This window comes from Macrotis lagotis, chromosome 8 (assembly GCF_037893015.1).
Source record: "Macrotis lagotis isolate mMagLag1 chromosome 8, bilby.v1.9.chrom.fasta, whole genome shotgun sequence".
Lineage (NCBI taxonomy): Eukaryota > Metazoa > Chordata > Mammalia > Peramelemorphia > Peramelidae > Macrotis > Macrotis lagotis.
Window position 1 is genome coordinate 101,582,454 of NC_133665.1, and position 144,179 is coordinate 101,726,632.

The 144,179-nt window shown below is 41.6% G+C and overlaps 1 protein-coding gene across 1 annotated transcript; it reads right to left on the bottom strand.

Moving 5' to 3' along the window:
- Positions 1–27,261: 27,261 nt before the first annotated feature.
- On the bottom strand, positions 27,262–112,927 carry WNT9A (Wnt family member 9A). The gene is made up of 4 exons (XM_074197772.1): positions 112,796–112,927; positions 55,446–55,705; positions 44,618–44,880; positions 27,262–34,288 (listed from the first exon to the last, which is right to left on the bottom strand). The coding sequence occupies exons 1-4, from the start codon at positions 112,891–112,893 to the stop codon at positions 33,803–33,805; spliced, it is 1,107 nt and encodes a 368-aa protein (XP_074053873.1). The 5' UTR covers positions 112,894–112,927; the 3' UTR covers positions 27,262–33,802.
- Between the last annotated feature and the right edge of the window lie 31,252 nt (positions 112,928–144,179).

Sequence of the window (144,179 nt, forward strand, 5' to 3'; positions counted from 1 at the left end):
TCAGAATTTACTAGTTTACTAGTTAACATCTCTGTGCCTCAGTTTCCTCATCTGTAAAATGGTCATATCAACAGCACCTATTTCCCAGCATTAGTATGAGGGTGATATAATGAAATAATGTTTGAAAAACACTTTGTAAACCATGAAAAATGCTAACTATTTTATAACCTCTCTGATTGTTGAAATCAGAAGTGATTCCTTCCAGACCTAGATCCAGTGCTACCTTCTCCATGACAGCTTTCCTGATCCTCCCTTTATGAAAGTGATCTCTCATTTCTGTCAATTCTCTTAGCCTTTTGCCAGGACCCCTTCTTTGCATTTATTTCTCCCCTATATCTGAATTATTTATTTTCTCCTCTATTGGGAGGTATTCATCTGACTATTCACTTGTGAGTATACTGAGAATAATTTCTGTGTTGTACCTTGGTATCACCAGTTTCAAACAGGGTCTTCTACAACTTGGTTCTAAAGAAATATATTCAGTTGAATTGAATGGAATCAAACTGATTTTACTTGAATTTTGACCTGCCTGAGCCTGGGCTATGACATGTTTCCCAAGCATGTCTTTTTTCTAGGACCTCTGTGAAAGGCTAATCACTGGTTGCTCTCCCATCACCCTTCAACAGCACAACCTGTCAGACCTTTTGTTTTGGTGCTGAATATACCAGAGGCAGCCAGATGGTTCAGTGGATAGAGTATGTGGCCTGGAGTCAGGGAGATGAGAGTTCAAATCCAACATCTGATAGTTATTAGCTTTGTGACCCTGGGCAAGTCATTTAATTTCTGTTTGCCTTAATCTACTAGAGAAGAAAATAGCAAGCCATTCTAGTATCTTTGCCAAAAAAAAAAACCCATATGAGGTCACAAAGAAGCAGACACAACTAAACAGCAATACTCCCTATCCCTGTCCAAGGTGTCCAAGTGTGAGGGAAGAGACTTGCTTAAGGCCACACAAGTGGGAAGGAGCGGAGGGAGACGTGAACCCAGGTCTTCTCTAAATCCAGTCCTCTACCCTATTTGGATTAAATTCAGGAGGGATGGAGTTTAAAACAGAGGGCAAAGACATTTCAGTAAGACTGGCTAGGATTTGACTTCCTGGCAAAAAGCTGCTATTTCTTTCTTTCTCCGCCCCCCCCCTTCCTAAACATTTTAGAAAGTTTTCCAAAATCTTTGCCTGCCACCGGAAATTTTCACCCAACAAGAATGTCTAGTTCAGTTAGCAAATAGCATGGTGCAACACAGTGAAGGGGAAAGAAAAACGCAAATATTCATACAGTGTTTCAAGGTTTATAAGGAATTTTATATGTAAAATCTCATTTAACCCCTCAATGATCCAATAAGATAGGTATGACAGAATCTGGTAACCCCATTTTACAGGGGAGGAGATTGAGGCTGAGAAAGGTGAAGTCACTTGCTGGGAGTGAATACAGCTAGCTAGTCAGGGTCAGAGGCAAAATTCAAACCAAGGTTGCTCATGAATCCAGGTCCCTTTCTACTAGGTCAAACTGCTTCTCATCCCACTGCTTCAAAATTAGAGGTGAGGGTGGTAGGCATGAGGGATGAGGTGGTACAGTATACCTGAAAGTCAAGATATGTGAGTTCAATTCTTTGCTCTGTAACTAATTCCCTGTGTTTGACCTTGAAGAAGTCACTTCTTGCTGGACCTCAGTTTCCCTACTTGTAAAATAAGGGATTGGACTAGATAATCTCTTACAGTTCCTTTCAATTGTGACAGCTTGTGTTTTATGTTCTTAGCGCTTTCCAACTCTAAAAATCTATATGCTAACAGCCCTTCTAGTTCAGACATCTTATGACTTTCAAATCTGTCCCAAGTCTAAAAATTCTAAGGGATCATCTAATCCAACCTCTTCCTTTTACAGATAAATCTCAGAGAGTTGAAGGTTTTTTGTCCATGGTCATCCAGCTAATTAGTGGCAGAACCTAGGACAAATACCCTGGCTTCCTGACTTTCCAGTACTCTGCCGCTTCCTCAGAGGAATAGGAGATTCCTGGGAACTGATGTAATCTGGGAAAGCTTCAAGGAGGAGAACTTTAAAGGATGAGTAACTCATTTCATTTAATAAAAATTTATTACCAGCTTGTGTTTCAAGGTTCATACAAAGACAAAATGGAAAACAGTCCCTGTCCTCAGGAAATTTACCTGTCCTTACATGTAAACACAGTGGTTTGGGGTGAGAGCCTTTGGTTCTAGGATTCTAGGATTGGAGCAGGAGATCTGGTCTGCCTTGTTCATTTTCCTGGAGAATGTTGAAGCCCAAAGAGGGGAAGGGTCCCACATGAAATCAGTAGACTCAAGACCCAGATCCAAGACTCCTCACTCCTAGGTGTCTTCCCAAAGCACAGGTCTGGCATGTCACCCTCCCTACTCAATAAATTTCAATGGCTTTCTAACACCTCCAGAATCAAAACAAAATCTTCTGTCATTCAGAGCCTTTCATTATCTAGTCCCCAAAAGCCCCATCGCCACCTTTCCAGTCTTCTTATAGCTTATATCTTCTTGAATAATCTTAGATTCAATGCCACTTGCCTTACTGCTGTTCCATGAACAAGACACTCCATCTCTCAGTTATCAGTAGGCTGTGCCCAGACCTAGAATTCTCTCCTTCCTCATTTCCTTCCCTGGTTTCCTTCAAGTCCCAGTTAAAATCCACCCTCTAAAGGAAGGAAGCCCTTCCCAATCCCTCTTATTTCTAATGCTTTTTCCTTTGTCAATCATTTCCTATTTTTCCTGCACACAACTTGTTTGCACAAGCATATCTCATTTTATTGGACTTTGTTGACGTTGCATTTTTTGAGATTGAAGGTTTGTGGCAACCCTGCTTTAAGCAAGTCATTCAGCAGCATTTTTTTACAACTGCATGTGCTCCACATTTTGTCTCTATATCACATTTTCCTCTCAGAATGTCAAACTTTTCATCATTATTATTCTGCCTGTTACAGTGATTCAATGATCTTTGATTTACTCTAGTAATTTTACTTTAGTAATTGAACTTCATCAATAAATGCTGTGTGTTCTGACTGCTCCTCTGAGGCCTGGCCCTTTCTGTCTCCTCTCCCTTTTCTTCTGCCTCCCTCTTCCCTGCAAATTTAGCCTTCAACAGCCTCCACCCTGATCAGTCAAGAACCATCAACATCAAGGCAAGATCCTTCACCAACAAAAGATTTATAGCTCATTGAAGGCTCAGATGATGATTAGCAATTTTTAACAATATAGTAAGTATTTTTTAAATTAAGGCATATACATTTTTAGACATGATACTATGGCACACTTAGTAGACCATACCGTAATGTAAACATAACTTTTATAGGCATTGGAAAGCCCCCCAAAAATATCATATGATTTGTTTTATTGTAATATTCATTTTATTTTGGGATCTGGAACCCAAACTGCAATATCCAAGGTATACCCATAGATCTTCCCCATTGAAATGTGAGCTCCTTGAGGACAGGGGCTATCTTTTGTCTGTCTTTGTATCTTCCAGCACTTAGCACAGTGCCTCTCACACTGGGCTTACTGCTTACCTAATAATAATGTTTGTCCTTTATTTTTGAAGAAGACCACGACATCAGGGAGGTCATGCCATGACAAGCACATGAATTGGATCTGAGTTGGGGGCTGGAGGAGGTGCTGTGTTAGAAAGAGCACCAGCCTATTTTCTATTCCAGAGCCATCTGGGTCCAGTGACCAGAAATGAAACAGGACTACTGGCGATGGCCCTAGATGTGAGACAATCCGGGTTAAGTGACTTGCCTAAGGTCACACAGCTAGTAAGTGGCAATGTCTGAGGTTGGATTTGAACTCCTCTCCTTAAGAATCCAAGGCCAAAGCTCCATCCATTGCTCCATCCAGCTGCCACTGATTTCTTAACTGACTGACCAGTTGATACATTGTACCATCCTGGCTCCCAGATGATACATTGTACCATCCTGGCTCCCAGATGATACATTGTACCATCCTGGCTCCCAGATGATACATTGTACCATCCTGGCTTCCCAGATGATACATTGTATCATCCCAGCTCCCAGACTTCCTCCAGACCCATTCCTAAAGGGTAATATCTAGCCAAGTCACACCACAACAATAGTAGGTAGATCCAGGGCTCCAACCCATCTCATGGGCTTATAAAATCATAAATATAGAGTTAGAAGGAATCTTAGAATCCAACAGTACCTAACCTTTTATGTTAAAGTTATGTTAAACTACCTTTGGCAGTCTGGTGAATCCTATGACTTACTTCTCAAAATCATCGTTTTTCAAAGCATAAAATAAAGTGAGAAATTATAAAGGAAAGCAAAAGTTAGAAAAAATAAAAGTGTATTTTTTTAATCATTCACATTCTTGGACCCCCTGAAACTATCCAGTGGACCATAATCTGTGGATTCCAGGTTAATGACGCCTGAACTAATCCAACCCCCTCATTTTACAGATGAGGAAACTGAGGTTTAGAGGCTTGAAGTGATTTGCTCACAATGAGTAGCAGACATGAAATATGAACCCAAGTTCTCTAGATCCTAGTCCAGGTTCTTTTCCCCCTTCCACACACAACACTGAGGCCAGGGGGAAGCCATGCCCTGGCCTTGGAATGGGGAGGCCAGTGGAGGGTTAGTGAAGTGGGGGTCTTGGTCAGTCAGATGCCTGGCAGACTAGATGTGGGAGGCCTCAGACCCTTGGGGGCCAAATGGCCTAGCACCTGCTGAATTGGGAGGGATGTGAACCCCCTCAGACTTTGCCCTGGACCATTTCTGAAAGCCTGGCCTTTGACAGACAAGCCAGACCCCCTTGTTTGGGTTTTCCTAACAGCTTAAAACGGCAGGGCCAGGCTTTATTATTGTAGCTGATCCGGCCCTTACAAACAAATTAAGTGCTTGGATTTACTCCCTGAAAGGGGGAAAGCCCTGCAGGCCCTCTCACCTCCAAACTCTCCCCCCTCCTCCCCCTATCCCTCCCCCGCCCAGGTCCCAGCAGCTGTTGCAGTCCTGAGAATGGGGGGAGGAGGACAAATGGTTGGCAGAGGAAGTCCCAGACCCTGAGCCTGAGCTCTCACTAGCTGGGGAATGGGGCTCTTCCCAGTTCTTTCCCAGGGATCCAAGCATGCCTACTCTCTTCATTTCTCCACTGGATTTCCTACCTAGACTATCCTTGAGGCTCATTACTGGCCACTGTGATCCAGTCAGCATGCTAACATAACTGGGTCCTTTCCCTGAGCTTACAGTGCTGTAAAAAGAACACAACTATAACCCTGGAGGACTGAATTCAAGTCTCTAATCCAACATTATTAAGAATAATAGCTAGGCATGGCTAGGTGGTACAGTGGATAGAGCACCAGCCCTGGAGTCAGGAGGGCCTGAGTCCAAATCTGACCTCAGACATTTAATAATTACCTAGCTGTGTGGCCTTGGGCAAGCCACTTTAACCCTGTTTGCCTTGCAAAAACCTAAAAAAAAAATAGCTAGCATTTAGACTGTTGTTTTGGATTTTCTTGGCAAAGATACTGAAGTGATTTGCCATTTTTTTTCCAGTTCCTTTTACAGAATAACAGAGTTAAGTAATTTGACTAGGGTCACACAGGAAGTAAATATCTGAGACTGGTTTTAAACTAAGGTCTTCCTGACTTCAGGACTAGCAATCTATTCACTACACCACTTAGCAGTCCAATATTAACTATACCAAAAATACTCATTTCTCAAAAACTATTAATGTTGACTAATTAGTAACAACTGATAATCAATGGAAAGAAATATACCAATGGGAGTTATGAGCTATTTAGCATTAGAAGGCCACCTATCTTCCTTCTAGAAAGAATAAACCCTCAAGGTAGATATATATCAGCAACTGTCTGCTGGAGATCCAATCTGCCATTTCAAGTAGAAGTTGAGACAAGAATCCCAGAGCATTATATACCATCCTTCCCTCCTCTCCCCCCTTCTTCACCCCAGTAGTTTGTAAGGTCTTTGAGAGGAGGGATTTTTTTCATTTCCTTCTTTGAATTCCCAATATGGTGTCTTGAACATGGAAGACACAATAAACATCTGTGAATTAAAATTCACTGAAGACATGGATTTTGTGTCCAGACTCTACTTTTTACTTCTCCTGTGACTTTGATCAAGTCAAACTCAGTTTCTTCATCTATAAAATGGAAAGAATAATCCATCCACTTATCTATCTTTGTTATGAGGAACTAATCAAAATACAAATATCAAATGCTATGCTAATGTTGGCTCTTGTTATAAGATTCTATGAGAATCAGTATGTTGGAATAAAGAACTGGTCTCAAAGCTATGAAGACTAGGGTCTAGATCTCATCTCTGACACAGATCAACTGTGTGACCCCGAGCAATTAAGTTCACCTTTCAGTGCTCTGGGCAACTCTCTAAGACTGTAAACTGCAGATAAGGTGTCAACCTGTATTGTTACAAGGAATTTCTTCAACTAAGAATTTCCTATGACAATTTTTCACTAGGATTCTATAATTTTAAGTTTCCCTGCCCCCTCACTAATAAGTACAACCTTATGGAGCAGAAAGGACGCTAAACTTAGAACCAGAAAAATCTGGGCCTCAGTTTACTCATTTGTCAAATGAGGGAGTGAGACTGGATTCTCTCTGAAGGTACCTTAGAGGTTAGAATCACATGATGCTTTGAATTCTGTGATCTGGTATGAGTCCAAACTCTTCCATTCACTAGCTCTTTGAAAATTCCTTCCCCTCTCTAGACCCCAGTCTCTGCATCTGTAAAATGAAGGGGATGGACTTAGCATAGCTCTGTATGTAGTCTTGTTATCCCTTGCCCATCTCCAATCCCAGCTTAACCCTCTCCCCCCACTTCCCTAGATTCCCAAGACATACACACACCAGGGTGAAATTCTCCAGCTCCACTTCCTGCCTGTCAACCTCAGGGCCATTGACCTTCCTTGGGTTCCATTCACTGAGGTTCCTTGGCCCAGGGCTCCTCAACCTCAGAGATCTGGGGCTTCTTCCCTCTTCCCTTCTTCTCCCAGTTTGTGGATAATTTGTCTGTCCTGCCCCACCCTCATGGATTGTTTAATCCAGTGTTTGCAATTATCCCCCAATCCCCCCCCCCCATTTTTATCTAAATTTCCAATGGAGCAGACCATGTACTTAGGACCAAGAGATTATAATTCAGGTTTTGCCACTAGCTAGCACCCTAGCACTGTGGCCCTTCATGTGTCTCAACCACGCTGGGCCTCATTTTTCTTCTTTGTAAAATGAGAATGGACAGGATGCTATCTAAGGTGCCTAGATCAAAAGATAAAAGAAGCCTTAGAGGTCAGTGAATCCAACCTTCTTGTTTTCCCTGTTGAAAAAATCAAGATTCAGAGAAGTAAACTAACTTGTCTGAGGTCACACAATAAATTGGAATTTGCTACCTATTTTGGACTCTGTCACTTTGAACAAGTCTGTTCATCTTTCCATCTTTCCTGCTCTAATTCCTAAGACTCATCTACCCCCCTCCACTCCATTAATCCTATCCTTCTGGGAATATTCCCTGAACTTCCCCTTTAGAAATTCATCCAGTACTGAGCCCCTTCTTCTCATGTGGCCATGGATTGGGCAGGAAGCTCCTCTGGCCCCTCCCCTAAATGTCCTTATCATAAAATCATAGAAACACAGACCTCCAAGGGGCTACTTGCAACTAGAACAAATGTTGGGGTGCAAGGGAATTCCTTATCCCTTTGAGGTATGATTGCCACTTAAAGATCATTCATAAAGAAAATTCTTGTAAAACTGGAACAATTCTCCAGTATCATCTCCCTTGGGGAGTTGCAGTGAGCCAAGGGCTTTGCAAACTCAAAAGCACCACACAAAATGAATTACATAGCAATATAGACTGCTAAGTCTAAGATTCATAGTGTCTGAATAACATATTTCACATTCATTTTACAGGTTAACTGGCAGTTAAGTAGTGCAATAGATAGAGCATTAGACCTTGAAGACCTGAGTGCAAATCTAGCCTTAGACACTTACTAAGCTGTGTGAACCTGGATGAGTCACTTAATCTTTCTGCCTCAGTTTCCTTTTCTGTAAAATCAGGATGTTCATGGGGTTGTGGTAACAATAAATTGAGATAACACTTGCATAACATTTGCAAAATTTAAAGTGCTCTTATTAGACATTAACTCTGGGGTTCCCTTTTCGGCACCTCAGTTTCCTCAGCTGAAAAAAGGAAAAAATATCCTTACATCCTGTCCCTTGTAGTCTAGTTAAATAAGGCATTTGGGGAATAATAGAAATAAGACTCTTCACTAGGAAAATATATAGGTATATAACACATGCATACATATATATGTAAAGATATTTTGGTCAAAATCTCTAATTTTTCTCTACTCCCCTTAAATCTTAACATGACTACCAACCTCTGACCACATCATTCCTCTACCCAATGAACTCTAGAGTTACACTATTGGTTCTAGGTTCAAATATTATTTCATATCTCTTATTCTTTTTAATTTATATTTTGTACAAATTTTATAATGAAAATACTTAGTACAGTAGTAAAACTATGTCCCTTTATTGTGGTCAGTATCCACACATTGGAAGAATATACTGAAAAAAATGTTTTACTGATGGTGTATTTTATGAAAAAATAAAGGTTCTAGGCAATTGGCAAACTTGGACAACTCAAAGCATTACCCACTCCCAGCCCTCTTCCCCAGAAAGTAATAACCAGTTAGAATTGTAATGCCTCATCTGTTTTTGCTTTCCCCCAGCCTCCTCCAAAGCTGAGGTGGTTGATGTTAGGATGCATGAAAAGAGACAGAGAGAAATAAAGACAGAGAGAGACATACAGAGAGAAACAGAGAGAGAAACAGACAGATAGAAATAGAGAGACAGACAGAGATAGAGAAGATTCTTGGAGAAAAGATACTTAGAGATTAGAATAGTTTCCAGGCTAGGTCCATGACCCACCAAGCCTTCTGCCAATTATAATCAGAGTTTTGGGGTAAACCCTGCAGCAAAAAGACAAAAGATAAAATTTCCAGCTTCAAGAGGTATAGCTTAAAAAATTCTGTTTTTTTGTGGGGGGGTCAGGTTTTTTGCAAGGCAAATGGGGTTAAGTGGCTTGCCCAAGGCCACACAGCTAGGTAATTAAATGTCTGAGACCGGATTTGAACCCAGGTACTCCTGACTCCAGGGCCAGTGCTTTATCCACTGTGCCACCTAGACACCCCAGAGACCTGTTTCAGATGCAGAAGTGATGAGGTTCCTCTTCCATGAAAGAGGAAAATGGGAGTCTAGTGTATTAACAATTGAACCATATTCAAATCCATAATTTTCCACCTCCAACCATTCTAAAGAATTCTCTCCATATACCACCTTCTAGAGGTACATAAAACATGAATGTTGGAAAGAACTTTAAAATACAGATTGCTCAGATTGTGTACAGTTCCTTGGAGTATTTATTGTCAAAGCTGAAAGACAGTTTAGAATAGAAAATATCAGATCTGTAAGGAATCAAAGAATTCTCAATAGAGAAGTACAGAGTTGAAGGGAACCTTAGAATTTAGAGCACAGAAGATGAATGAAAGGAAAGATGTTAAATATCATCTAGTCAAGAAGGTCTTACCTTTTGTTGTATGTGAATTGAACCCTTTGGGCAGTCTTTTAAAACCAATGAACTCCTTATCAGAACAGTGTTTTAATTTATTAAAAAATTTTATATTTTGTTTTTTCAATTACATATGAAAACAATTTTCAACATTCATTGCTTATAAATTTTGAGCTCTAAATTCTCTCTCTCCCTTTCTCTATACCCCCCTCCTTGAGAAGTCAGGCAATTTAATATAGGTTATACATATACAAACATAAAAAATATATTTCTATACTAACTATATTGCAGGAGAAAACACAAACAAAAGCCCAAGAAAAATAAGATTTAAAAAAGTATGCTTCAATCTGTATTCAGATATCATTTGGCTCTTTCTCTAGAAATGGATAGCATTTTTCACCATGAGTCCTTCAGAATTTCTTGGATCATTGTATTGCTGAGAATAGCTGTCATTCATTGATGATCATCATGCACTATTGCTATTACTATATACAATATTTTTCTAATTCTGCTCATTTCATTTTGTACCAGTTCATATAAGTCTACTTCCCAAGGTTTTCCAAAACTATCTTACTCATCATTTCTTATAGCACAATAGTACTCCATCACAGTCCTATACCATTGATGGACATCCCCTCAACTTCCAATGATGTTTTTAAATGCACCAAAGGAAATACAAAGGAAATAAATTAGATCAAAATAAAGTTATTAAAAAAATTTTATTTGTAGACCCCAGCTTAAAGATACCTGATTTAGTCTGACTCTCTCAATTTACAGACTAGGAAACTAAGGTCTAGAGAAGGAAATGGTCTGTTCATAGTCATGCAATGAATTAATAGCCAGGACTGAGAATAAAAATTCATTTCTTCACAATAATCTTGTATGAGGTTAAGTTTATTTTATAGATGTTCCTTATCCGTAACAACCCAGAAAAAGTCTTGGATATGGCTATTCACTCAAGCTAATGGCAGAATGCGGAATAGAGATAGATCACAGAATAAGAGCTTTAAGGCCAGAAGGAACTTTTGGTGTCATCTATACACACTTTACAGATAAGGGATTTGATGACCAAAGGAGTTAAGTGATTTGTTTAAAGTCACAGGCCTATGGGCAGCTAGGTGCTTCAATGGATAAAGCACTGGCCCTGGAGTCAGGAGTACCTGGGTTCAAATCTGGTCTCAGACACTTAATAATTATCTAGCTGTGTGGCCTTGGGCAAGCCACTTAACCCCATTTTCCTTGCAAAAACCTAAAAAACATACTGCTCATAAAGTCACAGGGGTTGTAAGCAGCCAAGCCATGATTTGAATTGTCATCTTCTGGTTTTTCAATACACCATACTTCCTGTTCCCCAGATATTTTCCCCACATTCAATGAGGCAGTATAATGAAAAGAAGAGAAGCAGAAAATCAAGCAAGAATATAAATAAGCTGGGAAAATCTCTTCTCTCCATGCCTTAGTTTCTTCATCTGTAAAATCCTTCACTCAGTGTTGCTCAGTTGTGTCTGATTCAGTGACCCCATTTGGGATTTCTTTGGCAGAGATATTAGAAATGAAGAAACTGAGTAAAGGAGGTTTAAAGTGACTTGCCCAGGGTCATACAACTTAAGTGTCTGAGGTATGATTTGAACTCAGGTAGATGAGTCTTCCTGTGCCACCTAGCTGCCTTCTTTCCACATACCTCAATTTTTTTTAAAAAAGGGTTGGAGTAGGTGACCTCAAAGGTTCTTTAAGTTTCAAATCTGATGATCCTTGATTCTCTGGGCCAGAGATGTATCTCCTCCTTAGACCTACATTCCTTTAAGGATAACACACTTTCTCTTTTGAAATGCAAATGCCCTTGGGAGGATTAAGGAGTCCTCTGTATTCATATCCCAGGGCTAACTATGGAGATATCACCCAGTCCTGTGGGGAAAAGCCCAGATCTGGAAGTGTTGCAATCAGGGACTTTCAGGGATATCCAGACATGAGCCCTAACAATTGAAATTCTGACTCTGTGATGGCAGGTGAGTCACTTAACCTCTATAAGCTTGAGTTTCCTGATCTGCAAAATAAGTGTAAAACAAAAAACAACTCTGCAGTGAAATAGACAGTCTCTAAAACTATGATTTTACTCCAACTTGTGAACGGTGCAGCTAGGTACCAGGCACTTCCTCTCACAAAGTCTCAATTTACCCATCTTCAAAATGAGGGGAATAATTCTTGCATTGTCCACTAACTAGAATTGTTGAAAAAGAGAATTTTACTGACCTTTAAGAAATGGATAAATGAGAATTCTTTAGCTTACTTTCCTCTGGTTATAAGCATGAAATGGGGCAGTGGGAATTCTGCTGGAGGAAGGGTCATTTTGCAGGTTAGGGTTCTCCAGAGAGCAGATATGAGTGCTCTGGGTCTCTGGAGTGATGAGGTAGAGGGACAGTGGTGGGAGGCTGCAGAGGGGACAAGATAGGGTCCTCACAAGAAACAGGAACAAGCAGAGAAGATAAAGGCAAACTTCATGATTTTGCCATCTTGCCAGGGCCAAAGTTGGCACCTTTCTCTGACTCTCCCTCCAGAAGACCATGTATTTCCAAGGGCAGAAAAGAGAGGGATCTGGTGGGAGGAAGGTAGCTGGGTTTGCCATTCTCTTCATTTCAAGTAAAAAAAGGGGCGGGGTAAAGAGACAATATGTGTCTACCTCCCTGGATTATGGATTAGCTCCCTGAATTACTTTGCCATTTCACCCCCTTCCCCAAATTTTCAGACACCAAAATACCAAGAGAGGGATAGAAAGGAAGACCCTAGAGAAGGGGAAATGATCACCCCCTCAGCCCTCCCTCATTGAGACCTAAATCCTCTTGCCTCTTTTCATTAGAGAAGTAATTGTTCTGGGGAGGGGGTGGTGACTTTGAAATGATTAGTGACCTTTCCAGCTCTTTGGGTTCTATCACAATTGACCTGCCTGTATTCCACATCTTCCCCTCTATTGGGTGAACTGACTGGGAAAGGAGACCAGGATATAGTGAGATATACATAAAGACAGAAGAAAATGGAAAGGGATATGGAGAAAGAACCACAGAAGACTGAAACAGTAATTCAGAGAGAAACACACACAGACATGTAGAGATGGAGACATAGGTAATCAAATACACAGAGAGAGACTCAAAGAGACAGAGACAATGTAATAGAGAGAACAAGAAGGAAGAAGGAAGGAGGGAAGGAGGAAGGAAGAAAGAGAAGGAAGGAAGGGAAGGAGGAAGGAGGGAAGGAAGGAAGGAAGGAAGGAAGGAAGGAAGGAAGGAAGGAAGGAAGGAAGGAAGGAGGGAGGGAGGGAGGGAGGGGAGAGAGAAGGGAAGAGGGAGAAAAGGAAGGAGAGAAGGACTAAGAGACAGAAAGAGGGAGGGAAAGATAAAAGAAGGAAAAAAAGGAGGGAGGGAGGGAGGGAGGGGGGGAGGGAGAGAAGAAAAGAGGGGGAGGGATGAGAGAGAAAGAAAAGGGAAAGATGAAAGAATGAAAGAAAGAAGGAAAAAAGAGAGGAAGGAAGAATGGAATAAGGGAAAGAGAGAAAGAAGGAAAGGACAGCAGGGAAGGAAAGGGAAAGAAAATGGTACCCATTTCAGTAGAACTAGGAGGTTTACAAATTGCTAGTTTTTACAAGCGGAGCAATCACAACCACAATAATTAGGTGGTATGTATATAGTACTGTTTTTGTTACCATCATCATTATTGTTATTATTATCATTATCATTATCCCTGTTTTTCAGAAGAGGAAACCAAGGTCTACCCAGAGGGGAAATCACATACCCATAGAGTCGGTACTAGTAGAAACTTCCTCAGGTCTCCTGAAGCCAAGTCCAGTGGCCACCTCTTAAACATAGTTCCATCATCTTGCTTCTTTGCAGTGTCCAAAGAACTCTGCCAACAAAAACTTCGATGGGGTACTTGTACCAGGAAAACTACCCCCATTTTCCCAGAGGAAAAAGTGTTGTCTCAGAAGAGCTGCACATCTCATATCAGATCCAGGACTAGAACCCAAGTGAATAAAACAAGTCCATTTCTTGGGCTGGGCTTCCAACTTGTTTGAGGAAGAAATCAAAATCACCTGCCTGCCTTGAAGCAACATCCTCCTGAAGTTAAGTTGGTTGATCTCTTCTTTGGGTCAGAATGACTGGAATCCAGTTGATTAGTCTCCCCCTCCTGGGTGGGTTGGCACCAAAACCACGGCTCAGGGCATCGGTGGGTCTCTCATTTATTTTCCCACCTGCGGTATAGAGGCCTATCCCAGCGCAGCCCAACTCTTAGTCATGGGAAACTACTAAAGAAAATAGGCTATTGGCAGAGGATGAAGGCCTTGCTACTTTCCCATCCCCCACACTACCAGATTTCACTCTCTGATTCAAATGTACAGTCAAGACGTATAAAGTGGGTGTTCTGTGAAATACAACAGGTTGGATTTTTTAAAAAAGTACTGACTGTGGTGGGTGGGATGAAATCAAGGAAAAGGGGAGGGGGCAGTAAAGCTTGGGAGACTAGACCCACTTCTTACTCAGCACTAAGTCCTGGCCAGGAAACTGCTTAGTTTATTGGATCATAAAATATAAAGCTGGAAATAACCTCATAGATCAAGACCAAATTCTCCATTTCACAGGTCTGAAAACTGAGACCCAAAAAGAAATAACTTGCTCACAGTCACCAATAAACTAAGTGAAAGAACTAGAATTCTAATCCAGACTCTAGGTTGTTATTGATTAAAATCCTCTAGCAATCAAAGTTCTTCCTAACTTCATAACTGTCTCCTTCACCTTTCTAGTCTTCTTATCACTACCCTGTGCATATAGGTTGGAAGGAGATAGAGGGTATCCAATGAGGTTACTCCATCTTCTGAATCTGGGCATTTCATTGACTGTCTTCTGAGCCTGAAATGTTCTCCCTCCTCATCTATGTCCTGATTTTCCCCATCCCCCTTATCCTTAGTGCCTACCCTTATTTCCTACATATCCTGTGGGCTTGTACAGTTGGTAGAATATTGTCTCTTCCCCATTAGACTGGGAGTTCCTTTAGGAAAGGAAGGGGCATCCTTATGCCATTCTTTGGATACTCAGTACTTAGCAAAGAGCCTGGAAGTCCCAGGGTTTCAGTCACTCTGATTATAACTTCACAATTATCTTTGATTCTTCCTCTAGTCCTTATCCTATCAATTTCCAAGTCTCAATCTGTCCCTTTACCTCTACAACATCTCTCACACTCACGTCCTTCACTTTCAAGACCTCTACCTTCATTTAGACCCTTCTCATACTCACCCAGACTAGTATTAACTCTTCCCCACCTCTGCCTTCATTCTTTCTCTATTCCATTTGCCATATAACTGCAGATATAATCTTGTTAAGGCTCAGATGTGACTATGCATCTCTCTCATTCTTATAAACTGTCAGTGGATCCCTAATTGCCCTAGTATAAAGTATCTCTTCAGTCTGAGATTTAATTTCTTCCACAATCTGGCTCCACCCCACCATACCATTTTTCTTTCATAGTATTCTACTTCCTGTATTCTATTTTAAACAAACTGGACTGGGAACTGTTTCCCTAAATTCAGTATTCTACAGCCTGCCTCCTTGCATTTTCATAGACATTCTCCCATGTTTAGACTGCATATCCTGACTAACTCACAATTCTTGTCTTTTTAAATGTTCAGCTCAGATATCACCTTCTCCATGAAATCCTTTTTGGTGACCCCAGTTAACCTTGCCCTCTTCCTCCTCAAATATGCTGAGAGGACTTAAGTCTGGGACAGTTCTTAATGTTCTTAATCTTGCCTTGTGATGGCTGTGTATAGATCCATCCCACCAGTAAAATATAAGCTCCTTAAGGGCAGGACTCATGCCATGTTTTTCTATGTATATCTGTCAATGTACCCATAATATTACACTTGATTTTTTACTTGATGGTGTTAAACTTAATTGATCCTAAAACTCTTAGTTCATTTGCCATGGATCTAGGAATCTTAGAGACCCATCTCCCAATCGTTCTCAAACTTTCACTTATCTAGATTCCTCAATGTTTTTTTTTTACCTACTGCCTTTGAAGAAAGCACAGAATGGTAAAGAGAGATGTGGATTTGGAGTCAGAAGACCTGGATTTAAACTCCAAATCTACTTCAAGGTCCTTTGAACAAGTCACAACCTCTCTGAGATCAGTTTTCACAAATACAAAATAGACACTTGGATTAGAACATCTCAGAGTCCCTCTCAACTTGAATCTAGGATCTTTGCTTCCCCCCCCCCCCCATTCATGACTCAGTACCAGTTCCCAACTGGGTAACTTTGATGATCCCCTGATATTTTCCTGCATGCCACCCAGTCCTCTTCTTCCTTCCCCCATTGCCACAAGCAACTGCCTTCTTGTATGAGGGACTCAGTGGTCAAGGAGTAGCTCTCCATTCCCCCCATCCCAATCTCCCCCTCTGCTGCCTTTGAGATATCCCTCTACAGGTATCTCAACTTCTATTGGCCCAACTGTCTCAGGGCATCCACATCTGAGCTGACTCAAGGTATGGATTGACCACCAGTCCTTTTCCCAGTGTCTCTGAGTCATAGACTCAAAGAAGTGGGCTGTTCACATAGCTCTGGTCCAAGAGCAAGAATCCTCCCTACAACTTCCCCGAGTGTTTATCTAGCTTCCCTTTTAAAGATATGATGGAGAGCTCACCACCTCCCAAGTTTGCTCACCCCACAATTAGGCAACTGGTATGGGCTTATATCAAGTATTTGTCTTGCTGCTTCTCAAGATGTGACATATTCTAGTTCATCACTTTGAGGTCATCCCCATTAGTATCTTCCATCTGGCATTATCTTCTAGTTACATATCTTGCATACACATGTTTTTTACCTACTGTCTCCCTCATTAGAATGTAATCTCCTTAAGGGCAGGAGCTCTTTTACCTTTCTTTTTATCCTCAACCTACAAATGCTTAATAAATATTTGCTTGATTGTTTGCTGACTGCTTGATTGGTCCTTGGACAAGGGAAACAAAATAAGCCAGATGTAAAGTCATTCCATGAGGGGCTGATCCTATTTCTGAAAGCCCAGATTTCAAGCCTCCAGGTCACCTCAACACCACCATGAGGAAACAGAAGATGATGTAAGTGAAAGCACTGCAAGAATAGGGATGATGATAATAATGAGTATACTTTTCTAACAATTTTTTTTGGTGTTGGTCATTCAAGTATCATGGAATTATAGATTTTGAGATGAAAGGGGACCTTAGGAGTCATCAAATCAACTTTTTTATTTTACAGATGAGGAAACTGAGGATTCTGTTACATGATTTTCCCAGAGTCGTATAGCCTAGTAAGTATATAGGGCAAGGATTTGAATCCAGGTCTTCTTATCTCCAAGCCTTTTATATTTTGCCACACTGTTTCTCTCCCATTTTAGAGACTGAGAAAGAGCAGTTCAGGGAAATGAAGTAACAGAGAACTGGCCCATAACTTGGAAATATTGCAGGTGGGATTTGAGTCACACTTGGAGTCATGGAACCTGCATTTGAATCTTGGCTTTGTCATTGATTGCTTTTGTGACCTTGATAAAGTCTTTTCCCACTTTTGGCATTTCCATTTCCTCATGTATGAAAAAAAGAAGACTGAACTCTTAGTTCCTCTAAGGTCCTAGACTCTGTGATCCCAGGGCTTCAAATCCATCCCATTTTCTACTAGCCTGCTTCAAGTCAAAGCATGGAGAGGAAGCATCACGATTTTCCCAGTCAATAAAATCACATGGCAATTTTAAATGGATTTTTTTTTACTGGTCCTGAAGTCACAGCAGGGCAGTAAGCAAGGAATGCCCCCAGAGAAAATGGAAAATAACAAGGTCACTGTTCAAAATCCTATAAGCTAAATAGAACTGAATCTTAAGGCAATGCAAGAACCTGGGACTGTCAGTCTAAGGACAAGTTAGTTCTACTCTGAGCCTCCTCACAAACTTTCTGTGTGACTTGGCCCAATCTCAGCCCTTGAATTTAGTTTCCTAATCTGCAAAATGGGAATTCTATACAAATCAATGCAAGAGGTATTTATTAAGCCCCTAGCATATGCAATGTACTTTGTTAGGTACTGGGGTCCTAGGAGAGAAAGACCAAAACAGTCCCTGCCATATTGTGCTATTTATTTAAGAAGGACTAAAGAGGACCATGGGGAAAGAGCAGGTGGTCCAGTCAAGAGGTCTGGATTTTAATTTGAGGTCAGATATTTAGCAACTGTGTGACAGTAGACAAGTTCAGGGGAACTGTCCCTGCTCAGTCCAGAATCAATCATCTCTTCCCCTTCCAAACCTCTTTTTGAGAAGTCAACTACATGCGTTCAATGGGAAAACTTTGAATTTGGAGGCAAATCCCAACTCTGCTAGAATGTAAGCTCCTTGAGGGCAGGGTTTTTTTTTTTCATTTTTTTCCTTTTGTATCCAACAGCCCATAGTAAAGTGATTGGTATATAATAGTTAAAATGGTTATTAATTCACTGATGTCTGGGTTTGGGTAAGCACCTTCCCTTCTCTATGTCTCAGTTTTCTCATCTGTAAAATAAAGAGGTTGTTTTAGGTGACTTCCAATTGCCTTCCAGCACTAGGGCTTATGATACCATTGATGGTTGTCCCACCCACTGTGAACTTTTACCATTCACAGTGCCTCAAGACCATATTTGGAGAAGAATTTTTCAGATTATCCTTTGAAGAAAAATAAACAATTTCAGTGGATTTTTGTTTATTATAATTTTTAACCCAACAGCTTCAAGATTTTTCCCATCTTAGATTTAAGGAATTCCTTCTCAAACACCATCCCTACAGTTTAGGTGAGAACTTCCCTGGAATATACCTATCCAAACTGGAAGCTTCAAGGAAGGATTGTGGATGTTGTCCCTATAAAACTCCCTGTCTGAAACAGGTGCTGTGACTTCCCTTAGTTGTAAGTAGCTTCAGATCTCACTGTCCCCCAAAGATGAAACCCAGGGAACCATGGAGAGGCCTCTCTAAGGGAAGTGTCTGTCTCAGACAGCCCCCAGCTGCTCCCTACCATCTCACAGTCTGAGTAGTGAATCCTAGAGGTGGGGAACAGGGAAGCCCTGGGTCAGGGGAGGGGGGATAGACAGAAGCATGTGGGCCTAGAGCTGGGGCTGGGGCTGGGCCAAGGATTCTCTTGGAAAAAGTGACTGTATCCACACCTCCGGGGAGCAGGAGGGAATGTGTGAATCATACACCCCCTAATCCCTGGGTTTAGCTACAAAGGACATGGTACCCCTTCCAGTCTCTCTATTCTCATCTCCACCTGCTGCCCATCAGCCCTGGGAGCTTTATCAGGAGAAGGTTAGGTATGAAGAATCCTGGAGGCCACTAGTAAGCACTCCACTCATGGAAATCCCAGAATCTTAGCACTGGAATTGTCAGAGAACAGAAAATGTCAGAGCAGGATAGGTCCTCAGTCCATTTAACAAACATCAGAGCTGGGAGGTATCTTAGAACAAAGGAGATGAGAGTTGGGGCAGGGAGCACTTTAGGACAGAGACCACAGAATATCAGACTTATAAGGGTATTAGAAAGCATCTCATCCAAGCCCCTGATGTTCCAGAGGAAGCAATTGAGGCCCAAAGAAGGGAAGGGACCTCATCTGAGTCATGGAGCTAGGTACTGGGCTACAGATGGGGGCTGGGCAGAATGAGGCCTCAGGGAGAAAGAAAGGAAATGTGTATTTTCACTTCTTTCTTTCCAAGTTACTAAAGTTAAATTTCTTCAGCTAAATAGTTATCTGAGCTAATTTTCCAAGGTTAGGAATAATTATTTGTATATTTGTCTGTGAGCGAAAAAACCTCTCCAAAGTAATCAATATCTAGTCTAATGCTCCGTTTGACGAACTTACTTACAAAGAAGGGCCTGTGAGAATACAGTCAGAATGGTGGGACCCAATCTGCCCAGATGTACTTGTTGCCAAAAGCTAAAAGAGCCTTTTTTGAGGCAGTTCTGAGGATAGGAATAAGAGAAGCATATTTTCCCAGAAGGAGACTCAGGAACAAAAGAGAATACTGAGGCCTTAAAGGTTAATTGACTAGTTCAAGGTAAGTTAGTAAGTAACAAAGGTGATAGTCACACCCGTGTTTTCAGACCCCCCAAGTCCATACTTTCCTTGCACATTCTGCTATGTACTCACAGGACAAGGAAACAGGTCTTTCTCTAGGAAATCATAAATAGTCCAGGACAGGTAACTAGTAAGTAGGTGACTTAGATCTGGTTCACCTGGTAAAAAGGTTCTACCAGTCCCTAGGAAGAGATCTCTGGAGCATTACACACACACAAGCCTTGCTGATGACTTGGAAGGCTGATACTGATTTCATTAACCTCGATATCTGGAGAATTCACCTGAACTGAACATGGCACTATGGGTCCTAAACACTGGCCCTTAGAGGGAAGAGGAAGGAGCATGGAGATGGATAGGTTCCTGCCTCCTGGTCTGGGCCTCACTCCTCTATGGATGATTGATGCACTCTTTTCCTTCCTCCCTCTTTGCTCTTCTATCCACCCCCCACCATTCCTGTCCCAGGGTCATCTCTGATTGTCCATGACCTTGGCCTCATCAGTCCTGTGTTTCACAAACCCAAGCAGGTAATTCTTGTGCCCCAGTCACTGCTTTCTAGTCCAAGGACCTAACTTGCTGAATCGAACTGGGGTCTCCATGGGACAGATAAAGGAACTTCAACCTAGCCCAAACAGCCCTGGCTTTTGGAAACAGAAAGTTGTAAAACCAGAAAGTTTGCTCTTAGAAAATGAGAATGGGCTGGCTTCCCTGACAAGAGTGTTTGTGTGAGTGTTGGGGGAGGGAGATGTTAGCCAGGGCTTGAGAGCGTGGAAAGGCTGACCAGTTCCTCCTGATCAGACCACCTGAGCTCATCTTTTCTCTGTGGATTCTGAGGAAATCAGTCAGAGGACCTAAAGGAAATCTGACTATGGCACCAACAAGAAAGAAAAGCTGATCTCCATCTCCATTCTTTGTCCTGAAGGAAGCAGGAGCTCTGTCACCATGTCTGGGAGTTGGAGTAGAGTGAGCAGCAGGAGGTGGGGGGGGGGAGAGGAGGGATGAAGGGAAAGGCGGTGGAGAGGGTAAAAGAAGGAAAGGACAGAGCAGAGGCCAGGTTATCCTTGACTCCCAGAATCACAATTTTAGAGCTAGAGAAAATTCCTAAAGCTACCTAGTCCATCTCCCTTAGTCTATAAATGGGGAAACTGAAGCCCAGAAAGGTTAAATGTTTTGTTTGCCTAGGAGGAATGGTGAAGAAAGGCTTTCTGAAAGAGGTGTCATTAAAATTAGGCTTTAAAGGGTGGGTAGGGGAAGCTAGAGGTTCAGAGGATAGAGCCCCAGATCTGGAATCAGGAAGATTCATCTTTCTAAGTTCAAATCCGACCTCAGACATTTACTAGCTGTGTGATTCTGGACAAATCATTTTACTCTGTTTGCCTCAGTTTTCTCATCTGAAAAATGAACTGGAGGAGAAAATGACAAACCTCTTCAGTATTTTTGACAAGAAAACCCCAAATGGGGTCACAAAGAGTCAGACATGACTGCAAAAGACTGAACAAGAAGATATTCAGTAGGCAAAGAGGGGGAAGGGGGTCAGTTCAGACATTGAAAACAGCCTGAGGGAAAACAGAGGTCTTGTTCTGGGGATAGAGACAAATGACAGAAGCTATTAAGGGCTCTTCTGAATCATTGCATATGTATATTTGTATATAGACATGTGAATATATGTATACATACATATTTAAATGTTCCATACCATTTTTCTGTCTGTCAGAAGGCTGCCACTGTTTTTGTATCTTATCTTCCTAGAAAAATGACTTTGGGGAGTCATGTAAACTCTCCACTCCTCAGTTTCCTGATATTGTTTAACATGGCTTCTAAGATCTCAGGATCAGAGATAGCCTTCAGAGACCATGGAGTCTAACCTGTTCATTTTACCCAACAGAAAATAATTTCTGACATAAGTTTAAATGTTTGCTAAAGAAATATGCCTTATCCTAATGGATTGAGAGTTGGACTCTGAGTCAGGAAGACCTGGCTGCAGATCCTGCTTCTGACCCACTCTGTCTCTTTGACCCTAGGTCATTCACTTTACCTGCAGGCAGCCCCAGGTGAATTTCTAAGACCAAGATGCCAGGAGTTGCTTCTCTGTTGGTCAATGAGTATTTATTACATGTTAAGTATACACCAGGAAGGGATCATATATTCTGTTAAGGGAAAAAACTTGGATATGTAATATAATGGAAAGTCTTCTGAAAGAGGAAGATTTCAGGAGAAAGATTAGGCTCTAGACATGGGAACTATATCCTTAGATGTCATATTGAACCCATGGGAGCTGATGAGGCCACCAAGTGAACAAGTAGAAAGTGAAAGGAGAATAAAGCCCAAAACAGTCTTTAAGGACCCTGTGGTTAGAGGGTATGCCCCAAATGAAGCCCCAGAGGGGTACTGAGAGGGAGCAATCAGTCAGGAAGGGAGTGTCCAGAAAGAGAGGGAGAGACAGACTTCCCTATCATTAATATCACAGGTCCAGTATAGAGAACACTGAATGTCATTTCAGAGAGACCTCAGAGACCATCTACTCTCTTTGGTCAATTATAAATTTAACATATTTATTGACTGCTAGTATGTGCCCTTTGCTTTGCTGTGGACTGACCAAGAGGCAAAGAAAGGATTGTAACCTCCCCTAGAAGAGATTACATCTAACTGGCAGACAAAATACACGTGAATGAATGAAAAATCATTTTTCTGTGGTATTAAACCCTGAGGATTCAAACCAAAAAATCAAGACCAATTTGCTCTCTAGGAGTTCCTATCCTATTGGAGGAGACAGCACATAGAGGATGGTTTAGCCAATGGAAAGACCAAGTGGCCCTTGGGGTTCAGTAGCAGAGTGGATGAAAATTTAATTTAAATTACCAGAAATAGGTCAACTTTGCAGTTGTCAGCCAAAAGAGGATGTGATTTTCATTTGCATTGGGAGAGGGACAGGGTCCAGAGGGATGAAGGCAATCATCACATTGTCTTCTGTGTCCTGGTCAGACCCCATCAACAGGATAGTGTTCAGTCCTGAACACAGGCCTCTCAGAAACATATGAATAAACTGGAGAATATCCAGTGGAGAGCAAGCAGGAGGGCAAAGGCACAGGAAAGCATGGTGTAAACAGACCAGTGAAGTTACTGGGGATATTTATTCTAGCCTGTGGAAAAGATTTACAAGGGACATTTGAAAAGCTGTAATGGAACTATAGAAACCCACAGGCATATGATCTTCTGTCCCTTCACCTTTACAAGGTGACCCTCTCTACCTAAAATGAACCCCACCTCCTTACCATCTGCCTGTTGTAAAAGGTATTCTGGCTCCTTGCCTCCTCACTCTGGCTTATCCTCCTCCATTCATCAGTCAAACCCATCATTCTGAAAGTCCAAGTCTGACCATATCATCTCTCCCTCATTCAAACATCTCTCTTGGCTCCCTATTGCTATCAAGACCAACCTGGAATCTTCTGTTGGTAATTTAAAGTCTTCTTCTGGCTCCTTCCTACCTTCCCAGACTTCCAACATCCCCCCACCATTTCCTGCCCCTCAACATATTCTGTAATCCAGTGACACTGGCTTCCTTGCTCTTCCTTGACCAATATGCTCTATTATCCAATTCCAAGCATTTTTATTGGTATCCCTTGTTCCTGGCACTCTTCCCTTCTTCATCTCTGCCTCCCAGATTCCTTCAAATCTTAGCCAAAATCTCACATTTTTGTTGTTTGGTTTTTTCAATTGAAATGTTATTTTATTTTTCCAATTACATGCAAAAGTAATTTTTCAACATTCATCCATTTGCAAATTTATGAATTCCACATTTTTCTACCACCTCCCTTCCCTCCCCCCACCTTAGGGCAGCAGTCTGGTAAAAGTTGTACATATATATTCATGTTTAATATAATTTCATATTACTTATGTTGTGAAAGAGAAATTAGAACTAAAGGGAAAGAAAAAAAAACATGACAAAGAAAGAAACATAAAAGAAGTTTTAAAAAAGTGAACATAGTATGCTTTGCTCTGAGTTCAGACTCCATAATTTTCTCTCTGGATGTGTATGTATGACATTGTCCATAGTAGGTCTCTCAAGATTGTCCTTGATTTCTGAACTGCTGAGAAGAGCTGCATCCATCATAGTTGATTATCTCACAGTGTTGTTAATGTGTATAATGTTCCCTTGGTCCCTTCACTAAGCATCAGTTCATGCAAGTCTCTCCATGCTTCTCTAAAGTCTGATTGTTCATGATTTCTATAGAAAAATAGCACATCATAACATTCACATACCAAAACTTGTTCAATTATTTCCCAATTGATGGGCATCCCCTCATTTCCAATTCTTTTCCAATACAAAAAGAGTGGCTATAAATATTTTTGTATATGTCAGATTTTTCCTGTTTTTTTATGATTTCTTTGGGTTATTCACCTGGCATTGGTATTGCTGGGTAAAATGGAATGATCATTTTTATTGCTTTTTAGGCATAGTTCCAGATTGCTCTCCAGATGGGCAGGATCAATTCATAGCACACCATCAGTGCATTAATGTCCCAATTTTCCCACATTCTCTCCAACATTGATCATTTTCCTTTTTTGTCATCTTAGCCAATCTGGTAGGTGAGAGGTGGTACCTCAGAATTGTGTTAATTTGCATTTCTTTAATCAATAATGATGTGGAGCATTTTTTCATTTGATTATAGTTTTAATTTCTTTATCTAAAAACTGTCTGTTCATATCCTTTGACCATTTATCAACTGGGGGAAGACTGTAATCTTATAAATTTCATTCAGCTCTCTATATATTTTAGAAATGAGTCCTTGTGAAAATTGTTTCCCAGTTTTCTACCTTTCATCCAATCTTCGTTGCATTGATTTTATTTGTGCACAACCTTTTAAATTTAATATTATTAAAATCATCCATTTTTCAATTTATAATGCTTTCTTTTTTTTATTTGGTCATAAATTTTCTTCCCTCTCCATAGATTAGGCAGATAAGAGTATTTCATGATCTGTTAATTGGTCTATGGTATCACCCTTTAATGTTTAAATCCTGTACCTATTTTTACCTTATTTTGGTATAGGGTGTGAGATATTGGTCTATGCCATACTATTTTCCAGTTTTCTCAGCAATTTTTGTTAAATAGTGAGTACTTAACCCAGACATTAGTGTCTACAGGGTTATCAAACAGTAGATTACTATAGTCATTTACTGCTGTTTCCTTTGACCCTATCCTAATCCACTGGTCCATTACCCTTTTTCTTAGCCAGCACTGGCCAGTTTGGTGACTGCCCCTTTATAATATAGTTTTAGATCTGGTACAGCTAGGCTAACTTTCTTTGCATTTTTTTTCATCAATTCCCTTGATATTCTTTACTTTTTATTGCTCTGCATGAATTTTGTCAATATTTTTTCTATATCTTTAAAATAGTTTTTTGGTAATTTGATTGGTATGACCAAAGTGCTATGATTTACAAGAACCCTTTCCCAGTCCTGCTTAATCCTAAATTCCTTCCTTCTGAGAGTATTTCCATTTTATCTTATATATATCTTGTTTGTACAGTTTTTTGCATGTTGTCTTCTTCATTAGACTGTTTCTGGACCACTGACTGATTCTTTTTGGCCTCTCTTTTTAATCCTCAGTCTCTGTTATATAGTAGGTATTAAATAAATGTTTACTGTCTTTACTTGACTTTTTCATGACTTCTACTGAAGTCATTAATTTTTGAAGAGAGAAGATAAAATGCTTTTAAAATGGTTTTATAAGCATTCTGTTTGAAGAAAGGCTTCCATCTGCAGAACCTGAGCCTTTTTCTATGTTATCAAGCAAACCCCAGTGACTAGAGCATGATGTAGAGGTAAAAGGGAGGCAGGGGAGAGGGGGCATGGGGTACTCACATAAAAAAAGATTTGGCAAATGTACTGTGCTATTGAAGTGTCAGAAATTCTGAAGTGATTTCTAGTCAAGGAATATTAACATGTTGATGTACCCTTGGAGGAGTAAAATCAATTTATTTTATTACCAAGTGCATGGTAAAGACTAGAATTCATTTTCTTTCATGTTGAATAAGGAGTTAATGAAGGTTTGTCAGGGAGGCACAGTGAAAGGTAGAATATTCCTGATAGACTGAAAAGAGAAGTCAAGTTCTAACCCTAACTTTGCTATTTAATATTTCTATGACCTTGGACAGGTCTTTTCCTATCTCTGGGCTTCCATTTCCCCATTAGCCAATAGATGGAGCAGATGGTCTTCAAGATTCTGTCCTCCTATAAAATTACTAGCATCCTGTGATCTCACATAGCACTTTGCCCTTCTTCGATATATATAGGACTCCCAAACCTGGCTGTTCAAAAGATCTAGCCAATGAATTTTTCACACAGTATGGATCTGAGGTCATTATGAATATCTGTTCACTATGTCACAAAGTCCTGGGACAATGTAAGTGTGGTGAATTGTTGTTTTATATTTTAATTATTTGTTCCTTCATGCTTACTTCTTTAGTATTTTAGGTATTTATGTTGTGGAGAAAATAAAAACCTCTATCTCCTATCTACTTTGTTCATTGAGTTCCTTTTCTAGAAGCGTCCTTAAAATAATCCCTTTTAGGGTAGACTTTACGCATAAGTTATAACTAAAGCTTTGTTCCAGAAATATTTATCTTAAAGGGTAGGTGGGAGACAATGAAAAAAAGTGAGAAAAGTTAGATCATCTCCTATAGGGGGTTTAGTTTCCCAAGGACAGAACTTTGCTTTAGGGTGAATCTAGAGCATAGGCTGTTAGGATAGCACCCTTTGGGTCAAGGAAAGGAACAGTTTATCTATGTTTGCGTCTTGTCCTTTCATCTAGATTGTGAGAGAAATGATTATTTATAATCAATGATCTGGGGAGATCTAGAATCCCCCCTCCTTTTTTATTGTCCTCATTTCAAAACCAATCTCTTTCTTCTCTATCCAATTCCATCCAACCTTACAAGGTGTCTCTAATCTAAGAAATCTCTAAGCAAATTTTGGTGGAGATAGATCCTTTGTCTAGATTGTCCAAGGTTCTGTCCAAGAGTGATTTGATGTCATTCTTAGTTTTCAATATGATATTCATTCTCTCATCAATTGTTAACCAGAGTCCATTGCCACTCTCAGGAACACCCCTCTTCTAAAGATACACAAGCAGTAAGCCCATTGCCATGATGATTGTCTTTGGCATTTGAGAATATCACTGACTTCTTATTAAAAATGTCAATAAGTAATAAAATGATTACCCAGAAAGTCTGTCTCTTAAATGTTTTTTTTTAGGTTTTTGCAAGGCAATGGGGTGAAGTGGCTTACCCAAGGCCACACAGCTAGGTAATTGTTAAGTGTTTGAGGCTGGACTTGAACTTAGGTACTTTTGACTCCAGGGCAAGTGCTCTAGCCACCTTCTCTTAAACTTTTTAAACATCACATAAAGGGTTCCTTATTGACCTATTTTATATTTTCTCTAGAATTCAACTCAAGCTCTGTACATGGGAGATACTTTAATGTCTATTGAATTAAATATTTTATCCCCAATATCTGTCTCTTTGTCATATCCCTCCTCACCCTCCCCAAACTGAGCAGTGAAGAGCAGACACCAACTATAATTTAAAATACATTTATTTATTGTTTTCATTTTGTTCTCAGGTTTTTGTTATACAAAGGTGTTAAATAACTTAAATACATTCTCCACAGTCACTCAGAATCAGATTTATACCTACAAGCTGTACACATGAGGTAGAGAAAAATAATTTAGGCTCTCATAAGACACAAAAAAGAATACATAATTTCTTCATAGGTTAGTGTTCATCTTTCCCAAGACTCTATCCCTTCAACCCCCAAGTCCAGGCCCTTTGCTTCCCTTCCTCTCCAACAATTGTTCTTGTCCAAGGCAAATACTAAACTTCATACTCTGAGCAGGCTTGGGAGGGGGATAGGGACAAAGGGGCTGGGTTGGTTGCCTGGCCAGACCAGGTGGGGGTGGGGAGGCATTGATTAATTGTAAGAAGGAACTTCCCTAATGAAAACTAGCTTCAGCACCTTCCACTGGACCATAAGGGTTTCCAGACCCTTCAACATCTTGGCCATCTTTCTCATATCTAGCTCCAGTTTTGAGAGAAAGAGGGAGATGGTCACAGACACAAAGAAGTGGGGGGGGGGGAAGGGGGAGGATTGGAGTAGAATCAGAGATAATCTCTATGCTAGAAAAGCTCCTTCTAGAAGGGGCTTGAGAGACCATCTAGTCTAACCCTATCATTTTACAGATGAGGAAACTGAGGCCCCAGTAGCTAAGCAAGCAGTTGCCCAAGGTCCCAATCACTGCTGAAAGTCAAACCAAAGGCTTCAGACAACTCCAGCATACCTTCCACTTCAGTGATATGTGGGGACTCTTCCAGATCTAAACACTGATCTAAGTATGAGATCAAGAGACAGCTGAGAGAATGCACAGGAGCAGCAGAAAAGGAGAGGGATTGAGAGGCCCCTGGCCCCCTCCCACCTCCCAGCTCTGCAAGCCTTCCCCAGAAGGGCCTGTCTTAGGCATTTCAATAGTGGGAGGAGACAGAAGTGGCCCAGGAGAGAAGAACAGCCCCATGGGACTCCTGAGTCAAAGCTGGAGGCCCGCGTCGCTAAGGGGAGGTCCCTCTGGGGACACCCTGTTTGTCCATTATCATTCTTGGTTCCAGGGATGGGAAGGGGAGAGAACACACACACAGAGATCAGAAACACACACAGTCACACAGACCAGACACATACATGTAGACAGAGACCAAGACCACACACATCCACACAAACACATCCACATACCCACACACTGACCAGACACACAGATACACACCAGATACACTACACACACACATACACACACACACACACACACACACACACACACACACACACAAAACTTTGAAATAATCCCCTTCTGGAGCTATAGGCCCATTTCACTTGGCTGGAGGTGGGGAAGAACACATGTTCTTAGTTCTTGGCAGGGCTGGGAGGGTTTCTGGAGAGAAGATTGAAGTTTCAGGCTTCTTTTGGATTCCTTCTCTATACAGAACCCTAACCAGGACTTTTTTTTATCCAAGGAAAGAAATACAAACACTGACAAATGATAGGAAAGGTATGGTCAGTAAAAAGGGGGAGGAAAGAGCATCTAGTTGGACACTGCCCCTTATGTGTACTGGGTAGGTGGGTAGGTACAGGGGGTCAAGGGACACAGCTTACCATCTGGTAGTTCCTGGTTTAGACTAATTATTTTTGCTAAGTGCTAAGCTCTTTTTTATCCCCATTACTTAAAAATTGCAAATGCTGTCAGTGCCTCTAAATTTCACACCCTTGGGCAAAACCCTAGTCATCCTTCCTTAGGTAAGACTTATATATCAGAGGCATTAAAGTGTAGTGGATAGAGAGCTAGGCCTAGAATCCAAAAGACCTGGGTTCAGATCCTTTCTCTGACACTAGTTATGTCACCCTGGGCAAATCATTTAACTTTAGTGTACTTTAAACACCAAAACTTACCTCTTAAGTTCTATGATATGCATGGGTATAAAGGACCACAATGACAAAGTATTCACGTATACACACACATGTGTGTGTGCTTTTTTCTCCTAGAAATCCCAGGCATACAAGTCCAATAAATAAGAGCATACATAGCCTATAATGAGTACAGGCAAAGAACTACTTCCCTTAAATCTGAATACATGCACATACAATACAGCACACACTCAACACAACTTACACTCAACAACATTCAACACAACAAACACTCTCAACAAACACTCGACACATTACATGTAAAACAACACAGCACAATAAGCACACAAAACACAATACACTCATATAAAATAAACCAGCAAACGTTTTTGATTTGCCTTGTTTAAAAAAATATTACATTTTCTTAATATTTTTGAAATAAAGCTAAATGTAATAATTGATTTTAAAAAGTCCTCTTTCTTCATCTTGAGACCTTCCCTTTAGAGACATAAATAAATGGATGCCCTGTACCTTGGACTGGGCAGTCTAGTCATTGAGGGCATGAGTAGCTCCATCCCTCCACCTCAGTGGAGACCAACACTTTCAAAAGGGAAAGGGGAATGGAAGAATGAGAGAAAAAGACCCTCTTCCCCAGACCCAACTCTTTGTAAAGTTATAGCTATCAATAATTTCTGGGAGAATGTGGGTGATGGGGAGGAGAAGGGTTGCTTTCTTTAAAAATAAAAAATAAAAAGCCTTCAAACCTGGCTTCCCTTGTCAGAACAGTATGACTATTTGCACTCTCACCTTCTTCCCCAAAATACCCATTCACAAGTATCTGGAGATTAAGTAAACAGAGGACAAGTCAAGCAAAACTAAAACCTAACTCACAAATAACCCCTCCCCTCCCCCAGGCTCACTGGTGAAGTAGAAAGAATAGACTACTTAGAACCAGATATCTGGTGAGTCTAGTCCATATGACCTTGGCCAAGTTACTTCCTAGGTGTAGGTCCCAGTGTTTCCTCCTCTGTAAAATAAGTAGGGAGGGGGATAAGGGTGAGAATCGACCTCAAAGGTCTGTTCCAGCTCTATATCTATGATCTCTATGCTGTCTTTAAGTCCTGACTGGTATTTCCCCAATTTTGGAGAGCTCAGAATTCATATGCCACCTGTTAGTATACAAGGTGAGTCTGTTCTATTTATTCCAACATTTTTTTGCTTCTTTTTTTTCTTCTGGACCACAGGAGAATAAACCTTACTATTTACAATATATAACAGGAAAGTGAGATATCTACATTAACATAAATATGTTTTGGTTTTTAAATACAGTGACTCTCCAGGCTTCAGTGTGTGAATTCAGACACTAGGAGTTTCCTTTCAGTAGTTCTTCATACCTGCTCCTGACTCTGTACTTTTCTCTAATAATCTCCTAGCTCTTCTCTCTCACCTGTCAGACACGTGGCTTGGAAAAAGAAAAATTATACACACACACATTTTATATTTATATATATATACATACATACATACATACACACATTGCTCATATATACATATATACACACACATACATATACACACAAAGAGAAATATACATACATTTATATATATATATATCTATATATATATCTATATATAAAAACATTGTCACAAGCTATTGTATTACCCATTCAGCTCCTTTATGCTTTTCCTCTAAAACACACAATTAGGCATGGCAGAATAATTCTAAATTCTATGACCTAAGAACCATCTATCTTCAGGGAATACAACCCCCAAACCTTCAGGTCCCATGCTGGTATCTGTCTGCTTTTCTTAGCCCTAGGAGAGAGGGCTTCACTTCGACTGTAAGTGCTTTGTGGGTAGGGACTGTCTTTTGCTTTGCTGGGAATATGGAAATATTCAACAAACACCAGTAGACTGACTTCTGCATTTGCGAGAATGGCAGAGAGAGAAACACACAGACAGGCCCTTACCACTGGGGCTAATGATACCACATTCAAACCAGACTTTCTTTAGGAAAGTTTGTGACAATAAATATATGTTGCCTTGAAAGCTGATGACAGCAGGGAGGGCTACCTCTGGTAATGCAGCCAAGCCCTTGCTTCTCCATCCTATTCCAATCCTGTACCAATAAGATGGTGTTTTACACCTCCCCCTCCACCAGCATGAAGTCATTCCCCAAATCCTTTCACCACCAAAAAAAGAAACCACCAAAAAACCTCAGGAGAGCCCAAGTCCTTTGTCTCTCCAACCCCACCCTTTTTGCCCAAAAGAAATAGGATTTGCTCCATATGATCTTAACCTAAGTGAATTTCTTCTCTCATTCCCCACCTCTCTTTGAAAATCTCATCCCAGAATTTCTCTTCCCACCTTCCCAACCCTACCCCCGAAGTAGAAACACAACAGTAAGTAGGGTTACCATGTGAATTAACCTACCCAAAGGTCCTTCATGCACCCCTTCTTCCTCAAGCCCTTGTTCTCCCAACCCTCAAAGGTCAAGTTCAGAAGAATCCAGCCAAAGCACATTCAGCCAAATCCTCCAGGATCAGGGAAAAACAAAACAACCAATTCAAAGGGTCATCCTGGTTATCACTGGTCTTCAATCCACATTGGAACCCTGGGTCATTGGTCAATAACTCATGAAATCCAAGGAGAGAGGAATAAAGCTAAAAGCCTAGAAGTCTCATTGAATCCCAATGCATTCAAAGGCTCCTAGGAAATAGGCTCCTAGTGGGGGGAGGGGGTATTCCACTTCACAGCTTTAGAAGCATATTTTTTTTTTAAGTGAGGGAGTGAAAAGTCAGTTCTCATGGTGTTTCCCTCTCCACTATGATAGAAAGAGCTCTGGGTTTCACCATCCCAGATTATTGAATGGACAGGAACAGTTTTTGTATCTTTGTGTGTGTGTGTATTTTTATGTGTTTTTGTTTTGTTTTATTTGAAAAAAAATTCTTCAATTTAGTGGTTTCCAGAAAAAAAAATAACAAACACAAAGCAGAATCAAGGGAGGAAGAAGTGGGTAGAGCAAGGGAGAGGAAGGCAGTGGGACAGGTATGCCATTTGGATAGACCATCAATGGATAAAGACCAGATAAGTACCATCCCCTTATCCAGAAGTCAGGGTCTTATTGCCCCCACTCTGCTTACCTCCTCAGAAGTAGGAAATGTGCGCATATGAGAGACAAGATGCGCATGGGGTAGGGAATAATAATTAATAATAATATTAATAATAATAACAACAAATGACAACAAAAAATAATCACTGACATTTGCTCTAACTAGAAGAGAAGTGCCTGGTGTCATTCTAAAAAAAAAGAAGGGAAAGGAAAATCCAATTAACTCAATCCCTTGTTAAGACAAGAGTAGGGAAGGAATAGGGGTCAAGCATCCAATTCCCTGAATCAGACAAAGACTCCAAAGACAGCCTTCTAGTGGTCTTGCTTTCCAAAGTCAGTGATAGTGCTAAGAAAGGAGAGGGGACTTAGGGAACCAGTTGGGCAAGTCATGAGCCTTCCTCCTCTGGATTCCTGTCTCTTTGGGATTCTGAAGTTCTCCCCATTCCATCACCCCTTTGGTGAGGAACTACAGGGAGAACTGGGGAGTGTGAAAAGAGCCCTAGAAACCAGAAGACAGGATCATCAAACCTTTAAGCTGGAAGGGGGCTCAGACAGCCTCTCTCCAAGATTAACCTAAACATGAAGCTTGAATCCCTAAATCTCCAACAAGTGACCAGATGCTTTCCATCAAATGATATCTTCCTACCTACTCAAAAAGTTCATTCCACATTAGGGCAATGCTCCTCATTGGAAAGTCCTTCTCATACATTAAATAAAAATCTCCTTTTCTCCAATATAAGCCAAACATTATTCCAGTCTTTGCCCTAGGACCCATTTTCAAGCCCAGGTTCAGTTACTACTGAGACTGTCCAGTTCCTCATCTCCTGAGGCTGGACTCTAAAGTCCCTTCCAGCTTAAAAATTGTTTCCTTGCCATTCAAGACTTCTGGGGCAGTACTGGCTTCAATAAGGACCATTAGCTGCCCACTTCCAGCCTGTCTTGAAAATAGGAGACACCCACCAGACTCCCTCCTCTTCTTCTCTCTATTCCCTCAGCCCTGACCAAAGAAAGACTGGGAGAAGAGAGGATAGGAAAGGGGGGAAGGAGTCCCATATAGGTCCTAGACTTCTTCCCGTAGTTAGGGGGGATACTAAGATACTAAGTAAGTTAAGAGGTGGGAGAAAATGAGTGGCATCGGGGTGGGGGTGGAGAGAGACACTTGTTAAAAGAATTCAGACTGAGTTGGCAGCTGGGGTCTCAGAGTCAAATGTTGGTGTGGAGGGGAGGGCAGGAAGAGAGAGAGAAGGGCTTGAAGATCAATCCAGACAGGTCACCCCACCAGCACCCTGCGCGCACAGGCACACCCAACCACACACTCACACACACACACACACACACACACACACACACACACACACACACACACATACACACACACAAAAGTGCTTACATCATCATCATTGCCTTCTGAATCCAAGACCCACCCCTGTCCAACCCTGTGTCTGTCTGGAGGCCAGAGCAGGGTCTTCTCCCTTCCCAGCCCGGCCCCAGATGGGAGGAGAAGACAGGCAGGTGGACTGGCGGGTGGACCCGCAGGTGGACCAGCCCAGGCGGGCCGGCGGTCAGTCTTTGCATGTGTAGACCTCCTCCCTCTGGGTGCATTGTTTGCACTCCACGTAGCAGCACCAGCGGACCTGGCACTGGCAGGGCCTTGTCACCACTCGACTCTGCGTGTTGTGGCCTCGCCCACAGCACATGCTCTCACAGTTCTTGTCCTTGTAGCACTTCCTGCCAGCTGTGCCCGGAGAGAACCGGCTCGCCAGGCAGAAGCTGGGGGAGTCGTCCAAGTGCACCAGGTCAGGGGTCCGAGGGAGAGGGTCGGTGCTGGTCCCAGAAGACCCCAGGGCCCTTCTAGGAGGTGGGATGTCTCCAGCCTCACCTGTGGCCTCATTGGTGGTACTTCCCACTTTGAGGGAGGCCTCATACTTCTGCTTCAGCTGTTTGCCCACCTCATGGAATGGGGAGAGCTGGCGCCAACAAGTGCGGACGGTGCAGGAACCCGAGACCCCATGACATTTGCAGGTGGTCTCCACCCCAGCTTTGATCACCTGTGGAAGAAAGGAGGAAGGTAGAGAGAGTCAAGGTAAGTAGAGGAGAAAGGAAGCACCCCACTCAGGTACACATGCTCAGCAAGGAGATGATTCTTGGTCTATTGGAGAAACAACCTCATTCACCAAATATGGATTAAGTTGCCTTTACTTACCTGGACCCTGTGCTTCAGGTTTACAAGCACTTTCCTCCTCACAGCCCTCTTCGTGGAGGTAGTGTTAGGTTTGTCATTCCCATTTTACAGAGTGGGAAACCGAGGCTCAGAAAAAGGGAAGGAATTGACCCATTCAGGATCAACACAATTAGTAAACCAGGATTCAAACCCATATTTTCTTATTCCCAAGTACCGTGCTTTTATTCCCCTGTCTCAAATTCCCCAAAGCAAGGAAGAGCTTCAAGATACCAACAGTTCATTCTTGGCACAAAGATGACTTGAATAAAGAAAGAAAATAGGAGAGAGAGAGGGCAAGAACCAGGGAAGAGTAAACCAGGGGCAGTCCCACCCACAATGGTGATCTGTCAACATCTAGACTGGGGTCTTTGAGCTAAGGATTTTGGGGCAACATGTCTCAAATTTCAGAATTATTTCAACAGGACTCTGCAAAGGTACAATGATTGCCCTTCCATCTTCTTTCTACATGCTTGGCATGGCAATGTTTGTTATCATCGTATATTAAAATTCCACATTCTCAAAAGTTAGTTGATACAGAGGTATGTTTAAGTGGAACTTTTGTTTGTATATACTCTTGCCTTATGTGCAAGGGAAATATGTACCCACTGAGATCAAGGGAAAACAGGTGGGTGTTCATATGGGCCACATCTGTGGCCTGGCAGATCAGGTGCCTCAGCTAAAAGTGAGGTTTCCCTACTCATATTTTTCTAGAGAATTCTGACTGGGTCTCTCCATTAACTAGAACCTCTACCCTACCAGTACCTAGAATAGTGTCTGGCTCACAGTAGATAATTAACAAATGCATACTGAAAAACAAAGGTTAATACTAAATAATTCCAGTGACTAATCTCATCCCCAAAGAAATGAAACAATGTCCCTCCTTCCCTTCTTTGCAGTGATAGTGGGGCATTGCATATGCTATGACTAAGTTCGTGAATTTAGCTAACTGCCCTTTCCCCCCTTCCATTTCTTTTTACTCTAAGGGATGGTTTGCCAAGTTGTGGAAGAACAAGGGAGATATTCAAAAATGGAAAGGATAAAAGAACAAAAGAGATCTAGATTGCTTGATGCCTTAGGGAGGGGGGAAGGGAAGAAGAAATTAGAACTCAAAATTTTTTTTAATGTTAAAATTATTTTAGCAAGTAATTGGGAAAAATAAAATATTTAAAAATAATTAAAAACAAACTATACAAACACTTTTAAAAAATAAATTCTTGTTGAGTGATTGGAAGACATGGGTTCAGGTCATGACTGAAATTGTCACATAACTCTAGCTTTTTTAAAAAAATCATCATTAATATATACATATATAATATATAAATTCAAAAAACATTTATTAAGTGCTTTTTGTGTTGGGAATACAAAAACTAAAAGGAAGAAAGCTTCTGACCCCTAAGGAGCTTACTTATTAATGGAGAAAAGATGGCATATTTTAGATGGATATGTTCTCTGCCCACTGAGAGCAGGTCCCAGAATAGCGAGTTCTGACTGCCACTGTGTGCCCAAGAGCTAAGAACAAATATGTGACCCTGTGTCCCTGGGGTCCAGAGGGACTAGACAAGAAGGAGGAGGAAAGAGGGGAACCTCATTTGTTGCTTATAAGCATCAGGACCCAAGAGAAGGAAAGACTAAATCCATGGTTTATGTGCATGAGGAAGAGATTGGGGCAGTCACACAGAAAAAACAGGGTGGGATCAGAGACATTTTGTTGTTTTGATCAGGGGGTTAAGGGAAGTTTGACTGAGCCTGGAGAAATATTGTACCCTAATAACTGGAATCCTTGCATCATCCAATCCCTTCTCCCAATAATAGCCATATACTTGGGGAGGTGGGGGAGGGGCACATTAAAAGCCAGTCAGAGTCATCAGCTGAGATATCCCAGACTTGCCTTCACAAACAGACTTCCCAAATAGGCAGAGGCCTTGAGATAGTGGAATAAACATTGGATTTAGGGGTCAGCAGACTTGGGTTTGAGTCTCCCCTTCTTTGACTTGTATGACCTGGAACATGTCTCTTCCCTTCCCTGGGCTTTAGTTTCTCCAGTTGTAAAATGTGAAGGTTGAACCAGATGATCTCAAGTTTAAAACTTGGGTTTCCTACCACAGAGGGTCTGTGAATTTGCATCCTTATTTTCACTATCTTTGGTGTCCTTTGAAATCATACAGATCTTATTTTATACACTTAATAAATATGATTCTGATTAAAGGTCCAGAGGCTTCACTGAATTGCATCTCTAAATTCGATGAATGAGTCTGGCTCAGCCTGTTTCATTGCACATATATAGCTCAAGGCCCTGGGATAGGAAGATTGGTTAAAGAAATTGAAGAAGAGAAGGTTGTGGAATATATAACAGCTGACTTCAATTATTTGAGGAGGCACCACGCTAAAAAAGGGATTAGATTTAGTCTGCCCAAGGCCAGAGGACAAAGTACCAAGGATGGAAGTGATCAAGGGGTAGATGGAATAGAGGCAGCTTGGTGCTGTTGAAAGAACCTTGAATATTGAGTATGAATACTTGTCCCATTTCTTCTATTTACTATCTTTGTGATGGTCACTTCCTGTCTTTGGGATTCACTTTCTTATTTTGTGACTGACAGGAGGAATGAAATAGAAAACTGCACGGAGGCTTCAAGATGTCCCTTGAATTAAAAGTCACCTTCTCAACCCTGATATTCTTCTGGGAACACCATGCAAGCACAAGAATCATGGGTGATCCAAATAGCAATGAGGAGCATCGAAGAGACTGTAATCCATGTAAAATGGGACATGTAAGATACAGTGGATCACCTGCCTAATGTTTAAAGGGAAAACCATCAGCACGCTGGGTGGCCCAGGCACAAGTGGATGATTTACAGGAGACCGAGGGCTTAAAGTCACCAGTAACAGTAAGCGTGGATGGGCTGTAATATGCCCCATCGGAGGGTGTACTCACCATGATGAAATTACAAATCCCCTAGAAGATAGTACCTATAGCCCTATTCCCACATTCTTATAAGGTAAACTAACCTTTCATAAATTTCAGTGATTATTCAATTCAGACTTTTTTTGTGGTTACTTTCAAAAATGCTGAGATTATAAAGATTCCACCTGAGTTTGCTTAGGAGGCAATGTACTGAATCCTTACCCAAAGAAAGAGAAGAGAAAAGAACTAGTAGGAATAGATAGCTTCAGACAGGACATAAAAGGGATTCTCAGGCAAAGGTCTCCAACCCTAATATCACAATTCTGACCTTATTTCACAGACCCAGGTTTCAAACCACCTCCTCCAAGAAGCCTTCACACACACACACACACACACACACACACACACACACACACAGCCTTTCCTGCCCTCCTTTAGAAGCCATCTAGAGCAAGCTCTCATTTTACAGATGAGAAAATTGAAACCCAGAGAGTGACTTGATCACAAAGGTTAACTAACTAATTTAATACTCAAGGTGACATAGGTCACAAGTGACAAGACCTTCTGGTCTCAATCAGGGTATCCCTAAACCATAAATCCAAGATACTTTCTGAAGGATTTTTTAATTGAGACTGACTCAATTCTCTAAGACTCTGAGGTTTTCTAAGTTGCTACTTTTCTTCACAATAGACTTTCAAATTGGCAATTACTCTTTTAAAAAAAAAATATTTAAGGCAATGGAATTAAGCAATTTGCCCACATTCACACATCTAGGCAATTATTAAGTGTCTGAGACCAAATTTGAACTCAGGTCCTCCTGACTCTAGGACCATGCTCTAATCACTGCACCACCTAGCTGCCCCAAGATGGCGATTACTTTTGCTGTCCTTAGTTTAAAGATGAAGAAATTGAGGGTCAGAGGACTTCACAAAGAAGAATGACTTCTCCAAAGCCATACAGCTGGTCAATGTCTATGCCAGAATCCCTACTCAATCTTCCTATCTGCTAGTTTCACATCCCTCCCACTACCCCTCCCACCAAATCTTCAGATTATCCTCAAAGATCCTAAAATGTTAGGTCTAAGGAAGACCCTGGAACCTCAAAACTCAACTAAGTTCAACCCCCTCCTCTCACAAAAGTAGGAACCAAGGTTTGGAGAGATTCTCCAAGACCACTGAGGTACTCATCCTGACTCCCCAAATCAGGGTTCTTTCAACTAAAGGATCTGAATGAAAAGATTAATTTCTCCCCCAAAGCTTGTATCTGTAGGTCTGAAGAGACAGGAAGTTAAACAGATACACACACACACACACACACACACACACACACACACACACATATACACACACTCAGAATCACAGGATGCCAGAAATAGAAGGGACCTTGAGGGCTGTCTAGGGTAACTCTCTTTTCAAAATAAAAATAAAAAAAGAGGAAATGGAGGTCTGTAAATATTAAATGTTTTACTCAAAATCACCCAATTAGCTAGCAAATAGCAGAGCCAGGCCTTGAATCCAAGTCTCCTAACTCACAGCCTGCAGTTCTTTCCCCTATAGCACACTACCAAATATCAAGACAAAATAACAATTTGAGAAAAGGAACATCCCAGAAGGGAAAAGCAAACAGATATCAAGTCTCTCCCCCACCTACCCCCACATTTGTCCAGCTCCTTGTCCTTGTCCTGGGCCAGCCATGCTTCAGGGGACAGACCTTGCTCAGGAAAGGGCAGGCTTCCTAGGGGGATTAGGGAGCTTGGGAACACTCTCTGAGACAGGAGCAGGGTAAGGAGTCACGTTTGATGATGCTTTGCTGAGAAACCTGGACGAATTTAATTAAAACATCACTTATCCTGGCCCGGTGGAACTAATTGAGTGCTTTTAATATTCTGACTTTTCATTAATAGGTTACAAAAGAGTCATAGTCTAGAGGGGCTTGGGGTGGGGTAAGGGGCCAGAGAGACAAGAAAGGAAACTGGCCCTTTCTGATTTAATCTGCACTCGAGACCACCCTCCCCAGCAACGGGGCTGGAGACCCAGTCACCTCCCCTTAAACAGCTGAAGGAGGGAGAGGGGCTTTGGCAGAGAAAAGGGGGAAATTGGTTTTTTAATAAGTGGGCAATTCAGAACTTCTGCTTCCCAATAAAAGGGAGCTCACAGAAGTCCTCGCTCTAATTACCTCATCTTCACACCAGACAAGCTGGGTCTTTCATTAGCTATTGAGGTCATATGGCAAGCACTTAGCAGGACATGACAGGTCTGATGGACTTCTGGACTGGGGGCTCCACTGGGGGATAGATTAGGAGGGAGAAAGTATGTGAAGGGGAAAGAAAATGCTCTAGACTGCTTGGAAAAGGCCCCTGTCTGGGGGTGGGGGTGGGAAGGGAGGAGGGCTGTGTTGTCCTGGGGATTACTGGCTCAGCCCTGAAGCCCCCCCCCACCATCCCCTCCCCCGGCTCAGCATCACATCACAGGGCCTACTCGAAAGACAGGCCAGCCGGCAGGCGGGAAACGGGAAAAAGCATGCTGTCAGAGAGATGGGGAGAGACCACCGGCGTGGTGGCTCTTCTCCTCACAGGGCCAGTGCCAAAAGCCCAGGAGCTCCCACAGAGACCTGGCAGATTGGGTAATGACAACCTGGCCACATAATCACGGCGGGCAGCCTCAGAGAGGAAGAGAATCATCGTCATCAGCATCAGAGTTCCCATTTCTTGAAGGCTTGCAAAATGTTCTCCCTACAATGACCCCAGAGTCCAAAGCTCATTCTTCCCATTTTAAGGATGGAGAAACCACTTCAGGAAGGCAACCTCATAGAGTGGAAGCACTGAATTTTAGAGCCCAAATCCTTGAACTTGAATCCCAACTCAGTTGCCTCTGTGACATTCAGGAAATCTTTTACCTCCCTTAGCTGTAAAATTATGAGTTTGTGGTCTGTCAGTACATCAGTAAGCAATTATTAAGCTCTTGCTGTTTGCCAGTCACTGTGCCAAGCTTTAGGGAATAGGAAGAAAGGGAGATTAGATAATTTCCAAGGACCTATAGGTCTATATACCATGACTTGATGAGTTACCCAGGGGTCACACAACTAGTAAATATCCATGCCAGGACTCCTGACTAATGGTTATTTTTTTTCTCCCATAACATACTGCTTCTATATTACACCAATAAATCATAGAATTCAACTCAATAAACCTCTAATCCCACTCCCCCCCCCTTCTAGCCCCAAATCCTACCCACCAGCACAGAGTCCAGTGGGACTATCTCCTTCCTCTTTCTGGACATTATGCTGACCTGGGATAATGAGAGGTTTTTTTTTTTTTAAAACAACCACTGTCAACCAACCCCCTCTCCCCATGTGCCTCCCCCCCATCTTTTTCCACATTAGCAACTGTTAACTCAAGCTCAACCCCCTTCCCATCTTGTTCCTGTCAGTGGGGCATTTTTTCCATCTAAATGTTAAACTTCATATTGATCCATGTTTAATACTATCTGCTTCCATTGAAATCCTCCTACATCGATTCTTCCAGGACCAACAATGCAAGATCTGAGTACATACCCAAGTTAAAATGTCTCTGAGGACAGACCAGAGACAGCTAAGGTGGTCGGTCTTGAGACAACAGACATACAGACAGACAAAGTGTGAGGAGGCTCATCACCAGAAATATAGTCACAAGTATAGTAGTGACCACAACAAGTCATGGGGTTGTCTACTAAGGTATAGAAGGCTTATGGTTTGTATTAGTAGAGCAAGGCTGGGAATCTATTCAGATGAAATCATAGCTCATTGGGAAAACTTCTTTTGGTGGTTTCAATCCCTTGTTCACACCTCTAAACACAGATTTTAGGCCCTGGCTCTGCCATCCAATGTCTTGGCTCTCACTCTAAGTTCCATGTTATTTAAAAATCTGATAAGCCTCCCATGGCTTCATCCAAATCACAAACAAAATTGTTAAACAAAATAAGATTAAGGAGAGATCCCTGGACCTCTCTACTAGAGACCTCTTTTTTATGGAAACTTTTTAGGAACCATTTCTCAATGAATTATGAAACTTCATATATCACTCCACTATTTCTCAGCCCAATTCCCTCCACCACAAAGACAGAGAAGTTATGACACTTTTTCAGAGGTCTCCTAAAATCTGTAACTGTGTCTACAGCTTTTCCCTGATCTGCAGACCAGTCAAAAGAGGAAGTCAGTTTACTCTATCCTAACATGTTCATAGTGAACCCATGCTGGCTCCAAGTAATCACAGCATCTACATTCTCATAAAGCAATAATCCCTGTAGTCTTGTCTGACAGGGTTGTTATAACAATAAATGAAATGAGGCTTATGTGAGTGCTTTGTAAACATTAAAGCATGATCTAATTATATGGTGATGATTGCTATCATTATATTAATAGAGTCATTTTGGCCAGGATCAATTTCAACCTCAGAGGTCAGAGGACATCACAAAGTCTTGGATGCCAAAAGACCAATTCAATTAGACACATATTTTGTGTGAGGCTACAGACTAGACACTAAGGGCTACAAAGATGAAACAAAATATAAGTCCTATCCTCAAGGAATTTGCAATTTTTTTTTAAATTAGACTCCGGCAAAATGTAGAGTTTAGACACATAAGAATTTCAACATAATTTCTTTTAAAACCCAGTCAACAAAGCACCATAGAAGGGGGGAGCATCATATTGGGGATATGAAATCTCAGGGTCTAGTTCTAATTCTACCAAAGCCATTTAAGTGATTTGTGCAGCATTACACCATCTTTGAGACTCAATTTCCTCATCAGTCAAATAGGTCACTGACTCAAGGGACTAGCAAACCACAAGAGACAATGAATATAAAAGTATCAACTGTTACCACAAATGGAAGAAATTGCCATAAAGAGGTTATTGTTACATAGAATGCTGAGTCTGATCTCAGCCTTTGAGCTCCAGAACCAACCAACATGACCCCTTGGGAGAACCCCTTCTCCACATGGCAAGGCATCCTTCCCCTGATCTCCCCACCTCATTTCTTCATTCAGCAAGTTAAAAAAAAAAAAACAAATCAACAACACTGAGCTGGAAGCTAAGTATTACAATGGACGGAGTCCTAGACCTAGAATCAAAATGATACAAGTTCAAATTCAGATTTAGACCCTGTGACTGGTAGTATGACCTTGGCAAGTCACTTAAGCTTTAACTGCCTGTTTTCTCATCTGTAAAATGAAGAAGGATAATGATAGCACCTACCTTCCAAGGATATTATGAACATCAAATGAGATCACATATATAAAGTATTCTTACAAACCTTAAAGTGCTACATAAATGCTACCTATTATTTTTATTCTTGTTAATCACACAAAGCTATGTCACTAATTCACTAAATTGGGCAAGGGACTTTGGAGTCTTACTTTCTTCTTCTATAAAAGATGTGTTAGACTCAATGATTACTAAGCTCTTTTTGGTGCTTACTCTCTTAATATAGTTATTTTTAATAATGTTAGCAATCATCATTATATAATTAGATCATCCTTTAATGCTTACAAAGGACTTACAAAAACGTCATTTCATTTATTCTTACAAAAACCCTCTCAGACAGGGACTACAGGGAATATTACTGTTCCCATTTTACAGATAAGGAAAGTTGACCTCAGAGAGTAAAGTAATTCCTTGCTCACTCAGTTGATGTGTCAGAAATAAGATTCAAACTCAGATCTCTCCTAACTTCAAGTCAAGTACCTTCTCCTGGCTGCAGATCATATTCTGTGATCTTATTAACATTCTACGTTCTAATCCTTTAGAAGCATAAGAGAAAAGTCAGTAGATATGAAGTCAAAAGATCTGGGTAGGATGGTTTAATTATTTATCACAAACACAGACACACACAAATCCTGGTTTTTCCCCTTCATAAAATGAGGCGAACTGGAAGATATAAATTTTAAGGTTCCTTCCATTTCTAATGTTTCATTTTTATGGTCCTTTCCACTTTGGACATCCCATGATCTAGGTCACTAAAAATTCTGACCTTCTATGTTCTAAACTTTAGTAAGTAACTACTGTGTGCCCAGCTTAGGAGGGATTGAAGGGAAGGAAAAAGCTATTATTGATGCCCTCAGGAAGCTTAGAATCTGACAAGACACATAGAATAGAGAGACAGAAAGGCCTCTCATCTCCAAAGGAGGGAAAACTCATAGTGGGCTACTTTGCTGAAGAGGTAGTGCTAGTACTAAGTCTCCAAGGATGAGAAGGATTTGAGCAGTTGGAAGGAAAGGAGGACCTCCTCTAGCCTCATGAGCTAGGGACAAAGGAAGGAAAGCAAGCAGAGACCTTTTTTTGGGCGGGGGAGCTAACAATCTCTCCTATGGAGTGAGAGATAGATGGAAAGAGAACAGGCCATTCTCAGGTCTACAGCCACCCCATGCTGGTGACTCCAAAAGGAATGTATGTAGGAGAAATATGACCAGGTACACCAAAGACAAATGGAAAGGTGAGGCAAAAGGAGCTTCCAGTTATAAATACCAAAACCCTATGATCCTAAGAACCTGGCTGTAACATATCTCCTGAAGGCCCTCCCATGTGGGATATTTGTTATTCAAGGAAACTGCCCAGAAACACAAGAGAGACATGGGTCAAGAGACAGAGTTACACCATGGAAATAACACTGCATTTGAAATCAGAGAATGTAAGTTCAAATCCCAGAAGTGTCATATACATTATATATGACCTTGGGCATATATTTTCTGAGCCTTGGTTTTTTTTTTTCCCCTCATATATAAGGAGGGGAAGTTTGACCAAAAGATTGCTAAAGCAAATCTAAATCTAAATCAAATCATTGTAAGGCAGGTGTGACCAGAGAATTAGGATGGTTCAAGGTGACCCATTCACACTTTTGGGAAAGCAATGACCCACTGAAAGTAACTAAGGAAAAATCAGCAAAAGAATATCTTTGAGAACCAGGAACAATAGGTATAAGTCACAAATTGATAAATTTGGGCTTGATGTCAGAAAAAACCTTAAGGTTCCCTCAAAATAAAATGGGTCACCTTGGGAGATGGGAGATACTAGGAGGTACACTCCAAAAAGGAGTCTTCAAGTGCAGACTGAATGGTCTGATGGAAATGTTCTAGTGGGGCTTTAATGGAGCTCCATGTTCACTTCCTCTCAGCTATTCAATCCTGCCATTCTTAAATTCTAAGGATGACCTAAGCCAAGAGGAAAGATGAGTACCAATCCCCTCCTTCCATCCTCTCCCAGCTTCATCGGGGCCCTGCTCACCTTCATTCCCACCAGATTGTTGTGAAAGTCCACACGGGCTCGAAGGTCCTTGCTGGACTTCTTCCCCAGGAACTCTTTGACAAATTTGTTGCTGTACTTGAGGTTGTCCCCACAGCCTCCCCACTGCCAGGCCTCTCGGTTCTCCAGGTCAGGAGCCTCGTCACAGGTGCAGCGCTCCAGTCGCCCAGCGCTACACGCCTTAGCCAGGGCATGGGTCAGTCCAGCTGAGGAGATGGCATAGAGGAAGGCGGTCTCCTTGAAGCCTACCCAGCAAGGGGACAGAAGGGCAGAGACCCAGGTTAGCAAAACTCACTCATTTACCAGCTGTGTGACTTTAGTCTTGGTTTCCTCATCTATAAAATCAGCAGGATAGATTAGATCCATGGCCTCTAAGAGGTCCCTTCCAGATCTGATATTCAGGGCTTCTGACTTGAGAGGGTCAAGAGAGATGGGAATAGGGAAAACTATTTCTATATAGAGGATAAAGAGACAATCTCCCATGGACCAGAGCTGAAGAGTTTTGAACAGTGTATAGTGGAAATATTATCTTTTAAAAGTGAACAGAGGGGCAACTAGGTGGTACAGTGGATAGAGCATGGGCCCTGGAGTCAGGAGTACCTGAATTCAAATCCGGCGTCAGACACTTAATAATTACCTTAGCTGTGTGGCCTTGGGCAAGCCACTTAACCCCATTTGCCTTGCAAAAAAAAAAAGTGAACAGAATACAACTTGAGGGAGGGCAAAGAATAGCTAAGAAACTCAAAAAGTTTCCTACACAGGGAAGTTGGCAGGCCTACATGCAGTACCTTCCCACCTCCCCTATCAGGTGGGCATAAGGCACCTGTACTATATCATTTCTGCTCCCCAGCCCCCCAAACTCAATCTCAGATGGGGGGGAAAAAGTTGATAATTCATACTAAAATATTCATGACTGATACAAGCTGAATGCTCTTTCACCTAGCCTTGACTCCACACTTACAGAATATAGAATGTCAAAGCTGGAAGAGACTTTAGAAGAAAGTATATGAGAACTGAAGGAGGTTAAGTGGTTTTGGACAAGATCACAAAGGTAAGGACTAGAGTCAGGCTTTCTTTCTATAAATTCTGTATGTGAAGGTGGACATATGTGCACATGTATGGGTATTTATGTGTGTGTTTGTATACTGGGCCTCAAGTCAGGAAGACCTGAGTTCAAATCTGGCTTCAGATACTTACTAGCTGTGTGATTCTGGGCAAATCATTTAACCCTATTTGCCTGTTTCCTTATCTCTAAAATGAACTACAGAAAGAAATGGCAAGTTACTCAGTATCCTGTCAAGAAAACCCTAAAGGGGATCATGAAGAGTTGGACATGATTGAAAACCATTGAACATATGAGTTGTATGTGAATGTGCAAGATGTGTGGTGTATGGGTATGATTAGTCATCCTAGGCAGCATCCCCAGACTCAAGATAAGTAGGTAAGATGTGTTAAGAAGACGTGAGGGGAAGGGACCTTCCTACCACTTATCAAACCACACCAAGTTGGCAACCCAATTAATCATTCATTTATTTCTCGCTAGTCTTGGCTTTTCTTTGACTATAACCTCTCCAAGGGCTTAAGCAAAAAGAAAAGAAGCCTTGGTGGGGGGGGGGGGAAGAGGGAGGGAAGAAGTGGGCATATCATAGAGCAGAGAGAAAGGAAAGGGGAGGAAGGAATGGGGAAAGGAGGGAAAGTGAGGAGAGAAGAATTCTACTTTGTACTTAGGAGACAGTGTACATTAGCTCTATTTCTCAGGACCAGAGCACTACTACCCTACACACACATACACACACACACACACACACACACACACACACACACACCTTCCCCCATCCCTCTCAGATGGGGCTGGATAACACACACTCAGCATGTGTCCAGAGTCATCAGAAACCTAGGCTGGTCAGCCAGGAGCCCTCCCTACCAAGAGAAACCCGAGCTGTACCACTGCCTCAAGTTCTCACTGGGGCACCTCACAACCAGCCAGCAACTGCTCTTGCCAACCAGCTTGCCCTGCCCCCTTCTCTGCCTCTCCCACTCTCCACCCCATCACCCAGCCCTAGGCTGAGGATAGCCAGGGGGAGGCAGCATTGTCTAACAGCAGGAGCAGGGGACCAACAGCAGGCCAGAAGACCCTTCTAAGCAAGCAAGAATATCTCTGGCAGACTGGTAGTACCATTCACCATCTGCCAGCCCCACTGTTAACAGTAAGTATGTCCTCTTGCCCAGAATAGTCCCTGAAGAATAGAATACTTTTAAAGACTGAAAAAACATTATCTCCCATAACAAGGCAATGCAAAGGTCATTATCCCCATTTTACAAAGCAGGAAAACTAAGGCCTTGAGATGTGAAATAATGGCTTAGGGCCACCACTGGTAAATTGGTGAGCAGGGAAAATAATCCAGATCTTCTAAAGACCAGTGTCTTTCCTTCAACAACAAAATGTTTCCACATTCACTCCCTCCCTTTCTATTTCTACTGCCACCACTATTGTACAGGACCTCGTTATAACCCACCTAGAAACACCGCACCCTAGTAGAAAGAGCAATGCAGTTACAGAGAGAACCCAAGTTCAAAACCTGTGTCCTATTATTTTGGTGATTTTGGCCAAGGCCCTTTTTTTCACTGGGACTCAGTTTCTTGGTCTGCAAAATGAGAGGACTGAACTAAATAATCTTTAAGGTTTCCTTCCAATTCTGACTGATAGCCAGGCCTTGTGCTTTCTCTCTTCTTCAACCTAATGTATTATCCCACTAGAATTTTGATGTTTTGTTTTGTTTTTTTTTAGCTCAGATATTTAATCATGTCACTCATGATCACAAAGGCTCGAAAACATTTCTAAAGCTCCCTGTGACCTGCAGTGTGTATTGAAGCTCCTGTGCCTAGCAATCAAGGCTTCCCACAAGCTGCAGCATCCTACTTTACCAAGGTCTCCCCTGAAGTCTGCACTCCAGCCAAAGTAGACAACTCTTTGTCCTTTCTACTTTCTCCCAAAGAATTCCCCTACTTTCCTACCTCTGCACTGATACTCAGGCTGTTTCCAAGGCTTAGAATATCTTGCCTCCATATTATCTCCATCTGATTAGATTTTATCCACTCTTTAAATTCCAACCTTGAATCTTCCCCTCCTAGAAACTTCCATTGTTCTAGCACTTCGATCACCATCCCTGCCCCTGTACAGCACAGACTTACTGTTGTCCTATATTTTGTAGTTATCTGTAAACAGGAGCTATGTTTTACTTTCCATTTTTACATTACCCCAAGTCTATCCCAGGCTCTGTACATGGAAAGTTTTTCCTAGGGAACATGAAACCCAAACCCATTAATTTACAAATAAGAAGATAACCAAGCAGAGGATGAGACTTAACCTAAGAGGGTAGGAGGAGAACAGTTATCTCAGTGATTAGAGGGGGAGAAACTTTAGAATTGGAGGGAGAGATACATCAATATGTCTCTGCAATCCTTGACCTCACAAAATAGCTCCCCCAACCACCAAGAGATAACTGAAATTCTCTAAGTGAACTATCATTTTGATCCTTAACCCAATATAAATTTTGGAAGGAGTATGCTTATAATGATTTGGAATAAAGAAAATTTAGTTCTGAAACCATCCCAGAATTTTATTATCTGTGTGACACTGGGTAAGTCATTTAAACCTTGAGAGTCAGTTTTCTTATCTGGAAAATATCTGGACTTTCTAGCTCTGAATCTATAAGCCTTTGATAAACATTTATAATGACTCTGATAAATGAGGGGGTAACCTTTAGGGTCTATAATCAATATCCCTGAGGTTCAGACTGGAAGAAAGATGCACACTTTAGCTAAGATATGGTGTATCCTTATCCTCATGAAACTCTCATTCCAGAGGCCAAGACACAAAGATGACTATTATTATGTAATATTACATAAACATATAGAGGTGGCCAAAAAAAGTGCACTCTAAAGTTGAGGCAGTTTTCTGGAGAAACTAACATTTGAAGTGAGTTTAAGAGATGGGTAAGAATTTCAATGATCAATAATAGGAAAGATCAGAGTACAGTCAAGAGGGTCCAATGTCCACAATGCAACAGATCTGTGAAGCAGAAACAACATGGCCCTAGAGTTTGGGAGATCTATGGGAGTCTCCACTGTTGCTTTGTAGCTGAGGGATCTGAAGCAAGACACTTATGAAATGAAAGGGCCAGACTAAAAGGACTATATCTAAAGTTCCTCCTAGCTCTAATTTTCCATCCCTTTTCCTAGGGGGGTGTAATGAGAGATAGCTGGAGAGAATACAAGGGTACAAAAATGAAGACCATGGTAAAAAGTGCACCATCCTGGAAGGGGAGGACTACCTATCTTTTTACCCATAGTATCAGCACTGAGGACAGATAAGCAAATGCTAGAGTCTTGGGTGCAGTAGCAGGTACCCACACTTGTAATTTAGGACCTGGGTTTACTAGACTAGGCTCCAAATACTCTCCCAACATCTCCCTGAAGCATCTTTCCATACCTTATCCCTACCCAGCTTTTACAGTCTACTTCCAATGGAGCCAAATCATTGGAGAAGTCTTTCTTTACTTTGCCAGTTAGTAACAAAACATACTCAGACATAGCACTTCACCCTGCACCTCTCTGATGAACTCACCTAGAAATATTGCACAGCTATCACATCTCCCCTTGAGTAATAGGAAGCCAAGGAGGCAAGATTCTGACTCTGTCTAAACCTCCAGTGTCCCCCAGCCAGAAATACAAAGAGACTTTGTTAAACTGAAGCATGCAAGGAGAAAGTCTTTCACCAAAGGCAAAGTGTCTGAGTAGAAGGGAGAAAAGTTCCTGGCAGGTAGGACAGGTTTCAGCAAGGCCTGGGGCTAAAGGCCCCAACTTTTAGCTTTAACTTCTAAGTCTCACTCCTTTTCCTCAAGTGCCGGAAGCCCTGAGGGGAATTATACAAAAGTCAGAGGACCTCTTCCCCTTATCTATTCTCACCCATAATACATTTGTGCACAATCCCAGATTCTTGGACCCATCTTGGGTTCTCTTAGCCTTAGCCTAGCTGTGGATGAAGCCTGATTATGGACTGTGGGAAAAGGTCCTCTTATAGCCCAAATGTCTCTAAAAGAATCATAAATTCAGGTACCACCAGAACTAAAAGAGACTTTAGAAATCATAGTATGGGGGCAGCTAGGTAACACAGTGGATAGGACATCAGCCCTGGAATTTAGAGAAACTGAGTTCAAATCTGACCTTAGGTACTTAATAATTACCTAGCTGTGTAACTTTGGGAAAGATATTTAATCCCATCGCCTTGCAAAAAAACCAAAACAAAACAAAAAAAAAGCAAGAATGAAAAAAAGAAAAAGAAAAAAAAGAAATCCTAGCATCAAAGGATTTTTATCTGGAAGGGACCTTGGAGGTCACTGAGTCCAAACCTCTCATTTCACTGAAGCTCAGGAACCTAACCAGAGGAGCATAATTAGCAAATTCCTGAGGCAGGATATGAACCCAAGTCTGCATAATTAATAATCCAACATTCTTTCTATCCCTGATACCAGGAGGGGGGAAAAAAGTCAGAGAGAGAAAGAGACTTCCCCAAGCTCACACAGTTAAATTTTTTTTTAATTTTTTTTTTTTAGGTTTTTGCTAGGCAATGAGGTTAAGTGGCTTGCCCAAGGCCACACAGCTAGGTAATTATTAAGTATTTGAGACCGGATTTGAACCCAGGTACTCCTTACTCCAGGACCGGTGCTTTATCCACTGCACCACCTAGCTGACCCTCACACAGTTAAATTACCATAGCAGTCATGGGACTCTATCTCTCTTGTTTTGTTTTGTTTTTTTACAACTTGGAAAAATGAGGCCCAGAGAGTTAATAAAGACTTTCCAAGAATACATAATTTGTTAATATCCAGGATATAATTCTAATTCATGTCTTCTCACTTCAAATTCAGGGGTTTTTTCATTATACTTTGATAGCTTGGGAAAGAAATCTCAAAAGTCCTTCTTCCCAGCTCCAATGAAATCCAAGTTCTAGTAGCATCAGGGCCATCTCCAACTCTGAGTTCTAGATTTTCATCAGAGACTGTGGCCCTCCAATGTGTGGTATGTGTATGTATGAGTGTGAGAAGGATGGATAGATGAGGAGACAAAGTAACAGTATTCACTTAGATTTTTTTTTCCTTTGTGAGGTATGGGAATGTATATATGTGTGCTCATTAATTTACTCAAATCTTGTCTTTAAAGTTAGGAAGGACCTAAAATACAATCAAATTCAGGGATTCTGTTTTATACATATATATATATATATATATAGAGAGAGAGAGAGAGAGAGAGAGAGAGAGAGAGAGAGAAGAGAGAGAGAGAGAGAGAGAGAGAGAGAGAGAAATTAGATGTTTTGGGTTCATAAAAAGGAACAAAAAAAATTTGAAAACTACATTTTAATATATTAGTTTCCTCTGTAATCTGATGCATTTTGTTTTATGCATTTAAAATCCTGATTCACAGAAGGAGCCCATATGAGACACTGCCCAAGTGTGTCCCATGACACATAAGTTAAAAACTCCTGGACTAGTCCAGAACTCTCATTTTAAAGAAGAATAAAGTGAGGCCCAAAGAGTGAGGCATCTAGCAAGCACAACAGAGTCAGGAAAACTGATCTTCCTGAGTTCAAATCTGACTAAGCCATTTACTGCTTGTGTGACCCTGACCAAGTCACTTTATCCTGTTTACCTTGGTTTTCTCATCTGTAAAATAAGCTGGGAAAGAGAAACAGCAATCCATTCCAATGTCTTTATCAAAAAAACCCAAAATGGAGTTAGGAAAAGTCTGAAAAGACTGGACAGTAACAACAGGGAATGGAAGAGACTTGACTAAAATAAGACAGATAGTCAATAGCAATGACAAGATTCCTCTTCTATCAAGGCCATCAGCCCTGGTCATAAAAGCAGGAGAATGATCAGGAAGATGACCGTGAGACCTTATTTATCATACATAAATCAGTGAAATCAATTGGAAGGTTGATTTAGTCTAGTGAAGACTTGGGTAGACTTTATGTTTCTTCCTTATGGATATGATTTCTCTCTCATCACATTCAATTTGGATCACATGGAAACAATGTAAAAACTGACAAATTGCCTTCTGTGGGGAGTGGGAGGAGGGAAGTAAGATCAGGGGGAAAATAGTAAAACTCAAAATAAATAAAATCTTTAATAAGCCTTGGATGGGGCAGAGCAGGTATGTTCAATGACAGTTGTTTCAAGTATCTGAAAAGCTATCATGTGGAAAAGACCAGTGGTTCAGAGAGCACTGAAGCTGGAGTCAAAGGACCTGAGTTCAAATTCTGAATCTCGGCACTTAGACCTCAGTTTCCTCATCTGTCAAATGGAGATAGGTGGGCTTTTAAATTATTTCCCAGCTCCAAATCCATGATACCATGATTGGATTTGTTCTTTTTGACCCCAGAGAGAAGAATAAAGTGGGCATCATGAGTCAGCACCACAGCTCCCAATTCCCTGATTCTTTGAAGTCCACAGAGTTCACCTCTCACAATGATCCTTTGTGAGGCCTGTTGTTCCACAGATGTTGACACTACCTCAGAGGGACATTGTGAAGTTCAAACAGGATAAGGATAAGGGCTTTGATAAGTTAAGAACATAAGACAAATGTGAGGAACTATGCTACGTGAGGAAAGAAATTGTAGCTGGAGATGACCAGGATAAAGCCCAACGAAGGAAAGAACACAGAAGATGGCTACTTTGGGTAGAGAGCCCGGGACTTAAGGAGCAGAGACTAGGGTTTAACTCTAAATTATAAGAGTGAGTGACTAGGATCAAGTCACTTATCTTCATTAAGCTCACCCTGCTTATCCTGCCCCACCCCACCCAGGGCCCTCATGAAAATCAGGTCCAGAATAAAAGGGAATCTGAAATCCATAAAATGGTTATATAAATAAGTGCCCCTTGTTCTGAAGGATTTCTGGATGGGAGAACCAGGAAGTTGAAGCCACTGGGAGTTCTCCAAGGACTGCCTAAAGGGTAATCTCTCTTGAACCTGAGGGCTATGCCTGGAGAAACAACTCAGAGACAAGATTCCTGGAAGGGGCAAAGCTCTCCAGAACTCTAAAAAAAAAAAAAAATTAAGTTAAATTGGACTCTGCTGGGCTGTATAACCATGTTAGCTCTATTGATAACTTTTATTGTTTTTTGGTCATTTTTTTGTCATTTTTAGTAAGAGAATGAGAATTTATTAAAGCACCTACTAGTAGTAATAAGGAACTTTACAAATATTACCTCATTTGAATGCTACAGCCAGAAGAAAGTTATGAAACTAGATCTTTGTGATTCCAAATCCAACACACTGTCCCCAATACCAAGAGGGAAACAGAAGGCCAGAGAGGGAAGGGACTTCTCCAAGGACACATAGCTAATAAGAATTGGAAGCAAGACTGGGGCAAGAGTTTTCATCACTCTCTCCACTATTTTTTACAGCACAGGAAGCTGAGGTGCAGTGAAGGAAAGAGACTTCCTAAGGATACACAACTGTGTCCAGAGGGCAATTCTCCTCATTTCAAATTCAAGACTTTATTAAGCACTTACTAAGTACTAATTACTACCAAGTAGTAATATATAGGGACTTTACAAGTTTTGCCTCATTTATGTATTAGTATCTCCAATTTCAAAGATGGAGAAACTGAGGCAGACAGAGATCAAGGGACTTGCCCATGAGGCTAAATTTGAACTCAACTAGTTATCTTCTTGACTTGGGGCCTAGGGTTTCTGTCCACTGTACCACATAGTTCCCTATGCCTGAAAGGATCTAAACATTCATTCCTAATCTAGTCTAACCCTTTTGTTTTAGAAGGTAAGCTATGTGAGGGTAAGACCTGTTACATATTAAATAAATATTTGTTGATTGAATTCACAGATGCAGAGAAACCCAAAATTAGACATAGGGTGAGTAATCTCCATACCAAAACCTTTTATTGAGGCCTTAAAATACTGACTCAAAAGGATATTTGCAAATGACTTCAGAAAGGAGAAAGTGAAGACCAAAGGCTTTAGTTTCAGAAAGGAAAGGTCCCTTCTTTGAGGCCCTTGGGTGGTACCAGCTGCAGACATAACCAGCAGCAAATATTTATTTCATCACCCATAGGCCATGCCAGCTTCATGCAATGTAGCCATTTGCCTAGTGAATGTGTGGCCCAGACCAGGCGGGTGGTAACGAAGGCCTGGACTAGGGAATCCTAGCTCAACAGTTCACCAGGACTTTGGACAAATCCCTTTTCTTTTGGGGGGCCTTGGTTGGCAAAATAGGGCACAGAGAATATATTCTCCAAGGTCCCTTCTAGTCCTAAACTCAATGATCCAATCACTAACCTACTGGAGTAAATAGCTTTGATCACTCTGCCCTAGGTAATACCCAAGAGTTGATTGATGGTAGGGCGGGCACAGGGTTGTGCCCAGGAGGGGGTACCATTCCTCAAGGCGAGAGAATAACACAGCCTGGGCCCCTCACATGTCGGGAACATAGAGCTGACAGCTGAAGGGAAGCTCACATATCATTGCCCTCTGGCCACCCTCTCTTTCTCCCCCCACCCCAGGGGAATCCCTCTTGTGGTCCTGCATTGAATTTGGGGCTGGGGAAGGAAGAAATTGGGGGGTGGTTCAGAGGAGGGACGAGGGTCTCCTTTCTACTCCTCTCCCTTTTCCAAACCCATTTCTCTCCCTCCTCCTCCCTCCTGCCCCAGGGAGACTTTCTTAGAGAAACTGTTTTGAGTCAGATAGAAGGAAGTTTGATCTCCAAGTTGTTCCCAAGGGCCCCTCTCCAGATCCCGCCCTGCCTCCTCCCTATCCCCATCCCTCCCACCCTCCACACACACACACACACACACACACACACACACACACACACACACACACACAGCCCCTGGGCTCTCGCCAGTGCCCAAACTGTCTCCACTGGGTGCTATTTGATTGCATGAGATATTCTGTAACAAGATAATAAGCTCCCAATCAATGCAGCCATTCTAACCCCGGGTGCCTCCCCCAGCCTGCCAGCCGCGAGGCACCAGCCCTGTGGCCGGGATCAATTCCCAAGTCTCCCTAACCAGCCCCACACCACATGCCCTCCCCATCAAAAAAAAGAAAAAAGAAAGAAGAAAATCTGCTTATGAAATAACTTCTGCTTACGCTAACTACCAAGCTCAACTCTAAGCCTGGGTGCCAGGGGAAACTTTAAAAAAAAACAAACCAGGATGGAAGGATGGATGGATCCTTTAACTGTAGACAGGGCCAACCCTAAATAGCAGAATGTTAGAGAGAACCAAATTGGCCGGCCTTGTCCCTAGGCTCCTGAAGGTCCACACTTTCACCCTTCTCCACTCCCATTTCTTCATTTCTTCAACTCAGGTGCCTAGTGATTTCTGACTATTATCTATTATCTATTATCTATTTCTGACTACTATCACTATTCCTACCTTCAAAGCCAAATGTGAGGAAAAGATGCCATAGGCTCACTCAGCTTTTAGCAGTCCTTCAAATCTAAAGGATAGAGCGTACAGACCTCCTTTTCCCAACTGAACCATAGGAAATCAAAACTGAGAGAGACCTCAGACTGGCAAATCTCAAAGCCCTTAGGGATCTTGGAAATCTACCCAGTCCCAAGGCCCAATTTTATAGGTAAGGAAGCTGGGAATTAGAGTTAGGTTACCTGCCCAAAGTCACCCAAGGAGGTCAATTCTCCCCCAACCGCCACCTAAACATCCCAGCCCTCCTTCCTCCTTTAGTCTCCCCCTCCTCCCCCCAGTCCTTGTCTCTTAGCTCCAAGGACTGACCTCTCTTCAGCAGGCTGGCCCGATATCGACCCTCCAGAGTACAGTTCCAGCGTTCAAATCGGAACTGGTACTGGCACTCAAGGGCACTCATGCTGATGGCCTCCATAAGCGTCTCAGCCACACCTGGATCCCTCCGGCACATGCGTCTCTGCTTCTTCTCCAGCTTGAGCCGGTCACATACCTTGTAGTGGGCCTTTGTGGCAGCCTCCTCCATTTCTGTGGTCAGTGGGAGGATGGTCAGGGGCTCACTGCCTGTCAGCCTAGGGACAAAGAGGACAGAGATACAGTCAGCTAGACTCCCTGGCCCCCCATGAATTTTGTTGTTACATCATAGCCTAATAGACCAAAAAGCAGTAGGTTTTGAAAGAGGAGGAGAATAGAGAGAGATAGAGAGGATTTGGGGGCTGTATCTCAAATGACAGTCACAAATATAGGGACTGAGCAGTAGGGAAAGTCAGACTTGGAGGTCGAAACAACCAGCATACGGTAAGCTCCTAATAAATGCTTGCTAACTCAATAGCACATAGACAACAGGAAGCTATATATAAAGATATATAATATAAAGATATTAAGCAAATGGATAACAACCTTGCTGGGTTCTCTACCAGGAGTCAGTGAATTTGTTTTTAATAGTTTGGTAACTGTATTTCAATAGTTTCCTTTTCAATCTTGTCTATTTTAATTTTATGCATTTAAAAATATTATTCTGAGGAGACAAAAGGCTTCCCCTGGGGTTCATGACTCAAAAAAAGATGAAGAACCCTTGATCTAGAAACAAGACTAATTCCTAGATCTACCATGATCTCCCTAGCATATACTAAATCACTGGGTCTATTTTCAGAGGCTGTCTCTGCTACTTGATCTTAAGCAAGTCCCTTCCCATTTTCTGAGCCTCAATTTCCTTCTTTGTAAAATGAGACTAAATTAATCTAAATTAGTAAAATCAGACTAAGTTATCTTGCCTCTCTGTTAACTTTAAATCCCAAGGTTAACCCCCCCCCCCCAATTCCAGAGACCCAATTTTCTGGCAGTCAACTCAATAATTATCAACTGAATCCTTCTCAGTTCAGAGAAGATAAACACTGTCAGAATCACTGATCAGCCTAAACAGCTAGTATCTGGTAACTAGACTACACAGTGGATAGAGCACTGAATATGGAGTCAAGAAGACCTGAGTTCAAATTTGCCCTGGTTGTATGATCTTGATGCCTTAGTTCCTTATCTATAAATTAAGGATAACTATTTCCAAGGTGGTTATAAAGATAAAATGAGATATTTGTAGAGTGTTTGGAAAATTTACAGTCATCATCCTCTCCTCCTTTTCCTCTCCTCCATCCTTTCTTCCTCTCCTTCCCCTTCAAGTTGGAGGATCAACCCAAGAACTCCTATCTATTCCTGGCACTCCTAGTCTCCTTCAAGGAAATAAAATACTTTTCATAGAATCACCCAATCTTATACTTCAAAAACACTTCAGAAACCATCTAATTCAGCACCCAATAAGTGGACATCTAGTTTCCACTCAAATAATAATACACATCAACTTGAATGAGTACTTTCTCCTGCCCCAACTCTGCAGTCATCTTGGTTTTCTCATCTGTGAAATGAGTAACTGAATCTATAAGGGGTACAGCTGTAGGATAAACATGTATCAAGCACTGGCTGTCTGCCAGGGTGTATGTTCAGAACTAATGCCACAAACTTGATTTTGTCCTTAAGAAAGCTATAATCTAAAGGAACTGCTACAACATGCATTCAGATTTAAAATATATATGTATATATTTATATATATAATATACATATATGTAATATACAGCCAAATGTGATAGGAGCAAAGGAAAGGTTTTAACAACGGGTCTTTTTTTTTTTTTAGTTTTTTGCAAGGCAATGGGGTTAAGTGGCTTGCCCAAGGCCACACAGCTAGGTAATTATTAAGTGTTCCAGGTCAGATTTGAACTCAGGTACTCCTGACTCCAGGGAGGGTGCTCTATCCACTGTACCACCTAGCTGCCCCCTTAACAACGGGCTTTTGAGAAATTTGGGGACAAAAGGAACATATTCATGGTGTCATGGAAAGAGCACTAGATTTGAAATTTAAGACTTAGGTTCAAATTTGACTCCTCAGCATTCTACCTTTAGGACCTTGGACAAGTCACACTCCTGGAGATTTATATTTCCTGCCCTGTAAAATGAAGGGATTTTATTAAAGAGCCTCTAGAGTCAAACCCATATTAAATACTTCCTATATGCATCAAGATCTGGGAATATACAGAAAATAGCAAGGAAAAAAATCAACCCTGCCCTCAAGATCTTAGATTCTAATGGGGGGTGGGGGGAAGGGGGAGGACAACAGTAATTATATGGGATCACAGATTGAGAGCTGGAAGACCATGTAACCCAATTTCCTTATTTTACAGACAACAAAAATGAGGCACAGAGAAATAAAGTTATGCAAATTAGTGTTTTAAGTTGGATTTGAACCCAGATTGTCCAGATTCTAAATTCAATGGCTCTAGTCACTACAATGCACATCATTTCAATAATATTCAGGAAAAGGTGCATCCAAAATATATACATCTGGGGTAGGGGGAGGATAGGGGATCTTCAAAGTGGTAGCTTCTTGAAAAAAAAGGGAAGAAATTCAATAGGCAGAACCAAAGGGGAAGAAGACTCATCTTTTTTGAGTTCAAATTTGGCTTCAGACACTTTCTAGTTGTATGTCTCTTGTGCAAATCACTTAATCCTGTTTGTCTCAGTTTCCTCGTCTATAAAATAAGCTAGAGAAGGAAATGGCAAACCACTCCAGCATCTTTTCCTAGAAAACCCCAACAGATCTAAGAGAAAGCTGATTGTCCAGAAGATGAGATGGGAATGAGGACAAGACTGGGGGACAGAAAATAATCTAGTTTGACTTAACAGAGAATGGATGAAGCTGGGTAGGGTGAGATCAGGGTAGAAAGGCAAGATGATGCTTTCTGGGATGCTCTTTTCCACAAAGAATATTTCCCCCCAGATGCTAGGAAAATGCAAAAGACAATGGCATCCTCTCCCCAATTTTGCTGCTGAATGGAAAAAATGCCAGACAAATCATTTTTGGGGAATCCAAGAGGGAATTAAATAATGAAACCATAAAGGGACCATAACTTGGTTAGAATTATCCAAAAGCACAATGATAACAAGCTCCCCATCACTCAAGGTATATAAGTATAGGCAATAGACTCTACAGAAAGTGGTCATGCAGAGAGGATTCTGGTATCAGGTAGAAGGCTGGATCTTCAAGAGCCCTTCAAGCACTGAGATTCTAGGATTTGATGAATAGCAGCCAACAGCTCCACTTGCCAGGCACAGGGAAGGGATGCTGCAAGTACCTGGCATAACTTTAGTTGATGGGAATGCGAACTGGAGAGCTCAGCTACACAATCCCCTCCAGGGCTGGAGGTTCAGGCAAGCCTCCTTGTGGTATCTGATTCCTGATGGAGGCAGATAGGCCTTGGGAGAGAAGAGAACAGGTGCCTCGGAAGGATCCCTGCTGGGTTCAGGGTGTGGGAGAACATGGTCACGTGCTGTATCCTGAACATTCTCAACTGATGCTTTCTGGGGGACTAGATCCATCTTCAACAAGGGACAGTTAGTCACTTAAAAGGCTATAACACTCTGTAGGTTATAACACTCTGCCTAAGCATTCATGAACACCTGCTTATCTTCTCCCTCCCCTGCCCTTATCCCCAATTCCAAATAGGGCTGCCCTAGTCAGTTAATAGCTAGCATTTATATAGTGCTTTGGGGCAACTAGATGGTGTACACAGCTCTGGGTCTGGAGTCAGATAGATTCATCTTCTTGAGTTCAAATCTGACCACAGAGACTCACTAGCAGTGTGACCCTGGGCAAGTCACTCCACCTGTTTGCTTCAGTTTCCTCAACTGTAAAATGAGCTAGAGAGGCACTCTAATATTTTTGTAAGAAAATTCCAGTCTCATGAAGGGTTGGACATGACAGAAATGACCAAACAAGAACAACATATATTGCTTTAAGGTTTGCAAAGCACTTTATCTAAATTAACTCATTCTGTTATGGCAACTCGAAAAAGAGGTAATATTATTATCTCCATTTTTTACGATGAAAATGAGGCTAAGAGGTTATGTGCCCAGAGTCACCCAGGTAGTTTCTGAGGAAGGATTTGAATTCAGGTCTTCCTGACTCCAAGACCTGTGCTCTATTCATTGAGCTACCCTGGTTGGCCCAAAGGCTCAAAATCTCTAATTCTGGTTCCCAAATGTAAAATCTGGGAAAGAGCTTAGAAAAGAGAACCAAGAGCTCCTATTTCCAAAGGATCACAGATTTAGAACTGGCAGAGTCCTCTGAAGTCATCTAGTCCAGATCCCTTATTTTAGAGTCAAGAAAATCACGACTTAACAAAAGGAAGGGATTGGTCCATGATTACACTGCTAAGAAGTAGCAGAGTCAGACAGAAAACTCAGGTCTTCCCCTATTGTACACTCCCTTCTCTCCCCTTCCAAGTTTTTTCTGCAAAGACTTCCAGGGCAATATTCCCAGGATCAGATTGCTCCCTTCTTTAAAATCCATCTGTTGCTCCCCATTGCTTACAGAGGAATTCATCAAACCTATTCTGGAAAAAACCTAGTGCTCTCTATGATGTGAATGGGCTTCTATGAGAAATATCTCAGTTCTGATGCTATTTACACCCAAAATTTATTAAATATGAAACCCTCCTCCATCAATGAATGCCAATTCATCATATGCCCTTAAAATATTATTTTGGGGGAACTCAGTGATAGAATAGATGAAGTGCCAAGAATGAAGTATTTGATTTGGGTTCTAAAAGATGAATAAACACTGAGTAAATGAATATGAAGAGGGAAGTCTTAGCTATAGGCAAAAAGAGAGGGTTGGTTTGAGGGTCATAAATGGGCAGTTGGCTAAATAATACCTCAGCGGGGTTTTCAAGCTTATAGTTGAACTTGGTTTTCATTGATTAATACAATTATTGAGCAGGAAATCTGTCCTTGTAAGGAGCCAGCTTGGATATTTTCATGTAGATAGATGTCCACTGAGGACCCCTTTAACCTTCACATTCTGTGAAAATATATATATATATAGGATTTTTAAAAATGAAAATAAATTTCCTAGTTGCCTCCCCTACCATTGTATCTTATTGCTGTAACATTCTATGCTCTCAAATTTCCTTTGCCTTTTTCCAACTGGTTTCATCTTGATATTGAGGAAAGTGAATTGAATACATAGACAAGGATAGCTGGCTCTTCTAATCACTTCCTATGTGACCTTGAATGAATGAGTTTCCTTCTCTGAGCTTCACTTTTCTTATAAATAACATGACAGAGTTGACCTATTTCCTTTCCTATTCCTTTGTTCTGTTTCTACAATAGGAGATAGGATGGGAAAGTTTAGGTATAACAATAATAATAATAATAAACAGTGGCTAGCATTCAATTCAATTTGTTTAATTAAAATGTTTGTCAAACACTTGCCATTTGTGTTTTGTAGAGAAAAATTAAAAGGGACATGGTTCTTTCTATTAAAGAATTATGATGTTACATGGAGGGTGCATTTATATTCATTTATTTCATTTGATTTTCACAATCACCCTAGAGAGAAGTAGCATATTTCATTTTATCTTCAATATTATTCATTTGATCTTCACTACCACCCTAGAGATAAGTAGTAGAAAATATTGTTATCCCCACTGTACAGACAAGAAAACCGAGGAGAGGGAAAATGGTTTGTTCAATGTGACACATGAAATATCAGAGTCAGGACTGGATACTAAGCCTTCTGACCCCTGATCCAGTACCCTATCCCCATACACCAGACTCTCAGGCAAAGTTTTGTAGAATGACAAGGCATTAAGGGTCCCCCTCATCCCTTGTCCTTCCAACAGGGCCCCAAACAGAAAGCCTCCCAAAAGATATTCTACTTATTCAGGGACAGGGCCCAGAGCTGATCCTTCTGCTCTCCGTACCCTTTCCAACTGAGGGGGGGAGCAGCAAGGCAGTCTACTCCTCTTCTGTCCCCTGATGTTATGTCCTAACTCCCAGTCATTCCACCCTCGGGCATGCCTGGCCTCCCGCCAGTCGTTCTCTACTCCCTTCTCCAACCCCTCCCTTAACCCACCATGTGTTGGCATCCATCCGTCTCTCCTCTCCTCTCTGCCCAGACAGTGCCAAAGGACACACTGGAGTGGGTCATGAATCACCCAGTTGGTCTGTGGGATGCCTCTGCCTGTCAATCACTCAGTCAGTCAAGGAGCATTTATGGTGTGGAATCGCTGGGGATGGGGCCCAGATGGGGATGGGGTGGCTGGGGTAGGGAGTAGAAGAGAAGGAAGAAATCAGAGAAGTGAATATAAAAGAATTAGAAAATATTGCTCTGGCCTTGAAGAAATCTACATGGTTCAGCAGGACCAAACCCAGGTATAGGAAGCCAGTGGAGAAACAAGCCCCCTAAATCAAGTCAGTATCATAGAACTGAAAGAGCTTCACACATTATATTTTAGAACTGAGAAGGGGCCTTGAAGTCATCTAGTCCAACCTTTCATTTTACAGATGAGGAAACTGAGGCTCAGAAGGCATTCTCCTGGCCCATTGACCCAGAGAAAAATGACTCAAGTCATAAGTAGAGCAAGGATTCAAACTCAGATCTTCTGATGTCCAATACCAGGTGGGTCATGCAGTGTACTGAAGAGCAGAAAACCTGATTCAATTTAAATATTTGTTCAAGGTAAATTGGATGGGCACAAGACCCTGGGTGTATTATAATGGTTCAAAAATTCTACCATTGGAGCAGCTAGGTGGCACAGTGAATAGAGCATGGGCCAGGAGAACCTGAGTTCAAATCCTACCTCAGACACTTAATAATTACTTAGCTGTGTGACTTTAGGAAAGTCATTTAGCCCCATTGCCATATAACCCCCCCCCAAAAAAACTCACAATCTTTTCAGTTCCTTCAATCACCTCCTAAACTCTCCAAGGTCTAAGATGATTTGATGAATTGCTGTGGCCCATGATGGGGTGTGAAAAGCATGACCTGGTGGGCAACCCGATAAAGAGTTTCACTGAACTGAGCTAGATAAGACCTTAAGGACACTTAATGAATCTCTCAGCGGCCCTGTAACTCAAAATCTTTTTTAGCTAAGCAGGACTTGCCTGGACTGGGCTTACCTGGCTTTTTTTTTTAAAATAAGAACTCAGGTCCACCTCCCAGCCAGGTGAAACCACCTCTGGAACTACAAAGGTTTTAAAAAAGACACACTCTGTCTGTCTTCAAGAAACTTCCACTCTAATAGGGGCATGGTAGGAGACTACCCTAGAGGCTGGGGAGCAACAAAGGCTAGGCTCCAGATAGAAGCCCAGGCCTCCTTCCCAATCTAGTTTGGGGACTGTAGCATTGAAGTAACCTCCTCCTGGGGTCCTTTCCCTGTAGGGCCCCCAGAAAAGACATTGGGAAGCATTTGGCCAGAGCCCCCGCCTGTCACATCATCAGCTCTATTCTGGGAGCAGCTCAGCAGCCTGACCATCCCTCTCAGCACACAGCAATGCCAGCTAAGCTGCTCTGGCCCCGACCTTAATGTCGGTCACATTATCTTCGGGGCAACTGAATCTCTCTCAATTTCTGTCTCTCAGAATCATGGAGTCTCAGAGCTGAGAAGACCTCTACTAAGCACCCAATTCAACCTGCTATGGAATTATTTCTTAAGAATTAGAGTTTTTTTATATCTTTAATGAAACCCCTACCAGAACAGGTGTCCATTTCCAACAAGTGGTCATCCAGCCTCCATTTGTGGTTTCTCTCTCCTTCTCCCTTCCTCTTCCCCCCTCCCATCTCTCTCTCTCTCTCTCTCTCTCTCTCTCTCTCTCTCTCTCTCTCTCTCTCTCTCTCTCTCACACACACACACACACACACACACACACACACAGCAACTCCAGGGGAACAAGATGCAAGGTAGGTACCTAGAGCCAATATACTTTACATCAACCTGAAGCAAGGACACTGGCTCAAAGAAAAAAAATTTTTTAACGCATGAAAACAAAACAAAAAAAAAAAAACCCAAGCACTCTCAGCTACTAGGGATGTTTGATCATCAACTTGTTCCCACTCCATTTCCATCTTGCCCCCAATCCTCCCCCTCCATCTGGGTCCTTCCTGCTGCTCCCAGCAAACTTATCCACACCCCACACCCTATAGAGCAATGTGTCACATTTGGAAGCTGTATCTAACTATATATATGTACATGTCTCCCTAGTAAAACTCTAGGATCACAGATTCCTCATCTGTAAAATGAAGGGGTCAGACAAAATAGTGATTGAGATACTTATCAATTCTAGATCTATGATCTTTAAAAGTAGGAAATATTCTATTTTCATCTTCATATTTCCAACAATTCAGTGCTTAGTATATATATATATATATATATAGTAGGTATTTGATGAATTGTTGTTGATTTAATTGATCAAGATCCTTGAATAAGTAACTTGGACTTTACCCAAATAACGCCTCCTCCCAATACAAGAATACTCTACTTGGGACAAAAGAGATCAGGTGTGAAACCTAGCCTCAGCAACTTGCTAAGTGATCATGGGTAAATTGCTTCCTTTTTCTGAGACTCAATTTCTAAAAATAGAAAACAAGAATCCTCAAATAGTTTACTTCTAAAGGTTGTTAGTGAGAGGTACTTTGGAAAACAGGACTCCAGAAATGTTCTCAAGACAAGGAAGGGCTTGTTCCTAATGGTGACCTGGAGGAGATACTGGATTGGATCCTTAGTGTTTCTGCCCATACCAGCAGATCACAAGACAGGGCTTTGGACTACTGCTGGGCCTCAAGGGTTATCTAGGTCGTCTCCAAGCTTCTCTAATAATGGTTCACCAATCTAACCTGACAGATCTGCCTTCTAAAAACACACATTTTATTAAGTCTACAAAGCAATTCATGGTTGTAAAGGATTTTCCCATCTATTCTCATCATTATGGGAATCTCCCAAAAGCCCAGTGTGGGAGATATGGCAGTAGAAGTATACTTTCAGAGAATCTTAGGATGACTTGACAAATTGATAGAGAGTAAAGTGAACATAAACAAGAGAATAATTTATGCAATAATAACATAAAAACAATTTTTAAAAACATAAGAATGCTGATCAACTCAATGAAGAAGTATAATTTTTAGAGATCCAATAATACTTCTTGAAAGAGGGATGATGGAATCAAGGTACAGAATAAGACATATATATATATGTGTGTGTATTACATGTAGTACACACACACACATATACATTAAATAGATAGATGATATCTAGACAGATGAGAGAGGAAAGAGGTAAGAGAGAAAGGGAAGAGAAGAATGGGGAGGGATAGAGGGAAGACATGGCCAATGTGGGAATTTTTTTTCTGATTATATATATTTATTTATAAGGAATTTTTTTCCTTATAAGAAGGGAAAGAAAATAAATTCTTTTTAGTCAAAAACGGAATTTTAACTGAAAAAGAAAGGTATTGATACAAGAGAGAAAATGATAATTACAGCCATTTAAGTTCTCAGTCACCATTTATAAATTATTTCCCTTATAGCTATCTCATGTGATAGATGGAAATAAAGATAGCCAGCTGTGTTGGGGTTAAATAGACATGATATGGAGGTCAAAAGATGAAAAGATGGGATGGAATATTCAAAGACAGATGTGGAAGTGGGGAGAGACAAGGACAGGAAAGAGAGAGAGATACATAGTCACAAGAATGGAAAAGGGTATATGAGAAAAACCAAGCCTGATTGGGTACCTTAGAGCATATATTTAAAACTAGAAGGTGTCTAGGAAGTCAGCTAATCCAACTCCCCTCCCCTTTTTTTACAGATGTGGAAACTGAGGCTAGAGAAAATGAGAAATTCGCCCAAGATCACACAGATCATGAAGAACAGTGCAGAGATTTAAAGTCAGCATTCCTATACTATAGATGTGAGGATGGGATGAGGGAGATAAAGACAGGCAGAGGCAGAGTAGGAAAAAGGTAAAAAGTCATGGAATAGCAGGTCAAAAGAAGATAGCTGTGGCAATATGAGGTCAGAGAGGGTTGTTCTGTCCCTTGTGGGGGTAAGGAAGTAATCTTACCTAATAACAAGAATGAAGTTCACAAACTTTTTTACATTTACAAAATACTTTCTTCACATGTACAGTAAATGTATTAGTCCCATTTTACAAAGAAGGAAAGTGAGGCTTCTCAAAAGACTAAGCAATCTGTCCATGGTCACACAGGTAGTAAGGAAATGTATAAACATTCTAACCTAGATCTCCTAAATCTCAACCCAACTCTTGTTCCCCCAGATCACACGGCCAGTATGAAATTGCTGGGAGGAAGCTGTGGGTTCCACTGTTTCAACCAACCCAGACACAGAGACCCTGTGATCCCTGCCTTCTCCACCCCATACCCCACGTCAAAGAAGGCCTGCAGACAGGAATGTGGAAGAGACCGCCAGCAGCTGCCTCATGCCCCTGCCGTGGGTCTGCCCTCCAGGTCAGCCCAGCTCTTCCAGGATTCAAGAGGGTCACCAGCACAATCCCATTCATTAAGAGCAAGAATCACCAGTTGCTTTAGGGAATTTACACTTCCAGACAGAGAGAGAAAGAGACAGACAGACAGCAGAGAGAAAGACAGAGACAGAGAGAGAGACAGAGAGACAAAGAGACAGAGACAGAGAGACAGAGACAGAGAGAGAGACAGAGACAGAGAGAGACAGAGACAGACAGACAGATAGAGGAGAGAGAGGAGACCCAGAGGGAAATCTGAGGTGGGGAAAGGAATCCTGGACTAGAAGTCAGACCCTCTGGTTTCCCATCTTGCTCTTCTCTGGTTTCTCCTGGACAAATCACTTTCCCTCTCTGACCATTAGATTCCCTAGCTGTAAAATAGGGGAATCATACTATATTACCTACCTTATTATTGAAATGTGGTGAAGTAAATACTTTGTAAATTATGAGCTGCCATAGAAATGGGAGCAGTGAATTCAAGCAATAAACTTTTAGTTAAGTATCTGCTGTATATAAGACACAATGCAACATGTTGGTGATACAAAGGAAAACAGCAGTGCTCTAGGAGACTGGGGAGATCCATTGAGGACAAAGGAGTGAGTACAAGGGGTCTGGAGAAGAAATTGGTATATAAATTGAAGCCCTGATGCAAGAAATTCTAAGTGATTGAGGTGAGGAGGCATTCTAGGCATGGGAAATTGCCTGGGCAAAGGCATGGAGGTAGGAGATAGAATGTTAAGTTCAAGTAATAGTCAGGTAATAAGAAGAGCATTGAATCTGGAAAGGTAGCTGGAGTCAATTTGTGAGGAAGGGCTAGAAATGCCAAGCTTGGGAATTTGGATTAGATATTAGCAGCAAAAGAGAAATCCTGACAAAGGGAGTAGGAGATTATTTTAGCAACTGTGAAAAAGATGAATTATAGATGAAAGTGAGAAGAGACACAGGAACAGTCAACCAATTCAACCATTCGACAAGCATGGATGAAGCACCTATGTCCAGACATATCAATTTTGATCATGAAGGGAAGAATGATGCTGTCATTAGAAAATACTTTAGAGAAAATCTGGACCAGCTCCATCCATGTATGATAGAGAAACCATTATATAAAAGGGGGAAAGGGTCTTGCCAAAAGGTCCCAGAGATAATAAATAGAACTTGAAATGCAAACAGATCATCTGATTCCTAACCCATTGTATGTCTCATTCTCTACACCACTAGTAGCCTCTAGTATACCAGGCTACCTGGCCCCAATTGGGAGGCATTGCTAGGGTCTGATCAGCAACTGTAAGTCCCAAACCTACCACTGACTGCCCAATAACTGGACAACTCACTAGACTTATCCCCATTTTACAGAGGAGGAAACTGAGGATAAAGGCCCTGTCTACCTCATTGAGGTAGTGACAATTAGAACAACATGCCTCTTTTGCACAGTGCATTACAGTATACTGAGCTTTCAGACCCAGTTTGCAATTTTTATTCCATTCGACCCAAATATTTATTAAATACCCACTGTATGCTGAGAGAAATAAAGTTTAGATTCGCTCCAGTAACAGCCCAATAAGGGAGCTCACAAGTTAGTATGATGCTAACAAATACACATAAGTTGACTAAAAAAGCTTAGCACTTAAGTTTGGCAATGAGAGAGGAGTTGATTTTCAATGAGTAGAAGGTAAGAGGTAGGGAGGAAGAAGAGAGGCACTATACAAGGGAGAGAATTCCAAACAAAGAAGACAGACTTATTTGGGAAACTGTAAGCAGTCCAATATGGCTGGATATGGTATGACTGAAGGGGTATCATGCCAAAACTAGGCTAAGATATTGTGGCAGGCCTTGAATTCCAAGTCTAAGAGCTTGGCAGTAAGGAGCCATTGAAGGATTTTGAACAGGAGAATGATGTGATAAAAAAAATATACAGCTCACTTTATAATTACAAAGCACTTCCCACAGAGTCGCATTTGTTCATTCCAATACCCTGCTAAGACCTGATCAGAACTGTAATTTAGAAAGATTACTCAGGCAATATGTGTAGGATGGAATAGCTAGGTAGCACAGTAGATAGAGTGCCAAATCAGGAGCCAGGAAGACTCATATACCTGAGCTCAAATGTGGTCTCAGACATTTAACACTGTGTGACCTTGAGCAAGTCACTTCATCCTGTTTGCCTCAGTTTCTTCATCCATAAAATAGGAGAAGGAAATGGTAGATCCCTCCAGTGTCTTTGCTAAAAGAATCTCAAATGGAGTCAAGAAGAGTCAGAAACAACTAAAATAACAACAAAACCATGCAGGACAGCTCTTGTGAGGAGCAAGAAGCCTTTTAAGAGGCATTGTCATCATCCAGAAGGGAAACAACTTGGACCTGAGCTAGAGGGAGGACCTGCAGAGAAGAGAGCAAAGTTTGGATGCAAATTCAAGAAATACTGCAGAAGTAAAACCAGCAGGACATGACAAGAGACTTGAAGTGATAGAGTAAAAGGAAATGCAGGAGTCTAATGTGGTTCTGCAAGCAAATATGTGATGTCGACTGGCTGGACACTGTCCCCATTTTAGAGATGAAAAAACCGAAGTCCAAAGAGATAACATCGCTTACTCTCCTTGTAAACTTAAGCAAGTCTCTTTCCCTCTCTGCGCCTTCTGCTACCCTACCTGTGTCACCTGAGGTGCCCTTGGAAGAAGAAAAGGATTTTCACATGCAAAGATAAGGTGGACAAGGGTGTTTTAGGAGAATGAGTTTTAGTAGATGGCAGCTCTGCATTACATTGCCAGTGGCAGAGGCAAGATTCCTTCCAGAAATGAAATATGAGAAAATAAGGGACCTTGAAGAAATTGGGAGGGGGGGAAATTAAGAATGATTATATGACTGAACAGGTTAATTATTATTAATTATAATTATTAGCCATGTGGCCTAAGGTAAGCCACTTTGTCTCTGGGCCTAGATTACCTCATCCTTAAAAATGGGGAAAAAGATAGACATGTATACATCTATGTCTATATGTGTATGCACACACACACACACACACACACACACATATGTATATTCACTATCTGAATTGCAAGGCTATTTGGAAGCAAGGTTCCCATAAACCTTAAATGCTACAAGAACAGAAGCTGTAATTATTAAACTCCCCTCCCAGGAACTGTTCTCAAATCAAATGATATGATAGTGGAGAAAGCCCTTTGGGAAGTACCAAGTCCCAGGACAAAGGAAAAAAGAGGATCTGGCTTTATTTTGTTTTGCTGTACTAGGGTGGTATGGAGGCTTCCCAGTCTGCTCTGTTGGTTGTTAGGGGCTTTTCAGAAGAGCAGATGGAAAGGACAGCACACTCATTCGTCCATTCTGGCTCTCCGGCTGGGATATCTCACAGCTGCTGTCTAGCCACAGGCATGACTGAAGTCTGCTTTAGTCTACAAAAAGGAAGAACTGTGCTTAATAAGCATGGTCTGGTCCTCCTGATAATCCATCGTGTGACCTTGGGTGAATCATGTCCCTTCTCCCGGCCTCACTTTCCTCATCTATAAAGATGAGTTATGTGAGACCCCTTCCAGCACTGACATCCTATGTTCTGAGTTCCAAAGTCTCTCCAAGCTTTGAAGTCACCCTCTCCCAACCAAAGCCTCACTAAAGTCTATAACACATCAACAAATATCCATTGTTCACAATATACTTGGTGCAAGACTGGACGTCTAAGAGCTGACCTGAAATAGGAAGAGAGAGGCACAGTAACTCTTCTAAGAAGTCTTAGTCTCCCCTGACCACCCTGGCTTGACCACCATGGTCTATCCTGAGACCAGATCACCTAGTGCTCCACTTGGAAGGCACTAGACCTTCTTAGCCAGACTGGGAGCTCCCTGAGTACAGCTTCTTGTCCCTTGAACCTGTCTCCCTCATAAAACCATCTACCACAGTATTAAGCCCACAGGAGTTGCTCAGGACCTATCTGGATTAAAGGACCAGCCTTTGCCTCAAATCCTAAATCCTAAATTTCATCTATAAAATGGGAACAATACTTATTCTCTTTGCCATACTGTGTTATTGTTCAAAGCGCTTTCCTTAATTTAGAGAATCAGAGAAATCGCTGTTTATAATAATGATTCTACGAGTATGGTTGTTCCTCAGAGCAGCCCTCCATGTTTTTGATCCAATGATGGCAGCTATTTAGTAAAGATGACTTGAGAGGATACTGAAGGCACAAGTGACCAAATATCCCCCTTCCCCTCTACCAGACCTCCTAAAATCCTGCCATTTAGTTTTATTCCTTAGAGAAAAATAGCACCCTCTCCGTTAAAAATGCACACACACACACACACACACACACACACACACACACACACACACCCCAAGGGACTTCATCTCCAAATACTCAATGGCATGATGGGATTTTGCCCTGGGGTTCTTGGTCAAAAGAAAGAGATCTGGGGAGGAAGGAAGTCTTTGGATACATATTTAAATGGTTCACAAAGTTAGAAGAGAGCTCAAGGGAGAGTATGTAATAAATCAACCCCTACCACACAGGAATTCCCATTTGGATGGCTTTGACAATTGACCATCCAGTGTCTGTTTAGAGACCTCCAGGGACAAGGTCTCTATGGCAGTCCATTGTATAGGGCCTTTCCAACAATCAGAGCTAGACTGGATCCTACCTGTCTCTGGAAGACCTTCTAAGCCAACCAGACCAAGCGTGATCATCATACAATCTTCATGTACCCATCAGATCTAGTAGAGAAGGCAGAACAGGTCCTTTGCCTGCTTTTTCTTAGATCACTTTTTCCAAGGACTCCTATTTTAAAGGGGGGAAAAGAATCATTGACAGACTTTTTAAGAAAGAAGAGGGACCACCCTTCCCACTTTATCTTTGCATGTGAAAATCCTTTTCTTCTTCCAAGAGCACCTCAGGTGACACAGGTGGGGTAGCAGGAACAGAGTGAACTAAGATCAGGAATCAGTCAATAATCATTTATTAAGCACCTACTGTGGGTTAAGCACTGAAGATACAAATCCCCCCCCCAAAAAAAAAAGGTTAAATAGGAGTAAATACTGAAAAGGATAACAGGGAGCAAAGACTGAATAGGAAAGAAAGTGTAGACAAACACAAACACACTTCCCCCAGACAGAGGTTCTAAGCAAGGCTGAACTGCCCTGGAGGCAGATCAAAAGTCACAGACTGTCCTTACCACCATCACAGAAGGGAGGGGGTATAAGGAAACAGAAACAATCAGGCACCAGAAATCCGGGTATGGGAGTGAAGAGGAGGGCCTGAGGAAAGGGTGGGAAGAGATTGGCTCCTTCAGCTCCCAACCTGAACCCAATAAAGGTGAAGGATTACACAAGCAGGCCTGGATACAAGGCCTATTGTCTGGACCCTGGAGGAAGTCATGGATCGAGGAGGCTGATAGATGGCACCTTATTGATGGATAGGAGGGCCAAGCCCAAGGCCCCTAGGCCCAATTTCCTGGAGAAGGAGGAGAGAGGAAGAGGAAAAGAAGACACAGCATCTGTGAGTTGCCAGGGAGGCCTTCTGAGATTATCCAGTCTGACTCCCCAGCCCCTCTTCATTTTGAAGAAGCCAGAGAGGGAAAGGGATTTTACCCAAGGTCAAAGTAGGTATCTTGGTTCTGTAGACTCAAGTTCAAGGTTCTTTCTGTATATTACAGGACCTCCCATAGGATTCTATCTGTCAAAATGACACTCATGAGCAGAGTCTTGGGATCAAATTCAGCCTGTATGAAGTGACAGGTCACTTAATCTGTCATGCTTGTTAGTCCCACCATTCTGTTAGTTCCTTTTCTTAAGAAATTTACCTCCAACTTACTCTGCCTAGATCTTAGCTAGGTTCTTGCTGTCTCCCCATTAGAATGTAAGCTCCTTGAGGGCAGGGACTGCTTTTGATTGTTCTTTGTACACTTAGTGTGCAGAAAGAGCTTAGCAAGTAACTGACTGTTCTCATCCATACAAATTATTTTTTACCTATGCTAATACTTGAAATTATACCATTAGAGATGCATTTCTTTAGCTTAAAGTAGTGATATTTATTAGGTTTAATCAGTTATCAATACCCTGTAGCCCAAGAGATAACAAACAATAGGAGAGGATATCAATAAAATATTTTACAGGTTTACAAAGTATAGTTTTTATTTTGATCCTCATAGTATCAGGTAATGGAAGGATTATGGCCCAGTTTAAGGACAAGGAAACAGGCTGAGAGTAAGGAAGTGGCTTGGCCAAGTCCACTTTTTCACTAGTAGCTTATAAAGTTGAGCCTTGGAAGAGCAAGACAGAGTATGATTATCATTTTAAAGATAGAGAAAACTGAGTTAGATCAAGTGAAGTGACTTATCCAGGGTCACCTCTTCCTAAGACACAAGTTTCATCATGCCATTCTCCTACTCCTTCAGATAACCTCAGTATCTTCCCATTTTCTATAAAAGTCAACCTCCTTCTCCTCAGCATGTCGCACATGCCTGCACATGTGCACACATGCCCGCATGTGTGCACACATGCACGCACACACACACACGTTCTTTAGCCTGGCATTCAAAGCCCTCCACTCTCTGGCCCCAACTTACCCTTCCAGCCTCCTCTCATCCAGTATCCTCTAGGTTCCAGTCAAATTGGACTGTTCTCTGTGTCTCTTGCTTATATGCTATACTCTCCTATACTCTAGACCATTCCTCATGCCTGAATTCCTTCCAATGCTATTGTTTTCTTCTCTCAAGGCCATCTCAGGTGCCATCTCCATCAAGTTTTCTTTCATCTCCATCTCTCTCAGCTAAAAATGTTCTCTGCCTTCTCAACTTTTCTTTTTTTTTAGTATTTCTTTTTTTAAATTTTTTTTTTAAGGCAATGGGGTGACTTGCCCAAGGTCACACAGCTAGACAATTATTATGTGTCTTTGAGGCCAGATTTGGATTTGAACTCAGGTCCTCCTGACTCCAGAGCCAGTGCTCTATCCACTGTGCCACCTAGCAGCACCCCCCAACTTTTCTTTTAATTGTAACTACCCTTTCCCCTTCTATTGAATGTGTTTGTATACATTTAATACCCCTTACCCTTAGATTTCAGTTTTCCCTCTTTTTAGTATCTCTTTATCTCCATGAACTCAGTCTGGAACACAGTAAGTTATGAATGGATCTGTCACTTTATAAAGGGATTCACACCAATCTGCTCTTCACAGTAACACAAAAGGGAATCATATCCATAAGATTAAGATCACACATTTCTCCCCCTTTTACAGATGAAGAGACAAGCTCAGAGAACAGCAGGGACTTGCTCAAACAGCAAGTAAAAGAAAGCAACCTCTTCCTGAGCCTCAGTTTCCAAATCTACAAAATGAGGGTAAGTAAACCTTGAACTCAAGGAAGAAATCTGTGAATTGAACCTTAATGTCCTACAGAGATGGGAACTCCTACTATTTTCATCATCATCATCATCATCATCATCATCATCATCATCATCATCACTACCATCACCATCACCATCACTATTATTATTATTTTTCACACTTCTGTGGCTCAGCCTGCCTGGCAGACAGAGCCCAGTCGGGATAGGGGGGAGCTGGACTCAGGGCGACAGAGATGGGGCCAAGGAGGGAGGGCCCGTGACAGCCCCAGCAGGTGTTGGGAGACCTGCCAGGCACCCCACCCCAGAGGAGGTGGGCCAGGAGTAGTGAAGCCAGGCAATATTCAGCCTCTGGGATTGGGGTTAGAGGAAGGAGGGTATGGGGTAGGGGCTCAAGGGGAAAACAACTGACACTTTGGAGCCAGCCCAGCGTGGGCGATGGCCCCCCGGAACCTGGAAGCAGGAGGCACGACCCAGCTCCCCCAAGCCAAACCAAACCACAGCCCCCCAGACAGGAATCCCGACAGCTGGGCTGGGAACAGCGCCCGTCAGGAAACGAGCACGTCTCCAAACCTGCCCAGGCCCCCCGCCCGGATTCCTCAGGATTATCAGAGTTCCAAGGCAGTTGCCAGGACATTCCGGGAGTCCTACTAGAGAACTCCCTTCGCCCCCCAGCCCTAGGGTGACCAGAAGTCACAGATCATATGGTAGGCCCCTACCATATGTCCAAGTTGACAGGGACCTGAGGGGTCATCAAGTCCAGTGGGAAGACTGGGGCTCCCAAGAGGGAAGGGAAGTACTCAAGGGTCACCCGGCTAATTAGTGACAGAACCATGCCTGGGACCCAGACTGCCTGGCTCCATGGTTCAATGCCCTTTCCATTAGCCTATGCTGACTCCAATTCAATACAACAAACCTTTATCATATACTAAATGTGAGACCCTATGCCAAAGACTCATTCAGGATTCTCACCAACATATCTTGTTTTGGGCTGCCTAAGGTCACACAGCATAATTACCCTCTCTGAGATTCAGTGAACCCTAGAACGAGTCCAGGAGGAATGAGTTCTTGCCAACATTCAGCAGGGAGAATGAACCTGAGATGCATCTCAAATTGATGTGCATTCCCTAGGGGCCTGCCAGCCCAGAATCCCACCTCTACAGCACCCTTCTTCATATCTTCATCCTATTAGATTGTAAGCTCCTTGAGAGCGGGCATTGTCTTTTGTCACTTTTTGTATCTCCCTAGCCAAGCACAGTACCCCAGAAAGGCAGGGGTCAGGTTGCTCCCTCTCCTGTGACATCCTGTCCCCACATTCAACTGCTTTTAGCTCAGGTGTCTTCCCCCATCCATAATAATGGATGTTCAATAGAGATTACTGGTCCTTCTATCTAGTTGGAAAAGGAATGCCAACGAGACTCCCCTATACCTGACACACAGCCTTCCATTCATCTTGGATAGTTTGGATAGGGAGAGAACTCTGGCAGTTTTGGAATCATCAATCTGGAGTTAGTGTTCTAGCTCAAATATTTAGCTGTGAGACTTCCTTCCCCTTTCTGATTCCCAGACTTCCCTGACTTCAATTCACTTCACTTGCATCATATCTTTAATGTCCGTTTTGGTCCTCTGGTCCTCTTTGAAAATGAAGGAAAAACAACAATCTCATCTACAAAATAGGAGATAATTTTTTAAATCAGGATTTCTGTGAGAAAAATGCTTCATAAAACTTAAAATTCTATAGAAATGAGAACGATCATCCTAAGATTCCCCCTCTCTCCACCCAATACCTAGTTAGGCAACAGGTCTCACTTACTCTTTCCTTCAAGCCCTCAAATGTCTTATCTTTTCTTCTAGAAAATTATAGTGGCTACAGCATCAAACCAAAGTTCAAATCTAAGTTCATCCATTTACTAGTTATATTTCCTGTGCAAGTCATTTAAACTCTGCCTCAGTTTCCTCAGCTGTAAAAGGGGTGGTGGTGATGATAATAACACCTCCCTCACAGAGTTATTGTGAAGATCAAAAGAGATAATATCTGTAAAGCATTTGTAGCCTTGCCTGGTACTCAAGAGACACTTAATGTTTTATCTCTTCCTCTCTCTTCCTTCTATCTCAATCACCTATTAGCTTCATATTATAATCTTCTGGTTGCTCTATCAACCTTCCACCATTCCCTATTCAATCCATGAAATATACTCCCTTGGTCCAAAATTTGGGAGTGGTTCCCCATTGTCTAAAATAAAAATATAAACTATTTTGACACTCAAGGCTTTCTACTTTGGGCATCAAACTACATCTGCAGACTTTTCTCCCATTACCTCCCTAGACGCCCCTTCCCCTTTGCCAATGAAACACTGCCTCATCCTGTTATATTTATTCTACCTTATTCCATGTTTCCATCTCTGCCCTCTCTTCCCTAGAGCAGAAATGTGCTTCCTCTTCCAATTTCCAACCTTCCAAACTGTGTGCCATCCTACAAGGCTCTGATCAAATACCACCTCCTCTGGGAAGTCTTCACAGACTAACCCAGCTGAAAAGGATCCCTCCCTTTGCTGGGCATACTCCTGAAGCATCACTATCCAAACAAGAGTGCCTGTCTGGTGCTGGGGGTTGGGGGAGGCCCTCAAGGGAAAAGGGTCAAGGGGACACCTGCCTACACAGTCCACAGGCTGACAAATCCATGCCAGCCATAACCCAGAGCCATGTCTGCAAGCTTCTGAAGTCTTCCCTAAATCGGAAGCTCCTAAAGGTGAGGCTTCAACTCTATAGCCACTCAGGTCACATACACACTAATTCACAGTACCTTAGGATTTAGAGGCAGAAAAAAGACTTTTGAGGATAGCTTGGACAGATTCTTTGTTTTTCTGGTGAGGAAAATGACCTAGAGAGTTGAAGTGACTTCTTCCAAGTCCCACAGGCGGGTGGTATGTAACAGGAGGAGGCCCACCCAGAAGGACTGATGTCAAACCTGACCCTCTTTCCACCAAACCATATATCCCCACTTTCTAGGTGCCGGGGACAAAGGAAAAGGAGACAGGAGGCCTGGCTTAAAGTGTTGGATCCATTACTTCCTATGAAACCTTGGTGTTCTCTGGAAACTGAGGGCATTGGACTGCATGACGTCTAATGTCTTTCCTAGACCTCTTGGCCATGGTCTTAGCCCATGTTTATACCACCAAATTCTTACTGCCTCCTTATCTGGAGAATCTGAAGAGAGTTCACCCACCCATCAGCTCGGCCCAGGGGATGAGAAGGGTGCTCAGCTACACTTGGCAGAGCCCCTAGCACCAGCTGCTGGTACCATACTGTGCCCTTCTACCCCTAGCCGGAATGCACCTGGTGCCCAGAGATCAATGCAGCTGCTGCCCCAGGTTCCCTGGACCCCAGACAAGGGGAAGAGGGACAGACACAGACTTCAGTCAGCAGGGGGGTGAGTGGGGTGAGAGAACGCAGGATGATTCAAACATTGCTCACCCCCACAGTGTGAGACTTCTAGAAGAGGTCCACAGGAGAAAGAAATAAATAACCCAGTCTCTCATAGGAGTTCAGAGGATGAAGAGCTAGAAGGAAGTCCAGAGATCTAGCCCTATGCTAGCATTTTACTGACATGGAAACAAGATGTGAAATGACTTGTCCAGGGTGATGGAGGAAGTATGTACTAGAGTCAGAATTTGAACACAGGCCCTCTACCTTCAAATCGAACACTTTTTTCAGAATACATAAGCATCTATCCTGTGCTTAGTGATCCCAGGAGATAGGTCAGTCTAGCCCAACTAGTGCTTGGTAGTCATTGTGTAAAGTGTTGGAACAGCTGGGCTCACCATTGGCATAGTGGTCAGTTAACTGAACTCGAAAATCTTGTCTCAGACACTTGACCCTGGGGAGGTCCCTGGCACTCTGTGCCTCAGGTTCCTCAGCTGTAAAATTAGGGAACTGGACTTGTTCTTTGCAGTTCCAAAAACTTGTGCCACAAAGTATTTGCTGTTCAGGAGCAGAGAAGATACCCGAGCATACCTTGTAATCACACAAGGCCAAATGTAAATGGGTCCTATTTGAGGATCAGAGGAAAAGAAAGGAAAAGAAGGGAATAAACATTTATTAAGTGCCTCCTATGTTCTAGGAAATCTGCTAAGCTCCTTTGATCCTTATACCAACATTGTGAGGTGGTTTCTATTATTATCTCCATTTTATCATTTGAAATGGAGGCAGACAGAAGCTAAGTGACTTGCTCAGGATCACACAACTGGGAAGTATCTGAGGCTAGATCTGAATTCACGGCCCAGCACTTTACTAGCAAGGAAATAGCTCTGAGGACTGGAAACAACATGAAGGAGTTGGTAAGTTATGTCTGACTCTTTCTCAGAGATCTTTGGCAAAGATACTGGAATGTTTTGCCATTTGCTTCTCTAGCTCATTTTACAGATGAGAAAACTGAGTCAAATAAATGACCTGTCCAAAGTCACACAATGATTAAAATGTACAACCAGAGTTTGAACCCACATTTCCTGACATGATCCTTGCCCTCATAGGATTTAATCCTGGTAGGATAATAGGATACAGTTGAATAATGCTGATATTATTATGACAGAAAGTTTATTAGAGAGGTACAAGTCAGGTGCTATGTGAATGTTTGTTTTAGTTTTTGCAAGGCAGTGGGTTAAGTGGCTTGCCTAAGGCCACACAGCTAGGTAATTATTAAGTATCTGAGGTCAGATTTGAACTCAGGTCCTCCTGACTCCAGGGCTGGTGCTCTATCCACTGTTTCACCTAGTCACCCCCATGTGAATTTTAAGGAGGAAGTCACTACTGACATGGGGATTAGAAAAGGCAAAAGGGAACTTGAACAGATGTTGCCTGGTATTAGTAGACACCCTAATGTCTTCTCTCCAAAAGAGATGGTATTCTTCTTGAGGACCAGCAATAGTGTTTTCTCCCTCCCACGTCTCCTCTAAGTTATCATGTCTTATTAAATTAAAAGGTGCCCAATAAATCCTTGGAAAGAAGCAAATTCAGGGAAAGGGTATTTAATAGAGATGTCAGAAGACCTGGGTTCAGAATCCACCATGGTAGTCATTGTTTATGTGACCATGGATAGGTTGTTTGCTTCTCTAGATCTCAGTTTCTAACTCTATAAAATGTGAATAATCCTTGTACCACCTCCTTCACAGAAATATCTGGAGGTTTTGTAAACCTTTGAGAAATGGAATTTATTATAAATGAATGAATTTTAAGAGTCCTTAAATAGAGGAAATATTCTGATACCCTACAAAGGAGTTAGCAGGAAAAAATGCTGAGACTAGAGAAAGAGGGAATTCAACGCCATTAAGAAAGTTTTACTGGGTGGCTACTGTACATTAGAGCTGACTATAATGTTAATGAAGAAAAGTCAAACACAAAATGAGGAAAGGATGCCAGACCAAAACAGTTAAGATTCAGATGAAGGAACAAGGATGATTATTCTGGAAAAGAGAAGATGTGAAGGAATACAGGATAACTGTGTGCTCAGTCATTTCAGTCATGTCTAATTCTTTGTGATCTCATTTTGGGGTTTTCTTGGCAAAGATAATGGAGTGGCTTGCCATTTCCTTTGCAGTTAATTTACGGATGAGGAAACTGAGGCAAACAGAGTGAAGTGACTTGCTCAAAGTCATACAGCTACAAAATGAGTGAAATTGGATTTGAACTCAGGAAGATGAGCATTCCTGAATCCAAGCTGGGCAGGCTATTCACCTGGTCATCTAGTTGGCCACCAGATAGCGATCTTCAAGTATTTGAACGCCTTTCAAGACCAAAGGAAAGTCTGGCAAATTCAACCTGGTACCAAAAAGTCTGACCATAGATTTAGGGCCGTTCTAATCATAAGTGGCCTATATAACCCCCTATAGCAGTTTATTTTTCTTTAACTGAAATTTTATTTTATTTTTCAAATTACATGCAATGGAGAGTTTTTCAGCATTCATCCATTTGCAAATTTACTAGTTCCACATTTTTCGACCACCTTCTCTTCCCTCCCTCTCCCCTCCCACCATGGCAGCAAACAATCTAGTAAAAGTTATACATATACATATACATTCATGTTTAACATATTAACAAATTAGTCATGTTGTCAAAGAGGTAATTAGAATTAAAGGGGAGGGGCGGCTAGGTGGCGTAGTGGATAAAGCACTGGCCTTGGAGTCAGGAGTACCTGGGTTCAAATCCGGTCTCAGACACTTAATAATTACCTAGTTGTGTGACCTTGGGCAAGCCACTTAACCCCATTTGCCTTGCAAAAAACCTAAAAAAAAAAAGAATTAAAGGGAAAGAAAAAAATAAGAAAGGAAGGAAAAAACATAAAAGAAGTTTGAAAACAGTTGAACATAGCATGCATTCAAACTCCATAGTTTTTTCTCTAGCAATTGATTTTTCACATTTAAATGCTTTCCTTGGTTTTGTTTTTTATTAATTAATTTATTTTTCCAATTATATGTAAAGATAATTTTCAACATTCACTTATTTTTCAACATTCGTTTTTGTCATGTTTTCTCCCTCTCACCCTTTCCTTTCCCCCTCCCCCCAAGATAACAAGTAATCTGAAAAGGTTTTCCTCTTTTTCCTAAAAATTAGAATGTCTCAAACTGGAAAGGACTAGAAAGGAAAGTTCCATTTTTTAGCACTGGGGGTCTTTAGAGACCAGTCAGATGACTTCTTGCCTGGTTTGGCATGGTAAACAGGAGACAACTCCCAACACATGATAATATTAAGAAAGCATTGTTTGTATTCATCACATTCATCATTTTTTTAAGAGTTGAGGTTTTAAAGCATTTGTTTTACAACAACAGGTTGTATAAAAACAATTGTTATAGGAGCAGCTAGATGGCGTAGTGCATAAAGCACTGGCCCCGGGAGTCAGGAGTACCTGGGTTCAAATCTGGTCTCAGACACTTAATAATTACCTAGCTGTGTGGCCTTGGGCAAGCCACTTAACCCCATTTGCCTTGCAAAAACCTAAAAAATAATAATAATAATTGTTATCCTTATTTGACAGATGTCTATCCTTTTTAACCTCTCTGTAGCTTTTGTTTTGCTTTTTGTTAAATTTTTTGCAAGGCAATGGGGTTAAGTGACTTGCCCAAGGTCACACAGATTATTAAGTGTCTGAGGCCGAATTTTAACTCAGGTCCTCCTGATTCCAGGGCTGGTGCTATATCCACTGCACCATCTAGCTACTCCTGTCTCTCTGTAGCTTTTGACTCTGACAACCACTCTTCTTCTTCTTTTCTTTCTAGGTTTCTTTGACTCTCTTCTGGTTTTCTTCCCACCTGCTTGACCACTCCTTTTCAGGCTTCTCTGCTCTCCAGATCTCATACCTGCTAACCACAGGTATCTCCAGGGCTCTGTCTAGACCCTCTTCTTTTCCTTCTATGTGATTTAACTGATGATCTCATCATCTCCCATGGATTCGATTATCATCTCTATGCTAATGACTTAAATCTCCTTATCCAGCCCTGACCTCAGTGAACATCTTGAATTGAAATTCCACTGATATCTTAAAGTCAACATTTTAAGTTCAAAAACACTCATTATCCTCTTCCTTCTAACTTATTATTGCTGAGAAATGCAACCAAGGGTCATCCTTGACTCCTCACTCTGTCTTAATCTGTTGCCAAGTTCTGTCTATTTTACCTTCACATCTCTCATAAATGCCCCTGATACTCTCTGGTGCCAGGCTTCAACAACTCATGCCTAGACTACTGTAATATCCCATCAGTAGGTCTCCCTGACTCAAGCTGATTTCCATGCCAGATGATCCTCCACTCATCTGTCTAACTGATCTTTCAAAAGACTTATATCTGACCACATTATCTTGATCAAGCCCATAGTTTCCTATTATCTTTGGGTCCAAATATAAAATCTTCTACTTGATATTCAAAGCCCTTCATACCTTAGCTCCCTCTTACCTTCCCACACTCCCACACATTCTGTGATCCAATGATGCTAGCCACTTTGCTGTTCCTCATACTCAGTGTTCCACTTCTGGGCATTTGCACTGTCTGTTCCCCATACCTGGGACTCCATCCTCCCATCTCTGCCTCCTCACTTCCTTGAAGTCTCAGCACAAGCCCCATCTTCTATAAGAAGGCTTTTCAGATTTCCCTTAATACTAGCCTTTTCCTTCTGTTGACTAACTCTAATTTATCCTTTCTGTTGTATGCATATTGTCTCCCCTGTTAGATCGTGAGTTCCTCAAAGGCAAGAACTGTCTTTCCCTTTCTTTTTATCTCCAGCACACAGCACAATGACTGACCCACATAAATGCTTGCTGACTGACTAAAAGTTAATAGGATCATACTATATGTAGTCATAGAGATGGAAGAGACATCTCATCCAATCTCCTTATTTTATGGATGAGAAAACTGAGGTCCTGAGGTTAAGTGACTTATCCAGCGTCACACCACCACTTGTAAGAAATCTAAGGCAGCATTTCATTCACTACACTATGCTTACCCAAGATCACGTAACTAGTCAACATCAGGGTTGGACCTCAAACCCAGGTCTTCTCATCTTAATCCACTGTTCTTTCCAATATATTAGACAACTACTCAATGTTGCAAATTTAAGCCTCTCTAAAGTTCACCTTCTCTTCATCAAACCCAAACAATACATGAAAAGTCAACCAAGACTCAAAGGTCCTGTAAATCAAAGGCTAAGGAAACACCCATTTGTAAAACGAGCATCCCTTAATGGCCTTCCACAATGTCCCCTCTATCCTAACACATGATACTCTTTCAAAAGCATCCAGGGACTTCTCTCCAGAGTGACAGTCTCCACCTTCTTCTATTCAGTGTCCAGAGCATACTTTTCTTGGTACTACATCCTGGTGTCTCAATAATACCAATTGCCAGAAATTATTTTCTTCCCACAATCTAGCCTGAGTCCTTCCTGCAATAACTCAAGTACACTTTTGGGGGTACTTTCCTGGTAGAATCAGACAACTGATCACCTGCATTTATAATGCCAGAGTAGATGGAGCCAGACACTTGGAAATTCTGGGAAGACCTGGATTGCTGTGTAACTCTGGGCAAGTCCCTTCCTCTTACTGGGTCTCAATTTCATTTCCTACTCAACAAAGCATAAAAATCCCAGCACTATGAAAAGCAGAAAGAAAATGAGATTTAATATCAGAAAATTTGGGTCTATATATTAGCTTTTCTCCTTGATATCTAAAAATGATCTTGAACAAGTTACCAGTGCCTTAGGTCTTAATTTCCTCACTTGCAAAATGAGGGTATCTAGACTATAGGAGATCCATAGATCCTTCTAATTTCAAAATTCTAAATATTCCTTTCTTTCTTCCTTTCTTTTATTTTTTTTACCTTAAAAACTACAGAATTAGGGGTGGCTAGGTGGTGCAGCGATAGAGCACCAGCCCTGGAGTCAGGAGGATCTGAGTTCAAATCCAACTTCAGACACTTAATAATTACCTAGCTGTGCAGCCTTGGACAAGCCATTTAACCCCATTTGCCTTGCAACAAAAACCTAAAAAAAAAAAAAAAAAACTACAGAATTAACAACCCAATGCAAGATCTAGAAGATGGAAAGAAAGAATGATAATCTAGGAAGAAAATATGTTTCTTAATGAGGGTTGGGCAGGGAGAAAAATCACAGAACTCTCCATCTCACCGTTCTCTTCGACAATTAGTTATCAGTAGACATTGAGCCCTTGACCTGATCAGTACCTGACTTATTGTATGAGTACAGACAAATCAAAGTCTCTCTAGACCTCAGTTTCCTCTATCAAATGAAGGGGAAGGGGATAGTATCAGCCTACAGTCTACTGCATGTCTATATTTTATATAATACTTGAAGTGATCCATAATGCTTTAGTGAGGGCAGGGAGTGGGGGGGTGAGGGGAATGGGGTACCATATAAGTGCCCTCCACCAGAGATCCAAACCCTTCTTTGCATTAGTAGGCAAGAGGATGTGTTGCTGTGGTCAAAACTCACCCCCCCAAATTCACCACCTTTTTGGCAAGTTTAGCTAGGCTGGACCTCAAAATGAAAATGCATAGTTAGGACCCATAAGTAAAGCCCTGATAGCTTGGCAAGATTTAGCATTGACTTTTAGAATTCAGAGTCCTCTCTATACCACAGTAAGGCATCAATTTTAGAGGACCCAAGGACAGGAGTGAGAATGGATAGGATGGGTTTGAGAGAGTTAAAATAAAAAGGCACTATGCACATGTAAAGGATTAACAAAAGGAGACATGGCTCCTCTATGATCCTGAGGTCTGGCTGGACCCCACCCAAACTTCCACAGTCCCTTGTTCCCCACCCATGCCTCTCCCACCCAGACCTCAGGAATCCAAACACAGCCACCTTCCTAGAGCTGGTGAGCCTGGAGGGGCCAGCTGTGGGGAAAATACAGGGGTTGGATGGTGGGGGGGGAGAGAATACTAGAATTTACTCAAAAAAATACAATCTGAAACAACTATAAATAATAGTACATAGTAAAGTGACCAAGAGACTTACTGGCATCAAGGATCTGAGTTTGAATCCCAGCCCAGCTATTCCATAATTTTGTGACCATGGGTAAGTCTTTTCTTTCTCTGAACCTGAATTTCCTTCATTGTAAAATGTCCCAGCCTTGAGAAGAGCTTATCATTTATATTCCCTTTGATTAAATGGGAACAATAGTATATTCTCTGCTCTTACAGAGCTGTTGAAAGCACCTCATTAACCCCAAAGTGCTTTATTGTCATAGGCATCCTGATAACTAGTACCCAGCAATCCACAAAAATGTCAGACTTTGAGCCATAGCTAGCATTTTTCCAGGTATCACAAAACAACATAAAATGAAATATACTTTAAGACAAATCCAGTAAGGGGGAGGATTCCCAATAGGGAGAGTGGAGAGGGGAAAGGAAAGCCACAGAGAACCCTAGACTCATTAGATAAGGTAAAGGAAGAAATAAATAACTTCCATTTTAACTAATTATTCTTGCTATCGGATGTTAAACTGAGTTGCTCCTGTACTGCTGAGGGGGTGTTAAGTGTTAGTGTCCCCTAAATTTCTATACCCTGGAGCAAAGTTCCAGTCTCCCCTTCCTAGTTTTAGATCTAGCTGAGCCCATCATACAGCTATTGCTCTAGAAATATTCATCTGGTATTTTTTGCTGACAAGTATTCATGTGCATGCATGTGCGTGAGCCCCAAAACAGGAAAACACACCCTGGCCAAAGGTTCCTCATTACCTATCAAATAAATTATACCCTATTCAGTCTGGCATTCGAAGCCCTCCCCAATCTGATACTGAATAGCCCTTGCAGACTTCACAAACTTCTCCCTTCCACACACTTTGAGAGTCTTGCCTCCTCCTACCTCTGGGAACTCTTGCGGTTGAAATCTTTTTCTTTCTCAAGATCTCAGGCAATCTCCCCTAGAAAATACAGGTCTCTTCCTCCTTGCATTTTCCTGGAACTCCCAATGTCCTTTGTTTCTGGCACAGGCTTCTTGTATCATGCTTTCCATGTGTGGCACAGTAACTTCCCCCTAGCCCATTCAGTTTTAAATTCCTTGAAAGCAAGGTCTGTCCTATCTCACCTTACATCACCAGTCCTGTGCAAAGGCCTTACCCATAGGAGGGGTGGTCTACTCAGGGTACATCTAACTGAATTTGTTTTTATTCCATATTCCCATAAGGTTAGGAGTTCCTTAAAGTCAAGGAATATGCCATTTTTCATCTTTGTATCTTTCCAATTCAAAGCATCAGAAACTTTTAATACATTTGTCATATGGAATTATTGCATTGAAAAGAAATCCTTTCCCCTCAGAGATATAAGAACTCTCACTCCCATCCAATTTAGAAATATACACATGCCAAATTGATCTTTCCTGAAACTCAGGTCTGACCACATCACCCCACTACTCAAAAATGCCTCTTGGTTGCCTCTAGGATAAATGCAAAAACCTCAGCCTGTCATTTAAAGCCCTCCACAAACCAACGCCTCACTGTCCTTTCCAGTCTCATTTGGTATTACTTCCCTTTATGTACTCTCATTCCAGTAAAACTGGCCCACTAGCTATTCCCTACACAAAATATTTCATTCTGGCTTCCATACATTCATATAAGTGGTCTCCCATGGTAGAAGACACATCTTCCTTCTCCCTTTCTCATGGAATCCCCTCCCTAGCTTTCTTCAAAACTGTAGTTCAGCATGATTCTCTAGAGGCTCTGTTATTGGCACTTTTTCCTTCTCAAGATTACTTGGTAGTTATTTGTATTTATTCATCTCTGATCTAATTACATTTTTCTCAAAGACTTTCAATTCCTTGAGAGCTGAAACTTAATTTTTGACTATCTTTAGAGTCAAGCTCAGTGACTGACAGTCAACACATAATAGTAATTGATGATGATGATGATGATGATGCTAGCTAACATTTACAGAACTCCTTATAGTTTATACCACAATTTCAGTATTTTATTTCTTATTTGATAGTGGTTTTTTATCCTAAATTGCTTGCTGAGTTGCATGAAGCATTTAAAAGACAAAGATACTGAAACATAGCCAAGGTTAGAATAGGAAGGGCTAAGGGAAAGGAAGAAAGTTTTGGGGAAGGAGAGTTAAGAATTTCTAGGGCTCCTGGCTGTCTAAAAGCCTCATAAACATTGACCTTGGCAAAACAGCCTTCCTATTAGTATTATCTCCAATTATAAATAAGGGAAATGGACTCATGAGAGGAAATCACAAACCTAGTAAGTGGAAGAGCTGGGAATGGACCCTGGGCAGGTAGTCGCTGCCTCTACAATATGGGAAGAAAGACACTGGGAACCCTGTCTCCTCACATACCCCTCCAAGTAAATCAAAAGGAGCTCTCAGAACATTCTATGACCAGTGTCTGAAATTCCATTGTGCAAGCTTCTTCTCTGGAGCTTAAAGACAAAAAGACTCCTAAAATGCAAATTCCCCTAGAATTGAGGCTGAAGAAAAGTGTTGAATCTCAGATACTGCTGAAGGAATGAGTTAATGAAATCCGCTAGAAGATGTTTTGCAAGGGGAGGAGATTGGACCACAATATCACACTTCCAAAAGGTCTCATCCCTGCCATCTTCCTGGGCTGACATCCAGGGATATTTGAACAGCCTGGAAACCTCACTGTCCCATCAGCAGACAGGGTAAGTGGAGAAATACACATCCACTTACTTGGGGAGGGGCATGGAAAGCTCATTTCCAACAAGAAGGCTTTACCTTCCCAATTTCTGTTTTCTTAGGACTAAATAGCATGTCTGCAATGTGAGAATGTCAGAGCTAAATCCCTTTCTATCAATCCTCTCACTTATTAGCATTGTCTCCTTAAGAATTTGGAATAGGTTGTGTATGGTTACGTCCCTCCATTAAACTGTAAACTTGGAGAGCATCTAGCCTGAAGCCCTTATTTTATTGAGGGAGAAACTGAGACCTGACAAAAACCAGTGACTTGCTCAAAATCAAAATGAGTCAGTGCCAGAGAACTGATTAGGCCCAGATCTGCCTACTTCCTATCACAAGACCCAGAGAACATTCTGCAACTGATATCTGGGTGAAGGACTCAAAACTAGGCTGGTTTGAATGGAAGTCAGAGGTAAGATAGGGCACATTTGAGAGAAAAAGTAGAAACAGAGATCCTGAACCTGAAATCAGGACACCTGAAGGACCTCGAATGTGGCCAGGTCGCTTTCCTTCTGTGGGATTTGTTACCTCTTGAATCAAATGAGAAAGATACCTCAGACATTCTCTGAAGTCCCTCAGAAGCTGAGAGGGTCAGAACTGTCAACGATTCCTCCCTTTCCAGCTCTATGGGACATCTTTAGGGAATGGTCAAAGTCTTGGTTTCTACCTCAACCTCCAGTTTTCCAGAGGCCACAAGTAATCTCTTGCAGAAATTATTCAAGTCCCTTTTTCCTCTTCCATCCCACACACTCATACATATACACACACACACAGACGTACAGAAAACTCACTGTTCTCCTGACCACCTTTGCAAACTTTCTATCCTTATTTCAATATTGGAGACACGAGTCAGAGGAAACAACTAAAGTTTGAAAGTCCATGGCTCCTGGTCAGGGAAAATCCCCAAGAAGGTCTCCTTGCATTTCAGAATATATGACAGAAGCAGAAAAGGAAAAAAAATTCTAATATTGAGAAATTGGCCTGCCTATGAATTCCTTGAATAGAAGACTCAAAGAGAAGGAACCAACAACTCACCCAGCCTCCATGTTTTATGGGGTGGGAGTGGAAGGGGGTTGTCTGACTAGAAAAGCAAATATGAATCTCAGACAACAGGCTCCAGTGCCCAGGAATCTTCCCTTTGGGCTGCAACATCATCGCATGTCAGAGCTGGAACACTGGTGGGGAACCAGTCATCATTTCCAAGGAAGGTCAAGGTTAAATGAGGCCAACCTGTTCTCAGCATTTCAGTGCCAACAGTTATTATAGAATGATAGAATGTCAGGGCTAGGAGAGACCTGAGAACTTAAGACAGTCAAAGCTGAAGGGAATCTAAGAGATAAAATTCACTCAGAGATGAAAACTGAGGCCTAGAAATCCTAGTACTAGGCCTAGACCCCAGAGATCAAAGGAAAAGAAAAAAGATCCACATATTTAAAAATACTTATAGCAGCTCTTTTTGTGGTAGCCAAGAAGTAGAAACTAAGGGATGTCCATCAATGGGGAATGACTGAACAAGTTATAGCATCCAAACGTAATGGAATACTATTGTATTTTAAGAGTTGATTAAGGGAATGGTTTCAGGGAAACCTGAGAAGACTTGGATGACTGGTACAGAATGAACAGAACCAGGAGAACAATTTAAACACAAGAACAATACCATAAAACTTTGAAGGATTTTAGAACTCTGATCAACAAAATGAACAACCATTATTCAAGAAGACTACTGATAAAAAAAAAAAACAAACATTGTTCCCTTTCTCTAAGGAGTGAGATATTTCCCTAGAGAGGTGGATTTGGGATATAGAATGAAATATATTTTTGGACATGACCAATATAGGAATTTGTCCTGCTTGAATATGCCTACTTTTTGCAAAGGATTTGTTTTTTCCTTCCTCTTCCCCCACCCCAAAGGTTAGACAATGAAGGCATTGGAGGGAGAAAAGAGATTTTTATTCATTGAAAAAAATAATTAAATTTTAAAAATTGAAACTGAGACCTGGAAAAATGAAATGACTTGGGCAAGCTAATTTTTTTCCTTTGGGAATTTGGGAGGGCAAGTTAGGCAGAAGCTCAGAGGGGATAGTCTTCATGATTTTTCAAAACTTCTCTAAGAAACCACCAGAAAAGATTTATGTTTCTCAACAGGGAATGATGGCAGCAGCCCAGATGCTTTCCCTCCAGGGATTGGAGGAAACTCCATTTCTTACATTCATCAAAGCATTTTTCATGTAGTTAGTTGCTCACATCAATATTTGCCAAATTAGGCAGAAGAGAGGAAGAAGGTTATCAAATTCAATTAAACAAGCCCTCAGAATATGGGTATCACCAGAGGACCTTGAAAATCACAACTGATCACAGTATATGGAAACTTGGAATTTAGGAATAGGAAGGAGACAGAGGCAGAGAAGCAGGGCCATCAAACGCTAGATGATTCCCACAAAACCCCAATAGTAAAAAACAAAAACAAAAACAAAAAAACACTCAGGAATTCAAATCTTTGTAAATCTTTGTAGTTTTGGTAAAATAACTTCTCCACTGAAGCCCTTCCAAGGCATTTGCTCTAGGAATGGAAGTGTTGCAACCTGAAGTTCACATCAAAGTCTTTTCAAGGGGATGTACTCTAGCATCCATTGAAGCAATGTTCTTATTTAAATAGATGAACATGTATACTCACACACACACACCCCTCTCTCTCTCTCTCTCTCTCTCTCTCTCTCTCTCTCTCACACACACACACACACACACACACACTTAGGAAGGCAACAAATAGTAAAATGTAGGTTATTAGATTTAGCATTAAGAAAATTCAGGGTTCAAATCCTGCCCTTTCTTTCTGGCTGGTGACCATGAGCAAATCACTTATATATCTCTCTCAAAAGAGGCAACTGTCTGGGACCTTCCAAATGGGTTCCAAATATTCCTGGATGGGAGTTCTCACGCCATTAAGTGGGTAGTCTTGGGAGATGGAGTTCACAAGATTCTGCCATTCACTAGGTGAACAACCTTGGGTAGGGAACATTATATCTCTGACCTCAGTGTCCTTATCTGTAAAAAAAATGACCTCTAAGATCCTTTCTCATTCTAACTCTACCTAGATGCCACAGTTGCAGTGACTTGAGCATTATCTCCACTGGCAGATTAAAAAACTTTTATAAAGGAATAGGCTGTCTTCAAGAAGTGTTGCAGTTGAGGAATAAAATATTACTAAGTTGGTAAGGATTCTGTAATCCATTACCTCTCTGGCATGGCCTGATCCATTGCCCATATAGTCAAGAGGGACTTTGAAAATCTCCATGTTTCAATGCTTCCACTGAGGCAGAATTTTGGCAGAGCTTTTACATATGTAGTTCTCTATGAATGAAGCTCATCCACTTAGCTAGACTGGGCTTCCATCTTCTCTAAATGGTCCATATTGTCCAGCACACACCACATTCTAAACTTGAACAAATGAACTAGGGGAGATAGGTGGAAAATACAAAGGGGGCATTTTTAGGCTCTAAATTAAGAGGAGAGAAATAACAGCTGAGCCATTAAAACTGGCCAAAAGGCAGAGTCTGCCTCACACTAAGTAGTGAGTCCCCTTTCCACTGGAGCTCTCCAAGGAGAGGCTACTTGTCCAGATGCTATGGAAGGGATTCTTGTCCAGCAAAGGGGTGACCCAAATGTGGCAAAACTTCAGTGATTCTGTTATTTGGTAAACATTAGTTGAGCTAATGATGAGATCAGAGCCAATCTCAGGATACTTTGGATATTGAGGTCAGCCTTAGAAGGGGTGAGGGGAGGATAGAGAAAGTCCCTAAAAGGGGAGATATAGGGAGGGAAGGAAAAAAGGAATCATTAGTCCTTTGCCTTGATTCCGGATTATGTCATGGGCTGATGAAAGATGGCTTCATCAGTACCAGTTGGGATGTCATCTATTACCTCCCTTGATTACCTCCCTACAGCACTGCCCAGTCCCACCCAACTTCAAAGAAATATAGTAGGGTGGGGGTGTGTAAGAAAGAGGGTTAATTATCCAGTTTCCTAACAGTCCCATATTAACCAGGAGAATCCATCTTGATACTTTCTAGGGTTTTGTTTTTTTAGGTTTTTTTTGCAAGATAATGGGGTTAAATGACTTGCCCACAATCTCACAGCTAGGTAATTATTAAGTTTCTGAGGCTGGATTTTGAACTCCAGGGCCGGTACTTCATCCACTGCACCACCTGGCTACCCCAGCTTGATACTTTCTAAACACCTGCCACCACTTTATCAGCAACCCAGACTCCTAACATTCTCTTTAAGGTTCTTCCCTTCAAAAAATACTAGGGAAAGAGAAAGATAAATGTATAACATAACATTTAGAGCCAGAAGGGACCTTGGAAATCATAAAATTAGTAGAAAAAAACCAGCAAAATCTCTTTTTTAAAAACAAATGAAGAAACTGAGGCACAGTGAAGGAAAAGTATCTTGCCCCAGAGGTCACATAACTAATAAGAAACAGAAACAGATTTTTGAACCCAGATCTTCTGACTCCAAATTCAGTGTTCCTGCCAGAAACCACAGGGTCTAACAGGCAGCTTCCTTTTCAGATGATTGAATCAACACAAACTATATTATATCCCTGTAGTATATTACAGTTCCTCAAAGTATTTTCACAAATTCATAGCTGAAGGGACCTTGAAGATTCATCATATTTTATAAACAAACTGAGGCTCAGTAAGCAGAAGGGTTTCCCCATTTGACAACACTAGATGGTGCCCAGTGGCTCCCTATTACTTTCAAAATCAAAAATATATCCCTCTGTTTGACTTTTAAAATCCTTCACCACCTGGCTCCTTCCTACTTTTACAGACTTAATTCCTGTACATATATTCCAAGAAACAGTAATAATCGCCTTCTTGCTTTTCCTTCAACAGAAAGGCCACTCTTCCTCCCAATTTTACCTTTCCAACTGGCTGCTATCATGCCTAGAATGCTCTCCTCTCCCCTCTCCCTCTTGGCTTCCCAATAGTTGCTTACATCCCACTTTCCCACAGATGGTGTTTTCTATTCCTTCTTCCCAACTCTCCCCTCACCCTTTTCCACACACACACACAATAAGTACCTCCCCAAGACACCTTCCATTTCCAATGTATTTAACTTGTACATACACAGTTGTCTACATTTTGTCACTCCTTGAGGGCAGGTATCAGTGTTTTTTGTCTTGCTTTGTATCCCAGCATTTAACACAATACTAAGTGTCTTATAAATATATGTTGCCTGATGCATTAAATATTTATTAAATACACCAAATGTGTATGAAAAAGCTAGACTTTTTTGAAATGGCAAAGAACTAGGGGCAATTGGGTGGCACAGTGGATAAAGCACTGGCCCCAGAGTCAGGAGGACCTGAGTTCAAATGTGGCCTCAGACACTTAATTACCTAGCTGTGTCCTTGGGCAAGTCGTGTAACCCATTGCCTTAAATAAATAAAAAAAATTTTTTTTTAAGATGGCAAAGAACTAAGGAAATAAGTGATGTCTACCAATTAGAAAATGGCTACTTGGCCAATCATGTGAATGTGAATATGAATGGTAAGAAATGATTAATGTGATGAATTCAGAGAAACATCAGATTTATATGTACTAATGAAAAGTAATCAAGAACCAGAAAAGCAATACACATAATGACTACTATAATGCAAATGAGAAAGATGCCAAGGATGAGACAATCAAAACTTAATTACTGTAAAATCATAATTACCTAATTTTGTCCTTATCAATAAATACGAATGTATACAAATAATCATTATGAGGGAAATTGATAAGTGCAAGGAGCAATTCATGGAAGAAGTTATGAAAGTGAGAAACTTGTTTTCACCTAGGGGTAAGGCTGGGAAAGAGAAGAGAGAAGGGAGAAAGAAGTTTTCATGAAGAAAGTGGTGCCCAGATAGCAGAAAAGCAATAAATTTGGAGAAAAGACTCTGGATCTCCTGCCAATGGGCTGAACATAGACAAGTCATTTACCCTTTATAGATCTCAGTTTTTCCTCATCTGAGAAATGAAGGGATTGTACCAGAGGACCTCTGGAGTATGGAAGACCTGTTACAGACACACCAGGGAGAGGAGGGGGAGGAAGGGAAGAGATGAATCAGGGAGATTCTCTGAAAACCAGAACAAGAAATTTTCACCCTGTCTCATAGGTAATAGGGAGCCATTGGAGGTTTGTGAGCAGGGGAATGACATGATGAAAATGATGTTTTATGACACAGCTGGCATGAGAAGATTCCAGCAGACATAGGCAAATTAAAACATTTGACTCTTGGCAAAAGCATACGCAATACCCTGCTACATTGATTAGCTTGTTTTAAGCCCAGTGGTCAACATTCTGACTGACTAAAGGTTCATGACTTTCCCTCCTTTTTGGTTTTATGGAGTTTCTGACAAAAAAGTTATCAGTTAAGCCATAAGTATTCCAAGGTTCAGGCCTTTCGTGACTATTTCAGATGAAACATAACCAAGGAAAACCTCCCCTCCTGCCTGCCCTTCCCCATCCCACTCTGCTCTCTCCTCTGGTCCACAGAACCAGAAATCCAAAAGGATTAAAACACAATAAATTAGAGGCAAGGCTAGGAAGAGAATCTCGATACCCTGACTCTCCACCCAATCATTCCAAGATTGAGTCTGATGGATCATTATAGATAATGTAACCCAACTTCCCCACTCCCATCACCCAGCTCTGAAAACCAGAGTGAGGCATAATGGCCAGAGTCACTCAGTAACTAAGAGCCACATTGGGATTTATTTATTTTTTTGCAAGGCAAATGGTGTTAAGTGGCTTGCCCAAGGCCCCACAGCTAGGTAATTACTAAGTATCTGAGGCAGGATTTGAACCCAGGTACTCCTGACTCCAGGGCCGGTGCTTTATCCACTGCACCTAGCTGCCCCCACGCTGGGATTTAAATTACCAATTCAAGTCCCTTTCCATTAGGTTCCATTGATTCATATTGTTGAATGGAGCCACCCATCTTCTCTTGTGCAGTCCCCAATGTGCATTTTTTAATATCATTCCTAGTTTTTAAATGTAACTTCTATCAGGAAGCTTTCCATGTTCTTCACTTTTGTTTATTATAATTGTCATAGTTATTAATTTATGAGTGAGCTGACTTATATTACAATACTTTTACTCAGTTACCAAAAAAATGATCATTTTAAACATTGATACGCTAGCCAGCAGAAATGTAATTAAGATAAAATAATCCTTTTATTTACAGAATTCAAGTCTGTTTCTTTCTGAATACCCTCAAAAAGATATAAGAACAACAGAAATAACAACAATAATAATAGTAACACAGTATAGCGAAAGGAACCCTGACACTGGAGCCAGAAGACTTGGCTTCAAACCCCACCTCTGGGGGTTCAAGTTCACTCTCTGATTCTATGTGATCTTAGGAAAGTCACTTCCTTTCTCTGAATTCAAGTTTCCTCATCTGTAAAATGAGAGAGTTGGAATGGATGCCCTCTGAGGTCCCTCCCAACCCTACAACTATGATTCTATATAGTGTTTGGATACATTATCTCATTTGTTCCTTACAATCATTATAAGATATATTGTCATTGCCCCAATTATACAAATGAAGAACTCATCCAGAGTCTTATGCCTGATAAATAGTTGAATCAATTCATTAATACTATTCAACAGACTGAGCCAAGTACTAGGGAGACAAAAAGAGGCAAAAGACAGTCCCTGCCCTCAAAAAAAGCTCAAGATCTAATGGTGGAGCCAAGGAGCAAACAAATATGTATTAATGAGCTATTTATAACATAAATAACAAATAACTGAGAAGGAAGACAGTAGAATTAATGGAGGACAGGAAAGCTTTTCTGTAGTGAGATTTTAGATATTAAAAGAATGCCAAGAAAGGCAGAAGACCAAAAAGAGGGAAAGTATTGCAGGCATAGGAGATGCCAGGAAAAAATGCTCATGGGGGAGAGATAGAGCATCTTATTTATGGGTTGTAATGGAGCCCTCTATGGGGCACGGACTATCTTATCCCATTTTTTTTAAGGTTTTTGCAAGGCAAATGGGGTTAAGTGGCTTACCCAAGGCCACACAGCTAGGTAATTATTAAGTGTCTGAGACCAGATTTGAACCCAGGTACTCCTGACTCCAAGGCCGGTGCTTTATCCACTACACCACCTAGCGCCCCACCCCCATTTTTTTTAATCTCTTAAAAACACTGTTCTCTCTTCACAGTTGGTTCTCAATAAAGTCTATGTACAAATGAACTCAATTTTGTAGCTGTCATGGCTACTGGCTGTTTCCAAGCCTGTAGTCAAGAGAGGACAGATCCTAGATCAAATGGGGAAGCCATGAGAAGTAGATCCGTGTGCATGGAGGTTGATAAATCCCAACTCCCCGATACCATGACATGACAAGGAGAATGACCAGAAGCAGGGAAGGGCCTGCACCTGAGGCCATAGAAGGTTTAATTAAAGGAATATTAAAGGAACTAGAGGTACTCTGTCTAAATATGAGAAGACTTAGAGAAGTCACACTACTTATCTTAATATCTGAAATATAGACTTGGAATAAAGGGTAGACCAGTTGAGCAAAACCAAGCTCTGTGGTTTGGAGTATCAGGACCTGGATTCCAATCTCATTTCAGCTACTTAATATCTGTATGATTTTGGGCTAATTACAACAGCTGAGCCTCAGTTTCCTCAGAGGCAAAATTAAGAGATCAGACTAGCTAAACTCTGAAGTCTTTTTGAGCTCTGACACTCAATGTTTTTATTGGATCGAACACAAAGATCCACTGGAATGGTTGGTACAAACACTAGTCCCAGAGCTTTGAGCCAGTTTGGGTTTGGGGGTTGGGGCGCTGAATTGAGCCCTGGCTGTCTGCTTCCTTCACTAGTAGCTGTGGCAATAACCCAGAAGGAGGCAGCACGTGGCCATGAGGAGCCTCATGCCTCTCCCCCTCACCACCCTCTCCTGCTGGAGTGGGGAAAGTTACAGCTGCTTTTGTGAATGGCCAAGGGGCTGGGGAGAGAGAGAGGGAAAAAAAAAACTGTGTTTTCTTGCTCCTCTTACACAGATCTCGTTTCAGCCTGGAATTCTTCAATGCCCCTCCCAGAGCATCCCAAGGCCCAGGCACACACCAGCCCAACTTGGCAAACCTGGAGAGGAGGGGGTGGAGGCAGGGATCCATTAACCCATGCATACTGCCCCTGGTAGGTCAGAGGATTTTCAGGTTGGAGGGGACATATGAGATGATCTAGGCCAGCTCCCTTAATTTGCAGATGAAGAAACTGAAGGCCAAAGAAATGATCTGACTTCTTGCCCAAGGTCATATGGCTCATAAGGAGCAGAGCCAGGACTCATGGAATTTACAGCAAGGAGGGATTTTTTTTTAATTGGAATTTTATTTTATTTTTCCAATTACATGCAATGGTAGTTTTTCAACGTTCATCCATTAGCAAATTTATGAGTAAGAAGAGATTTTTAAAGGTCATCTGGTCAAACACCCTCATTTACAGAGGGGGGAAACTGAGGTCCAGTGAAATTAGATGATTTGTCCAAAGTCACAAAGCCATTAAGGAATAAATACATCTGGGATGCAAACTAAGATCTTATTAACTCAAGGTGCTGTGTTTTAGCTCCTGAGTCACAAACACCCCCTCCTTCTCTGATGAAACCTTGGACAAGGGAACTAAATTGGGTGGAGGAGAAAAAAGATTTAAGTTTTTTCAAGATGTCTTTTAAATCACATACCAAAGGTTTGATTTCCCCTCTCCCCACTCCCATGCCAGGCAAGGACACTTTTTTCCTTTTCCTAATTTACTCCCACACTCCCTTCTCTGTATCCCACCTCTTCCCCCATCCCAAACCCACCCAAATAAATTACAATCTGAGATCTGGACTCAATTTAAAAAACACTGGGCCTGTCCTTCATCCTATTGACTTCTTCAAATTTTTGGCACTTGTCTGCCTCTGCACAGCTGTTGTTAGTTGTGGTCGAAATAAAAAGAATGGGACAGGAGTCAGGAGACCTGGATTCTAGTTCTGGCTCGGCCTCCTTCCTCACCACCTCCTACTATCCCAGGGTAGGCCAGGCTGCTCTGACCACAAGCCCTAGGACTCTCACCTCTTCACCTTAGTTCAGTTGAACAAATAGCATTGAAGCACCTACTGGGCTGGGTACTGGGAAAAGCTACAGAGTTGGAATGAGACACTGGCAGCCCTGCCCTCATGAGGGTTTCCAATCTATTAGACTCTCACTGTCTTCCCCTACCCCATGTATTCTAAAGTTTCCAGAGTCTTAAGAGGATGTTAGGCCTCCAAATCATACCACTAAAACGGCACCCACTGAGAAATAGGTGACCTATGCCTAATTAAATGGGAAAAGAACAGGGATTTAGACTCGAGGGACCTGGAGTAAATCACTCCGTTACTGACTACTTGAGTGACTCTGGACCAAGTCACAGATACTCTGACCTCAGTTTCCTCATCTGTAAAATGAGGGATTTCAGCTCAATTGTTTAGGTCTCTTCCGGATCTAAATTATCCTCTGAAAAGCTTTTTGAGACAAGGTTGAGTTTGAGAACCAGGGACTCGAACTAGATGGAGGTGTCATGAAAGCTTTGTAAATAGTGGGTCTCAGGAAGAAGATAGGGCTGTGTAGAGCCCAGGGCCAAAGGCAGAGTCTTGGAGACTGCTCCTTCTTAGAGATCAGAAAGAAGAAAAGGAAAGTGCAGTGGATCCCAAGAAGAAACTATCAAGGAGGGAGAAGTAAAGCCAGGAAAGGGACAGAGGAAAGTGCAAGATGTGTTTAGGGGATAGCGAGAAGAACGAGGGTTCTGGAAAAGTAATAATAACAATGGCCCTTGACAAATATTATCCCTTTATCCTTGTGACCACCCTGGGAGGAAGGGCTATCATGCCCAATTTATAAATGAACAAACTGAAGCAAACAGAGGTTAGGTAACTTGTCCAAGGTCATAGAGCCAGTAAGTGTTTGAGGCCATATTTCATCTCAGGTCTTCCTGACCCTATAGCCAGAGCACAGATCACCTTTGGTATTTGTTGGCATTTTCTATAGCAATCACAAGAAGTTCAGTAGAGGAGACACTGAAGACTTTTTTAGAATTTCAAAACTGAATCTGAATCTCTTACTGTACCTGAATCTCTTACTGTACATTGGTTCTATGAGGACAGGAACCAAGTCTCCCCACAGTGGGGAGCACATGATAAATCATTTGCTGAACCAAAACCATAGCTCCTACTTCTATGGGTTCTGAGGCTCATAATTCACTTTCCTCTACAATAACCCAGAGAGACTTGGGATCAGAGATGAACTGATTTGACTCTAGACAAATTTTTCAAAACAGGTTTTAAACGTAGGTCTCAGCTCAATCATTCCAATGCCCATCCCAGACCGATCCTACACTCTCCCCCCGCCCCAGTGTTGGGTGACAGTGACCTAGATTGGGTTGGGTGGGGGATGGAGGGTACTGTTAGCTGACCCAGGACAGAAGCTTTGAGATACTTGTCAAAGATGCCAAGCTCAGGCCCAGCCTGGGCCAATCTCCTTAGCTGAGCAAAAAGAGAGGGCAATAAGCCACATGGGGCGGGTTTCTTGGCCAGAGTTTCCTGGAAAGCTGCCTTTATCTTCCACTTTTCTAGTGGCCTCAGGCCTAAAAGCAGGCACAAAACCTCGGGGCAGCTCCCTGACCAGTCAGTAAACTTCCAGCTAACGAGCAGGCCCAAATGGGAGAAGGTTACCCATACCCAGGAGGTCCATCGGTCTGGGCTGGAAGGGACCCCAGAAGTCTTCTTGTCAAACTTGCATCATAGCCAGCATCCTTTCTGCCACATCCCCAGGAATCAGATACCAGCCTCTACTTCAACACCTCCAATGATGAGGAACAGCCCCATTACACTCTTGGATGGAAGGCTCCTGACTTCCTATCCAGTATTTCTTCCATGCTCACCACTACCAAGTCCTCACAGAAAGAAAGAACCAGAAGTGTCACAAAATAGGAAAAATCCTTTATTTGGAGTCAGAAGACAATGGGCCTTCGCCTTTTCTGGGCCTCAGTTTCTTGTTCTGTCAAATGGGAAGAATTATCCCTGCCCAGTACCCCTCAAATAGTTGCCACAAATGAAACTGTGAATGCCATTTGTGATCAAATTACAAAGCAAAGCTACATAGAACATTGAAGCTGCTTGGAGTTAGAAAGACTTGGGTTCAAATCCCAAGCTGTATGATCTTAGGCAAGTCACCATCTTCCTAATCCTGCTTCTACATCTGTTAAGTGGGCATAGGAATCTGCATTTTTAAGTATTTTAAGTATTCACACAGGTAAAGGATTCACACATGTAAAGGATTTTTCAAACTTTATAATGCTAATATTAGTTGATATTAGGGGTAGAGAGAAAAGCAATGATAAATAAATCTGAAATAAACGATCAAATCTGATTTAAGAGAGAAAAAGAGGGACTCAGGATACAGAATAAGATGCGCATTTGTTGGATATGATCAATGTAAGAATTTATTTTATTTGATTATGCTGGTTTGGGGGCTTGGGGGGCTTTTTGACAAGTATTTTGTTTCTCCTCCTCCCCTACCCCAATGTAGGGAGGGAACAGATAGAATGGAGAAAAAAATGTTTGATATTTAAAGAAAAATTTTAATCTTAAAAAAGTATCACATTGAGCTGCTTCCTTTTATTCCATAAAGGCTCTATTTTGGCCAAGGTTTCCTTAAAATGTGATTGTGGAGGAAGCTCTGAGGTGAGTTTTATGACAGGCTATCTCCATTCCCATCCCCATTTTCCAGCTTTGTATACACACACACACACACACACACACACACACACACACACACACACACACCCCCTTCTGGGGACAAAAATGATCTTTTCCATTCACAGATACTACTCATCATTTCTGTCTTTCTCTGACATGGCCAAAGATGCTCTGCTGCCATTTATATTCAAGAATGTTGCCAAAATGTTCTTTGCCTTGGTTTCCTCACCTGTTAAATGGACCTGATGACCTCTCAGAGACAGTTTGGCATAGGGATGAACTGGATTCAAACCTCATCTCAGACACAGACATATATCTTGGTTGAGTGACCCTAAGCAAGACACAAGCTCTCAGTGGTCCAGACAAGTCTCTCACATTACAAGTCACAGATTGTCACTGGTAGTTGGGGAAAGGACAGTAGAAATCTCTTTCCCAGGAGCTCAGGACTCAGAAAAAGACATTACAAAATCCTTTACATAAATTTTCTATTCAATCCTCAATACAACTTTGTAAGAAGAATGATGGTCTTCTAGAGGAAGCCTTTCTTAATCCTTCTTGATTATTTTCTATATATCTTTGTGCACAGCCTGTTTATACAGTTATATGTACTTCTCTCCACCATTAGACTGTATTTTGAAAATGGGAGCAGCTAGGTAGAGAAATGCCTAGAATGCCTAAAATGCCTAACCCGGACTCATCTTCCTAAGTTCAAATTCAGACTCTGACACTTACCAGATGGGTCCCTGAGTAAAGCATTTAACCCTGTTTGCCTCAGTTTCCTCATCTGGAAAATGAACTGGAGAAGGAAATGGCAAATCACTCCAGTACCTTTGCCAAGAACTCTAAAGGAGACATCACTGAAAAAAAATACTCATTGAGAATAGACTGTTTTTTGCCATTCTTAGTGTCTAGTACTCAGTAGGTGTTTAATTGACTGGCTATTTTATAGATGAGACATATCTTCTAGTTCAGAGGGGGGTTAGAAATAGAATCTCAGAAGTAGAAAGAACTTTTAAGAGCACTTGGCCCATTCTAGACCTCACAGCAGAAATCCCATGTGTAGCACCCTTGAGGAAGAATCATCTAGTCTGTGTTTGGAAGATTCTACTGACAGGGCATCTAACTCCTAAAGCTGCCCCTTCAGCTTTTGGCCTTTGCTGATAATTAAGAATGTTTTCCTTCTATTGAACCAATAACTGCTTCCTAGGACTTCCAGTTCCTTTCCAATGTTCTACCCTATAGAAACCAAACAGAATAAGTCTAATTTTCTTCCTCAGGATAATGCTTAAAGACATGATTCTGTCCTATCAAGTCTTCTTTTCTTCGATAATATATTAATTAATAATAAAATAAATATCAAATAAATATAATTAAATAATAAACATTCCATGGTCCTTTAACTAGTCATTCTATGGCATGATCTCTAGTCTCCCTCCCTTATGTTTGCCCTCACCTGTAACTAAAGGCTCAGAGAATGGGTCAGACAGAGCTGGGGGCAATGAAGAATGACCTAATAGCAGATTGTCTTTCCAAAATAAAATACTACCCTTGTCATTCAATCCTCTGATGAAGTAACTCCTCACACTCTACACTACCCACAGGATAAATGTCCTTTTTTTCCTGTTTTTTTTGCAAGGCAATGGGGTTAAATGACTTTCCCAAGGTCACAGAGCTAGGTAATTATTAAGTGTCTGAGGCTGAATTTGAACTCAGGGCCCATGTTCTATCCATTGCACCACCTAACTGCTCCATAATTTCTTCTTAATCTGGGATTCAAAATCATCTACAGCTTAAATCTTAACAGTTGTTCCCCTTTCTAGAATGACTTCAGATTTACAGAACACCTTCCTCACCAAATGGATATAATTCAAAGATTACTTTCCCTATTTCTATAATTGAGGAAACCAAGGCTCAGATATGAGCGGTGGCCTTGACCAAAGTCTCACAAGTAGAAAGTATACAATAAGTCAGATCCCACACACATGTAGAGTAAAAAATGCTGTACCTGAACTAGCTCTGAAGACCAGTGTTATTTACAGCACACCTTGTCTGTCTGATTCTAGCCTACTCTTCCATCTTTATCTAAGATGATCTAGTTATATGAGGCCACCATCACTCTGGTCAAACTGAACTCTTCACTGTACTTTGAACACATTCCCATTTTTATTCACCCTGCAAGGATGTCTGGAGAGATATCCCACTTCAAGGCCCAGTTCAAGGGCCATGATCCTTCAGGAAGTCTTGCCCAACTGCTGAGTGTTAGACCATACCTTTGATATTCACTACACACCAACCCAAGTTATGTGTGATAGGTCATCTCAATAGAGGACAAGTTCCCCAAGAGCAAAGACCCAGTCTTCTCTATCTCTCAAGTGTGCCCTTTGTTCCTACATTTAGTGGGCAGGGGGAGTTTATTTAGATGGATGAGGAGAGCAGGAATTGTTTCACTGTTGACTTTGTATCCCCAGAAATCAGCATGATGTTCAGTACATAGTAGGTATCTAATAAAATCCCTACTGCCTTAATGAACAGAAATAGACACTCATGGGAAGAGGAAGAATATAGTGGAAAAGCAAATGGTTTGGGGGCAGAAGACCCAGGTTCAAGACAGGACTTTATAACTAACAACTTGAATGACCTTGGATAAATCATAATTTTTCCTGGGGATCAGTTTCCCTATCTGTAAAATGAATGGGTTAGATAAAATTAAGTTCTATCAACCTACTCCCACACATACCCCAACATTCCATGATTCATATCCTAGGGGCCCTTCTGCTTCTGACAGTCTATGAGACTTTTGCCATCTCCCTCCCCAAAGAGCAGCCATCCAAGGAAAAATCCTGAGGCCCAGGGTTACGGATTAACCATAACCTAAGAACCTGAAAAGAGCTACTTTCCCCCCACCCACCCCAGACAAGTATCAATTTCCTATCCTGCCCCTTATCAGCTCATCTCACTGTCCCCCCAGGATCCTGGCCCCTGCCACTGAGCCCAAGGTTTTTTCCCCAGAAAGAATGTGTGTTAGGGGGGTTGGGGAGGATAATCCCTCTGCACACTTCCACCATTGTGTTCACACTTGGTAAATCAAAACCCCCTAGAGTCAGTGATGGAGCTTCGATTTTCATCCCTTCTAAGGCCACCCGGGTTAGGGGGTTTACTGGGTTCCAAGATCAGTCACATTGTGCCCATCAGTGCCCACCAGTGTCCTCTCATCACAAAGGATGAATCATCTTCTTGCCTCCAGAGAGCTGCCTCCTGAACAACAGGCCTAAGGTTGAAAGAACACTGAATTTAGTCAGAAGACCTGTGTAAAGGTCTACTAGCTGTACCACTGGAGACAAGTCAAACCGTCTTATTTGTAAAGTGGGGGATGTGATGGTGGGAGAGATGGGAAAGAGAAAAATGAGATAATAGATGACGTTTGAATAAGGCAGATGACTTGGCCCCAGTGTGTGGGCCAAACACATAGTAAATGCCTATACTTGAATTGGGATACTTGACTTTCCTTGACAGTCACTATGATCCAAATACACTTATGGTTTTCCTGCTGTTCCTCACATAGAATGCTCCATCTCCTGACTCAATTGCCCTGACTTCCTTCAAGCTTAGAATGCTCTCCCACATTGACTCCAGACTTCCTTCAAGACACAGTTCAATCATACTTTCTTCAACATTCATGCCCCCTCCCTACCTGCCTCCTATTTGTGATCAGAAATTGTTTTCTATTTACATTACACACACACACACACACACACACACACACACACACACACACATATATATATATCCATAGCTATTTATATGCTATTCCCCACTCCAATTCCAATGTGATCTCCTTGAGGGTAGGGACTATGTTTTTGCTTATGATTGCAGCCCCAGAGATTTGTATAGCAATTGCTAAATAAATATTGTGGACTGAGTGTTGACTATCGACTCTGACTCAGAATTTATGTGTTATTTCCTAAACCCCATCTGGCCCTGATTTCCCTACCTATATCCATCACTCTTAGTAGAATGAAAAAAGAAGGCAAAAGATGATTAGAAAAAAAAGGGAGATAATGAAGCAATTGAACTGGAGGGGTAGGGGAAGGAGTTAAAGTCTAAAGACCTGAGTTTAAAAACAGACTCCTCCACTAACTTACTTTGTGACCTTGAACAAGTCAAGCATCTTCTGTGGGTCACAGTATCCACATCTGCCAAATGAAGGGGTTGGACATAACCCTCTCTAAGGTGCCTTCCAGGTTTAAATCTAGGAGAAAGGGTGGGGGTGGGGGATGGGATTTGTGCTGACCTCTTCATGGAATTGGTCTAATAAAAGTGCTTTACAAACTTAAAATCACTCTGGAAATATCAGCGACTACTATTATCCAAAAGGATCACTTCTAGAAGTCACAAGGCTGTCTTACTCTGAATTTGGGGGGCTCGGGAGAGGGGACAGAGGGGGATGAACAGCCAAAAAAAAGAAGGGGAAATAAAAGCTCTGCACAGAGGGACAGGAGGCTGGAAGGCGAGATTAGTCCCAGCTGTCTCAATGTCCCCCACACCGGCAGCAGGAAGGCTGAGGGGGCTGTGGGCAGGACATCTGTTCACACAGCTGAGGAAAGGGAGGCTGCTCCTTCACACCCTCTCCCCTAACCCCCAGACCCATCTCAACCCAGGCAGACCAAAGGGCATTTCTTTACTAAGTAGCTCCTGGTGTCCTTGGGCAAGGGGAGACAGAAGAGAAGCCCCAGGGTTCCTCCCCTCCCAAAGTGACTAGCCTGGTAAGAGAAGTATTTGGAATAACTTAGATTTAAAGCTGGAAAATCTTAACAAATCCATTCAACTCCCATTGAGGCCTACTCCCTACCTGAAGAAATCAAACCTGACAGGTTTCATTAAAGAGTTGCCTTATTAGGTGGTGAACTTCCTAGTTAGATTCCATTCAAGGGACTAGGAACTCACTACCTAATAAGTCAACACACTCATTTAATTACAGTTTTCTCATGATTAGATGGGCCTGTCTGTAACTCCCCCCCAACACACACACACACACACACACACATACACTCTTCAGCTTCTGGGAGGACTGACATGAACTTGTTTTTGGAAGGAGCTAAGGATAGAAAGCAAGAGTGCAACTGCTCTCATCTACAAGGAGTTAAGTATAAAGTAATTTTGAGGAAGAAAGGGCAACAGCAGCAAGAGAAGAAAAGATGCAATCACAGAAGAGAAGTCACCTGAGCTGGTGACTTCAAATATATTATCTATATATTTGATATTGATATTGATATTGATATATCAAATATATTATCTCTGAGCCCCATGATAGTGAGTCATAGATAATTAGGTCATTTTATCTTCACCCTCTTTCTACCCCAATCTATCGTGAACACACTATCTTATTCGGGCTCTCAGAAGCTTTCATAATGTGGCACCACCCTATCTTTTCAGCCTTCTCATAGTTTTTCTCCATATACTTTAAGCTCTAGACAAACTAGGCAACTCTGCCCCTCAGCCCATATACATATATATATATATATATATATATATATATATATATATATATATATATATCCCCCATCTCCAGCCATCATTTACTCAGACTGCTCCCTCTATATAAAACATCCTCTTTTCCTCTGTTGAATTTCTACTGAATGCAAACATGTTTGGCTTCAGGTAACCTGCCTGCCATCTTTCACCTGGCATAGTCCTTCACCTCTGATCTCACCTGGGACTTTGTATTTCTAATGTATTTATCAAGAAATATTGTATACTTTACTTATCTAAGTAATCTCTCATTTTCTCATTAGAATGATCTCTTTAAGGACAGGAGCTGAAAGATCCAAACTTTGCATCAAGATAACTTGTTGAAATCAACTCACTTCAGTTCCCATGCCTCTTGTTTTTCTTAAGATCTCCAGGGAGGGGGCAGCCAGGTGGCACAGTGGCTAGAGCACCAGCCCTGGAGTCAGGAGGAGCTGAGTTCAAATCTGAACTCAGACACTTAATAATTACCTAGCTGTGTGACCTTCGGTCAGTCACACAATCCCATTGCTTTGCAAAAACAAAAGACCTCCAGAGAAATGAGCCTCCCTGGCCCCAAATGTCTATCAAATATGATTCCCTGAATGGGTACTCAGAACATCTATCACTGAGAGTGGGAGTGGGTCTCTCTGCTCTACCAGGTCTGGATTCTGGGAATATTAAGAAACTCTGTTCCAAGATTCTAAGTGGCAGGGGCAGTAACAATCTGCACTGGGTGAGGGATTTTCTTTACTAGTGAAATCACAGGTCCATTCCCTTTCCTTATCTCACCAATAGAGTTAGTAAAACAGATCACAGGACCTTTTCTTTTCCCTTAGATCTCCCTCCTCTACCTGGGAAATACAGAAATTTTGGTGTTTGGAGAATCACAGGATGTAGAATTAGAAAGGATCTCAGAAATAATTTAAGCCAGTGAGATCAAAATCAGATAGAAATAGGGGTCTCTAAAAAATATCTAGTGGCTCCTGTGGGCCACATATTTACTTTTTGTTGCTGTTCAGTCTTCTATCAAGCCTGACTCTCCTCAACATCATTTGAGATTTTCTTGGCAGATACTGGAGTGGTTTGTCATTTCCTTCTTCAGTTCATTTTATAGATGAGGAAAATGAGGCCAAAAGGGTTAAATGACTTGCCCAGGGTCACATAGCAAGTTAAGTGTCTGAAGTCATATTTGAACTCAGATCCTCCTGACTCCAGGTCCAGCACTCTGTCCACTATGCCACCTAGCTGCCTTGCTTTACCTGGAAAACCATATATTAATACTATCTGTATTCTATTATATTTTATTCATTTTGTTAAATATTCCCAATTAATATTTTAATCTGGTCTTGGGACACACTCATGAGGGTTTGGGCAGGATGTTGAATATTTCTCTCATCAAGCTCAACTCTCTCAACACTGAATTTCTGTATTCACCAGAGTCTCACAACGATTAAGAAAGGGAACTAGCCATCAGACCCAGATCCTCTGACCTTAATCCACTCTAGCATTTGCCTCACAGGACATCTCTTATTCTCATAGTCTCTTTGGTAGTCTGGAGAAATCTTATCGATCCCTTCCTAATACATATAATAATAAAATACATAGGATTGCAAAGGAAACAAATTATACTGAAATACCATTATCAATTTTTATGAAAAAACTGTTTCCAGTTTTGTTGGTGAAGAAAACAGCAATCACTTAAGCATTTACTAAATATCTACTATATCCCAGGCAATACAGTATATGAAGGTAGAAATATGAAGATAGAAAATGAAAGTCTCTCCCCTCCAAAGAAATTATGGATCTCTGAAATATTATAAACTAGTTAAGATTTGATCTCTCCCAATTCTAATATTCTTTGATGATAGGCAATAAACATCTCTAGAATTATACTAGAAACTGCTTGAGAAACTTATAAATCATCTTTGTATCTCCAGCATAGAGCAATGAGGAGGCACCTAGTGAACATTTTACCTAATCAGATGCTGTCCTTCCTAACTTCTTCACAACTGACCAGAGATACCTTCAAAGGAATCATTCCAGGTTCCAGAAGCAAAATGTGGGTGCTCCTATCACTCACCCCTACCCTGGGCTAATGCTTCTCAGCCATAAAAAAACACAAAGATGGGTTCCACCAAGGTCTCAGTTTTCTCTGAGTCTTTCCTGTAGGATTCGCCTCCCAACTGGAAGATCAATGTTATAGGATAAAAAAAATTAGAAGGGTCTCTAGACATCCTTTAGTCTAACCCTTCTCATTTTAAGGATGGAGAAACTGAGGTCCAGAAAAGGGGAGAGTCACCCAGAAGAGTCAGAATTCAAATCCAGGGTCGTTTGACTCCAAACAAGTGTTCTTTCCATTACAGATAGCAAACAAACTTTCTCAGGCATGAGTGCCAGCAGATAAAAGTCCTACCTGGTAATCAAACCAAGATGGGCCAGGCAGCCCAGCAGGATCCAGGTTGGAGTCAGAAAGAAGGAGGGGTTGGAAGAGAGGAGAAGGAAAAAGGCAAAAACAAAACAAAAAAAAATTAGAAAGATCAGCAAATTTCCCCTCCTTTAACCATGAATTGGGCAAGATGGAACAGCAAAGACCCCCTGAGGGTGGGCCCCCCCCGGCTGCCCAGCTTAGCAGAACAAGGTCACAGGCAGAGATGGGGGTGGGATTTGAAGCCTTAGGAGTAGAGGAATCAAAAAGCCCCCAACTTATTTTACATCACAAGGTATTTTCTTACTATCACCCTACTGGACTTTAATCAGAACTGGGCTTGGGATAGCTAGAAGATAGCATGACAGAGTAAAAGGCAGGCTGACTCTGGAGTCAGAGAGTTGGGGTTCAAATCTCACCTCCAATATCAGCTTCCTGACCAGCCTTTGTAGATCATTTGGTCTCTGTTTGTTTCAGTTTCTCTTTTTTGTAAGCTCAAAGGGATCCAAGACCTAGACTTTTTATGTCAGACCCCGGAAGCCATTTTCTAACCCCCTCATTTTACAAAGAAGGAAACTGAGACCCAGGGAAGTTGTCACATGTTCAAGGTCATTATAGATGTAGGCCTCTGCGGTCATTTTCAGCTCTATATCGTATAATCCTATGGACATGTGAAATAAATAATGAGTAAGCAGAAAATGGCATAGGAAATTCAGTCTCAGGGGTTAGAGTTCTGACCCTGGACTCAGGGAGACAAGAGTTCAAATTTGACTTCAAACCCTAGCAGTGTGACCTGGAAGTCACTTAATATCTTTCAGCCTCAGTTTCCTCAACTGTAAGATGGATATAATCACAGAGTTAAGGTGGGTCAAACAAGCAGAATAAGTAAAGCACTCCAAAACTTATTTATGTAGTATTAGAACCAGAAGGGGTTCATAGGATCAGAGACTTAAAAGCTGGAAGGGTCCATAGGGTCCCTCAATTTTACAGATGAGAAAACTGAGGCCCATGGAAAGAGAAGAGACTTGTCCAAGATGATCCAGCTAATAATGGCAAACCCAGATCTCCTGATTCCAAGTCTAATCAGGGCTTGGACAACCAGGGAACAAATATATGCTATTTTTTACAATGAATAGTCAAGATGAGGGAGTCTACCAAGTCTACCTTTAAGAAAAGTGGGTTTGGGGCAGCTAGGTGGCCCACCGGCTCTGGAGTCAGGAGTACCTGAGTTCAAATCCAGCCTCAGACACTTAATAATTACCTAGCCTTGCAAAAAAAAAGAAAAAGAAAAGTGAGTTGGGAAAGTAAAAACCTTTTTTAAGATTATCCCTAAACAAATAATCAAACAGCAGGCCAAAGGAATCCTATGTTCTTAGAGACCCTTAGAGACCCTGACAGATGTCATATGGTAAACCTCCCCCTCAAAAAAGGACAGGTGGAGATCCAAATTCAAATCTAGATTTGAAACTTTCTTTGTTACCAAGATCAAATCACCCCCTCCTGTGCCTCAGTTTCTCCTGTTATCTAATGAAAATAATTTTGCTTTTATTACTTACTCTTTTAAAAACTTAAGGGTAGGGGTGGCTAGAGCACCACCCTTGCAGTCAGAAGTACCTGGGTTCAAATCCAGTCTCAGACACTTAATAATTACCTAGCCATGTGGCCTTGGGCAAGCCACTTAACCCCATTGCCTTGAAAAATCTAAACAAAAAGAAACAAAAAAAAAAAAACTTAAGAGTATTATAAAAACATGAATTATTATCATCTCCCTATTGTCATTGTATTGGAATGCTCAGGCCTCTGTTCATGCTGTTGCTATTGTTTTTATTCAGTTGTGTCTGATTCTTCATGATCCCATCTGGGATTTTTTTTGGCAAAGATACTGGAGATTTGCCATTTCCTTCTCCAGTTCATTTTACAGTTGAGGATATAGGGTGAAGTGACTCAGCTAGGATCACACAGCTAATAAGAGTCTGACCCATCTTGGAGAGAGAGGAGATGGAGGTTGGTGAAAATGGAGAAAATTTAGTACTCAAAATTTTTAAAAAATGAATGTTAAAATGTCTTTACATATAATTAGAAAAAATAAAAAACTATTTTAAAAAAGAATTTGAGGCCAGATTTGAAGGAAGATGAAGCAAATTGACTCCAGGCCATACTATTTCTATCACTAAAGAAATTCTCAGTTTCTTCCCTAGATTTCTCCCTAACTACTTCACACTATAAGGCCCTCTCTCATTATGGAAGGGATCCATGAAAAGTTTGGATGAGGTGTCTTTTCAGACTTTTCATTTGATCACATAAAGCATTTACTAACTTATCCTGGATCCCCAATGAAACTGGGACAAGTATATACCCTCACTTCCAGGAAAATATCAGGGCTAAGCATAAGAGGGGATAAGAATATCTGGACTCCTAGAATACTAAAGAAGAAAAGAACCTTAGAAATCAACTAGCCTAAAGTCCTCATTTTACAGGTTAAAAAAACTGAGATTTGAAATGCAGAAGTGCCTTTCCTAAAATCACATGGTTTAATTTTCTGTGACCGGAACTCGAAGCCAGGCTCCTTCTTCCAAACCATCCTCCAATTGAGACTTTGATCCTAAATCATCTCACCTAAGTCAAGAAAGTCTTCAGCTATGTTAAAAGAGAAGATGATAAATATGAAGTCTCTGACAGCATTTGAAACGTCATCCTAGGGAGGAGATTGGAAAATGTACTGGATTCGGAAACAGAAGACCTGGGTTGTCTCAAAGATTTGGAGCTGGGAAGGAATCTTAGCAGTCCAAGTCTCAGTTTCCCCCATCTGTAAAAAATGGCACATGGACTAAATAAGACTCTCCCACTCCCAGTTCTGATATCTTAAGGTCCCTTTCTCATCCCAAATGCTAGAAGTACCTCCTCAAATTTTTCTTTAATTAGGTCTGGTCACACAGATATACAATCAAATTGAATTGAGGAAGGGTAAGGGGGAGGGGTGGGATAAGGAATGGATCTTGCCCCAAAGAAAAAAGGGGAGGGGAAAGGAATAGAAAAGGAGAGAGAAAGAAAAACACAAAAGAGAAGGGAAAAAAAATTTCCCATGAAAATATTTTATTTTCTTTGAGAACAGGATACACCTGCAGGCCTCCTCAGCGGGGCCTCCCAAGGCCCATTCCCAGGATTAGCAGGGAAGCAGAGCCCTCTGGCGGTAGTCTCGACACTATCTCCCTCCCTCTCGAGACCTCAGCTAGAAGGGAACATAAAACATTCTATAAGTAGCCCAGCTCCCTCATTTTTATCCGGGGAAGAAGTTAGCCCTAGAGATGAGAAAATGACTAGCCCAAGGTCACACCGTTAGTTACGGACAGTAGTGGAACTCTATTTCACGGGCCCTGATTCCAAAACCCTGTCCCCCGCCCCTTCACACTTTTCCTGACACCCCACAGCACCCCAGTCTCTCCTGGAGATCAGCTAGAACTGGAGAGCAGGTGAGGAGCAGGTCTGACCCCAGGGAGGGTCTTTCCTATACCTGCGGAGATGTCTCCAGATCTGAGGTGGGAACCTTCTTCGGCAGCCGGTATTCGGAGGCGGTGGGGTCCCGCCGCTGAGGATTAACTAAGGTTACTGAGGGAGTCGGGGAAGCCAGGGAGGGTGGGGAGAGGAAGAAGGAGCGCGAGGAGGAAAGGAGAAGACAGACACTGAAACCACACTGGCCGCAAACTGCTGTGGAAGGGGAAAGCGGGCCGCGGGAGCAGACGCTGCCCTTTTTTCCCCCCCTTCCTTTTTCTTTCTTTCTTTTTCTTTTTTTTTTTTTTGTGGAAATCCTTAAACGAATTCATCTGGGATCTGGGATGCGGAAAGAGCGGTAAACACCCCACAGGAAGCTCTGGGCTGGCAGGGCTGCCCTGCCCAGCCCCGAAGCGCAGGGCAGCCTAGCCCGGTGTAGGGTAACAGTCCCGGACGGGGAGGCAGCAGCCCTGGGTTTGAGCTCCCCTGCCAATGCCAAAGCTCTGGGCAGACATTTCGCTGCAGTGACCTTGGGCAAGTCAACCTAGATGGGTCTGGAAAGAGGGGTTTGGGAGAAAGGGGTCCCTCCGGGGCCAGGGTCGGCCGCTTCCCCCCGGGCTTTCTAAGACTCTCGGGGTGGGGGGGGGCGTCCTGGGGACGCTCAGTCCTTTCCACATTCCGAATCTCGGTCTCCCCATCAGGGGCATCACGGTCCTCCCGGCTGACAGTCCGGGAATGTCCGGAACGAAGACGGGCTTGGGCAGCGGGGAGCAGGTCCTGGAGCCCCGAGGGAGCGGCGCCAAGCCCGCGGAACCGAGCCCCAGCCCGAGGGCGTGGTGGGGGGGAAGGACTCCCATTATCACCCACATTATCCCCAGCTTCTGCAGACTTTGCTCGCCACCACTCTACGGGATAGGAACGTGCAAGGGTTACCTGGTCCACCGCACTCTACAGAGTAGGAAACTGAGGCGAGGGGAAGGTGGGGTGACTTGCCCCGGGACGGAGCTGAGTGTGAGCGGACGGATCAGGCCGACACTCTCCCCCGGAGGTGTTTTTGTTTTGGTTTGGTTTTCCGTCTAGGTGGAAGACGCACTCTATTGGAAGGGGCAGGGCAGAGCTGTTGGGTTATGAAGTGTGCAGGATCAATGATAAATCTGACAGACGCCCTCCCTAGGGGTTAAGGGGGGGAAGGCAAGAAAAAACAAATTCTTCGAGCTTGGAGTTATTTTTTTTTCCTTTGGGGCACAGTACAAAGAACATCTGGATTTTGTACGTCTTTTTTTTTATTAACTTGGGGGTGGGGTGGGGGGAGGGGAGTCTGCGGCTGCTCGGAAAAAGTCAAACAGAAGAGAGTTCCCGTCCGTCCCCGGAGTGTCTTTAGCAACGCAGAACCGAACCACAGCGACTGCAAAGGGGAAACGGAGCCGGCGGACTCTCCCCGGCCCGCTGCCCCCCGCCCTCCAGAGCCATTGCACCCCAAGGGGCTCTGGGGGCCAGGTCCCCGGGGCGGCCAGGGCTGGCATCCCGGAACCTAGAGGAAGAGGGTGACCCCCCTGGTACACACACACACACACACACACACACACACACACACACACACACGCACACGTAATGAGATCCATCCTCTGACAGCAGAGCCGCGCACCCACCAACACGCGCGCCGCGACAAAGCGCTCCACAAACAAACCGCTCCCGCGACCCGACCTGCTGCCCGGGGACAGAGGGGCGGCGGCAGGGGCAACCCCCGGAGGGCACCGCCGGAGCGAGGGTAGACCACCCCCAGCACGCGGCTTCTGGTCTCCGGACCCGCACCGGACACCCCCCTTCCCTGCACTTTGCGGGCTCTGAGCCTTCGCACAGCCGCGCCGCCGCCGTCTTTCCCACGTTTGAGGGGTGTCTGCGTGGGGGGGTCCCTCCCGGGAAGCCCAGGGGCGCGGGGCGCGGGGCGCCGCTCCCGCCCTCCCCGGGGCCCCCCGGACCGGAGAGGAGTCGGGGCGCGAGAGCCCCGGGGACCAGCGTGAAGGCGAGCCCCGGGGCCCGGGCAGCGCGGAGAGCCGGGGGCGCGCGGGGGGCACCTACCCGAAGTAGGCGGCCGAGGGGCGCAGGGAGCCGAGCAGCAGCATCAGCGCGAAGGAGGAGGAAGAGAGCCAGCCCACCAGGACTTGTCCAGCCAGCATCTTGCGGCTGCGGCTCGGGGGCTGACCATCTCGCTCCCCCCGCAGGTCTCGGTGAGAGCTCGGCCGGCCCGGGGCCGCCTTCTTATAGCGCCCGCGAGCGCCGGGGGAGCCGGGGAGCCAGCCCGCCGGGAGGGGCCGCGCGGGGCGGGGCCAAGGCTCGCCCCGCCCGGGGGCGGGGCCCGGCCCGGGGACCCCCGGACCAGCTGCGAGGAGGCGCGGCCCGGCTGCCCCCCGCCCCCCGCGGAAGAGGCCCGCGGGGGGCTGCCGGAGGGGAGGGAGAGGAGCGCGGAAGCCCGGGGGAGGCGGCCCCGGCCCGGCCGGGCCCCTGCCTAGGACTCCCGAGCGGCCGGGAGAGGGCGTCGCCCGGCGCGGAGCGGGCCCGGCGGGAGGGAGGGCTGGAATGTGGCCCCGAGGCCCCGCCCCCGCGGCCGCGAGCCTCCGGATTGGAGGGGAGCGGGAGGCCGGCCTTGGAGCTCCGCCTATCCCCGGGGAGGGCCTCGGGAGAGCCCCGGGAGGAGGGGCCGAGGGGGGCGAAACCCGAGCCCGGGCGGGCGTCACCGGGGCCAGGGCACGGCCGGGGAGAGCCCGGCTGGGCGGGGGACGGGGAGGAGCCCGGGCTGCCGCGCGTGGGGAGCCCGAGAGGCGGCCGCGGCCCCGCGCCCCGGTCCCGCCGCCCCGCGTGCCGCGGGCTGGGGAGAGCCCACCTGCCCGCCCGACGCCCGACGCAGAGCCGTGGTCCCCCGGGGTCCTGCAGCCCCGACATTCTCGGAGGCCCCGGCTCCGCTTCCCCTCCTCCAGTTGCCTTTTCCACGCTTCTTCATTTTTCCATTTACCTGTGACAATAGTTTTCAACAATCTTTTCTGTTTTACATTTTTACATTTTCTCCCCCCGTGTAATATAGACTCTACATGGAGAAGCCTGCTAAACACAGCAGGCGACGAAGCTCTAACAGGTGCCCCCCAATAATAATCGTAATATAGTTAGGTTGGGAGAGACCTACCTGAATCCCCTCAATCTGCAGTTGGGAAACTGAGAACTGAAGAGGAAAATGACTTAAAAGCCTAGAAATCTGGAACTAAAGCCCAGTTTGTCTGACGCCAGGTGCCCTTCCCCACACTTCCCACTCCCCCAGAATTCACTTCTTCATTTGCATTTCACGATATAGCTATGAGGAAGGAAGCAGAACATCGCATTAGATCTACTTTATAGATGAGAAAGCTGAGGTCAAGTGACTTGCCCAAAGTCACACTGTAAGTTACTGGCGAAGTCTAGAATAAAACCTCCTTAGTCCTGGGATCATTCTTGATCTGAAGGTTTTGGTTATAAGAGGAAAAATTAAGTAAGACTGTTGGTATGGTCAAAGGAACACAGAATCTAGAGACTTTCATTCTGCTCCTTGCACCAGTCGCTTCCTTTCTCTGATTCTAAATGGAGAAAGGATACTGCATTACCTTCATTTTAGAGTTGTGAGAAAAGCTCTAGGCAAACCTTTGGGACTTCATTTTGGGATTTTCTTGGCGAAGATCCTTGAGTGTTTGCCATTTCCTTTTCCAGCTCATTTTACAGATGAGGGAACTGAGGCATATGAGGCTAAGTAACTTGCCCAGAGACCTACAGTTAGTAAGTGTCTGAAGCCAGATTTGAAGTCCTGTAGATGAGTCTTCCTGACTCCAAGCCCAGGGCTCTATCCACTGCACCCCCTGACTGCCCTTTTGCAAACCTTAAAGTTATAGACATAGACGTTATTATTATTAGTACCTATCTCACATGTGTTGGTTCCACAAAACTATGATGCTAGAACAGTTTGTCCTTTGTCAACTGCTTTCACACATCAGATGCCTTTTCCAGGTCTCCTGTTCCTTACTCCTTCCTAGGATTATACCCAAGGTATGGCAATGAGGGATTTCTCCTGCTGAAATTTAGAGAGTGTCGATAACACTTACAGACCTTAGACAGTGTCAGAACAAGAAAGGAAAGAAGAAATGTCAAGGGGAGAGAAAAAAAAGAAGTATTTCACCCAGAATTTTAACATAATAGACTGAGGACTAAAGAAGAAACTGTAGCAAAAGGGACTAATGCTGACAACACCACCCCCCCCCCCAGAAGTAGGCTTTATACAGAATGTACCTTTCTTTTATTATCTTAGATTATTATCATATATCCCAATAACTCTCTCCTATTAGAGTTAGAATTTTGTCACTTTGTTAACAAAAATAGGAAGCAGCTACTAGCTCCATGCTTGTGATATTTTTTGTTGCTTGACCTGGGTGCAAAAATTTCAAGTTATAGCTGTGTGGATGCCTATAGAATTCCCTATTATATTCATGCTATCCCCTTGCTCCTAAGGGCTCCCCTCTCAGCAAAACCTTCCTTCCCTTGAAAGGACATCCCAGAGTCCAACTTAGCAGAGTTCAAAGAACTCTGACGTAGCAATTTGGAGACCTAGATTCCTGAGAATTGTGACTCCACCAAAGACTATTTCCTGAGGATCAAAGGTTATGTTCTTCAGATGGTTGACTCCTTGAAGATATAGGCCATGTGTCCCTGCTTCCCCCACTATCCCCAAGTTCAACCCAATTCAATGTGCCCTAAGAGATGGAATTCTGAGAAATAGTCTCTGCCCTGTGTGCCTTAGGAAGAAGAATGGTTTGGTGAAATGTCTTAAGTAGGGTATGGGGGGGCCGGGGAAGCTGTTATTTGTAGGCTAAAGGACAGAATTAGACTAATTAACACTGATGCTCAGAAAGTCTCTTTCTTCATTGAATCTTAAATCTCTTCAGTTTTTTTTTTAAAGTTTTTCTGCAGCTGCCTCTTTCCTGTTAATGTGAATAAAGCACATTTTAAACTTTGAAGAACAATAAAATTGGAAGATGCTCATTTAAGAGATTTTAAATCAGAAGACCTGGGCTTTCAAGCTTGGCTCTCTAGAGAAGAAAGTTTCTTTCCATTCTTGAGGGCAGCTAGGTGGGAGAAGTCGATAAAGCATTAGGTCTGAATTCAAGAAAACTCATCTTCTGAGTTCAACTCTGCCCTCAGATACTTACTAACTGTGCCACCCTGGGTGAGTCACTTAACCCTGTTTACCTCAATTTCCTCATCTGTAAAATAAGCTGGAGAAGGAAGAAGCAAACCACTTGAGTTTCTTTGCCAAGAAAACTCCGAAGAGTTAGACATGACTGAAACAACTAAACAACAAACTATGTATCAATCGACATTTACTATGTGCTAAGTAAGCCTGAGGATACACAATGTGTCAAAAGACAATCCCTGTCCTCAAAGATTTATAATCCAATGGGGGAGACAAAGTGCAAATAAATATAAACATGGAAAGCTGTACTATAAAATAGAAAAGAAGTGCATTTTAAGCCCAGCTTAATTACTTGCTAGCTAAGTGACCATGATCAAGCCCCTGAGAACGATCAGTGTCAGTTTTTACTCATATTTACAGTCAGGGAATTGGATTATAAGAATCCTATGAGTTCGGAAGGAGACAACTCACAAAATCTAGAGTAATCAGGGAAGTCTTTTGAAGAGTCCAAGGGTTTGGAGTGAGAAAGAATCTTAGAACTGATCTGTCTCCCTCATTTTACAGACGAGGCCATTGAGGCTCCAAAAGCAGAAGTGTTTGGACTAAGTTCACACAGCAAGTGATGCGCCAGTCTTTCTTCCTTTTTTTCACTTTCCTATTTATCAGTCCCAGCATTCCCCCTGCCCAGACAGCCTGTACCTCCTTGGTGTAATGGATTACGATGAGAGGCAACTTGACTCACTCCTCTGTTCCTACCTGAATCTGTGTTCTTACTCAGCTTGGAGCAGTCCAGATGTCCCTTGCTTTACAGAATCTGTGTGTTTCTGAAAAAGTTGCCTGTCCTTCTAGGCTTGGACAGATCTATGATTTCATCTGTGTGGGTGGGCCCTCCACCAACATAGATCACACTCCCCTCTGGACTAGAGTAGATGTTCTTTAAGAGTTGCTGTGGCCAAAAAAAATTCATTCCCTGGCAGCCAGTCCTTCTGGGGGTGAGCCTCTCTGCACTTAGCTAGACTAGTCCTTGGGTGTCTGTTGACACCCAATCCACCTCCAGGTCTATACTTGAAGTCTTTCCAAATTGTGCTCTGCTGGCAGAGTCTTACAAAATCCAGGGTCACCTCTGAGACACAGAGGAGGACTGTGTGCTGTAAATCAAATTCTGCTTTGCATTCCTATGGGAAGTTCAGTCCTAGAAGGAATACCACTCAGAATGCTCTTTAACACAAAGAATCCTTTTGTCAAGTGAATAATTACCCACTAATTTATCTTTTAGGCAGGTCTTATAGTGCAAGGGAAACCCTGGATTTGAGTTCTGGGCCTGAAAACAAGAAGCATGTCCCTGAACAAAGTCATTTCCTTTCTGAATTTTGGTTTCCTTGTTTGGAAAAGAGGTAGTAATAATAAAAGTTGTTGGGAGGAAAGTGGCTTGTAAATCTTAAACTCCTATGATATGGGAGTTATGATTATTACTATTGTCTTCTGTATAAATCCAGATCAAATTTACTTAAAAGTGAAATATATCTAGATTATACTGACTTCCAAAACAAATCTCTAGAAAGTTTCCTTCCATGAAATTCTTATAAGTCTGGTCTCTTTAGAAGGGGGTTGGACTGAAGTAAGTATAGCACAGTGAATTCAGCACTTATGTTCAAATCTTAGCTCTTCTATTTACTACCAAAATGACCTTGGACAAATCACTTAACCAACCTCTTTGGACTTTTGTGTCCTCATCTCTAAATGAAGGAATTGAATTAAGTATTTATCTTCCCCTGCCCTCAACTCTAAGTCTGTGTGATCTGTGATCCAGTCACACTGACCTTCTCTCTGTTCCTCATTTATATTTCATTTACCATCTCCATGTCTTTGTACTGGCATCCTCCATGCCTGGAATGCACTCACTCCTTCCTTCTACCTCATAGAATCCCTCTCTTTAAGATGCTGTTCAGGTACCATCTGCACAAAGTCTTTCTTGATCTCTATCCCAATTGTTAGCATCCTTCTTCCCAAACTACCTTCTATTGAACATCTTTGTACATATCTTTTTCAGTTGATAGATAGATAGATGATAGATGGATGAATAAACAATAAATGATAGATGATAGATGGATGAAGGGATAGAAAGAAATAAACGAGAAAGAAAGATAGATGGATGAATGGATAGATAGAGAGAGAGGATGGATGAATAGACAGGTAGATGATAGATGATAGTTGGATGAAGGGATAGAAAGAAAGAAAAGAAAGATGGATAGATGGATGAATGGATAGATAAATAATAGATGGATAGATAGATGACTGGATGGATAGATAGATAGAGAGATAGACAGATGGTATAATGTATAATACAGAACCAGGCCTGAAATCAGAAAAAATCTGAGTTCAAATTCAGCTTTCGGACACTTACTAGCTGTGTGACCCTAAGCAACTCACTCAACCACTGTCTGCCTCAGTTTTGCCAACTGTAAAATGAGGATAATAATAGCACATACCTCTCAGAGTTGTTATAAGGATCAAATGGGATACACACAATATATAGTAAGTGCTCAACAAATGTTAGCTATTATACATACTTGTCCTTGCTCCCCTTCTCTTAGAATGTCAATTCCCTGCTAATAGGGATTGTTTCATTCTTTATACTTGCATCCTGACACTAAATAGGTACTTAATATTATTGATTCAGTCAGATCCACCAGGCTGAATGTATAACAGAAGAGAATGGAAAGTGTGTGATGAGGTCAACTGAGGCAATGTGAACAAGGATCCCCTCAGGCTTGGGGTCAGCCGACAGTCCCCAGCACCTAGTGTTGTTGATTTTGCCGCTTTAATATTCTCCATTTCTGCTTCCATTCACCTGTACTATTATGACACCCTCCTGAGTCTCCCTCTCCAATCTTGGGCCAAAAAGCATCTAATCCAATACTATAACTGAGATCGTCTGACTTGAGATTCAGGGATCTCCTGAGTCAAGAGAATCTGAATCAGGTCTTAGCCTGATTCTACAAAGTCTCTAATTCTGTGACTTTGAGGATTCAGTTTCCTCATCTGCAAAAGTGTCCTGCCTTAGTTTCACCTGGTAGTTGTGAGACGCTCATGAGAAAATAGATGGAAGATCATCTTTAAAAAGGTAAAATGCAATTAAAATGTAATATATATAATATATTTACATATATTGTTATCATAAGGGTCATTTCCAAATAAGGAGACTAGCCATAGACCTAAAGTTCATTCATCACATATTAAGCCAGAGACCTAATTGTGCCACAGTCAAGTTCTAGAAGCTAGAAGCAAAGAAGCAGGCACTTTGGACGCTTTGCATCCTGGTTCAAAAGTTGGGAATCAACTAATATCTATAGATGATGAGTATGTGACCCATTGCGGTTTTAAATGAAGAAATTGAATTAAGTCCCAATAAACCAGCAAGGTCAGTGTACATACAGGGTCATTATAACCACTTGACAGATAAGGAAACTGAAGTCCAGAGGAAAGAATTTATTCTCTTATATTCACAATGTGGTAGAGCCAGAATTCCAATGTGGGTCTTAAAATTCTAAATCCAAGAATTTGTACTTCACAGATATGTCTCCCATGTAAAAAGTAATGTAACCATATAAACCATTGGCTTGGATGAAGAGATATGAGAAGACACTCCAACCTATCCTTTCATGGAGGTGGGAAGTTTCCAGGTGTGTTAGACATTGTGTATGTTTTCAGACTTTTTCAATGTATCAACCAATTATGCTGACTTTAAAAAAAAAAAAGTCCTCAGGGGGTGGCTAGGTGGCGTAGTGGATAAAGCACCGGCCCTGGAGTCAGGAGTACCTGGGTTCAAATCAGGTCTCAGACACTTAATAATTACCTAGCTGTGTGGCCTTGGGCAAGCCACTTAACCCCATTTGCCTTACAAAAAAAAAAAACCTAAAAAAATAAAAAAATAATTTAAAAAAAGTCCTCTTGTATATGGGATGACTCTGGAGGAGTAGAGGGAGAAACTTGGGATACCATGGTAATTTAAGAAAGAAGAAATCATAATAAAAACATTTGTAAGTTTAAAAAACCCTAAAAGTCATCACAAGGTATCATGTGCCAAATGAAAGTTATAAACAATCTGATGGAAAGCTATAACTAGGTTGGGGCAACCAGAATATTACCTCAGGTCTCTGAAATTTTTAAAGTGATGACAGCTATTATACTCCTTCAACAACATAGAAATGACTAGGCTTAGCACCTAGTTACTAAAAAAAATCATTAATTAACATAGAACAATATCAGATAACTTGTTTCTTCAATCCCACTTCAGAACAGCACTGTACCCCAAGTGAACTACTCCCTGACTCCCTCCCACCTAGAAGTGGACTCTAAAACAATGACTTCTCTGCTATCCATCTCCCTCCACATTAGGGGCCTGAAGTCTCTCCCATACAGAGTTCTTGTATTCCAGAGTCTCTTCCCAGCCCTTTCAAATGAATTATGTTAAGCAGTATATTTGAGGGCACCTTTCATCCTGGTTGCTGTAAACACACTTTGGGAAACTAGGTACCCAAAATGCTAGTTACAGCTTTGTGGTGTGGGGCAATGCCAAAAATCCCAGCACTCCTCACCTGTATAATGATTTTACAGCAATACATGTTTGCATCTGAGTACTTTTTCCTGCCTTTCTCTACCACCATCCACATCCTTTGCTAGATTGTGAATTCCCTGAGGACAGGAATTGGATCTAATTCAAATTATATATTACACTCAGCATTCCCCACAAGGATCTACCACATGAGATGTTTAAATATTTGGTGACTTACAATTGAATGAGTGAATGAATTCTTGAATGAATGAGGGAAGGGGTGAATTAATGAATGAGTGAATGAATAAATGAAGAAATTAATTGGATGAATTTGTGAATGAATGAATGAATAAGGAAAAATGAATTGCATAAATGACTACCAGAATGAAAATGGAGTAAAAGGGAGGGGGAAAAGAAGGAAGAAGATAACAAGAAGAGTTCAAAAGATGGGGAAATTAATAGGGGTTAGGGGAGGATTTCACAGAAAAGTTGAAACCTGAGCTAGACATTGAGGAGAGGGTAGTTAAGGAGAGGAAGAAGAAGAAAGAGAAGAACATTGCTGGTGGGGAAAATAACTCCTAAGAGACCTAGGGAGGGGCAGCTAGGTGGTGAAGTAGAGAACACTGGCCCTGATGTCAGCAGGACCTGAGTTCAAATCCTGCCTCAGACACTTAATAATTACCTAGCTGCGTGACCTTGGGCAAGTCATTTAATCCCATTGCCTTGCAAAAACCTAAAAAACAAAAACAAAGAGACCAAGGGAGATCTATGAGATGGACAGAGGGCAACATCTTCAGCCTTTGTGACTTCATGACTGAAGTTAATCTCCTGACTCAAAACTTTCAAAGCACTCTACCCACAGGATTTCATAGGTTTCTCCCAAAAGCCCTGGGACGTAAGTAGTACAAGAATTATTATCCCCATTTTACAGATAAAGAAACTGAGGCTTAAGTGACTTGCTAATGGTCAATCAACTAGTCATTATCAGTATTGGATCACTAGTGGTAGTTGAATCTAGACCTTGCTGATTCCTAAGTCCAATCAGGTCTCTATCCTCTAAAATCAAGATTTAGAGCAAGAAGACGCCATAAAAATAATTTAGTCTAACAACCTCATTTTACAGATGGGGAAACTAAGGCTCAGCGAGTCCAAGTGACTTGCTTAAAGTCAACAACTCATCAGTAACAGAGCTAGACTAAAACTTAATTTCTCCAAATTCTCAGTCCAAGGCAATGCCCACTCTTAGTCATCTTCTTCCCTTTCTCCCTTCCACTCTCACCCCCACCTCACCTTCCAAACTGAGTTAGGAAGTCAGAAGACCCCAAAGTCTTCTATGGAATTATACTTCCAACCAAGCCAGACCTGGTCTCATTCCCAACTCTTGAGAGCCACCAATTAGGCTGGATAAGTCACACTGCCTAGCCCACCCAAGCTTCAGGGGGACAGTGGGAGAAGGAGTCACCCTCCTGAAGTGTGCCTCTGCCACTGCCTTCCCCCTATCCCCCAACCCACGCCCCATGGGGGCCCCCCAAGAGGCAGCAAGTGCCAGTGCTGGAACCCGAGCAGGGAAAGGATCAGGGAGCCGGGCCGTGATGACATTTTTAAAACTCAGGGCGATTCCCGTCCAAGAAAAATGATGTGTGAGATTGTAAATGTGTCTCTGGAACATGGAGCAGGCGTAAAAAACTTCCCTCCCCTGGGAGAGTGAGACATTTTAACATCTGCCTTCAAATTAATCCCTGTTCGAGGCTGGGGGAGGCCGGGTTGGTGTGTTTGCTCCAGAGATGAGCAGGAATGGAGAGGATGCTGCTGTCCACATAATAAGCTTCTGTTGGCACCACCTTCTCCACCCAACTCAGCCCTGCCCCCCCCCCCCCCAAGAGCTGGAAAGGATGAGAGGATTTTTTGGCCTCCAGGTGCATGTGGGGGGAGTTGGGAGGAGAAAGGAGAGAGGGGGAAGGTTAATTTTCCTTTGCAAACAGTATAATGGAAAGAGCACTAGACTGGGAGTCAGGAAACCTGGGTTCAGCCCAACCTCTGTGACTACTCTTGTATGACCTTGGACAAATCATGTTCTTTCTCTGGATGTCTCTTTCCATGTAAGCTAAATGGGGGAAGGGGATCATCATCATTCTGTGAGTCTATAATATTCTTTTTAGGTTTTTTTGCAAGGCAAATGGGGTTAAGTGGCTTGCCCAAGGCCACACAACTAGGTAATTATTAAGTGTCTGAGACCGGATTTGAACCCAGGTACTCCTGACTCCAAGGCCGGTGCTTTATCCACTACGCCACCTAGCCGCCCCTGAGTCTATAACATTCTATGAACTCTAGACCAATGGGAGAGGAGGTAAGGGTAGCAGAGAAGGGGGAGAGGGAAGGATCCATCTCAGCTAGTTTTGAAAGGCTTCATGAAACAAGAGAACAAGGATAGATATGATCTGACTGACCTCAGCAGGGATGCTTAGTCTTGCTTTGGGTCATAGATCCCTCGGGTGGGTAAGTGAAGGCTAAGGACCTCTTCTCAGAAGGACATTTTTAAAGGCATGAAATAAAATACACAGGGTTGTGAAGAAAAGTAATTCTATTGAAATTCATTTGTATGTATATATTTGTGTATGTTACATATTTTAAAAAACATGTTCACTGATCCCAGATTAAGACCCCCATAGGAGAGAAGATGTGGCACAATAGAAAAGAGAATACAATGGGGGAAAGGTTGGTGTCTGAGGACTAGGTTCTGGTTCTAACTCTACCACTTAAGTGTCCTGAGGTCTAAGGCAAAATCCCTTTCTCTGGGTCTCAGTTTCTTCATCTGTAAAATGAGTCAGTTGGGCTAGATGGTCTCTAGTTGATAAATAGGCAATACGATGAAAAGAGCACTAGTCCTGGAGTCAGGAAGATCAGATTTCAAATTCAGCATTAAACACTCAGACTTTCTCAGCCTCAGTTTCCTCATCTGTAAATTGGGGATAACAATAAAAACACTTCCATCAAAGAGCTGTTGTAAGGATCATTTAATGAGAAAATACATGTAAGATGCTTTGCAAAACTTCATACACCATATAAATGCTAGCTATTATCTCAAAAGTTCCTTCTAGTTTTAAATCAGTGGAAAGACCTGAAGGAAGGGAAGGATGATTCTGTGAAATTCTATGAACTCCTGGAGGTGGACGGCATCTCCCCAAGGAAAGGGGTGGAGGCCTGGGCTGAGGAGAGTGCTGGGAGGTCTGCCTACTAAGGCAGAAGCCCAAAGCATGGGAGTCAACCATCCGGCCAGCACCTGCGTGGTGTTTATGACAGACTAAGCCTACCCCAATAATTCCCAACAAACTCCACTTCCCCTTGGAAAGCATGACCGCAGCTTCCCTGGAGCAGGGCATTTGAGGGCTCCTCCACCCAGGAAAATGCAAAACAAGTGGAGATTCTCAAGAGGAGCTTGGAGGTGGATTGAAACATTATGTCAGCTGTCTTTTTAGAGAATTATAGGATTTAGAACTAGAAAGACCCTAAAGGTCATCTAGATCTAGTATCTCACTTTACAGGTGAAGAAATTGAGACCCAAAGGGGAAAATGACTTGTCTAAGGTCACACAGAAATAACTATCAGAGCCAGGATTAGAACCCAATACTTTTTTTTAATTGAAATTTTATTTTATTTTTCTAATTACCTGTTATGGTAGTTTTTCAACATTCATCCATTTGCAAATTTATATTTTCTACATATTTTCTACCACCCTCCCTTCCCTCCCCCTCCTCATGGTAGTGAACAGTCTGGTAAAAGTTATGCATGTACATTTGTGTTTAACATATTTATATATTAATCAATCTGGGAATGAGGAATTAGAACAAAGGGGAAAGAAAGAAAACCAAGAGATAGGAAGGAAGAACATAAGAGAAGTTTTTTTAAAAAATGAACATAGCGTGCATTCAGATTCCGTGGTTTTTTTTTTTTCCTCTGGATGTGGACATTGTGGTTTCTCAGGAACTCAATACTTCTAGCTTCAAATCCAGAATGTCTGCAGGCTTTCCACCTTGTGTTGGGTTTCCTTGGGGATGTGGCTCATGGGATGGGTCTGGGAACAGTGGATTATGACCAGAAAAATACACTGATCCTGTGTCTCCTGATTCCTCAATCCAGTGCAAAGGTGGGGTTAGGGAACAAGTGAAGATAATGTCTGAGAGGGAGAAAGATGCTGGAGGCCTATTATCCTAGGTACAACTTGGATGGACACATGGCAGCCCTCTCCAAATAGAATTCTCAATTACAGGTTTTATAGCTAGAAAGAATCATTTTAAATATGAGGAGAGAGAGGTAGCTTGCCATCTCTACCCTCTTGTGACATCTATCATCTAGGTCCCTCTTCTCTCCTCTGACTGGGCCACCACCTACATGCAGGTAGACCCTCTTCACTTCACAAATGGATTATTGCAGTAGGCGGCTAGAGGGGAATGGGAGAGGCGGGCTACCTTGCCTCATTTCTTCTCAGTCCAATGCAATTCATTCAATAGTTAAAGTGATTTTCTTAATGTAGATCTTTGACTATATCTTCTCACCCCACAAAATCAGCTCCAGTGGCTTCCTAACACCTCTGGATCAAAACTAAAATCCTCTGTTTGGAATTTGAAGGCCTTCAAGGCCTAACGTGACCTCCTCCTACTTCTCCAGACAGCTTTGTTTACCTCCATGTACTCTACAATCCAAGGACACAGGCCTTTTGCTGTCCTTCACACAAGATGATCCATCTCCTAAATTAGTTCATTTTCTGTGGCTGCCCCTCTCACCTAGTATGCTGTTCTATCTCATCCCCATTTTCTGGCTTCCTTCAAGTCTTTCCTGATCTTCTTTTGATTGCTTGTGCCTTCCCTCTGTTGATTATCTCTGATATGTTCTATCTAGTCTGTTTGTCCAGGTGTTTGCATGTTACCGCCCTTGCTAGACCAAGAGAAGGACTTGTCTTTGTATCACCAACGACTGACACATAGCAAGCACTCAATAAATGGTTATAGACTGACTGACCGGTGATTTCTGAAGGTCACACAACTTGTAAGTGTCTGGATCAGGATTTGAACACAAACCTTCCTGGCTCCAACATTAGCAAGTGATTTCCTTGACCACTTACACCTCTTATGTTCATGCAGAGAAGGTAGCTATCAATATGGTAAGATTTCAAGGAAGAAAGACAAGAAGATACCCTAAACACACACACACACACACACACACACACACACACACACACACACACACACACAGACATGCACGCACACACACACATTCCCATTGCTCACAACTGCCTGGAATTCCATCATTGTAATGAAGTAGAGGGAAGTAGAAGTTAACTAACTCTCCCATGGATGGCTGCCCTTCTTCCACTTCCACCACTCTTTTTTCAAGTTCTCATCACCCTTTTCCCAAACTATTACAATACCTCCCCAACATTATTCTCCCTGTTTCCAGTTTCTATCCTTTCTAATCTGTCATCCTCAAGTTTGACAAAACAAATTTTCCTAATTCACATACCTGACCACATCCCTCCTCATTAAGTTTCAGTGGTTACCCATTATCTACCAGCTAAAACACAATTGAGTTTAAGGTTCTTCCTTGCCTGGCTCTAACCAGCCCTTCCAGCCTTATTCAAATTATTTCCTATATAAATTATACTAACTGAAGTATAAACACAGTAGCTTTGAAGTAGTCTTCCACTACCCTCCCTTCATGCTTTCATCGAGAATGTCCCCTGTCTTCCTCAGATAAGCATCTCTACTTGTAGACATGCTTCGGATTTTACCAAGCTGTTGAGGCAGTTAGTTGATTCAATAGATGGAGTATTGACCCTGGAGTCAGGAGGACCTGAGTTCAAATTTAACCTCAGACATCTGATACTTAATAGCTGTGTGACCTTAGGCAAGTCACTTAACTCCATTGCCTCAAAGGGGAAAAAAATCCAAGCTATCACTTCCTCTATGAAGCCTTCTATGGTCTCTTCCTCATCTCCCACCCCCAAAATGAGTGTTATTTCTCTCTTTTTATATGTGGCATGGACACGGCTTCTCTCTTTTTTTTTTATCACACCTTACATAGAATCATACTCATTTGTTCACAAATTATAACCTCCCTAGTAGGCTGTAACCTCTGTAAGGGCAGAGTCTGTGGTTCTTAATCTTTATAACCCTCATGCTTAGTTTTGTTTATATTTCTGTAGCACTTTATAGCCTAGAGAGACTGGAGAGGTCATGGAATTGCCGAATCACAGACCTGCAGAGTTGAAAGAAACCCCAGAAGGCAACTTGTTCACAAGAATCCTCTCTTCAACAACCTCACCAAGTGGACATCTAGCCCCTCCTAGAAGAATCCAATGAGAATATACCCATCTTTTGAAGTGGCCCCTACTTTTAGATGCCAATCACTCTTGATCTGTTCTTTGATCTGAACAAATTGATCTCCTCACATAACAGTTTATTTCCCTCCTCTGCATCTTTGCCCTGGTTGTGCCCCTGGTTTGGAAGGGGATGCCTCTTAGAACTGGTTTCTTTCAAAGCTAAGCTTAGATGACACCTCCTACATAGGGCATTTTTTCCTGATATGTGGTTACTGATTCCCTCCAAAAGCACAGTGTTTACTTTACCTCTATTTATTTTGTATAAACTTACAGGACTTGTGCATGTGTTTTCTCACCCTATACAATGTAAGGCCCTTAAGGGCAGGGACTATTTTGTTTGTGTCTTAGTTATTAGCATAGTGCCTGTGATTTCATTGATAACAGAGAATTCCTTGCTGAAGAAACTGCCACTTAGCCATGCAGGTCAGCACCTTCTCTTCAATAAATAGATTTAGATAGTAACCTAGAGCACTGAGGATTCCAGTGACTTATCCAGAGTAATGCAACCAGTATAGCAGATGCAGGTCTTGAACCCAGTTCATCTTGACTATCAGGTCCATTCTCTATCTTATGCCAAGACACCCTCTTGCCTGGCACCTAGTGATTATTTAATGTGTGTTCATTGACTAATTTATTGATTGGAAGGCTCTAATTGCTAGAAAGTTGTTATTTGCTTTCTTCTATAAGGGATTAATGAGGTGAGTTCCCATGATAATTAGATGATTCTAATAGCTAGAAAATTGCTTATTTTTTTTCTCCTATACATAGGGGTTATCTGGAAAGGGGTTATTTGGAAAGTTCCTTTATTAATTTACATTAATTACATAGTGATGGGTCTTTGTATGGGACCAAATATATCTTCCTGTAGAAGGTATGGGCTTGATCACCTAGAACTTTTAGATGATTTGAGAACATGTATTGGAATAAATTTCATCAAGGATGAGGACATCTCTTTAAATCTCATTTGTTGAGGATGAATTAATTGACTTGAAATGGATTGGAGATAAATCTCAATGAAAATGCAGCTACTTCTTTAGCGTTGACCTATGAAAGGAGTCTTCACTATTTTATTCCTTTTCATAAGCCACTCCCATTTTTTGAGGATAGACCATAGTATAGCAAAGCTATGTGTAGATGTTGGTGCAAAGTTGGCTGTCTGAGGAAAGAAGTGCATGAAAACAGCATCACTCTTGCTTCTGTGACCTGAGGAGGAAGTTCCTAAACCCCAAATTCTTGGCTCCAGACTTGAAGAGGCTCAAGTATAATATTGTCTCATTCAAAAGATGGCAGCCTTGGAATGGGAAACAAAGTGGTAGGAGTGGTAGAAGTTCCTAAACATTAGCTATAAGAGATATTGGAGATGCATGTTTGGGATCACTGTCAAGAAATGGAAAAAGAAGAGGAAAAGGAAAATGAGGAGTTGGAGGAAGAAGAGGAGGGGGAGGAGGTGGTGGATGAAAAGGAAATATCTATTAAAAACAAGTCAGAAGATGATCGTGGGAACAGTAATGATGGTTATGGAAAATCTTTTTACTGAAAAAGCTGCTTGAAAGTCTACAATAATAATCAAGTTTAACCAAAAAGAGGCACTTCTAGAACCGTAATGAAAGCTCATGATGCAGTCATCCTTTAGGATTTCTTTTTAATAATGTGTGACCCTTCACCTTTGATCCCTTGCCTGAATCACCTTGGTAACCATTTAATTTTCAAATTTAATTTTTTAATTTTAGTGTACCAGCTGTAGCATTTCATTTCTTTTTAAATTTAACACTCTTTGACTTTCCCCATATAGAAATGTCCCCTTTGAGCTATAAACTTATAAAATGTTGCCTTCATTTTCTGTATTAAAATTCATTTCAATTTAAAAGAGAGATATTGAATTAAAATTTCCTGAATAGAGGACAGAGGAGCTCTAAGCAATCTAATCCTGGAATCCTAGAGGGGAGTTTGGGGATGGTTCCATCCTAAGAATCACATTATTAGCAACCCCAAACTTGAGAATCCCATTGCCTATTTTCTAGAATATAGAAGGAAAGGAAATTCCTAAGTAATACCAACCACTTGGAAAGAAGAGGATTGAGTACATTTCCATATCCACCAAAATATTTTCAGTAGCACTTTTTAAAAGTAAAGAATTGTTTACAAGGTAAATCCAAATGACAAGATGAATCTATGAATACTTTAGCAGGGCAGGATTAACTAGAAATAGAAAAGACTTCTAGATATCATTTATGGACTATGAATCTTTTATATGTTCTCTGAATTTTCTGGTGGTAAAATAAAGGTTGTCCTATACCCAATATGTGCATTGTAACCTTTAGTGCATGTATAGGATCTAGGAATGCTTTTACCCATATCTGGGAGTAACCTAATCAGATTGGAGCTGTATTTTAAAATTTTCCAGTGGCAAATCCAGATCAGGGCAATACAGGTCAAAGTTAATTTGGGGAAACGTTCCCCATGTTTGGAATTGCTCAGTGTAAACCCAAAACTTGCAATATAGGACCACAGTTTTCTCCCTGAAACTTCTACCATTGCCTTTTAAGGCAAAGCAGATGTTAATCCTTCTTCTATATGATAGTCTCTCAAATACCTAAAGACAGCTATCAGTTTCCTCCTTTCTGTCTACTCCAATAAACCCTGACCTGTTTTCTCTTCTTCAGGCTAAGTTATCCCAGTTTCTTTACCTTTCCTTATATGGCATGAACTCAAGGATCTTTACCATCCTGGTTGTATTCTTCTGAATGTTCTCCAATTTATCAGTGGCTTTTCTAAAATATGACCACCAAAACTAAACACAATGCTTCAGATGTGGTCTGATCAGGGAAGAATATAGTGGAATTTTCACCTACTATGCCTCAATTAATTTCAGCCTATTGCTGCCTGCCTAACACAAAGAAAGTGGTATATTAAGAATAGTTATTATTATTATTATTATTATTATTATTATTATTATTATTATCTCCTTCACTGTCTTGGTTGCCACATCATTTGGTTGACTCAAGTTGAGTTTCTAGTTTACCAGTACCAAAAATGTTTCACAGATGACCTATTACCTCATTCATGGCATTTTTTCCATATTGTACTTAGGATGGTAATTTTTTGAACTCAACTCTAAGGACTTCAGATCTATCCCTATTTCACTTCATTTCATTAGATTCAGCCTCATAGTATAAGCTCATCTAGTTCTTTTTAAATTCTACTAATGTCATTCAAGATGTTCACTCTCACAGTTTAATGACATTTACAAATTTGATGAGCCATTTTTTCAATTAAAATTTTATTTTATTTTTCCAATTACATGTTATGAAGGTTTTTCAACATTCGTATACATGCATATGCATATTCTTAAGTGACATAATTTCCTTACACCTTTCCTTCCCAATCCCCTCTCCTCAGTGGTGAACAGTCACTGTGTGTTTAACATGTTTACAGATTACAATCATTCTCAGTATGAGGAATTAGGATTAAAAGAAAAGAAAGAGGGGTGGCTAGGTGTTACAGTGCATAGAGCACCAGTCCTGGAGTCAGGAGTACCTGAGTTCAAATCTAGCCTCAGACACTTAATAATTACTTAGTTGTGTGGCCTTTTGCAAGCCACTTAACCCATTTCCCTGCCAAAAAAAGAAAGAAAACCATTATATGGGAAAGAAATACATAAGAGAATTTTTTTTAAAAATGAATGGTATGTTCGTTCAGATTTTGTTTTGTTTTGTTTTGTTTTGTTATGTTTAATTTTCTTCCTCTGGTTAGGGATAGCATTGTCCATAGCTGGTCTCCTAGGATTGTCCTAGCTCTCTGAACTGCTAAGAGGAGCTGCATCCATCAGGGTTGATCAATTCACAATGTTGTTGTTAATGTGTACAGTGTTCTCTTGGATCTGCTCCCTTTGCTCAGCATCAGATCCTGCAATTCATTACATGTTTCTCTAGTGTGACCATTGTTGGTAGAAAACTAATATTCTATAACATTCATATACCATAACTTGTTCAACTATTCTCCAATTAACAGGTATCCCCTCATTTCCAATTCCTTGACACTCCAAAAAGAGCTGCTATGAATATTTTGGAACTTATTTTCCCATTTTTTATGATTTCTTCTAAATTTAGGTCTAGTATTGGAATTGCTGAGTCAAAGGCTATGAATAGTTTTATTGCTCTTTGGGCATAGTTCTATATTGATCTCCAGATGGTTGGTTCAGTTGTGATGCACCGACAATGCATTAATGTCCTAATCCTCCCAAAACCTCTTTAGCATGGATCGTTTTCCCTTTCTTTCATCTTAGCCAATATGATAAGTGTGAAGTGATGCCTCACAGTTGTTTTAATTTGCATCTCTCTAATCAGTAATGATTTGGAGCATTTTTTCATATGATTACATAGAGTTTTGATTTCTTTATTTGAAATCTGTCTGTTCATATCCTTTGACCATTGATCAGTTGAGGACTGACTTGTAACCTTATAAATTCATGTAATTCTTTATATATTTCAGAAATGAAACCTTTATCAGAACTCCTAGCTGTGAACTCCAGCTTTCTGTTTTCCTTCTAATTTTGGCAGCATTGGTTTCATTAGTGCAAAACCTTTTTTAATTTAATAAAGTCAAAACTATCCATTTTGCAATTTTCAATGTACTCTATTTCTTGCTTAGTCATAAATTTCTTCCTTTATCATAGGTATGATAGATAATTCTTGATTTGTTAATTGGATCTATGGTGTCACACTTTATGTCTAAATCCTGTATCCGTTATTTTTTTAAAAAAGATATGTGATGTGGGTCTATTCCTAATTTTTGCCGTACTATTTTCCAGTTTTTCCAACAATTTTTTCTTTATTATTTTTTATTTTTTAATTTTTATTTATTTTTTCCCAATAATCTCTCTCAAATACCGACTTCTTATCCCAGAAGCTAATTTCTTTGAGTTTGTAAAACAATAGATTATTATGGTCATTTACTACTGTTTCTTTTGAACCTATCCTATTGATAAGCCATTTTAAGTAGATCTATTAAGGATAGACGCCTGGGTCATTACCCTGGAAACTACTACCTTCAAAGTGCAAATAATGACTCCTATTTGTATCAGCTCATTCAACCAGTTCCAAATTCACCTAACTCAATTTTTGTCCAGCCCACATCATTCCTTTTCCACAAGATCAACTTGAGAAACTTTGACAAGTGTTTTACTAAAATCTAATTTAACTCATCTATAAAATTTCCTTGATGTACGAATCTAGTATTTCTATTTAAAAAAATAAGGTTAGTCTGACATGTCTTGTTGAAGACTTATTGGTTCCTTACGATCACTACTTCCTTTTTCTAAATGTTCATTAACTATTTCGATTATTCCTGCAAGGACTAAGATCAAGTTCATTAGTCAATAGTTTTCAAACTCTACTCTTTCCTTAAAAAAAATTAGAAAACAATTGTCATCTTATAGCTTTATAGCACCTCACCCATCATCCATGAGCCTTCAAACATAGCCAAGTTATAGTTCAGCTAGGCCTAGGAATTTGAACTCACAAAGGGCATCTTATTATTTCCTTACTTATCACGGAGTTTCAATTCTTGTTAGTCATATTTTTCTGTTCTTTCTAATCCAAAGATTATTTTCCTTGATAGAAGAACAGATAGTTTTGCCTTCATTTCTCAATAGTCCTGTCCTTTGATGACAGCCAGATTGTAGAACTGAATAGTTTTGCCTTCATTCCTCAATGATTTTATCCCTAACATTAGCAGCAGCAGGATATTTCTGCTTGGACATCTTGTTCAGAATACTTTCAGGGAGTTTAGAAGAAATGTATTTATATTACATAAGACTGTTGATTATTCCTTAAAGACTTGGAAAAGGTCAACCTCCTGAACCACCAAACACAAGCTGAGAAGAATGGTTCAGCTTTCTAGGACACAACACATCAAGGAACATTTATTCCTAGACTTTTTATAAATGATAATGCTACCTCTTATCTGTAAAGCCCTTTAAGATTTAAAAAGTTCTTTCCTGACAAACCCCTATGAGATAAATAAAGGCAATATAGTAAAGTGGAATGAAAACTAAATATTGAGTCAAAAGACCTGGTTTTGAATACCTACCAGTATCACCTTGACTAAACTACCTTTTGCATAATCAATCCCTTAAAATTTATCTTGGGGTGGCTAGGTGGTGCAGTAGATAAAGCACAGGCCCTGGAGTCAGGAGTATCTGGGTTCAAATCCAGTCTCAGACACTTAATAATTACCTAGCTGTGTGGCCTTGGGCAAGCCACTTAACCCCATTTGCCTTGCAAAAAAAAAATAAGTGAAATTTATCTGAACACAAATAATTCTAGTATTTGAGTTCTCTTCTAGAACTTCCACATGCTGCTATATCTCAAAATGGATACAAATTTTTAAGAGGCAAAATTATCTTCTTACCTATATGGGGGAGAAAATGCAATTTAATTAGGTACACTAATTGAAAAAATCTTCATTTATGTGGGAGTTCCCACTTCTCTAGTGTGTTAGGGTTTGCAAAGCAATTTCCTAATAATTACCTTGTCAAGAAAATGGGGCAAGTACAGTGAATCCCTATTTTTTCAAAATCATAATAGTGAGTCTTGGAGAAAGGTAAATGATTTGCCCAAGGTTGTATAACCAAGACATAGAAAAGTGAGAATTGAATTTTAAGCTACCTCTCTAAGTGCCTACCATTTTCCCTATCCCATGGGAAATGAATAGAAAAGATAAATAAGCCATGGGCTCTCTTCTTACCAGATTATAGTCTAAATGGGGTACCAGGACACACCTATAGGAGCAGCCATAATTCAGTGTCAGAGAACCCCAGACTCTCAGTATTGGGGGAGCATTGGTCCACCCCTAACCTGAACAGGAGGTCCCTATTACAGTTTCCCTATCAAGTGATCACCATGTCTCTACCCAAAGGCATTCATGGGGTATCTCCAGAGAAAGACCATTTCCTCATTAAAGTGGACTTAATTGCTGAGAAAGATCTTTCCAATATTAAACAGAAATTTGCCTTAGTGTAGCTTCCCCTGTCACTCCTTGTTCTGTCCTTTTGGACCCCACAGAGTATATCCATACTCTCCTGTATGTGACAACAGCTTGGATATGTGATGTACATATGTCTCCCCTAAACTTATTCTTAACTAGTGAATAATAATACTTCCCATTTCTGGAGCATTTTAAGGTATACCAAGAGTTTTCCCCATGGCAATCCTGTGAGATAGGTAGTGTATTACATGAGGGAAAAAAACAAGATTCAGAATGGAGAGCTGGTTTATTCTGAATTCTAGAATTTACCTATATATGTATATGCTATTTGTGTTATTGAGTGATATGTGTATGAATGTATGAAAGCTAGGATAAATCAGGGTAAATTTATGATGTGATTCTGTCCTTCGTTTTTGAAGAAGGCCATGATACCATGACAAGCAGGTGAATTGAAATTGAGTGAGGGGGGTCCTGTGTCTCCTCCAGAGCCATCTGGGTCCAATGACCAGATATAAAACAAGACAACTGGAGAAAGCCCTGGATGCGAGGCAATCAGGGTTAAGTGGCTTGCCCAAAATCACATAGCTAGTAAGTGTCTGAGGTCAAATTTGAACTCAGTTCTCCTTATTTCAGGGCACTGCACCATCTAACTACCCTTTATGTATTTGTATGTGTTGTAACACATCTACTTTGTTGCCATATTTAACACTTCTTCTATTTTGCTCTTCAGCCTCTTCCTCCAACTGCTCAAGCCATTGGTTCAGGGTTGTAAGAACTCAAAACAAGGTAAGGGGCTCCTTGGGTTAAAGGAGTGGAGGGTTTGGAGCTTGGAGAGCTTACAGAAGAGGATCTGGGACCCAGGTGAAGCCTTGAATGATGAATAAGATTGACCTGTTAGAGAGAAGGGAAAGTTCATTTCAGATGGGAGCTAATGTGAATGAGATCATAGAGAGGAATGAGCTGTGTGTGTATGTGTTTTGGGGACAGCAGTGGAGGTGGTGAGGGGTAAAATGGAAGAGTAATATTTTATGAATTATAGGATTTTGAATTGAAATAAATTGTGAATAGTGAATTCTCCCATTTTACAGATAAGCAAATGGAAGGCTACAGGTGTACAGACATCCACTCAAAGTCATACAGCTAGTTAAGGGATAGAACTAGAATTATCAAGATCTTCTGACTACAAATAGTTCCTCAACCCCACCTCCAGAAAGGACTTGAGAACATATCTAGTCCAAATCTCTCATCTTCATAGGACAAAACTGAAACCCACAAAGGTGGTCACAAAGCTAGAAGGAACCTTTGATTACACAATAAATAAATAACAGAGTTTAGCATCAATCAAACTCAGGTCTATCCCATTTTCCCACTTTCCACACCAAAGAGTCTCCAAATAACAGTTTTTTTTAACCATGATTCTCCATTCTGTAGCCCACCCCCATCTCCTTTTTCCCCTTCTCTGCCTCCTCTATGCCTATAACTCTCTTGGGCTCAGCCTGGCCCAAATGACTGGCATTGGGTAGGTATTTGGGGGTGGGACACAGGACTGGGCAGCCTTGAGTCCCTGTCAGAAGACTGAGGAGAGAAGTTGGCCCTCTCAGGGTGGTCCAAGTGCTTGGGCCTGCGAGTCATACGCTGAACATGAGCAGGGGCCAGTTATCAGGGGAAAATGGCCTAATGGAGACAGTTTATGAGGCCAGGCAGGGGGTCTCCCTGGGGGATGAGGCAAAAAAACCCCATGTATGACTCATTCGAAACTGAGCCGGACAAAGAGCTGGAGGAGAAATGATCCTGTGCAGCCTGCCAGCCATGGACATGGTGACCTCATAGGCTGAGGGTTTGCTTGTGTGTGTGTGTGTGTGTGTGTGTGTGTGTGTGTGTGTGTGTGTCTGAAGCTCTGACTTCACAAATCCCACTGCTGCTCATACCAGCAACAGACTAGAGAGCCTCATGACCCTGCTGCTTCTATAAATTCCCTCAAATAAATACATAGACATTGCATGTATTCAAATATGATTTTTTGGGGAGGGGATAGTGAGGCAGGGGAGATCCAGTCCTGTAATTTCACATTCTAGAGAACTCCTAGAGATGAAAGTCTTCTCTATCAATTCAGATCAACAACTTACCACAATTTATATATTTAGAGTTCTGGCTGAGACATTTGGAAGTTGAGACTTGCCAAGTATCACACACAGGTGTGACACACAAGACTCAAACCCAGCTCTTTCGATTCAACAGTCATCTCTCTAACCCCTACCCTATGCAGCCTTTCAATATATATATGAAACTGAGTCAAATAGAGGTTGCAACTAATGTCATAAATTCACAGAGCTTCAAGGATCTTTCTTTAGACCATAAAATGAAGATTATCAATGTTAAGAAGCACCTCAGAATGAATTCTAGAATCAAAGTATTCTAGGGCCTGGAATAAGCAATACAAGCTATATGTAGGACAAGGTGCACAAATGACATCCTCAGTTACTATGTCTACCCCAGGAGTAGAAGGAGGGAAGAGACTATTGACCATGGTGGAAGACATCAACCATGGGCAGAGATCTAAGACACTAGGAGAATGGAAGTTGAAGGCTACCCCTGGAGAAAAGAAATAGGCCATCAGGTGGCTTCCTATTTTAATTAATTATTCTTGAAAAGTAGGTTGCAAAATCCCCTAAGTCAGTTGTATCTCTTATTTGGCAACCAAGAGGTTTGATCACTGGGTGGAGGCAAAGGGGGTGTTGAGTGAATGATAATTACTACAGTGAAGAGACAGATGTTTTCAGGGGAGGGGAATGAAAGTGAGCTTGAAGTCAAGCCCTCAAAGTATCAGGACATATTATTAAACCTAGACAGAACCTTAGTGATCAACCAGCACCTTCCTCCCTTTTAAAGAGAAAGAAAATGAGAGCATAGAAAGGAGAAACTGATTTGGCCAAGGTCACAAAGGAAGGTTCATTTAGCTCTCATTGGAGTTGAGATCAAGCCAAAATAATGTTGAAGTTCCATTCATAGACAGACAGATTGCTAGAGATCATCTTGTCACAATCCCTAATTTTACAAAGGAGGAAACCAAAGTCTAGAGAGAGTGTCATATTGGCTCCCAGTTCCCAACTCTCATTCCAGTGTTCTTTCAGATAGATTGTTGAAATTTGATCTTCATTGACAAAGTCAAGACTCATGCAGAGGTCTTTCTTGAGCACCAGTCCAAGGTTGTGTGACTCAGGATGAGTAGCTGACCTCGAGGAGTTGAGATAGGTATGAATCATTGGTTGTGTTCTGGTTTTTGCTTTTTTTCTGACCTCACCCTCTTCAGAAAGAGAAACCTAGCACCTTCCTCCAGAGGGAGCAGGGGTCTGGGTCTCTGGGGTGTGGACCACACATAGTTTGCACCTACCACCCCCATGTATTCACTTCCTTCCATCACTAGTCAAGATTATGGAAAACATCACTGGGGGCCAAAGCCTGGAATTTTTCCAAGGCTAGGTAGAGCTCCCAGCTGTGGTCTCCCATAGCAAACTGTCACTGCTGTTCTTTCCATCTTGTCACCTGCCCCAATACAATGCCACCTGATCTTCAGGTTTCACACCACCACCACCACCTAATTGGCCTGTCACCTTTCCCTTCTTTCTTAGAAAAATACAAATGTTCTCAGTGATCTTGAAATTTTCATGTGGCTGTTCAGTGATGTTCAGCTCCTCATAAACCCGTGACCATACTGACTATGGGGTTGTCTTGGTAAAGATATTGGAATGGTTTGCCATTTCCTTCTCCAGTGGATCTAAAAGGAAATGAAGGTTAGATGACTTGTCCAGGGTCACAAAGCTAGTAACTATCTGAGTCTTCCTGATGAATGATCTTATATTTTCTATCCTGGCACAAATTTCTCACCTAAGACAAGCCAGCTTAGTTTTAGCTCTGAACACAGACCATAGAGTGCCAGAGCTGTAATGAGATGATAATCTAATCTCAGCACATTTCAAATGAGGAAAATGAAGCCTAGAGAGGCTAATAATAACAATATGTTATTATCTAACATTCTTATAGAGATTGTTATGTGATTACTGTTCTAAGAGTTTTACAATTATTATTTTATTTAATCTTCTCAACAACTCTGTGAAGCATTCCTATTATTGTCCCTATTTTACAAATAAGAAAACTGAGGCAAAAGTTAAGTGATTTGACCTGAATCACACAGATTGTAAGTTTCTAAAGTCAAATTTGAAATCAAGGCTCTCCAACTCCAAACCTGGTGCACTATTCATTGTGCCATCTACTTGCCCTTGGATGAGTCCAAGGTCACACAACTAGTAAGTGGAAATGTTGGAACTCATATTCTGGGTTCTTCCCTGATCTTATGCTGTGTTTGTCTCCCATAAATAACAATTCACATTTGTATTTAGGGCTTACACAGCACTTTCCTCAAAGTAATTCTATGAGGAACAGTATTATTTCCATTTTACAAAGGTTTCATATGACCCAGATTTAGAGGGTCAAAGGAGTAGGAGGAAATGAGACCTGTACCATTATGGTCTGTACATCCATCTTCCCCATCAACATACCCTGGCACTTGACCCTTGGACCACCACAAGTGTTCTATTCCTTTGGGCTAAGACCTCAACATCTACACCTTCTTTAAGCAATGTGCCTTAGGATGGGAGCTCCTATTGAGTAAATTATCAGTCATTCCGACCTGTTTGTCTTCCTGTAGGACAGTTAATTAAGAGCTGAAAAAAGAGGAAGAAAGGGTTGGATATAAGAGTGGGGAAAGAATCATTCAGGAAACTGAATGAAATCGAAAGAGGAGTATAGGAAAAAAGAGGAAAAGAAATAGAAACAGGAAGGAAAAGAAGAATGGGAAACAGGAGAATAAGAGAAGAGGAAGAGGTTGGGGAAAGTACGGAGAAGAGGAGGAAAAGAAGAGAATGGGGAAGAAATGCAAAGCTTGTGAGAGTTGTGAGGGAAGGGAGAAGGGAAGTGGGAGAAAGGAAAGAGGATTGAAAAGGGAGGGGCGGCTAGGTGGCACAGTGGATAAAGCACCGGCCTTGGAGTCAGGAGTACCTGGGTTCAAATCCGGTCTCAGACACTTAATAATTACCTAGCTGTGTGGCCTTGGGCAAGCCACTTAACCCCATTTGCCTTGCAAAAACATAAGAAAAAAACAATAAAAAAAAAAGAAAAGGGAAAAAGAGGAATATGGAGTAGAACAGGAGAGGGATGTAAATTCTTAAGTCTTTCAATGTTGATTTTTTTTCAAGGCAATCAGGGTTTAGTGATTTGCTTAGAGTCACATAACTAGCAAGTATCTGAGGCTGGATTTGAATCAGGTCCTCTTGATTCCAGAGCTAGTGCCCAAGCCACTGTTCCACCTAGCTGCCCCACTTTTTGATTGTTGTTACTTTTCTTTATACTATTACATAGTATTTCTGTATGTTATCAACCAAATTCAGCAAAAAAGAGAATGAAAGAGAAAGTCTATTTAAAATAAATAGAAATAATATAAGATACCTGGGATTCTCCCTGCCAAATTCACAAACAAATGCCCCCATATAGGAATTTTATGTGAAAGCAAATACCAAATATTATTTAGATAAATAAAAGCAAATATCAAAAAATAAGAAAATATAAATTTCTCAGGACTAGGACAAGCCAATGTAATAAAAGTGGCAATATCACCTAAATTAATTTACTTATTCAGTGCCATACTAGTCAAGTTACTAAAGGATTAATTTAAATAGGAAAAAAAGGAAAATTCATCTGAGAAAACAAAAATTAATGGAAAAATGGAAAATAATGGAAAAAATAAGTAGAAAAGAAGGAAGCCTAGCACTACTAGATCTGACCATACCACAAAGCCATGCTCATCAAAATATTTTGGTATTTGTTAGAGAGAGAGAGAGAGAGAGAGAGAGAGAGAGAGAGAGAGAGGTGGAATGAGTTAGTTACACAATATACAGAAACATCCAAAATACTGTAGCCTAGACACTAAGGCACAAACTCACTGTCTGACAAATATTCTTGGGAAAATTGGAAAGCAGTCTGACATAAACTAATATTAGACCAACATCTCACACTTGATTATAAAACAAACTTAAATGGGTATATAGTATAGACATAAAGGATGATATAAGCATATTGGAAGAGCTTGGAAGAAATAACCTATCAAATATTTGGACAGAGGAAAAGTTCATGACCAATGAAGAGATAGAGAGGTTCACAGATAAAATGGACAGTTTTGGTTACATAAAATTAAAAAATGTTTGTATAAAGGAAAACCTAGCTAAAATTAGAAAATAAGAATGAAATCTTTGGAGCAAGTCTCTCTGGTAAAGATCTCATTTCTAAGATATATAGAGAATTGAGTCAAATTTGTAAAAAAAAAATAAGAGCCATTTCCCAATTGATAAATACCAAAGGATACAAAAAGGCAGTCTTCAGAGGGAAAAATCCAAGCTATCAACAGTCATTTGAAAAAAATTTGATGTAGTTCGTTAATTAGAGATATGAACATTAAAGCAACTCTGAAGTATTGCCTTGCATACATCAAATGGCAAAGTCCACTCCCCTGAAGAGTAAAATTGGGGACTGTGGGAAAAACAATCACATTATTTAATTCATTTTTGATGGAACTGTAAATCTATTCAGCCATTGAGTCAACCAATTCTGGAAAGACCTAGTAACACCTCAAGAAATCAAAGAAAAAAAGGAAAAATGCATCTGTTGAAAACTATTTCTAGTAGTGTTCATGGTAACAAAGATGTGGAAACTGAGACAGTACCCATCAATTGGGGACTAGCTTCATAGTTAAAGTTTAGCATTATGATGGAATTTAATGATCATTGTAACAACCCTATGAGGAGGGTGCTATCATTTTCTCCATTTTACTATTAAAAAACTGAGACTAGCATAGATTAAGAGAGTTTGTCATACAACTAGCAAGTTACTAAGGTCATTTGAATTTAGTTTGAATTTGCTCCTGACTCCAGTCCTAGTCTTCTATCCACTGAGGTACAAATTGAGTGGTCAACCACAATTCCAAAGGACTCATTCTAAAATGTGTTACCAATCTCCAGGTCCAGAGGTGAAAAATTTGGAATGTAGATTGAGCTTTGTGTTTGAGTGTCAAAATAGTTATTGCGGGAATTTGCTTTGCTAGACTTTACAAGTCAGTAACAAGTTTTGTTTTCCTTTCTCACTTTGGAAGGGAGGATAAAGAAGGGAGAAAATTTAAAACTGCAAATTAAATAAAATTTTAAAAATTCAATATGACCATTTACATCTTTAAACATGGTAAACATTACAGATCAAGGTTTGTTTTGTTGATTTATTGATTTTCTGGACTTAATAGAGAAAATGTTTAATGATGTATATTAAACGTAAAAGTAAATGTATAGGGGGGCGGCTAGGTGGCACAGTGGATAGAGCACTGGTCCTGGAGCCAGGAAAACCTGAGTTCAAATCCGGCCTCAGACACTTAATAATTACCTAGCTGTGTGGCCTTGACAAGTCACTTAACCCCATTTGCCTTTGAAAAACCTAAAAAAAAGTAAATGTATAGGTTCAGCTAGGTGGCACAGTGGATAGAGCACTGGTCCTGGAGCCAGGAAAACCTTAATTCAAATTCAGCCTCAGATACTTATAATTACCTAGCTGTGTGACCTTGGGCAAGTCACTTAATCCCATTGCCTTGCAAAAACTAAAAAACTAAAACTAAAAATATCAGAGATCTGATTATTAAACATTCACCAGTACTCCTCTACCTGTATCCCTGTTTGGTTAAAAATCCACTCCTTACCCATGGCTGTGAAAGATATTTGAACTAATCCTCTTATAATTTTTTTTAATGATATGAGCTTTAGCTAAAGAGCTCTCTAGAGCACTGAGAAGTTATACAGAATTACATAGAAGATGTTCCAGAAGTGGAAATTGGATTCAGGTTTTCCTGGCTCTAAAGCCAGGAAATTCTGTATAGCAAGGAAATCATATGTCCATTTTGTACTCCTATCCCTATGATCTTTAATATTCAAGTCACAAACCATTTCAGATCATTATCGTATGTGCATTAAGATGGTGGTCTAACCCTAATTCCTGCCAGATGACTTTCCAGTTTCTCATCATATCTTGTCAAATAGTTCTTTCCTACATAATTTATATTTTAAAGTTTCTCGAGCACTAAGGTATTGAGTTCATTATTTCTGATTCTTCCTCATCTAATATGTCCCATTTATCTACTTCTCTATTTTTAACCAGTAACAGATAGCTTTGATGATTACTGTTTTATGATATAGTGCTCTTTGTCATCATTCCTACTTTTTTTCAGTTACTCCCTTGATATTCTAGGTCCTTTGTTCCTGAATTTCATTATTATTTGATGTAGTTCTATAAACTATCCCTTTAGTGATTTGACTGGGATAGCAGTCAATCTGGAATTAATTTCAATAGTATTACCATATTTATTATATGCTGTGGTTTCTCCAAGAACACTGAATATCTCTCCACTGAAAGTGTTCTTTCCATTTTTGATGAGTTTAGTAATTACATCTATACATGTACTGAAGTGCTTTGTTAGATTGATTCCTAGACATTATATTCTTTCTGGGGGGGGGGCTGTGTGGGGTACACAGTATGGTTAAGTAACTTCCCCAGGATCACACAACTAGTAAGTATCAAGTGCCTGAGGTCAAATTTGAACTCAAGTCCTCCTGACCCTGGGGCACTACTCTATCCACTGCCCCCTATTTTATCTTTCTATTTAACTTGCATTGATAATTTTTATTTTTACTCACCTAACTCCTTTATCTCTCTTCATGTCCTTTCCCTGAGAACCATCTCCACAACATTTTTATTTTATTTTTTATCAATATTTTACTTTTTCCAAATACATGTTATGAAAGTTTTTATAACATTATTTCTAAGTTACAAAATTTCCTTCCACCCTCCCTTCTCACCCCCCTCTCCTCAGCGGTGAACAGTAAAGTTAATATTGTACATACACATTTGTGTTAAGTATGTTCACCGGGTTAGCCATTTTTGTTTGGTATGAGGAATTAGGATTAAGGGAAAGAAATACATAAGAGATGTTTGTTTTTTAAAGTGAATGTAGAGTTCCTCAGATTCTGAAGGATTTTTGTTTTATTTTTCTTCCTATGAATGGGGATAGCACAGTCCATAGCCTATCTCTTGGGGTTGACCTAGCTTTCTGAACTGCTGAGAGGAGATGCTTCTGTCAGAGTTTACTATCTCACAGTGTTGTTGTTAATGTGTACATTGTTCTCTTGGTTCTGCTCCCTTTGATCAGCATCAGATCCTGTAATTCATTCCATGCTTCTCTAGAGTCCGACCATTCAGAGTTTCTTATAGAACAATAGTATTCCAAAACATTCATATACCATAACTTGTTCAATTATTCCTCAATTGATGGGCATCCCCTCAATTTCCAGTTCTTTGCCAGTACAAAAAGAGCTGCTATAAATATTTTGAAACAAGTGGGACTTTCCCCATTTTTTATGATTTCTTCTGGCTACAGGCCTAGAATTGGAATTACTAGGTCAAAGGATATGAACAGTTTTATTGTTATTTGGGCATAGTTCCATATTGATCTCCTGAATGGATGGATCACTTCACAACTCCACTAGCAATATATTAATGTCCCAATCCTCCCATAAACTCTCCAACATTGATCATTTTCCCTTTTTGTCATCTTAGCAAATCTGATGGGTGTGAGGAAATACCTCATAGTTTTAATTTGCATTTCTCTAATCAATAATGATTTAGAGCAATGCTTTATATGATATGATATATGATATATATAGCTTTAATTTCTTCATTTGAAAACTGTCTATTCATATCCTTTGACTATTTATCAACTGGGGAATGACTCTCAACCTTATAAAATTGATGTGGTTCTGTATATATATCAGAACTCCCAGTTGTGAAGATTGCTTCCCAGTTTTCTGCTTTCTTTATAATTTTGGCAGCATTGATTTTATTAGTGCAAAAACTTTTTAATTCAATGTAGTGAAAATCATTCATTTTGCAATTTACAATGTACTCTGTTTCTTCTTTGGTCTTAAATTTTCCCCCTTTCCATAGATCAGATAGATAGAGTATTTCTTGGTCTATTAGTTTATCTATGGTGTTGCCTTTATTTCTAAATTCTGTACCCATTTTAACTTTATTTTGGTTTAGGGTGTGAGATATGGATCTATGCCTAGTTTTTGCCATATTATTTTCCACTTTTACCAATTTTTGTCAAATATTGAGTTCTTAGAACCTAATGTCTTTGGGTTTGTCAGACAGTAGATTACTGTAGTTATTTACTACTGCTTCTTTTAAACCTATCCTA

Excerpts from the sequence above, each read along its gene's own strand:
- WNT9A (XM_074197772.1), bottom strand. The coding sequence starts at position 112,893 with ATGCTGGCTGGACAAGTCCTGGTGGGCTGGCTCTCTTCCTCCTCCTTC. Across the intron at positions 44,881-55,445 it reads GGCCAGCCTGCTGAAGAGAG|GCTTCAAGGAGACCGCCTTC; the intron begins GTCAGTCCTTGG and ends CTTGCTGGGTAG. Across the intron at positions 34,289-44,617 it reads ACAATCTGGTGGGAATGAAG|GTGATCAAAGCTGGGGTGGA; the intron begins GTGAGCAGGGCC and ends TTTCTTCCACAG.